We start from the raw sequence: 144179 nt of genomic DNA on the forward strand, positions 1-144179 counted from the left end.
AGAAGGCAGAAAGAAAACAGCTCATCAAACAGACTGCAAAACCTGTGCAGGTTTCCAAATTCCAAAAACCTTAAAATAGGCTCATCAAATGCACTGCCAAGTTTTACCCAAAACTTTGCTTTAGAAAGAAAGAGGAAAAGAAAATGCCTTATTAAATCACAGACTTCTCAGTAGGAAGGGAAGCAACTAAATTCCCCCAGGGCAAAAGGCTCTCCAGAAGAGCAAGGTCCATGTTAAAGTGAGCTACCACAGAATCACCACCATCATCATCATCACCCCACCTCTTCTCTTCTCTAGCCTCATTCCAATGCTGTAAGTCCATAGAGTGCCCAGTCTCTTATTAAAAGTATAAGGTGTCTCGGGGCGGCTAGGTGGCGCAGTGGATAGAGCACCGGACCTGGAGACAGGAGTACCTGAGTTCAAATCCAGCCTCAAACACTTAAAAATTACCTAGCTATGTGGCCTTGGGCAAGCCACTTAACCTCATTTGCCTTGCAAAAACATAAAAAAAGAGAAGAGTATAGTATATGTCCAATCTCTTCTCTACTTTAAGTCCAACTGCTTTCCCCACTTATTGGCATCCCTTAATTGCATCCCATGGATCAGTTGAGAAACAAAGGTGAGGAAAATGAGAGACTGCAGCAATTCTAAGAATCCTAACTATGATCCTGATGAGGCCATTGGATAATGTTATCAACCTCTAAGTTTCCTCAATATAGAAGCTTCACTGGCTAAGGGACAAGAGTCAGTGACTGACTACCCTCTTCCTACTCCCAAGTGTCAACAAGAGTATTATTCCTAGAAGAAGGGTCTGGGATATGGAGGAAGATCCATGAGGGAGATTTGGTCATTCTCATGCTAGTCTATGACATTTTCATCATCTTTCTGAACTGGCAGAATTCAAGAGGTTGACAACTGAGAGAGGACTCAAGCTCTCTGTTGCTAATGATAGCATAGTATCACCTAAGTGGAGTTATTCTTCTGGAATTTTCCAGTCAGAAGAAGAAGGACAAATTCAAAGGCTACCTTTGTCACATAGAACCTAGAATTTAAATAACTCACCTACTTGATAATTCACAGTGACTAAAATCACCAGCTGAATATGGCAGTCTCCTGTCTAACAATACAAGACAAAGGATGAAGACACATTTTATGAAAATTTCTTCTTTCACAAAGATTGTTTCACTTGCTCTGCTTTTTTTTCTGTGGATCATGGATGATGAATACACAACAATGGAAACATATAACAAAATCTTGAAAGAAGGTACTATAATAGAATGTCATAGAACACGGGACTTGGCTTTAGGAAGAATCCTGCTGAAAATATTTACTTCATCTCCAGTTTCTTCATTTGCCAAATGAACATGGTAACCATACCAGCTTTTCAGAATTGTTACAAGAATCAAAATAAGTCATTTAAAATATGAATTAATTTAAAGTATTATTATATTATAGATCACTATTATTGTCTTATATCTCACAGTTCCTGGCATAGATTTGGACATAAAGTAGATTTGCAATAAATATCTATTCATCTGACTTGGTTCATTTATTTAGCATTTATTTAGAAACCTCTTGGAGCTATCCTCAATATTATAGGAGATTAAAAAAAATAAAGAAAACTCTAGCAGTAGCTCATTTTTAGAAATACAAGCAGAAATACATTTAGAAATACAATGTAGGAAATACAAGCATAATCATACACACACACACACACACACACACACACACACAAACACACACAAGACCTTCTCAACTCAGTGTCATGTGGCAGAAGAGAAAGCATAGATTGAGTGACTTACTAATATCACATGGACAATAAGAATTAAACCTAGATTTTCTAACTCCAAGATCAATAACTTTTTTTGTTAAACCACACTGCCTCTCATTACTTGTGCCTCATTAAACATGATCTCTGCCCTTGAGGACTTTTTTTTATTAAGTAGAGAAATACCCAAATAAGTCATATGCAAATAAAAATATATTTGCAGTATATGAGGATTGCAAAGTGTAATGAGAAAAGGTCAGCCAAGCATTTATTTAAGTACTACTGTATGACAAGAAGTGTATCTAGAAACTTGAGATATGAAGACAAATGAAACCATCAATCCTGCCCTCAAGGATTTTACATTCCATCAGGGAAAACAATATGTACACAGCAGATTGTCCCCTCTATTATATTTACACTCTCATTTATCTTCAATCTCTCCCTGTCTACTGGCTGCTTCCCTGCTGCCTATAAATATGTCTGTGTCTCTCCTATCTTTAAAAAGAATTCTCACTAGATCTGGCTGTATTTGCTAGTTAACAAGTTATATCTCTCTTCTCTTTGGTGGCTAAACTGCTTGACAAAGACATCTACAATTGTTGCTTGCAAACACTCTCTTCAAAATTCTCTGCAAATTGGTTTCCAACCTAATCATTCAATTAATATGCTCTCTCTAAACTTACCAAACATCTCTCAAGTGCCAGATCTGATAATCATTTCTCAGTCCTATTAGTTTTGGACTTCTCTACAACTTTGATATTGTAAATCATCCTCTTTTTCTCCCAGGTATCCTCTTCTTTCTAGGTTTTTATGACACCAGTCTCCTTCCTTTCTGATTTCTTTCTCTGTCTACTTTACTGTATCTTTATTCAGGTCATAACTGTTAAAGACTCTGTCTTGGCTCACCTTTTCCCTAAATACTAATTCATTTGATGTTATATCAGTTCCCATGGTTCAATTATTATCTCTCTATGATGATGACGATTCTTAGATCTACTTTTCCAGGCCTAACTCCCAGATTCATATCTCCTACTGACAAGCTGGCCCTCTCAAACTACACGTGTTCACAACAGATCTCATTATCTTTCCCCTCAAACCCTTCCCTCTACTCAACTTTTCTATTACTGTCTTGGGTATTATTATCATTACAGTCAACAGGATCATAAGTTAGATGTGATCCTCAGCTTTTGTCTCTCTCTTACCAACATCCCCCAATATCCAATAATTTGCCAGCTCCTATCACTTCTACCTTTCTAATAGCTCTCATATAACACCATCTTCTTTCCTCTGACATTGCCACTAGTCTAGCACAGGTCCTCTTCAGGGTTAGGCCTTTCAGTTGATCTTGCAGACTACAGTCTCTCCTCACTCCAATCTATTCACACAGCTATTTCTAAAATGAAAGTTCACCCCCTTCTATTCAATAAACTCCACATCCAGAATCAAATATAAAAATCCTTTGTTTGACTTTTAAGGTATTTTATAACCTTGCCCTTTCCTACATTTCCATTTTCTTTACCAATTACTCATCTCCATAAACTCTACCACTCAATATCACTATTTACATTCCTCCTCACTATTGCTTGCAAAATACATTCCCATCACTCATCTCCATTTATCTTTTCATTGGCTATCCCTCACGGCAGCATAATTTTCTTTTTCACTTGGTTTTCTCAGCTAAAACTTCATCTTTTACAGGGATCCATTCTACTCCTCCCTAAAATCCTACTGGGAACTTTCCACTCAATTGCTTCTTTCTGAAAGTACTGCCCATTTACCTTGCGCGTCTTAAAGTTACACGATTCTCCTAGACACTCTTTTCGTTATGTTTTCACGACACCTATGTCCTTCCTATCTGACTTTCCATTCTCAGTCTACTTTGCCAGATCTTTATTCAGGTCAAGACTGCTAAAGTGGGTGTTCTTCAAGACTCTGCCTTAGGCCATCTTTTTCCTCAATACTAATTCACTTGATTATCTTAGCAGTTTCCACAGATTCCATTATTATCTCCATGCTAATGTTGCATCCCCCATTAGACTGAACCCCCAACCTTGGGCATTGTGAGGGAACTCTGCTTTCGTTTTTCTGTGTATCCTTTGCACTTACCTCAGGATTAAACTCATTTAAGACAGTTAGGTGGTGCAATGAATAGTGCTGGACCTGGAATCAAGAAGACTCATCTTCCTGAATTCAAATACTCAGATACTTTTTAGCTGGGTGACTCTAGGTAAGTCATTTAACTGTGTTTACCTCAGTTTTCTCATCTGTAAAATGAGGTGGAGAAGGAAATGGGAACTCACTCCAGTTCTTTGCCAAGAAAATACCCAGTGGGGTTTTGAAGAGGCAGACATTATTGAAAATTGACTGAACTACAAAGTGCTTAATAATTACATATTGACTGATAAATGTTAATATAAACTATATATGAAGCAATTAATGAGAAAATAGCAGCTAGAATATCAAGGAAGTCCTCATCAAGGAGGAGCTGACACTTAAAATGAATTTTGAAAGTGAAGAGATATAACTTTGAACTGAGGAATTATGGTCACCTAATTATGTGAGAATTACATTCTCACATAATTTAAGGAGGTGATGCCTCATCATCACAAAGTTTGAGGGAAAAAGAAAGCTTTCTGGGCCTGGAGAACTTCAGGAATAAAGGGAAAGGCATGTATGGCATATACTAAGGAATCTAGTTTCTTAGAAAATAAAGAATATAGAAAGGGAGGAAATATGATATTAAACTAGAAAGATAAATGAAACACCTTGATTTCTAGACTAAGGAGCATGTATTTTGTTTAGCAGGGAATAGGGAATCTCCAAAGGTTGTGAAGCAGTAAAATGATGTGTACACCAGGATAATCTGGCAACAATGGGCAGGGCTTAAGGTAGATATAATAATAGTAGTAATAATAATGCTACTGATATCCTTAAGATCAAAAACAATGAGTACATGAACTAATAATTGCCAACATTTATATAATGCCTATATAGTTGGTACAGTGGATACCAAGCCCTCGAGTTAGGAGTACCTCAGTTCAAATTCAAACTTTAACTCTTAAGTGGGTTCAAATCTGGTCTTAGATGCTCACTAAATGTGTGACCCTGCTCAAGAAACTTAACCCTGTTTGCCTCCGTTTACTCATCTGTAAAATAAGCTAGAGAAGGAAATGACAAAACACTCCAGTACCTTTATCAAGGAAATCCTCAAATGGAGTTAGAGAGAGTTGGACATAACTGAAACAACTCAACAACAGATAATATATATATATATATATATATATATATACATATATATATATATATATGTATATGTATAGTGTCAAATCTATGCCAGACATTATACTAAGCACTTTGCAAAAATTATCTCATTTGATCCTCAAAACAATCTTGGGAAGCAGGTGCTATATTTCTCCCAATTTATAGATGACAAGATTGAGGTCAATAGTGATTAAATGACTTACTCACAGTCACATATTTATCAAGTATCTAAGACCATATTTAGTCAGTTCTTTCTTACTTCATGCTCAGTCCTCTTTATCTCCTACCTGTCCCATGGGGTCACAACCATGGAAGTGATAAGGAGTAATCTTCAAAACAAGAATCTTGGGATTTTTTTTAATTTTCAAATAAATATTAGCAGTGACACATTTCTTTTGATCCAGAAAGATAAAACTGTTATTAAAATAAAGAAGAATAAGTGACAAATAATACACCCAAAGGAATCTAAAATTTCCTGGACCACACATTTTTGACAGAAAATCAAATGGTGCTTTGCAGTTGTGTAATTATTTCTTATGTACATGGCATTTCTCCCACAATAGTTCAGTAGATTCCAGAGGACAGTGACCAAGACTTCTCAGTAATGCCTAGCACATTTTTAGTGATTAATTGTTAAATGAATAAAGGGTGTATAAAGATTGAATTATTTGAAAAAGACCTTAAGATCATCATATCAAGTCTTTATTTCACATTTCAAAGCATAAGGGATCTAGAGAAGTTAATGATATATTAAAAGTCACACAGCTGGTAAATAATAAAACAGGAATTTTAACCTCTGACCTCTAACAACAAATTCATTGATATGTCCATATATTTTTATTTTCTTCAGTGTCTAGGAGATGTCTAATGAAAGAACACTAGACACCTCCCCCACCCCAATCATTTCTCCTCAGCTATTATTTAATATACCTGGAAGGTATATTAACCTTGATTGAGTTGGATTCTCATTCCCCTTGATATCTGCATTAGTAAGACAGGCTTGCCAGGTTTAGGAACTTAGTCTATAGAAATCTATTTATATGCCATAACCATGTTATTCCAGTAGCTACTTGAAAATAAGAATTATTTTCCAGTATGCTTTTATGTCCCCATTGCCTAGCATGATGCAAACTAGTAGGTGGTTCATCTGCTTGATGGATCAGATAAGAAAGGAGGATTCATGGGTAAACATTAAGTGGGAGATGTCTTCAGATTTTAGTAGACTGCAGGCTCTATATGAATCAAGAGTATGCTATTTCTCATTTTATCTCCCTTTCCTTCTAGCGACGTACCTGCCACATACCAGGGCAATCTTCATAGTCATTCTTACTTCCATCATCTGCTTTCTATTCCAGCTCTATTCCAAGCCTCCATTATACAGAGTGCCCCCCAAATTCTTCAGTACAATATTAAGCTTTTATTATTGCACTAACTCTTTGGGGACCCCCTATACTGCCTTCCAGGGCTATTATAATAACCTCCTTAGCAGTAATCTCATTTCCATTTCCTCCCCAACTCTAGTTCATCCTTCTTACTACTGACTGGTTCATATCATTAAAGTGCAGATCAAGCGTGTCATTTTTCTGCTCAATACACCTTAATAGTTCCCTATTGCTTATGAAATCAAATAAAATTCCTGGGCCATCACCAGTTGTCTTGACTTATGTCTTATCATTGGATTCTGATGACTCTGGAGGAGATAGTGAGGCTGATGAATCTGTACAGTTATGGCTGACTTAAATGCAAGTCATGAGCAAGTCAAGACATCATCCTCATGATGTCGCTGGTCCTCTTAGAGAACAGAGCATGAACCATCACAACACCACAACAAAATTCAATTTCCTTGGGCTGACATTTCAAGTTCTTTGAAGAGTGGTACAGTCTTTTTAAACTTTATCTCACATTATTTTCCTTCGCATGATCTATACACCATTTAAACTGAACTCACATCACTGGAAAACACAATGCTTTTCCATTTACTCATTAAATTCTCCGTCCTTTTTCCTTCTCTGTGTTACCCATTGAACTCCTCTGGTCCTTTATAGGTAGAGTAAAATCCCAACTCCATGAAATTATCCCTAATCCTTCTCCACAGACAAAATAACAGCTACCTTTTTTTGAATATCAGACATCATTTTTATCAGGTGCCACTATAATAAGCATAAAATAATATCATTATTTGTGTATGGGTCATATCCTCCTGGTAGATTACAAGTTTTATAAGTACAGGGGCTGTGCCTTATCTAAATCTCAGAGTGAGTCTAGTAACCAACCTCATGTTCTGCATACAATAAGTACTTAATAAATATGTGTTCAATTTAAATTTAATTAAATAGAAGGTACTTTGGTGGTTACTGAGTGATCAAGCTTTAAGGGGTTTTTTTTCTTTTTTATAAGATCAGAAGGTTTGGTGGGAATCAAGAAATCCAACTGCCATCTTCCAGATAAGGAGCTATGTCTTACAGAGATGAGAAGGGGGAGAGAAGGGAAACTAAAATATTTGTCCAACAAATAGTTAATTAGATTACAATTCCAATTTTCTGGTCCAGTGTTCTTTGATTATGTCATACTACTCTGACTTTAAGAGGTCAGAGTTTATTTTCCTGTCTCTGCATTATACTGTTTTCCCTAAGCAAACACATTTCTTTAAAATTTTCAGAGAAGGCAATTGTGCTGCCTGAATGATCTCCTCCCTTCTGCCTAAGTCTTGAGACTGATTTGTCAATTGTTACTTGAAACCCTGTTATTCAGCAAATTTCCTCCAAGGTGCTTTATATAGATGACTATCTCTGCTAGCCAGAAGGAAATAGAAAAAGTTTTGAAAGACAATTGGATGCTCTTCCTGTGTGGGGTCACTGCTACCCTATTGGCATATAGCCACTCAAATGTTTTATCTGAATTTTATCTGCCTCTCACCAGGACATTTATCTCTGATTCTTCACCACTGTCCACAGGCGGGAAAAATTAGCCAGCAAAAGGCATAAAATCAGGAGGTTGAACATATGATAGAAAGGGGATTACTTGAATGATAACATGAGCAGTTTATATATGCATCAAGGAATGACAAAATTAAAACAATAGAACCAGAACATATATTTAGGACATTTAAATGTCAGAAGATTCAAATGCTTTTTCAAAAACATAAAGTTTATCAAATCTTGCCAAGTATGAACAGTTGGTTTTAGTCTTCAAGTAACAGTTCTAATTATTAGGAAAACAGGAGGGCCTTAATTTCTGAAAAGGTACTGGTCCAAAATGGGAAGGAAAGAACTGGAAGAGTTGTGATTTTTCAGCTGGTTTTACAATTTTGAAACTGACAATTTCTTTAAGGAAAATTAACAATTTCTTCAAGGAAAAAGAGAAGGAATTTTCATTTGAAAGACTTCTTATGGGGCAGCTAGGTGGCACAGTGGATAAAGCACCGGCTCTGGAGTCAGGAGTACCTGGGTTCAAATCCGATCTCAGACACTTAAATAATTACCTAGCTGAGTGGCCTTGGGCAAGCCACTTAACCCCATTTGCCTTACAAGAAAAAAAATTAAAATAAATAAAATAAATGAAAGACTTCTTAGTCTTCATCCATTTATTGAAGCCTAAATAGACACAGAATTATAGTCTACTACTTACAGAAGCCTTAGGGTTTTGAAGAAGAATGGAATAATCTAGGAATGTTTATCCTAGAGAATAGAAGTCTTAGGATTGGTGGGGAGATATTAATAGTTCGCATAAAGGAGAGAGAGAGAGAGGCAATAAAGTTTGTAGAGAGGCAGATATTAAGTCAATATGATAAAAAAACAATAGAGTTATCAACAGTGAAATAAGTTGGGTGAGAAAGAGACAAGTTCCTTGTTGATGGTTGAAGATACTCAAGTGAAAGACTGGATCTCAACTTGCAAAAGATGTTTTATAAAGGGAATCCCCATGGAGTTTGGAGTTAGATTAGATGATTTCTAGTATTTTTGTAGTTCTAAAACAATAATTCCATTATCTAATGCCTAATCTAAGATTTGAGGCATGAGCAAAGAAAATTGATGTAATTTTACATTTTATGTTTTTCTTTTTAATGAGGATAATTAAATAAAGAGAATCATTTTTTAATTTGAAAATAAGATGATTGTAGGTGAAATTGCACATAATACAGTTATCATATAACTTTCATTTTTCCCTTTTTCCTTCTAGACATAGCTGCCATTATACACAAATATGCATAATATATATACATACATACATACATACATACATATATATATATATATATATATATATATACTTTGTTTACCAGTTCTTTCTCTAGTTGCAGATAACATCTTCTTTCTCAAGGCCCTTATAATTAATTCATCAACTAAATAGGGAATGAGTTTCTGAGCAGCAAAATCTGGACTGGAGATATATCTAAGTTTGTAGGTTAGAGACTATGGGGAACTATTTCTTTACTCTTTACTCTTCTATACTAAATTCTGAGGATCATGGGATTTAGAACTGAAAGTGACTTTGGAAACCATCTAGTCCATGACTCATTTTTACAGATAAAGAAATAAGATTCAGAATGGAAGTGATTTGCCTCTGGTTTTACAGGTAACAAACAACAGAGCTAGAGTTCAAGCCCAGGGTTCTGACTCCAAATTCAGCATGTTTCCTACAGTACCACCAAAGCAACAGTGATGCAGCAGAATTGAGAAGTCTGTTCCATGTCAAAGTTATAATTTCAAAAGGAAACTGCTTCCCTTTTATGATAGCTGACACTGTAAGTTTTGAGGGTGTGGTCATAGAAAAATTAGAAAGTCCCAGGCAAAGGATTTCACTTGCCTATCAAGGTTTCTTAATCTAAGATTTCTTAAAATGTTTGTAGGGTTTGTATGTGTGTGTGTGTGTGTGTGTGTGTGTGTGTGTGTGTGTGTGTTTGTAGGGTTTGTTTGTGTGTGTGTTTGTGTGTGTGTGTGTGTGTGTGCAGATTTGTGAGTTCAGATCTGATCTCAGGTACTTAATCAACTATGTGACCGTAAGCAAGTCATATAACCCTGTTTGCCTTAATTTCTTTAAGAACTGGAGAACTGGAGAAAGAAATGACAAACCATTCTTATATCTTTACCAAGAAAACCCCAAATGGGTTTAGAAAGAGTCAGACACAGCTGAAATAAAACAACAACAAAAGTCTATGAATGGGAATGCTGGTATAAAGATTATGGAATAAAGATTAAGAAGAAAACTAATTATATGAAATCTTTATTAAGGATAAGTTTATTTTTAATTCATTGATACCAGGTTAAGAGTCATTGACAGTGTAAACCAGGTAAATTAGAAGGTACCATTTCCTAGACCAGCACTTTCCATATTTGTGATCTTGGTTAAGATAAACTTTTCTAAAACTGCCCAAATCAAGCTTCTTCTTAGAAATGGTAGCTCACAGAACAACTGATTATATTTCACAGGTTATCTTATATATTTACACATTTTGTTACAGGGACTGATACATTGAAACTATACTTACATTTAGGAAATAATTTCAAAGAAGCAAAAAAAGAAAAAAATATATTATGACCCACTTTTTGTAAAGAGGTCTAAACAGGGCAACTAGGTAGTGAAATTGATAGAGCCTAAAGTTAGAAACTCATTATTCTGCGTTCAAATCTGTTCTCAGACACTTACTTACTAAAATGCTTAGGTTAAGAGGTTGAAAACATTGTGTTGGGTAACCCTGGGCAAGTTACATAGTCCTTTTGAGAAGGAAATGGTGAACCTATCTAATATCTCTACCAAGAAAACCCCAAATGGGGTCAAAAAGAGTTGGATATGACTGAAGAGCAACAAATTATGAGGTCAGGATTTGAGGGAACTCACTCATTGTCTCCTTTGTTTTTCAACTCTTCAAGTGACTTCTCAACAGAGGAAAGACCTTTCAAAGTCAAAAGCCTCTTGGAACTTTGGGAATTTTGGAGTAAATGAACACATGCCAGCATATGACATTCAAACCCACAGAAATTTAATAAACTCTCCATTGCAGCATCTCCGGGTAGAAGGGCTGACCCTAAAGAAGAAAAGAATTTCGGTGCACAAAATGAAAGGATAAGTGAGTTTGAAAATATGTGAGTACATGATATTATTGAATAGGACATTTTAAGAAAAAAACTAGGAAGAAAATATTCAACAACTTGTATAGAACATTTGGCCAAAAATATTTGAAAGTTAAAAGATAAGAGAAAACTTGAGAAACTTCAAGGTTGTACAGCTTCCTGGATAGATGTGAGAACATGCTGAGGAAAATAAAAGAAGGAAATGTTAGTATGAGAAAATAGGACATTTTGGCTATCTAAATTTAGATTAAGAGGTTGAAAAAATTTCAGAAGAGATTTTTATATAAAGATGGCATCTTAGCTTTAGACCAAGGCAGGGCTTATGTCATCTGGCCCCAGGGTAATCATTTTACAAATGAGCTAATATGGATTTTTAGATATTATATGTAACACCCAAATCTAAAATGTTTAAAAATATTTCAGTCTTCTAAATTATGTCTTCACAAGTCATACTTTGAAGGTACCTACTGGATTTCATCAATGTGAGCACATCTAATCTAGCAAATTGTTACCCCATATACAGATCCTCATCACCACACAGGGACTATTGAATGACCCAAAATTAGTTTTTAGACCTAAATCATTAGAGTGTGAATCTTAGAATATTGTTACAGCATGAAAAAAGATTATGAAGAAACTAATTATTTGAAATAGTTATTAAAGATTTTTTTAAAGTTCATGAATTTTGCATATATATGTATATATGTATATATATATATATATATATGTATCTATGTATAGGAAAGCAGCATCAATCAAGAGATGGTTATTAAGCTTCTAGTATGTGTAAGATACTACTGTGCTATATATGAAGAACACTAGAGTCAGAGGACCTAAGTTCAAATCCTACCTCTGATGTAGATTATTTATCCAGCTTGACAGAGCAAGTCATTTAACCTGACAGGACTAGTCTTAGTATGCATAGGTGGAACAGAGCTCAGAGCAGTTATCCTAGACTGAGGAAGATCTGAGTTCAAATCTGACCTCAGACTCTTGACAGAGCATTTAAGTTCTGTCTGCCTCAGTTTCCTTCAACTATAAAATGGGGAAAATAATGGCATCTCTCAGATTGTTATAAATACCAAATGAGATACATTACTATTTGGCAAAACACTTACTGTAACTTAGTGGAAGCTAAATAGATGGCTGTCTCCTTTCCTTCCCAAAATGAGGAGTTTTGACTAGATGGTTTTTGAAGTTCCTCCCAGAACTAAATTTTATACTCTGTTCTATGATTGATCATATGCCTATGTTGGGTGCAGCCCTCATGAGAAGGAAGAACCTCTTCCTCCCTAGTAACCCCCTCCACTTCCCACCTGCCAGGATAATCAGTTTGGGGCCAGACCCTTCTGCCCACCAAGAAGTGTGGAGTTGAGTGGAAAGAACCACATGCCACAGTCCTGGAACAGATTAATAAGGAACTTAGTGATTTGACCCATGATCCTCCAGCATAGTGTCCTGCAAGTCCAGTTGGGGATGACATGTTTCATTGGCATGCCATAATTAGGGAATCTAAAGGCAGTCCATATTAAAATCTTGTATTCTTTTTGACAATTCATTTCCCTACAGACTCCCTTTAAATCACCTAAGGCTGCAATTACAAGAATTTACCATTCAAACATTAACAGCAAAGACAGCATTTCTTTCAATATTCTAAGATCAGCATAGTCTCTGACTTTAACTATTTCTAAAGTTCTTTTTATCCATTTGTTCATGGCTATGTGATCCAAATCAAAAGTGCTCTTAGTACCAGAGATTTCACAAAACTATAAACAAGTACAATAAAATAGCTCAAGAACGAATTCAGAAACATGACATGTGATGCTCATTTAAAGTTAGAATAACCTTCATTATAACTGGAATAAGCTTTACATTTTTGCACCTTTCTATTCAATTCTATCAAATCTCATCTTTTTAGATTATATTTTTTTGTTTACCACCTTCCATTCATATCACATGGCCATCTAAGAACTTCTTTCAACTTTGGACAATAACTTCTTTTAGAAATTGTAAAGCAGTTAAAAGAGAACTGTTGCCCAACATTCAAAAAAAATTTTTTTAAGTGGAGTATGTGGATTATGTGGCCAATGACTCCATTCTAACTTGGTTATGAGTCTAAAATCATCCCTCATTGCTCTAACAGTAGCAGAAGGCATCTTTCATGGGGGAGGGAGATGGATACACAATTGTCATATCAAAGGGAACAATATTCAGACCTTTCATTTTTAAAGATTTGAGGTTTCATGATATATTTTCATAATATATAACTGATGTGACTAGACAATTGGAACTAACTTTAAAAACAGCATAACAGAAAATGTACTGTATTTCATGCATATCAATAAAAATGAGCTGTTCTTTTTCTAGAAATCATGGAAATTAGAAGTCAAATGTCACTTGTATTCCAAAATGGGGTCTTGAACTTTCTGTGATTTTCATTTAAATTTTGTTAACAGGTTGGGTACTATTAGTTATTCTAATTTAAAACTTTGTTTAATGTAGTACTGAATAAATGATGCAAGTTGTAAGTGGAAGAGTGATTACCCATTAGCTCAGATAGTAATTAATTTATTTTTCTTCAAAAAAAATTGCATAAACAAATAAACAAAAAACCCTCAGAATAATTATTTTCCTCATATTGTTCTGAAATGCCCTCTCCATTTTTTTCTGCCTATTAAAACTTAAGTAATGCTCTTAGATTATATAAGCATTAAACTTTACTAATGGAAGGAATTTTCTTTCCTGTTGATTCTCTATAGTAGGGAAATCACAAGTCATGTTAGAGAGAAAGAGACAGAGAAAGAGGGAGACAGAGACAGAGACAGACAGAGAGAGAGAGAGAAACAGAGATACAGAGATGACAGAGAGAAAGAGAGAGACAGAATAAGAGACAGAGTAAGAGACAGAATAAGAAAGAGACAGAGACAGAGAGACCTGAGTAACCCTGGTCTAGAAAACAGAGCTTTCATACAATAGAATACAAAGTCCTTGAGGGGAAGACTGATTATCATTTTCTTTTTACTTAATAAGCACTTGTTAAATTGGAGCTTCAATTCATACTTCCTGATACTCTCTCAAAGTTATAGGTGCTCTAAAAACCACTCAATTTTTCTGCAATTTCCATTTGTGCTCAATATTCCTAGGGAAATGGCTAGTTATTATTGCAAGGTGAAGCCTCTCCTATCTCTATGGTCATGTCGAATTCACTGGTATCTTAGGGATGTGAAGAAATGCTACATTTCAGAGAAACCCCACAATGCCCTCATACATGTGGGTGTCATAAAACTCTTATCTTTGAGGCCCTTATTAATTATCAGATAAACCATTCAACAAAAGTCTGTTGTGACAAGAGTAACATCAACCTAATCTCTATAATCCTATATGACTAAGAAAATGCAATAAAATATTTTCTTTTCCTACAAAAATAACCTGTAAAATAAATACCTTTCCCTTAGAATAATTATTTTCTCAAATTGTTCTGAGATGCCCTCTGCATTTTTCCACCTATTAAAACTCAAAGAACTCTCTTGGGTTGTATAAATACTAAATGTATTAATAGTAGGAGTTTTCTTTCCTGTTGATTCCCTATAGTAGGAAATCACAGGTCAAATTAGAAAGAGAGAGACAGAGACAGAGATAGAAAGAGAAAGAGAAAGAGAGAAGGAAGAAAGGATCATAGGTATCTGTAATAGTTTATCTCATGGAACCATTTCAGGGTTCTCTATGAGTTGGGGGGAACCCTTGGAAATTTCATTTACCTTAGGACTTTTCACATTTGAAATACCCTCTGCCTTTAAGGCATCTCCTCTGATTGACTGATTCTTCTCAGAACTTCCATTTTAAGGAATATACTCAGACAAACCCACCCCCTTAAAAATCCTTTTATCTTTCTTTTATTTGCTGTCTCCCCTATTAAAAACTAAGACCCTTGTGGACAGTCTTTCTGCTTAGTTTTCTAATCTCAAACTTATCACAGTACTTGGTCCATAGATAATGCTTAATAAATGTTAGCTGACTTGACCTCTCTAAACTAAACTCTTGATTGAAAACTAGCTCCTTCAAGAAACTTACACTATTTTCTATCCACAGTCTCCTGAATCCTGCTCTTCTTCTTCTCCCCCAAAGGACTAGATCCTTTGCCTCTAAATGTCTCCAGTTTAGTAGTTCCTGGGATGTTGGTTGATTGGTTGGTCACTGGTTGAAGGAACTTGATGTTGAGGGGAAGAAAGTTTGAATTTAATTCAGCAAATATTTATTTAGTGACTATTATGTTTAGGTTTTCACTCAACTTGCAGGCAGAAATAGTAAGATCAATAATAAAAATAAAAGAGTTGCCATTTGCATAGAAAAACATAAGACCAAATAGAATCCTATAATTGTGATGCAAGTGCTGCAAGCTTAGTGATGAATGAATATAGAGGAGGAAGAGATTATGTTCATTGGGGGAGAAGAAGACTCCAAAGAGTAAAAACTATCTAATGGGGAAGAAAATATGCACATAAGTATGTACAAAGCATGCTATTAGCAAGATAAATAGGAAGTTTGGAACAGAGAGAAAAAGCACTTGAATTGAGGTTAAGAAAGGCTTCTTTAAAAAAGGGTGGGTCTTCCACTACTGCAATGCAGTCTTAAATGGCTTTCTTGGTTTCCCTTCAAAACGACAGTCTTCATAGGAAATTAGAGGTTTTGACTGACTCTCCTTCCTTTTATCTGTTTGCCTACAGGTAATTTCAGAGCAGAAAAAACATGCTATTTCTGGGAAAAAGTCAAAAAAGAATTTTATACTTGCACTAATTTCCTCTTCGATGACTCTTTTTTTCCTAATCTAGCTAACTGAGCAGAACAGCGGCCCAGTCCACTAAGGAAAGACACTTTATACTTTGGTCACTATTAAATCCACAAACATCCAGTCAGTATATGTTCATAATTTGAAGCACTCTGATCAAAGACTTATACTGACCTCAAGGTTCACCCAAGATAGAGTTTGGTTTGGGTTTTACATAGTAACATAGAATCAGATAATCCTAAAGTTCAAAAACAATACATCCAGTCCAACCTATCATCCATTCAACTCAATCATCCACTCCTACTCCATGAATTTCTCCTACTGAATCCAGGTTTGGAAAGATCTTAAGAAATTCTTAATAGAATCAATCTTAGAAAATCTTATTAGATTCAAACCAGGGAGGGGCGGCTAGGTGGCTCAGTAGATAGAGCACAGGCCCTGGAGTCAGGAGTACCTGAGTTCAAATCCGACCTCAGACACTTAATAATTACCTAGCTGTGTGGCCTTGGGCAAGCCACTTGACCCCATTGCCTTGCACAAAACCTAAAAAAAAAAAAAGATTCAAACCAGGGATGGCCTCAAGTAGGTACTTAATAAATTCTAGTTGATTAATGGAAGGTAAATTAAAGGCCATTTAGTCCTACTCTACCCATTATAGAGATGAAGGTCACACAGGGATATCTAAATCCACATTCTTTCCATTCCAAGATTCTATATTTAAACTTCTAAAGTAGAATTTAGTTTACCATGTATAAGAACAAAAACCAATATACTTGTGGTATTTTCCAATGCTCAAACCAGAAAATTACCATGTCCTTAAAGTGATTGTGTGCAGTTCTAGTCCTACCCTTTAGGCATTCAAGTTTTCTATTCTAAAATTAGTATAGTAATGTCTGAGTGTTGGCAAAATGTTTTGATGGCAATAGATGAAATTAGTTACATAGTCACCAAACACTGTTATTACTGTATCCATTAAGATGTTTCCTCCATCTTATTATCCTTTTAAAATCTGACTGGCCTCTCATCAATGAGGATTGCCAAATGGTCCACAATATTTGACAAGAATCAGGTCCAGATAATATGTTTCTATTTATTACCATTGGTATAGCTCTCTTCTGTTTCTAGCACATGAGTACTAACCCATTCCATGCATATCCACTTCCAGAATAGGACATAGTTAACATTCAGCTCTCTAATAGCACTGCATTTTCAAATTCAAATATAAGGTCAAATTAAGGTGAAATAGGATTAATGGATCACCAAACATGAATTGTGAAAATTGGAGAAAATGCTTCAGGAGTCAATGCTCTAACACAAGTTCTCAGGGGATTGAATGATAATAATATTAGTAAATAGTCGAGGGGCAAAGGTAACTTGAAGTAAAGACTATGTAATGACTTATTATGTGATATAGGGAATTCTTTTTCAACCATGAGTTGGACTAAATGGTTCCTGATATCTCTTTCACCATTGACCTATCATCTATCATCTATCATCTTGACTATCATTGTCCCATAGTCCCTGATGGAAACAATTTAGGACCCTGAACCCAAGAGCCTAGAGAATTTCAATGTTTCAAACCAGGGTCCTAACCTATTATTTTGGGAGGCAAACCACGTAGGGATACAACCTGGCCACTACTCCTATAGGTACTACAGTCTTAGCTATTGAAGTCATAGAAGGGAAAAAGAAAGTTCTTGCTACCAAATTCCTTGGCACTATCCAATGATCCAATATTAGACACTGATATAATTTTATTAGTAAAAATTACATTAAAAAGAAGCAATAGAATCAATGACAATTGCTATACTATTGCCCCTGAAAAGACAAAAGATCTCTTCCTCAGACTTTGAGCTAGAACCTTCCATATGTATTGTCTCAGAGCAAGAACTGACTTTTCTATTTGCATTTCCCAAAATTTTCCAAAGGGCTTCACACATACTAAGAGTTTAATCAATATTTCAGTCAGCCATTATTCATTCACTTCAATTGAAAACTCTATAGTTCTTTGATGTTAAGATTTACAGAATTCTCTCTTCCCAAGAACACTTTGAGATAGTGAGTATAAACATTCTGAGCCTTATTTTTCAGATTATAACCAAACATCTCAGAAAAAAAACTAAAGTTTATTGCATTACTGTATTTATCATTTGTGACAAAGGTCAAATTATTTTATCCCTCAAGTGAAGAGATTGTTCCATGATCTTATGGTTAGTCAATGCAGATAATTCCTGCACTGTCTAGGATCAGAGTTAGAATTTAGAATCTGTAGGTTTTTTTTCTCTTGATTCCTACAATATACCTAAATTCTAGTTGGGAAACCCAAGTGATTTCAGAAACAGCATGAAAGATTGTTGTTTTCAATGCTTAGCAGAAATTCAAAATTTTAAAAATTATGGAAAACAGAAAGTCTTTCTGACAAAATCTAATTAGTGCTTCTTTACTAACTGAAAGGAAAATGTGCTCAAAACTCAAATTATTATTGAGGATGGGTCACTAAGATTCATATCTTATATATAATATCTTAAATGTAAGGACAACTATTAGACCAAGACCTGCCCAGGAGGAAGAAGGCTTGACCCAAAGGAATGAATCAGACAATGTGGAGTTCATTTCCATTTGGAGTCAGAGAGGTATCATCAAGGTTGGGGTTATCATTGGCAGGCAGGATTAGAGAAATTATTGCATGAAAGTAGAATACTGGTTCTTGAGTAAAGGAGAAAGAACATGGTATAGGAAAGCAACAGTTCTTCTAGGCTATATATCAGAGAGAATATGATAAACCATGAGCATATACATGAGAAGAGGTTGACACTGAGACATTGCTCTCACTAATGGTTGAGGTTACTGAAAATGGAATTCTTTTTCAACTTTGGGCTTCACTAATAAATGTGTAAAAATGATGATCAAGAAAGTCTACCTTGAGTGTCTTTGCTTTCCATTGAGATAAAGGACGATCCTACCCTACTGTCTACACTATCCTTTCTTCCTAAGACATTACCATTCCTAGATATTACCATTTCCATTTTTTAATGCCCCACAGATTCTGGTACTGACATTTTACCTGAGTAATATAAGCCTTGCCATCTACCCTGCTTTTGAACTCAGGACTTTTTAGCCCTTATTGTCTGTCCTTTTTGTCAGTTAACTCCACCATTTAGAATGAGTTCCTTAAGTATAAAGAATCTATCACATTTTGTTCTATTTACACTCTCAAAATTAGCACATTTCTAGGCAATGAAAGTTCTATTCATTCATTAAATTTTTATCTATACCCTCTGGCTCAGGGCAGATCTCTGGACATCAACTCTATCATTTGCATTGACACATCTGCCACTGTAGAGATTTCAGGTCTCTTTTTAACCAGCAACATGCTGGTTAATATTTTACAGGGTCACATAGCCCATATTGGACAGTTGCAGTATAAACTTTTCAATAAGAACAAATATCCTGCATAGCTGATTCCTGACAGCAGTCTATTGCCAAGGAATCAGGCAAACATAGTCTTATTCACATGGAGAGATTTCTGGGGCACAGCTCAGTGAATAACCACACTGACCTGCTGTTCAACCTCCTCTACTATAGTTTCTCTGCCTGCTGAGGTGTGTTTCAGAGCATCTCTGCAAGAGGAATGACTCCATTTTTATCTCATCTTTTTGTAATATGTCAAAACCATATTCAGCTTGAACTGAACCGATCTGAAATTTCTGTGGGGTCACTGGGGTCTAGGGAAGCTGTCATTTCTTGCCTTGGGCACTAACGGATGGGAGTGAGTAAACCCACTTGTGGGATATTGGAAATTATTATGATGTGAAATTACAGAGAGGAATTTAGACTGACTAAAGCAAAGAAAAGGGGCAGGAGGGTCATAACATTTCCTCTCCCCAGAACCAAGAAATCATTATTCCTTTAAAGTCTAGCTCAATTACAATCTCTTCATACAAGACTGGTATTCTAGAATTGTAAGCAGTCTAATCCATGGAATGGACTAGATCCCAAAGCTCTTTTTATGGGGAGTTCACTAATTCCCAAATCACTTTAAAACAACCCAAATAATTGGAAAGTTTGTGCTAATTTTGACCTTAATCTATCTCTTCATAAATTACATTTACAATTCCTGATACTATAACTCACATGACAGTCCTTCAAATACAGGAAAGCAACTCTCATGCCAATTCCAAATCATTTCTTCCCCAGACAACATCTTTTGATCTTTCAACTAATCCTCTTGTATTGAGACTTTGGGTTCATGTTTCATGTTCTTCTTGACACCATTTTATCAATGTCCTTGATAACATGTGATAAACTGAAGTAGATGCAATATTCTAGATGTAATTAGATGATTGCAGTGCAGAATAGGCATTTTTAGAAATGATTTTTCCCAAACATGTACCAATAAACTAACAACTTATATGAAAAAATGAATATTATAAAAATAATTTATAAAAATTAAAATTAACAGTACATGAAATAAATAATATATACAACCTAATTTCAGAGGAAAAATGTGAAAAAAAGTGAAAAATTTGAAAAAAGTTTCCTGTTACCTAAAAAATCAAACTCACTACTACCTGTTAATTAGGATACAGAATTCATGAAATAGCATGAAGATATTTGTAGACATTTACAAAGATTCTTGGGCAAAGGGTATTATATAAATTATATGAATATACTCACACACAATGTTTTTTAAATCTTACAAAAGAAAAAAATTAAAAAATAAATCTTTAAAAGACATCTTGAGTATATTGAAAAGTAAAACTTCTTAAAACAAAGATGCACTAGAGTTCTCTTCTGATAGCTTGTTGGTGCATGGAGGTGACCTTATCCTTTCAGAGGTTGGCCTGTTGATCACAAACTCTGACAGATCCTCCCTGAAACAACTGGAGACGTTCCACATATGTGTCTACTAATAGATTGCATTTGAAGAGGCAAATCATCAGACAATTATCAATAAAGGCTGGTGGTTGAAAATGATGGCAATAAGGAGGACATGTACACATACAAACATATATGTATATGTACATAAATAAACACACATCAAGAAATGCAAAACAAGAAATACCAAAATTCAAAGAATTTTATGAAAACGACTTCAGGAAGTTACAGGCCAATTATGACATAGGAAAGGCTAAGTCTAATATAGTCAGTTATATTATCCGGAGAAGGGGTTTTAATCCAGAGTCCATGAAGCTGTAATACATGAATATAAACACACAAATAGCATAGTATACATGTGCACAAATGTGAATGTTCATTCATGAACTGTGACACCTATTCATGTATTTATCCATATTCCTATATATAATAATGTGTCTGTGTGTAGATATGAACATGCATTTCATTTTTATTGGTTTCATTTTCCTTTCAATATATTTTAAAAATATGAGAAGTGGTTCATAGGTTTCACTGGATAGTCAAAGGGATTCATGATAAAAGAAAGATAAAGAACTCTTGATCCAAGGGTATTTGAGGCATCTGAGGATGCATTATTAAGACTGTTGGACTGGAGTAAAAAAGGTCTATTGTAGATATTAGCTAGCTACAGGACCTTGGACAAGTCACTTAACTTCTCCCAGTCTCAGTTTCCTCATTTATAACATGAGGGAGTTGGACTCCAATGGGTCCAAAGTTCCTCCTAGCTCTAAATCTATGATCCTAGCCAATGATATTGTTTTCACTATTGACATTTTAAAGACATCTTGGAGCTTCTGGTCCTTAGAAAACCAAATGCTTTCTCCTTTCTGAGTCTTACAATGAAACTTGTCTTCAATTATATCCTTAGGGCTTAGTAATCCACTGGACATCTGCCTTAGCATCCCTCAGGATGGAAAGTATGAGATGAATGAAACTGCAGAGATTTATTCCTGTCTGGGGGGGGGCATGGCTCTTCTGGAAAGAAAGCTAAGTATACATGATCATTTATTACCAGTTCTCATGCTAGGAGAAAATTCACTTCCCAGAGATGATAAATAGTATATCCCTGTTCAGTGGGGTGAATGGTCATCATAATTATGAGGCCACAGGAGCCAGGAAGGAAAACAAGGACATAACCTTTAATTCTTTAAAATAAAACTATAGAAAGCAATGCAGTTATGTGAAAGGTATTCTATAACAGTAACATATTTATGAATATTTTATGTTTATAAAACAATTTACTTGCATTATATTATTTGTGACATTTGTGGTAAGAAGTAACAGAAGGAACACGATACTTAAGAGTCAGAAGACTTGAAATTGATTCTTATGTCTGATTATTTCGTTATATGACCTTAGACAAATGATAACTTGACCTTTGAGACTATTTTTATACTATTCAAAGAGATGGAGATGAATAATAATACTTTCATTACAGGGTTGTTTTGAAGATAATACTGTATAATTTTGAAATATGATGTTATCTGTTTAGAGGAAATATATATCTACATGTATATATACAGATATAAAATATGCACACATATATAAATATACAGAACACATATATACATTCATTTGTGTTACATGTGTTTGTGTGTGTATAATTTTCTAGAATCACACAATTAAATTGTAATTGGGACTGAACTTGGATTTTCTAACTATGAACATAGGAATGGTGAAGACTAAGAAAAAAAATCTGAAATATAAGCACAATTTGTATATAATTAGTTAAAGAAATTATCAGGAGGGCTTTATGGATTTTAGTTGAGACAGAAGTATTTTGAATATAGCAGAAAAATCTTTGATACTTATGTAATAAAACAACACTCATGGATGATATATATATATATATATATATATATATATATATATATATATGGAGAGGAGAGAGAGAGAGAGAGAGAGACAGAGAGAGAGAGAGAGAGAGAGAGAGAGAGAGAGAGAGAGAGAGAGAGAGAGAGAGAGAGAGAGAGAGAGAGAGAGAGAGAGAGAGAGAGAGAGAGAGAGAGAGAGAGAGAGAGAGAGACTCCTGGTACCTTTGGGAACTCTGGATTCTGATTAGTTATCAGTACCTGGTTTTTAAATTTGTGGCTGTAGAGGCAAGGTGGCTTTTCTGCTCAAAATGTAGCTTTAAAAATACTCAGAACCTCATTGTGTATATAGGAATGACTAGGTTAGAAAAACAAAAATTTGAGCATAATAGACTTGCAGTTTCAAGGGCAATCTTTTTTTTTTAATCATATTATGTTATGGAAGTGCTTGCCTTATTTCATGAATTAAAAATAAAAAAAACATCAATGAAACTTTTTTCAAAAAATAAGGAATAAAAAGCTTAAAGTTTCAAAGTATCTTCAGTCTACTAGAATACCCATAATGGTCATTCCCATTGAGTTAAAAATATTGTCTGCCAAAAGCCCCTAGGAGTTATTCATTAGACTAAATTAGTGTAAAAGTGGGCTAACTCTTACTCAGCAGACATCAGAGAAAAGATGGAATTGGAGGATGGTGGTGGAGAAAAAATTGGGAATGAGGTTATGTAAAGTAGAACATGGAAAGATATTAAGCACTCTGGAGACTTTCCAAGGATGCCTTCCACCAAGGGAAAAGGTGGAAACAGGAGAGGATTGATTACAGCAGAAAGAGTTTCCTCCCAGAGGTTCAGTAAGGTAGAACATTTAGTAGAGGGAGACAGAGAGAGCAAATTCAGGCTACTTTGGTTTATGCATGATAGTAGCCTGGGAGAAGTGAGTGATGGAAGTTTAGTTAGAGAAGCTGGAGGCAGGAAAATGAGATGCAGATAAATAGTCTACAATATTGAGACTCCTGAATGTTTTCCCTAGTATGTGTAAAGCTTACAAGTGTCTGTGGTGCTCTAGAGTCATGTATTCTAAGCAACAAAATACAGTAGTAGTATTAACAGTACCCATGATTTTGTCAGCAACACAAATTAAATTTTTATAACACATTACCAGTTGTTGCAGATATCTCAAAATGTTTTTATGCTAACCATTCTTCAAAATTACTAGGGTTATTTGACCCCCTTCTCTATTGCAAGTGATCAATCTTCCTGTCTTTATAATAGTCTATGTAGTCTGATATTACAGTCAATATTCAGTCTATATAGTCTGACAATGACACTACAGGCATTAAAATATATTTGGATTGTTTGCAATCTTACATATTTTATTTTATGTACCTAAAAATATTCTTTTGAGAAGGGGTTCCATAGATTTCATCAGATGGCCACAGGGATCTATGACCCAAGAAAAGATTAATATCTCCAATTTGAGAAGATGGAGACAGAGAGTATATTTCTAGAGACTGGGATACAGGACAGGAAAGTAGTAAGGAGAGCAAAGAAGCCCATCTCCTCATAGAGAAGGAATAAAGTATTGGGCTGCCCAAAGCTAGATAAGAATTGATCTCCTGAAGGCTTTGGGTCTTCAATATACAAACATATTGGATCGTGGATCATGGATTTACAGCTAGAAAAGATTTGGAAACCATCTTGCTCAATCCCTTGATTTTATTAATTCTAATTTTTTTTGTTTTTTTTCAATTTAAAAAGTTTTGTTCTTAACACCAAATAAAAGAAACATTTTGGAGAACTTGGTGATGCAGTGGACAGGTCCTGGAGTCAGGAGGATCTGAGCTCAAATTTGACTTCAGATACTTAATACTTACTTAGTTGTGTGACCATGGGCAAGTCACTTAACTCTATTGCCTTAACAATTTTTTTAAATAGAATAAACATTTTTAAAACATTCTAGCATATCTCTAATTCCATCTGGACAGATTTCTATTTTCTTCTTACTTAGGAGGTAGTGGAAAAGAAAAAAAATCTTATTCCTGCTCTCCTTTTTCCTTTCTTCTCCCTCCAATTTAAAATAAAAGAACACAAAAACCTTGTAAAAATATGTTTAGTCAACCAAACAAATTTTCATTTTGGGGAGGTACAAACATGTGTGTCCCATTTTGCTTCTTAATTGCATGACTTCTCTGTCAGGTTTCATTATTGGTTCTATACAATCATGTATAGTTTCACTTTACAGAAAATGAAACTGAGGTACAGGGAGGTCAAATGACCTGTGCAAGTCATGGAAGTAATGTGACAAAGGAGCAATTTAAGTCAGATCTTCTGCCTTCAAATCTGGGAATGCTTCTACCACAGCACCTATGTGATTTGATTAATCCCAAATCAGTGACTTAGATAGAGGGACTTTCTGAAATTAAAGCATGTTTATTTGTAAAAAGCAATATTAGAGTTTAGAAAATGCAAATTAAAACAGCTCTGTGGTATTCTTCACATCTATCAGATTGACTAAAATAACAAAAAATGAAAATGATCAATGTTAGAGAGGATGTGGGAAAACTGGGATGTTAATGCACTGTTGGTGGAGTTGTGAACCATTGTGAACTGATTGTGAACTAATTCTGGAGAGAAATTTGGAGTTATGCCCAAAGGTCAATAAACTGCAAGGCCTTTGATTCAGAAATACCATTACTAGGTCTATATCCAAAAGAAATCAGAAAAAAAGGGAAAAAGACCCACTTATAAAAAAATAATTAGAGCAGCTCTTTTTGTAGTTGCAAAAATTGGAAAATAAAGGAATACCCATCAATTGGGAATGTCTGAACAAATTGTGGTAAATGAATATGATGGAATACTATTGTTCTGTATTGCCCATCATAACTCAGGCATGCATCTGAACATTGCCTTGAGAGTAAGGTTGAAGAGATATCCCATGTATACTTAGATGTCATGAAAACCACCAACACTTAATGTCATAAAAACAATCTCTTGACTTTATTGTTGAATGTCCAGACTTTTATAGCAAAACTTATCTCGAACATGACAAGTCAGATGAAACCCAGATGCATAGGTTTCCTGATTAAATTTACATTATTTATCCTTGAAGGCTGTAGACTTCCTTATCAGAAAACTTCCCATATACCTCTAATACCACACATGTTTAGGTCAGAGTTCATTGGTGAGCCAATCAATTCATACATGCTCATCCTTGGTTACTTTAGTTCTAAGGACATCTGTGTCCACACTCCTATGGAAGCTGGGCCTCAACAGTTCTGTAAGAAATCATGAGTGGGTAGACTTCAGAAAATCCTGGAAAGACTTGCATAAACTGATATACAGTGAAGTGAGCAGGAGAAAATTATATTCACTAACACAGAAATAGGTGATGATCAACTCCAATAAACTTAACTCCTCTCAGAAGTTCAGTGATCAAGGACAATTCTAAAAGACCTGAGCATTTTCCATCTTAGTCATATCTAGAGAAAAAAATATAGAGTCTGAATGCAGATCAAAGCATACTGTTTTCACTTTTTTAAAAAATTGTTTTATGTTCTTTTTCTTTTTCTCTTTTAGTTTTGAGACTTCCTTCACAGCATGACTAATATGGAAATATGTTAAACATGATTATACATGTATAACCTACATCAGATTACTCATTGTCATGAGGAGGGGGAAGGGAAAGGAGGGCGATAGAAAAATGTGGAACTCAAAAGCTTACAAAAAGATGAATGTTGAAAACTATCCATTCATGTAATAGAAAAAATAGAATTACAAAAAAAAGTAATATTAGAAGAAATTCTTGTTAAACCCTTCTATAGGATGAACTTCCCAGTAATTGCCTAATTTGTCTATTCAGTTCTGGTTCAGTTCTCAGGAAAAACAAAAGCTTAGATTGTCCCCTAATAGGAGGCCCTGAGCAAAAAAAGGAAAAAGAATAAAGATACCGGGCACCCAGAAAGAAGACCAAAATACTATTTCTAATAATAGTAGTTATCACATAGCACTTTAAGCTGGCATTGTTCTGCATTCATTATCTTGTCTGATTCTCATATTAACACTGTAAACCAAGAAAAATCAACATTATAGTATCTAATTTACAGTGGAAAAAATTGCTGATCAGAAAGGTCTGTAAGTTGCCCAGGGACACTCAGCTAGCGTTAGAGCCAATATTCAAATCCAGATATTGTGGTTTGAACAGTCCACATGCAACCTGGAAAAGGAGACATTCTCAGAATCCTTCTAACTTTGCCTTCAAATTTGTATTTTGTAAGCTTCATTCCTGACCATTCATGGAAACTTGGAGTTAGAATCTTTTTTGAGGACTTTCTGATTACAGAAATGAAAGCTGTGAATGAAGGGGGGGGGGAATTCTCATTAGAAAGTGCTTATCTCCTTTATTAACACAAATAACCAAGAGATAGCTAATTTTAGTATAGCTAACAACCAAAACAACAAAACATGAGTACACAGTCCTTTATTAATAAGGGTATGGGGAAGTGGGAAATTTGCCAGATGGACAAAAATTTAGGGCAAAATTTGGTGATTTCATTCTCTGGCTTCAAGGCAATTCATGTAACTTAGACTCTAGCTGTTTGAATCTTGATGGGATCTAAGAGAAATTCATTCATCCTAACTTAGTTGAGAATAAAGGGCTAGAGGACCTGCCATGGGAAGGAGCAAGTTGAAGGGATAAGGTATTAATGACCAAGAGAGGGAAAGAAAGGGAGGGAGATGATAATTGCTTGAGAAACACTTTAAAGCTATTATTGCAGAGAGGTCTTTCTATTAAAAGAGATAAATGTGTCAGTTCAGTCCCTTGAACTATGTTGTCCCCAGCCAATCTCAAGAAGAGCAGTAACACTTTTTTCCAAGGGGAAGAAAAACCAGCAGTACCAGCTGATGACAGCTTAAGCAGATGTTGACAGCAATTTGATATAAAAGTAGAGAAAAGAAAGTTGAGTTTTAGCATGAATGGCCACAGTGGTCAGACTTTATTTCACCTTAAAGAAAATGTAGAAGACTAAACTTGTGGAGCCTGTAAACTATGTAGAAAACATACAAATGGCCCAAAATAAAGCCATGCAAATTTAAGACAATTATCTTACATATTTGGTAAGTCCCATTTTTTCCAGTCATATGGAATCTGTCCTGCACAATAATGTCCTCACATCATAGCATTTTGTTGTTCTCATGTCATTTTTCAATAATATTCAGCTCTTTGTGGTGCCATTTGGTCATTTCCTAGGCAAAGTTATTAGACTGGATTGCCATTTCCTTCTCATTTAACAGATGAGGAAACTGAGGCAAACAGGGTTAAGTGACATGCTCAGGGTCATACAGCTAGCAAATAATGAGATGATACTTGTATCATGCCTGGTAAGTGTCTGAACCTGAATTTGAACTCGGGTCTTCCTAACTTCAGACCCAGCAGTCTATCCAGACCACCTAGCTGCCTAAAAATAGCCTACAACAATCAAAACAATTTTCTTGCATCTTGGGGAAGGGGATGTCTCACTTTTCCATAAGCTTGTGTGGGATCTGTGCTACAAGATAAAAATCTCATAGTTAGAAAGTACTTTGCACGCTACAATTACTCTTGACCATCCTTCTTAATTATGACCCCAGTTCCAAAAAAACAGCAAAATAGAATTAAGGTTCAATTCCATTATTCCTAGCTGGGATATCCAGGTAACTCTGGCCTGCTTTAATACTCCAATTTTGGCACGATATGAACCAAAGTGAAACAATTTGCCAAGAATATTTATACTAATCAAGAACAAAATCAGAGGTTCAATGATGGTCAGTTACCATTCTAACTCTGTTGGCTAGCAATCCTACAGTGTAATTCCCATGACTGGCCAAGCAGCTTTTAGGAAACCAAAGTTTGGGTTCCAGGAGGAGCATGGTTGCAGAACTGAGCAGAACAATAACCTTACTGACAATTAGACTATATTATACTATACTATACTATACTATACTATACTATACTATACTATACTATACTATACTATACTATACTATACTATACTATACTATACTGCTGTTGCAAAATCATCAGGCTAGTATTATTACTAGCATTGCTGGAACAACTTGGTGCCTCACTGATATGAGAGGGAACCATCTCCATTAGGCCAAGTACTCCCACAGCATCCAAACTTTCACCAGAAGATCAGTTCATGAGGTAAAATTGTTCCAGAAAAGGTAGTGAGAAGGATATCATTGCACAGCACTCCCCTTACTATAATGGAAAGGATGTGTGAGTCTAGTCAGCATTCATTTGATGTCATGGTCTCCTTCGATTAAAAAGGACAACAATTGACAGACAGACTTTTCAGTTTCCAAAGTGTTCTCACAACAAATCTATGGGAATATTAAATGCATCCAGAATACAAGTTTATTCATAGAAACTGAAGATTCAGAGAGGATAAGTGACTTATGTGAAGTGCCAGCATTGAGAGTCAAATGTAAGTCTTCTGACTATAAGAGCGCTAATAAGCTTGGTCAACAAGGCAAAAGAATACGGAAGTAGTAATCAAGTACCTAGCTTGGAATATGGTTCTCATTCAACTCTACTGTAAGCTTTTCTTCAGAAAGATGTGTTTAGACACATAGTCAGATTCCTATTTTATAGATTAAAAAGCAAGAAATGTTCTTTATACTGAAATCTCTTTTTAAACTTCTGACTATAAGGAATTTATGTGCATTCATGAAGTACAGTCAATGGGGGTAGGACATTGTTCATTATAAACCAGTCTAAGACTGTGAAGTAAAATATAATTTAATGTGAAATTTGTCTTATTGCTAAGAAATTTTCAAAATATCAAACACATTTAAAGTGCCAACTAGAGAACTCAGACAAGAGCAAGAGGGTGTGGGTGAGGGTCAGTCACTTTCCTTTTGGACAGAAATCTGGTAATTTAGTTCTGTAGCAAGTTCTGATCCTGTCCCTTCCCTTTATCTCCTTCCTTACTGAATGAAAGTCTTTACCTTTTGGTTCCACTATTAGTGTTGAACCTGAATCATTTAACTGTTTCTTCCTTTGTATAATGGCTATAATTACCATTTCTGCCTCCCAGAGTTATAAGGAAAAATGAGATAGTTGTATCATGCCTGGTAAACCTTGAAGCACTGAGTTATTTTCTGTGAAGTTGTCTTGATTACTCTTATTCACAGCAAACACTCTTTTAAATTAACATTGGGAGCTGAAAAAAGTATTATCCAGGAAAGATTAAGGTCCTTTCCTTGGAGTAACTACAATGCAACTGATTTTAGGATTATAACCCTAGGCTGAGAAAATAGAAGTCAAGGTCCAGAGACAAAATGGAAACAAACAAAAGGACTCAAAGTCATATTATGAGGGAAAAAATAAACAAAGAGGAGGAGAAGGATCAGTACAGAGGAGATTTGTGTATTAGATAGATCTATACTACATGCTCACTCAGATTTCATGATTTTATGGGAAGTCAAGATTCTTATCAGGCTAGGCAGAAGCACCTGAAAGCTTTTAAAGGAGCTCCAAAACACTTCTCACACTTGAAAATAGAAAAATGACCTATTTGAGGTTCCTAAGTTTTTCCTAGTCTGAGTTTTCAAGTTAAACCTGGCTCATTGGGGGCATTTGTTTCCCTGATACATCTGGACAAAATGTTGCCTGGGATGGGTGTTTGAGTCAAAGGACTAGAGAATAGGACATTAATATGCCTTCCTATGTTAATTTTAAATAATGCTTGTGGAACAGTGAATAATAGAACCGACCATGGTTGCTTTATTTTTAAAGGAGGCAGAAATCTAGTAGTCAAAAACAAACTGGATTCAGAGCTGGAGGCATTTATTACCCATTTGGTTTTAGGCAACATTGTGGGCTTCAGTTTCTTCATCTGTATTTAAGGAATTTGATTTAGCTGACCTCTAATGTTTCTTTGAGTGATAAATCTGTGACATTATAATTCCATTAGAACATCAACACAGCAAATGGTGAGCAGGGAGTCATGTTTTTGTGTGTTCCATCTGTCTGATGGTGTGTTTTCAGCAAGGGTGCATTGTCTTCAAAAACAAAACTAGAGAGAACACTTAACATTTTTGCCTTTTTTTCAAACAGATTCCATTAGAAAGATTGCAAAAATATTAGCAAGGAGAAGAGACAGTCATTCATTCTATTGACCCTCATGACATTGTCTCTCTTTACCCTTCTCCCTCCCACAAGCTCCAATTCAAATGGGATATCTTTTTGACTTCAGAAGAGAATGGGAAAAAAAGTCCAATAATTTAAAATGAGGGAACTGATTTCTAAAGAAACCAAATTGATTTTGGTGGCAGCAACTTAAACTGTATCCATTATTCAAAGCGATTACCACATGGATGTAATTTGCTGAAGGATTTTCCCTGGGGTTGGTGGACTGGGATAAGTCAGATGCCTTAGGTTGATTAATGTAGCTGCAGTGTCAGCCAAAGCTCAGACTGAAACAGACTGAATCATGAAATGGGCTCAGGACTGACTTCCAGAACAAGTATGGATCCACAGAACAAATCTTTCCAGACCATACCACCAAGCATGGCTGACAATAGATGAATTTTTTTGTCACATATACTCATGGAGATTGTCTACCAAGGTATAAAGGAGCTGTGATCTATAACCCAACTGTACTCAAAAAGTCATAGATTTATCAAATCAAATAGCAATATGACTAAAAAACATGATAGCCTATTTCTTTAATCTTTTGAGGTTGGTAGAACACTTGTTTACAATAAGAAAATAACCCTATGAGGTAGGAAAGTATTATACTTATCTGAGAAGGAAGTTATCGCCAGTCATGTTGGCACCAGGAATTGATATCATGAAAAACATCCTTTTAACAATATTTTTAAAACATACAGTTTTTTTTAGAGGAGGAAGCCCTCAATGAAAAGAGGAAAACCAGGGACAACAAAAAGTTGCTGATGGGAAGGTCAGTACCTGGAGGGTAGGGTAGGGCTTTATGAGAACGGACCTCACTTGGAGTATAGATAGAAGGGGAAAAGAAATGGGTATTCTCATGGTCTAAGTTTTAAAAACCACTTGCTTGGGGCAGCTTGGTGGCACAGTGGATAGAGCACCACTCCTGGAGACAAGAGGACCTGAGTTCAAATTTGATCTCAGACACATACTTATTTAGCTGTGTGACCTTGGGCAAATCACTTAACCCCACTGCCTTGCAAAAAAAAAATGAGAGAAACAAACATTTGCTTCTATGCTGCTAAAGAATGTAAGTATAATCTTGGGCTTTCCTAAAGATCAGTACCATGGAACAAAAGACCAAGTTGCCCAACCCTAGCAACATCTCTGCCTGAAGAAGCTATTTTTCTCCTTTAATTTCTCCTTTAAAAGGAGCTAGCACCCTAGTTGTGATACCAAAATAATTTTTAACAAAATGTGTTAAAATGATCCCAATTGATCACTGAGAAATGAATCATAGGATCATCAAATCACAGGTTTAGAGCTGGGAAAGTCTTGGAAGCCATTGAATTCTACTCCCTGAGCTTGCACATTGAGAAAGCTCAAGCTCGGTGATGTAAGTGACTTGTCCCACATCTAGGAGTCAGATGTGAACCTAGGCTTTCCAATCTTCAGTTCTGGCATCTTATCCATTATTCCAAATTGTCCATTTAATGGTTGAACTTACCATGGCATTTGAATGTAAAAAATATTATTATGCTCTAAGGAATAACAAGAATGGAGAAAAAAATCACAGGAAAGACTTTGGAAGATCAGAAAGTAAGAATGAAAGCTTAATGTGAGTAAAGTTAAAAACTAATACAAAAAATGAAAGTCAAATACAATGAGGCATATTACTTTCTGCTAAAATTTGGTAAACAACAAAAGTGGAAAGTCATACATCATTATTCTAATATATTGGTTATTTGTTTTTAGGCAAATGTTCTCTCTAAAGGGAATGATTTCAGTCTTTGTTTATAAGTATCTAGGTCTATAAAAGTAAAATCAATAAATATGAAGTTTTAGATATGACTGAACAATATCAAAATTTATTAAATGACTTCTAGACATTGTGCTGGGACTATAAAGACAGTTCCACCTTCAAGGAGCTTACATTCTTATAAGGAAGAAAAGATGCAAATATTATTAATATACAAGCCAAATATGTCAAGAGATTGTTTTAGGCAGCTAGGGGACATAATAGATTTAATACTGAATCTGGAGTCAGGAAGACCTGAGTTTTAATTCAATTAACTGGGTGACCTTTGGAAAATTCCTTAACCAAATGGTTTTTTTGCAAGACAATGGGGTTAAGTGACCTGCTCAAGTTCACACAGTTAGATAATTCTGAAGGCCCTGAACTCCAGGGCCAGTGCTCTATCCATTGTGCCACCTGTAACTTCCCCTCTTTACCCAAATGTTGATAATAATTTCATTCACCTCCCAGAACTGGTGTGAGGTTAAAACGATATAATTTTTATAATGTAATTCACAAATCTTAAAGCACTATATAAATGGCATTATAAGAAGTCAATGACAACAGCAAAAGAATGACAAGTAGTCTTAATCCAGGATCAAGTGAACAGTTATGAAAACAGAGACTTTTCTTATAGATAGAGTGTGCAGAGCACATTCTGTCCACATACCTACCCAGACCATTCCCCTTGGGCCTCTCCTGTCTTATGATTTAGAATTATGTTGCATAAATTCACACATGAAGAAAATGTGAAGAGACCCCTCCTTCCTGGAACAGCTATCAATGCTGCATACATTCCAGGAAAATGTGATCAAGTGTACTGTACTTTTCATAATAATGCTTTTAGCCAATGTTGCCTCTAAATGTGAAGACTGTGGTACCATAACTCTTCCCCTTCCCTGTGAATTAAGAGTTGATGTCATAGTTAATGAGATTTAGGAAGGCACAGTCGAAAGATGGCTGATTGTATATCATAACAAATGTAACTGACTTAAAAATTCATCATGAATCCAAACGATACCCCAGATGTACAATTTACTAAAGACACTAAAGCTTCAGTTTTCTTTAAAGATTTTATTTATTTTCAATTTTACAATTTTTCCCCTAATCTTACTTCCCTCCACCTCACCCCCCCACAGAAGGCAGCCTGTTAATCTTTACATTGTTTCCATGCTATACATTGATCTAAGTTGAATGTGATGAGAGAGAAATCATATCCTTAAGGAAGAAACATAATGTATAAGAGATAGCAAAATTACATAATAAGATAACAGTGTTTTTTAATTACATGTAATAGTCTTTGGTCTTTGTTCAAACTTCACAATTCTTTCTCTGGATATAGATAGTATTCTCCATAGCAGATACCCCAAAATTGTGCCCAGTTATTGCCCTGATGGAATGAGCAAGTCCATTAAGGTGGACCATCATCCCCATGTTGCTGTTAGGGTGTACAATGTTCTTCTGGCTCTACTCATCTTGCTCAGCATCAGTTCATGCAGATCCTTCCAGGCTTCCCTGAATTCCCATCCCTCTAATAGAACAATAGTGTCTCATGACATGCATATACCACAGTTTGTTAAGCCATCCCCTAATTGAAGGACATTCACTTAATTTCCAATTCTTTGCCACCACAAACAGGGCTGTTATAAATACTTTTTGTACAAGTGATGCTTTTACCCTATTTCATAATCTCTTTAGGGTATAGACCCAGTAGTAGTAGTATTGCTGGATCAAAGGGTTTGCACATTTTTGTTGCCCTTTGGGCATAATTCCAAATTGCTCTCCAGAAAGGTTGGATGACTTCACAGCTCCACCAGCAATGTATTAGTGTCCCAAATTTCCCACATCCCTTGCAACATTGATCATTGTCCTTTCTGGTCATATTGGCCAGTGTGAGAGGTGTGAGGGAGTACCTCAGAGATGTATAATTTTTAAAAACTAATTAGATACATGATCTTTTGACTTTAATTTTCAAAAAAGTATTGAGAGTGAGTCTGGGGGGCAGCTGGGTGGCACAGTGGATTGAGCACCAGCCCTGGAGTCAGGAGGATCTGAGTTCAAATTCAGCCTCAGACATTTAATATTTACCTAGCTGTGTAACCTTGGGCAAGTCACTTAACCCCACTGCTTAGCCAACAAAAGAATGAGTCTAGTCCATACATTAAATCTGCAAGCAGTGCCTTACCAGATAAAAGTAAAGAAGCTTCTCTCTGGTTTCCTCCATCTCTGTGGTCCTTCTCAACCTCCCAGTGACCTGAATCAATTCTCTTGAGTTTAATTCTAGCTCCAACTATTTGTTAATATTTCTAAGGTAAAGTTTTAATTTTAATTTCATCGTGCAGTAGTGAACAGAAAGTAGGTCTTTGGGTCAAAAGAAAACGGGATTCAGATTCCATCTCTGACAAATGCTGCTATGGGACCCTGGGCACGTCACTTAAATGCTCTGCTTCAATGTTTCTCTAAGTTGCAGTGTAAATTAATGACTTGACTGCACTACTTAATGTGGCTCACATTACATTTCCTATTCTGATAAAAAACATTATTGCTTCTCTTTCCAATTACTCATTAAATAAATCCTACATTGAGGTCCTACATGAAGATACTTCATCATTTTGTGGTGACAATTGTGGACTTTCCAATGTTATGGCACAAGAACACAAGCTCTGGTAAATTTTCTAAAGTTGGAAAAAACTCAAGTATAGGTCTGGTGAGAGATTGTGTGATCAATGACTGAGGGCCAGTCTAGGTGAATTTGGAGAGATTTGTTATTAAATTGGACATAGGATGATGACTTTTTTTTGAACCCATCAGCTCTTGAACAACTACTTAATTCTAGGGTGTTTCGATCTGTGTTAGTAGATATCAATGAATATGCCCTAATGTCATAGATGACTTCACAAATGTTTGAAGAATTGAAGAATTTAATAAATAATAGTATTCTGCATGTCATAAAATAAAAATGTTAATTTAGGAGTACTCTTAAAGATGGTTTAATCCAATGATTTTTATGCATGAGGCAATTAAAACTTGGAGAGGGAGGAGACCCACTCCAAGTCTTGAATTCTTGACTCTCAATCCTTTGTTCCTTCTATAACACTTTGTTACCCAAAAATTCCTGAAGAAAATTCCTGATTTGTGTTCATCTATTTCCCATTTCATAATTCCTTAAGAGGTTTTCTTCCCTAAAACAAATAGATTTTTAGTCCATGGTTTGGACCTATATCAACAGAAAAGCATTCCTACATTTGTTACTAACATTTTCCTTTTCATTTTAATAATTGTCTGTATTGTTAGAGGAACAAAAACTGAATTGTGTCTGAAACCTGGAAAAATGAAATACATTCTCAAAAAGAAGCAGGATCAGCCAAGGTTATTTTTTGCTGGTGAGCATATCAACAGAAAACAGAAATGATGACAAATCAACTTCAGGCATATGCTTTGTTTTTCATTAAAGATTCCACACATAGAGGTTTATAAACTCTGGACGACCTTGCTGTACTACACATTCCCCAGGTCTTCTCTACAAGATGTTCCAAAGAAGCCTGGGAGTATGGAAAGGGATAGGTCCAAGAATAAAGGCTTATAGGAAGTAATTCCCCTCCTGTTACCAGAATTCTCTGAATTTTAAAGTTTGTGGAATGTGACAATACTGTACAGTAGGTAATATTAGCATTCTCTCCCTTTTACAGATGGGGAAGTCAAGATTTCACAAATGACCAACTTGCTCATGATCATGTAGCTAGAATTCAAACCCCAATTCTTCACATTTACCATTTTACTAAGATGCCAACTATTGAGTTGGCTCAAGTTCTACCTTCTCTCCTTTGAAACAGGAAAGTATAATGAAAAGGGAACCCTGGATCTGGAGTCAAAAGACCAAGAATGAAATCTTTACTCTGTCATTTATTACCTGTGCAACTGTGGGCAAATATGGTCTATGGATCACAATTATTTCATGTTAAAATAAAATGATTGGACTAGATAACCTCTATTGTTGTTTCCTAGTTCTAAACTTATGATACTATGATCCTTCTCCACTCTCATTCCCTTATTAACAAAGAAAAGAGAGCAAAGGTGACAACTTTGTGCAACACTGCCTCACTTACATCCAATTGATGTACAAATCAAAACATCATCCATGTTGTCACTGGTCCTCTGAAAATGAAGGATGAACAGCAGTAACAAAGCCTCAATAATCAAAGCATTATTGTGCAATGGCACAGAAATTTTATCTTTTACGTGACATTATTTTGTTTATAGGAGGTATCCAGAACGAGTTTATGAACTCCCCTTGAGTTCTTAACTGGTTTTTTTTCCCGTGATTTCTCCAAGACTAAGATGAATCAAATGGGAGGAAAGTATTATATGAGATTAAGTAGAGTCTATTTTTGATTCTAAACATTTGGTGACCACAAATGAGATGCTTTTATGCATCTATAATTCAAGAAGCAGTTTTCACTTGATGATCAGTCAATTAATAAAGATTTATTTAGTGAATATTATGTGTTAGACCCTTAAGCTACAAATACAAAGAACAAAATAAGAAAGGTCCTCTTGATAAAAGTGAAATTGGAGTTCACTTCTCTCAAGACAGATTAGAAAAGTCTGGAGATGAATATGAGGTGGGAAAGAATTCCAGGCAGAGGGCACTGCCAGTGAAAAGACAAAGAACCAGAAAATTTAATGTCCTGTGTGAGGAACAAAGGAGCCAGTTACCACTGAAGGATTGTGACATATATGTAAGGGAGGGTATGTAGGGCATGCTAGATCAGGTAGGGAAAGGATACCTTGTAAGGGATGGGGGTGACCATGGTGGCCTCGTACCCTTTTCCCAGGAGGATGCATGCCATGAATCCATGTCATCACCCCTGAGCAAAGCCACATTAGCCTCAGGCTAGTTTTAAATCTGGTTGTCAGACATATACTACTCAGTGAGACAATAGGTTATGTGATATGACAATGTTTGAGGGATGCTGGAGCAGTGTGAGGAGAGGTAATGATGTTTGTTATCGAGATGTAGAAGGAAACAATCACAGGAAACCAAGAGTTAGAAGGGATCTCAAGTACCATTCATTAGACATAATAAGGCAACAAGGGTGTGATTTTGATCAAGTCACTGCCTCAATATCCTCATCTGCAAAATAAGCTGAGGAAGGAAATGGCAAACCACTCCAGTATCTTTTTGCCAAGAAAACCACAAATAGAGTCACAAAAAATCATATTCAGTAGAAAGATGGCTAAATAACATCATTATTATTATTTCAACCCACATGCAAAAGGAATAATGATTATAATATATGTTACAAGAATCCATCTAACATCTACTTGAAGCTCATCTCCTCTATAAAAAGCTCATTTAATTTATAGGCAGCTCTAATTGCTCTAGGAAGTTTTTCTTCATATCAATCTTGTTGGCCATTTTTCAATTTCCATTCATTCACCTAGTTCAGCCATATGGATGCAAACAGAACAACTCTCATCTTTCCTGCAAATATTAGTCCTTCAAATATTTAAAGAAACATATTAATTTTCCTCACCCTTAGTTCAACCTCAGGTCTTCTCTTCATGCTAAATATGCATTGTTCCCTTCACTAATCTCAATGTGCTATAGTCTCCTAGTTTCTCATAATTCCAGTTGTGATTGTCTTCCTCTGTATGAACTACATCTTATCAAAGTCCATCTTAAATTCTGGTATATAAAGTCTTCTGATAAGAGTATACTGAAATTATCACCTACCTATTACTTCCACATTCTAAATATAAAGATGGAAGAACATTTCATTGGGCATTTTTGGCTTCAGCATGACATTGCTGACTCATTTTGAATCATAATCCACCAAAACTCAGTAGGGGATCTGAGATGTGGATGGAATGGAAAAGACAGATGGAGGGAGGATGTATTGATGGAGCTTCAGTGTCATGTGAATGGGACCAATATGTAGGATGAGGGAGATACATGGATTTCATTGGCACATAAATAGATATTTTAAAAAAATACTTGTTGACTTAGTTTAACCTCCCAGAGTGGTTTTAGGAAATCTATGGATGCTTGAACAATAGTCATCCTTAATACATTTATTTTGGTACCTGCTGCACATTTCCCACTGCTCACACCACACACCACACCCCTTTCCCCCAATCACAGAAATTTCCTATTATATAAAGTGGATGACTTGTCCACAAGTGTGCATATCTGGGACAGAAAATACAGATGGGTGGTAAAATATAGATCTCGGGGCAGTGGATAGAACACTGCCCCTGGAAGCAGGAGGACCTGAGTTCAAATCCAACCACTTAATATAAATCTGGCCACTAAATAATAATACTTAATAATTACCTAGCTGTGTGACCTTGGGCAAGTCATTTAATCCTGTTGCCTTAAATAAAAATAAAATAAAATAAAAAGACATGCTTCTACAACAGCAAAAGTCCATCTTTTCCATTTAAATATTTTATCAGTGTTACTAGATGACAGTGAGACCTCGACCATTACTGTCACTAAAAAAATAAGGAGAGGCATAATGGAGGGCAATGGGAGAGTGCATGATTATTTTCCTTAAGCTGTAGTTTATAATCCCTGAGGGAACCTAAAGAAAAATAGGGTTAAAGGATCTCATCAAAAAATTATATCACAAGATAGGCTGGTGATTTGGCAGGAAGATAGAAAAATGGGTGAGCAGTCAAAGTCTCAGCATCAGGTAAAATCATGGAAGACCTTCACTTTGAAAGGAAATTTGGAACAATGCTCAAAAAGTACTAAATTGATCATTCCTTTTGACAGAACTCTATTTCTATTAGGATTATAACCCCAAGAGATCAAAGATAGGAAAGGACTCATATATACAAATATATTAATAACAGTTCCTTTCTAATGCCCAATACTTAGAAACTAAGGGATGCCCACCTGTTGGGGAATGGTTAAACAAATAGCAGTATGTGGATATAATGGACTATATTGAACCAAAATCAATCATATAAGGAGAAACTGGGAAGATCTCTAAGAACTGTTGCAAGGGTAGCTAGATAGTACAGTTAGGGCAGCTAGGAAGTGCAGTGGATAGAGCACTGGCCCTGGAGTTAGGAGGACCTGAGTCCAGATCTGATCTCAGACACTTAACAATTACCTCACTGTGTGACTTAACTTCCCCCAAAAAAATGAAAAAAAAAGAACTGAATAAAAGTGAAGTGAGTAGACTTAGAAGGATGGTTTACACAATGACAACATTATAGAGGAGGAAAAAAAACAAACTCTTTGCAAGATTTTAGAATTCTGATTAATACAATGATAAAAAAAAAAAAGGAATCCAGAGACCTGAAGATAAACATAGAAATCCAGAGACCTGAAGATGGATCATGCCACCAATATCAGTGTTATATCAGTAATGAACTTAAAATTCAGAATGAAACATTTTTCAACATGACAAATGTGGGCTTTGTTTCTTTCTGTTTCTTTCTTTCCTTCTTTTCTTCCTTTGTTCTATCCTTCCTTCCATCTTGCTTCTTTCCTTTTCTCTGCTTTCCTTCCTCTCTTCCTCCCTCCTTTCCTTCCTCTCTCCCTCACTTCTTTCCTTCCTTCCTGCTTTCCTGACTTTCTATCTTCCTTCCTGCATTCATCCCATCCTTCCTTTTGTCGTTCCCTTTTTATTCTCCCTTGCTAAATTAGAGATGGCAGGGGAAGAGCTAAAATAACTAAAAATATAACAGGAAAAATTATACTTGATTATGCTGACTCTATAAAATGCATTTGCATTTTAAATACTATATTTTAGTCCATGGTGTTTCTTTTTGGTGCATATAATACACAGTGCTTGTTGTTTTTTTAAAATATAGCCAATTAGAGATATCTTAATTATTTAAGGCTAGCCTGCCATTCTGTTGACTGATAATCTCTTTATGATATAGATAAATTTAATCATACATACATTTAATTATTCTATTTGTATCTTAATCATCCACAAAACAAATATTCAACATTTCAACAAGTTTATTTGAACCAAAAACATTTTGGGATACCCACTATATAAAAGGCCCCATTCTGGGTGTTTCAAAAGATGCAAAAATATAATTCCTATGTAGGCACTTGTAAGTGTACAAGGTAATAGTAAACATTCATAACAATAAATCAACAATCATTTGATAAGAAGCACTAAAGGTATCCATCAGTCAAAAAGAATTTACTAATTGCTTAGAATATGATATGAGCATTGGGCAAAGTACAATGAGGATGTAAGGATTAAAAACATGAGATTTCCTGCTCTAAGATCTTGCAATTATTATGGGATGTGGAATAAACAGAAATAACTATTATGCAAACTGGGGGTTAATAGAGGTGAAGGAGAGATCTCCACAAAGAATTATCAGGAAGTTAGAGGAAGACGTGAAGCTGGGAGAACAAGACAACACATAGAAATGGTACATGAGCTGTGCTTTGAAGGGAAAGGATCCCAAAATTTATATGGGGAGGGAGTGCACTCCAGACCCTGAAGACAGAGGTTAGTGAGAGAGGGAATATCAAGTTCAAAGAACAGCTTGAAATTTATAAAATGCCCAATTTGAATTAGAAGGTCGAATAGTTGAAGCGGGGTGTTGGGGTTGGGATTAAGGGAGAAGAGAAAAAAATGGAAAAGCAAATTGGGACCAAACTAGAGTGGTCTTAAATGTTAGGATAAATAAAGCATTTTGCATTTTAATCAGAGGCAAACAAAAGCAACTGAGGACCTTATTTTTTGTAGCAGAGAACTCACATGATCAGATCTTTGATGATAATCTCATCCTTCAAAACTGAGGAAGTGATGAGGGGAAGTGCTATTTTAGACTTGATTCTAACCAACAAAAAAGGTCTGGTTTCTGAATTGAGATTCTTTTTTCTTTTCTGGAGTTCTAGGGGTCTCCCTAATGGCTGGGATTTCTAGTATTGATCCTCATGGCTCCCTTCCAATGTGCTACCTACAAATTAGCATTCAGTAATTTCAAGTAGCTTTTGAAACAAGATTATATACTAAGGAGGTATACAATAATAGAAATAGGTATAAAAATGTTCTGCTCCCCACTTCCTTCCCAAAGCCAGGGTCAAATTCTCTCATAAGTACATGCATAATCAAGGGGAATATGCATATAGAGTATGATGACAGTGAATCACACATATAGACACCATGTGTGGTCAGAGGATGAATTCAACACTCCTGGTTACCAGGAGCTGATGAATCAACAACATTCAATAAAACATTCTTTTCTAGTTAAGGTTTCTCTAGATGGGCATCTGCATCTTTGGGTTGCTTATATTTGCCCTTCCTTGTCCTTGGTATGTGTATGTTTCTTTGTTCTGAGTGAGATGTGTTTTCTCCTCTTGGTTGCTTATTTCCAGTGACAAACTCCATGAAGGTGGGAATGTGAAGTAGAGAGAGACGGAAAGAAGCAGAGAAAGAGAGAGAGGGAGAGAAAGAGTGAATAAGAAAGGCAGAGATAGAAAGAGAGGAGAGAGTCAGAGTATTCTCTTCCCTCTAGGGGCTTTGCTCACTCTAGAATTTTCAACTTCAGAATTAAAATCTGTTATTGAACTGGACTCCTCTGATACCAGTTCATGTACAGAATATTATTTTATGCATAGGATTAAGGTATAACTACTTTTCTGAACCAAACACATTTCTTTCTTTGTTCACCCAAAGAGAATCCACACATTATATAAAGATCACAGAGTATAAACCATCTTATTTATACATTTAAAATTTTTTATGTCCACTGATCTATTGACTGATTGGGGAGTGGGGTGGACAGGGAAAAAATTTCACCTTTAAAACAGAAGAACTAAAGAAAATCTAGAAATCTTTTTATAAGCAATTTGGATTTGGTAAAAGTAAATGTTAATCAATTCAGAAAAAGGTTGAGTAGAATCCCTGAACATAAAAATCTACAAAGGAAGTCTGCCCAAAAGAAATGAGATGCTCTCAAGAATGAAATTTCTGAAGAAATAAAGAAAAACAATTCCAATGAGGATCAAGAAGGAATGAACTGGAATGGCGTACAAAGAAGTTATCAATCATCTAAGATTTTTTTTTTTTTGCAAAGCAGAAAAACATGATAAATGTGAATCTCTGGTCTGGTCCTATGAAAATAGTTCCAAAGAGTATGCTAGAGGAACTGAGACTAGAGAGAAAAACTAAGAAATAAAGCTAGACTTAAATATTTGATTTTAGATAGGCATACAGGGGAAAAAGAAATGGGTTAATAAAAGCATGGAGGGTTGGCTAGATGGTGCAGTGGATTAGGGTGGCTAGGTGGCACAGTAGATAAAACACCGGCCCTGGAGTCAGGAGTACCTCAGTTCAAATTCTGTCTCAGACACTTCATCATTACCTAGCTGTGTGGCCTTGGGCAAGTCATTTAACCCCATTTGCCTTGCCAAAAAACCCCATAAAAAATATAAAAGGATGGAAATTTGTGGTGACTGGAACAATGGCAACTGAAGATAAGAAGAAGGCAGAACTGCTTAATTCTTTAGGTTCCTCTTTCTTTTCCAAAGAGAATCATCTCTGAAGCAGAAAGGAGAAAACATAAATGATAAAGAAGGAACAGAAACCCAAGGAAGATGCCAAGATGTCCATTATCTTTCAAGACACCATTGCCAAAATAAATACATCCAAGGGAAATTATTTTTAAATTTCAGGTTTGATTAGAGTCACTGCTAGTAATCTTTACAAGATGATAAAAAGTCAGAATGTCACGGGATTAGAGAAAAGGCAAATATATCATTAATAAAATGAAAACTTTAAATAGAGAGAGATTATGTTTGCAAATTATAGGCCAATGACCTTGACTGATTCCCAAAAAATTCAAAAACATTTTAAAAAGGGAATCATGACCCCAGAGTCAGCTACCCTTCATCAAGAACAAAGCATATTTAATGGACTTGCTCATTCCATCAGTGCAACAATCAGACACAATTTTGGGGCAATTTCGATGGAGAATACAGAGAATATGCAGAGATAGAACTGTGGAATTTGAACAAAGACCAAAGATTATTATTACCTTCAATTTAGAAAAAAAATTATCTTATTTTGTAATTTTGCTCTCTCTCTCTCTCTCTCTCTTATACTTCATTTTTTTTCCTTAAGAATATGACTTCTCTCTCATCACATTCAACTTAGATCAATGTATACCATGGAAACAATATAAAGACTAACAAACTGTTTTCTGTGGGGAGGGGAGGGAAACAAGATGGGGGGGAATTGTAAAATTAAAAATAAATAAATAAATTTTAAAAAATAAAATAAAAACAAGATATAAAAACCAACCACATTTTCTTTTTGGATACAGTTAATAAACTGGTAGAGGAGGGTAATGTCATAGATATATTTTACCTAGATTTTAGAGAAGGATTTGACAGAGATCTGGATGATATGCTGTGGGACAAGTTGGTGACCTAAATACCAAGCAATATTAGAATTAGATAGATTTAAAACTAATTTATTGCTCAGTCCCAAATAGTATAAAGTTAATATAAATATATGCTTCTAATAACCTAGGTAGTGTTTATCAGTAAATTAGAAGGGAATATAAATTTAACAATTATTTCAGATAACACAAAGGTAAAAGGTAGAGGTAGCAGATGGGATGACATTTCCATAGACTTGAACAATGGACTAAGTATAATAAAATGAAATTATTAGAGATAAATATAAATATTATACTGAATTAAAAAGAACTAACCACACAATTACTCCGGGATAGGAATAGCTAAAGAGCAATTTGAAAAAAAACCACCTGGGTTTTGGTATAATTCAAGAGCAGATGAAACAGATAAAAAGTTAACACATCACTTCAAGGATTTGTGGTTGAGACTTGTGATTACATAATCACAGGAAATTTACAGTGAGGAACTTCTACCTATGCCTAACACTTCTATGTAAATTATAGTATTAGAGTGGCTTAGGCCACTGAGAGAGATCTCATGAGCAATATGCAGCAGATCCCAAGGTGATCCCAAGGCAATCCCAGCCTACCTCACCTCCGGGGCAGCCCTCTATGATACAGTTTCTCTCAAGGAAGTTCTTAATTGTTTCAAAGAGAGGTATGTCATCAAGAATACAGGAAGGGATAATCACATTGCCTGGTCAGATGCTTTGGTCAGATCACAAATGAAACATCATAAGCTATCTTGGAATGACACAGTCAACAATCAGAAAAGGAAATAGTGATGCTTAATCTAGAGATGACATCAATGGATTCAGTGAATTTCAAAGGAGCATAAAGGGGATGAATGATAGTAACAGAGGCATAGTTTGAAAAAGGCAATGTAGGTTAGGAAGTATGTCAATTGAGGACTTTTAAAAGGAGTAGTGGAGGTGGCAAAGGATGATGTATCTGTCTTCAGAAAACAGGGACATAAATAAGAACCACAATTTAGAATATAAGTATATAGAAGAAGAATAAAAAATCATGAACTATGAGTCATTTGTTTACTTCTAGCTGGGGGGGGGAATCATGAAATCAGGTACTTGATAAACAATTTCTTCAACATAAGAGTTGTGAGACAATATAGTAACAATCAAAAAACTAATTGCCTATATCTTAATGGACAGGAAATGAAGGATTGCTGAGGTGGCAGCCATTTCTATGTATCAAATCATCATTAAAGTGAAGGTCAAAATCAATATTGGCTTAGAAAGATTAAAGATGTGTAAAAGATACTGACTGTAATTACAACAGCTCCAGCCAGTCATTGACTCTGAAAAATGGGAAATGGATAAAATCAGACATTAATTCTCTGATTATCAGCATTTCTTAAAGATATTTAGTTCATAAAAAAACAAGGATCTCAAACCACCTCAGTGAGCAAAAACCTTGAAGCAGAGAAAAAGAAATATAAAGCAGCGAAAAATCATTTAGCATGTAAGCTCATTTGTGAGCAACATTGCCTCACAAAATGGTGAAAAGAAGGAAGAAAAATGATTCTACAGAAGAAAGAAAGAGGATCCTACAGAAATGATATTAAATTGCTATAACAACATGGAATGGGGAAAAAATGATGATTCTTGGGTCAAAGCTATTTTCAAATCTTATCTCTGATGCCTGCCATCTATGTGACATTAATCCCAAGACAGAAAAGTTTGAAGACAGAATGAAAAAAAGTCCAAACAATTAAGCTTGTCACCTTTTATGAATTAGGAAATTTGATCTGCTTTGTTTGACATGAAATAGAGTCATAAATACAAATCAAATGAAACTTCCTCCAACTTTTGAAGACCACCTCAATAATTCCTGTGGAAAATGGTCAACAGCTGAATTAGATCTGAGCCCCTATTTATTTCCTTTTAAAAGTCCTTCCCGTTGAAATGTCTACTTATAGGAGGAGATATCTTCCCACCAACTTGTACTGTATTTTACATATTGACTACTTAATAGTATCAGCAGCAAAATTCTACATAAACCTACCAACCCAGCAATCTGATCTCATCATAAGTGACAGTGGAATGAAGATATATGAACTCTAACTCTTTACAAATTATCAATGGCAATGTGTTACTCAAAAATCTCTCCTTTATTTAGGGCATCTGTAAGTTTTTATAAGCCTTACTTGCATGAGACTTCCTGTCATCATTGCACATATTCTTATTGGAAATACTCCACATGTTAATACTTCCATGCTAAAAATTTCCCTACCATATACTTCAGTTGGGTCCATCCTTTAGTCACTTTCCAAGATCTCCCTGCCTGCAATATCAGAAATAGGAGACCAATCTGATATATACTGCACCTGCATGAGAATCTGCTTTTCCATGTTAAAACTATGGCTCTCAGTTGTGCCATTTGAGCTGATCTAATGTAGAAATGATAAAGAATCCAAGCATCCCTTTCCATCAACTAGGAGTGATGTTTAAAACTTGGATGTGTAGAGTATGGAGGATAGTCTCTCACAGGGACCATTAATGACCTCCATCTTCCTCTGGCTGTGGTTTAAATAACATGATATTCGAGGTAACACAGTTACCATGGAAACTTCCTCCATCATATGCCTTAATTATATCTTTTGCCCTGGATCTTTCTTCTCTTAACCCCATTCTTCAATTTTCTTGTCCCTGTGAATAAAAATTTAATATCTTTGTGTGAACCAAAGTTAAATAAATGAATACTACTATTTCTCATATTCATTATCTCTTTTATGAGAACTTTTTGAGGAATTGTTAAATCAATGCATGTTTTTCGTCTTTATTTCCCCTCTGAGAAATCCTCCAACCCTACAAAACTGAAGGTTGGATTTCCCCAGGTATGAATACTATAATCTCAAGATATTCTGTGGATTCTACTATCACAGAGGACGCAATAAACTCAAGGTGAAGACATTTATGGAATGTAAAAGTAAGAATAATGTCAATATTGTTCCTCCATAAACCTGGAGTATATTATCCCATAAATGAACACATCAGTGGAAAGAATTAATGATCCTAGATTTAACAAGTGGGGTGACATATAGGTAGAAAATACATATGAACCAAGATTTTCAAGAATTCAAAGATTAACTGCCCTAGAATTCCATTAATTTAACTATGGAACTATTTCACACCTTCTAAGGAAGCAAAAAATGATGAACATTTCTCCATATTTTATTTACACTTACCCATTAAAATCTTAAAAGCCTGGACCATGTATTTGACCCAAATGGACCGATTTCAATTTGATATTCTTTTACAGTTTGCCAATAGGTCCCTCAGAACATGAACCTCTAAAGATTTTCCCCAACCTTTATTAACTCTTAATTAAATCCCTCAGAGTCTGAAAGAAGCAAAACTTTTAAACTTGTCTGTTTTGTTCTTTTTACATCCAATAATTTCATCAATTGACAGATTTGGAGGTATTTAATTAATGTTGTTGTAGTCATTTGTCCTTTGAAGTTCTTAAAGAGAACCAATGACATTAGGAAGGTGGTATATTGATTTGCAAGTGAATTGGATTTAAGGGAGGCAGAGCTGTGCAAAGCCATCACCCTAACTCTCCAGGGTCATTGGAATCAAGTGGTAAGATATAGGTCAGCAAAACTGACCATGTCCTAGGACACAGCAAAAGCCTCCTTGGTCTTTTTTCAGGTCTTTCTCAGTCTTAAGGTCTTTTTTGCAGTTGGTCTGAAGCAATGCTCATTCATCTATTAAAGGCTAGATAAGAATTAAGCAAAAGATGGTCTAGTTTGCCTTCACAGAAGAATTAGCCTGGGAGGGGGAGACCCTCAGAATTTGTGGCCTGAATGGAAAGAATTACTACTTAAACTCATTCTGAGTCATCAAATCCAATTAATTTGGTTCCCTGGACATCCTTTTCCTGCCCTCCTCCATTCCAACCACCCACCATGTACATACTACATTAGGAAGGACCCATTTTTCCTTATCAAGAAAACAAAACAAAATATAGCCTATGCCTGTGACATTTAAATTATTCACATATCCTACAACATGAATGAATGAATAAATGAATGAAAAGCATTATCAAGAATTGCTTACTTGGGGGCGGCTAGGTGGCACAATGTATAGAGCAACAGCCCTGGAGTCAGGAGTACCTGGGTTCAAATTCAGCCTCAGACACTTAATAATATCCTAGTTGTGTGGCCTTGGGCAAGCCACTTAACCCCATTGCCTTGAAAAAACTAAAAAAAGTGCTTACTACATGGGTAGGCATCGTAGCAAGATATATACTGGAAGTACTTAGCAAGATGTATACTGGAAGTGTGTGTGTGTATATATATATATATATATATATATATATATATATATATATATATATATATATATATATATATATATATATTCAAGCAGGGAGGAAGGGAATGCCATACTCACAAAAGCCCAGGGAGGTAGGTACTGCTATTATCCCCATTTTATAGTTGAAGAAACTGAGGCAAAGACTAATTGACTTCCTCAGCTAGTCAGAATCTAAGGTAAAATTGTAAATTAGGTCTTATTAACTTTTGATCCAGTATTCATAATTCAGTACCCACCTGTGTCTTAGGAAGAGAGAGAGACTTCAACAAAGAACTTTCTGCAGAAGAACACATCTTTAAAATCACTTATCTCTTTTTAGAAGTATATAAGATTCTACCTTTTTTTTCTGTTTGTTGATTATACACACACACACACACACACACAAACACACACACAGACCTATGATGAGGGTAGAAAGAAAACTATATCCTTAAAAGCTCTCTCTCTTCTGTATATGTCAAGGGACTACATAATTCCTTGATAAGTGCAACCACAGAGTTAATTTTTTCAAGTATCTTGGCATTTTCCATATTAAAGTAAAACTTAGAGTGTTTGTCATGGTCATTTAAAAATATCCTAGGTAGAATCCAAAGGGAAGAACACATAAAGAGGTTAAGAAGCTTTGGATAATTTTGTTTGAGAGTAACATGGTACTAATTGCACTGTCTTACAAATTATACCATTTTTACCAGCCTAAGGTAAACCCCCAATCCTTTTCATTTAATTCCTTCCATGATCGCAAAAGCTCTAAATGAGGGGTTCTTCCATGTAACAAGAATCCCTTTGGCAGTCTATTGAAACTAATGGAGATCTTCTCAGAATATTGTTTTTAAATGAAATAAGTATTACAAAAAAACTAATTATGATTACATATATATAACCGTCATATTAAAAAAAAGTCATGTATCCCAGGTCCTGAACTACTGAACTATACTGATCATCTGCTTCTGCATACACACCAGCTTATTGTCCTTCCAGAAATGTAGCATCTGTACTGAACATGATATTCTATAATAATTTGAATAGGGTAGAGTTCAACGAGACTATCACTGTACTTTTCTCAGGTACTATTTCTCTCAATGCAGCCTGAAGTTACTACAGATTACTCATCTGCTATTCTATAGTATTAACACATTAAGCTATAAATAATAAAGCCCTTAGTATTTTTGCCAGAATGTTGTCTATTCTTGATTTCTTCATCTTGTATTTGTGAGGATGATTTTTTTTAATTCAGTTGAAAGATTTTAATTTACCTTTCTTAGGAGAAGAGAAATTAGTCTGGCTTATGAGAATTGAAAGTGCCCACTTGGTCATGATTTTGGAAAGAGAAGAGAAAAGTCTTCAAGTATCTGAGACTACAGAGAGTAACAAAGATAAGGCTTATTCTTGATCACATAGAACAAAACTAGGAATAGAGTCGAAGTGGTAAAAAAGCATAATTTAGTTCAATGTAATGAACAATTGTCTCTCAGTAACTTAAAAATGAATTGAGTTTCCCCAGGAAATATCAGGTTACCCATCCCTAGAAGTCTTCAGCTGGAACCTGTAACCATTTGTTGGGGAGTATATGGAAGGGATTCTTCAGAAGATCTACATTAGCCTGAATATATTTCTTTCTACATTTTGTATTCTGTTATCTGTATGCTACTGGCTCAAAGTAACATAGGATTATTGTTTTTATTATCACTTTTAATGAGAATGGCCAGAGGGCTGAAAGGACTGAGGTGATACTGAAACTCAGTTTCCAAAGATCATGGGATCATATAATTGGAAAAAACTTTGTATATTTTAGTCCAGTACTTGTCTTATGAATGAGAAAAACTGAATGAGAAAAACTAAGCCCCACAACAGAGAAGGAAGCCCTCTGTGAAACAGGAATAGTGAATACAAGCAGAGGTGAGGTTTGAACCCAAGTTCTTTGAACATTAATTCATTATTCTTTATGTCTTTCCATGTGTGCCATTTTTATTTAAACCTGACTGGTAGCTTTTATTTCAATATTCCAAGATATCTAACTATGTTATTGCTGTGTTGTTTCAGTTGTGTCCAACTCTTCATGACCACATATGGAGTTTTCTTGCAGTGACTAGCCCTTTCCTTCTCCAGTTCACTCTATGAGAGAACTGAGGCAAACAGAATTAAGGGACTTGTCCAGGATCACATAGCCAGGAAATATCAGATCCTATTGACTTCAGTGTCAGTTCTCTATTCACTATCCCAGCTACATATACATATACATATATATATATATATTTATATATATATATATATATGGAGAGAGAGAGAGAGAGAGACAGAATATACACATATATGGAAGTATATATATATATATGTTATATATATTTATGTTATTTAAGTATATTTATGTCTTTATGTTTATAAAACCACACATAAATACACAAATACATATGTGCACATACACACATATATCTATATATCTATATATCTATATATCTATATATAGATATATACACATACATACACGTGCATATTATTCAAAATTAGAAGAAATCTCATTAGTCAACTAGACCAATTTCCTCCTTTTATTGATGGGGAAATAGAGACTCAGAGAAATGACCTGATTTGCCAGAATAAGAGAAGAGACAGAATTTATACTTGGATTATCTGATTCCAAATTTACTATTCAATTTATTTCAGATTCTGTCCCTTCCTTAAATAAATGTGTTAATGCAACAACTCACTTTGTTATTTGTTCAAGTAAACATATTTATTTAATAATGAGTCATTTTCTCTGTTGTGTTTGTCTCTTATTGGCTTCAGTTTTAATAAGTTGTTTTCTTTCTTTAAAGTCTAACAGCATCCATAAAGCATTAAGTAACCCAGTCTGGTTAGGCAAAGGGGAATGTCTATAATTGCATTCAGTGTATTGGTAAAGGGGTTTGACAGACAAGCAACTAACTTCCACACAGTGCTGTATTCATTTAAGTTATCCAGGTCGTTAAGCTATTATATGAAATGGAAAAACATCCCTGGCACTTTACAATTCATGTTTTTAACTTTTATCTGGAAAATCATTAGTATTTTAATCAAAAACTTTGCTCACACAATTTAAAAAAGTTTGTTGGATTTTAGTCCATGATTTGTGCCTTGAGGCCAGCATATTTTCCTCATTCCACAAGTATACATATCTAATTACCCTGAATCTTGCATAGATGAAAAACAGATATTAGTTAAGACATTTGTGAGTTATGTAGCTTTTTTCAATAACATTGATTTAAATCCAACTTGTGGCCCAACTTTATGGCAGTATGACTGCAATAAAGGGAAAAAAAATGTTACAGCACAAGTGTATTTCCCTTTTTGACAGGGTTACTGGCCTGGCACATCAGAAAGATGCTATAGATATTGTTTACCAAGAAGTCAGTGAAGCATTTGACAAAATTTCTCAAGCTCTTCTTTTGGCCAACATAAAGTCATGTGGACTGGATGATAAATGATACTGTAAGAACTGTTGGTTGAATGTCTCAACACAAAGAGTAGTCATCTATGAGTCATTGTCAACCTGAAGGGAGGTCTCAAGTGGAATATCAGAGGGACCTGTCTGTGGCCCTTTTCAGTTCAATGCTTTTATCAGTGACTTGGATAAAAAGATAAGAAGGCACATCTGTCAAAACTACAGATGCTACAAAGAATAGTTAACACATTAGATGACAAATAAGAGATTTTGAAAGGTTAAGACAATGCACCAATGCAAATAAGAACATTTAACCTGAAGAAATGTAAAGGTCTCAAGCAGCATTCTAAAAGGGACTACTTCATATTTACTCTAGCATACCCAGAACCTACTTTAAATCTTCTTTATAGTAGATGCTTAAAAATAGGTGTCAAATGAATGAAAGTAAAAGTTAGAGTAGGTATGGGTAGACAATAGTTCATATCGAAAAAGATATCTGTATGTAGAGGGGAAACAAAATGAGTCAAAAGTATGAAATAGCTCATATACATAATTTTAGGTTTGCATAAATATCAGTTTCTTGTTCTAATACAGGTCAGATTATCTGATCTAAATTTGCTTGCAGAACTGAAATTATGAAATTCTTTTAATAGTCATTCAATTTAATATGCTACTTTAAATTTACTAAGTACTATCCTAACAGAAACATGGGGTGATGATCAACCTTAATGGACTTGCTCATTTCATCACCACAATAAGGGACAATTTTAGGACATCTGTGATGGAGATTACTACTGTATTCAGAGAAGGAAGTGTGGAGTTTAAAGAAAAACCAAAAATTATTACCTTCACTTTTTAAAAAATTTGTCTTATGTACTACATAACTTGTCATTTTGCTATATTTTATTTCTTCCTCAATGATATGCATTTTTTTCTCTCAACATTCAGTTTTGATCAATTCATAACATGGAAACAATGTAAATATTATCAGATTGCTTTCTATTGGGGGAGGGTGGGGGAAAATAATAAAATTCAAAACCTTACAAAAATTATTGGTAGAAACTACTGTTGTTTATAATTGGAAAACCAATAAAATATTTATATATATATTTTTATTTTTTTTTAGGTTTTTACAAGGCAAATGGGGTTAAGTGGCTTGCCCAAGGCCACACAGCTAGGTAATTATTAAGTGTCTGAGACTAGATTTGAACCCAGGTACTCCTGACTCCAAGGCCAGTGCTTTATCCGCTACGCCACCTAGCCGCCCTATATGTATATTTTTAAAATTGCTAATTACTCTCTTCATCATAACAGGTAAATGGGCTAATCATTATTTTCCAAATTATTATACCTATTTTTCAGATGAGGGAACTGAATCTTAGAGAGGTTATACAACTTTGCCCACAATTAAACAAAATTAATCAGAATGTAATCCAAGCCCATGACTCCTAACTTCAAGTCTGATATTTAACTATGATGCCTCTACACAAAATTCCCTGCTTTTTAAGTATATAGCTTATTCCCACCTTACCTAACATACCATCCCATATTTGTCCCTATTTAGCTGTAATCTGTTGGTTTACATTCATTTTGTTTTCTCATTGGCACAAACCTTGATTCTAATCCAAAATGTCCCCCAGTACAGGTTCCCCTTGTACTCATTTACTATTAGGACAGACGTAGTACATCATTTAAAAAACCTTACTCTGAATGCATAAACTTTTCACCATAAATATAAAGCTATAAGAACACTGAGAAGAGTTGGAATTGCTGGTGTTAGTTTTAATTCACTGTGTGGCCTTAAGTAAATTGCTTCCTTTTCTGGATCATCATTTCCTGTTATAAAATTAAAGAATGTGGCTAGGTGCTATCTAAAAGACCCTTTGATTCTAACAGAAGCAGAATCACACAAAATCACAGAATGGAAAGTGAAAAGCACTAATAAAGAATTCCTTCTAGAGCACACCATCTGACCATTGGTCATACAACTGCCCCTTCAGGGCAGGTTTTTTATTTTTCCTTTAACGTTTTATTGATGTGTTTTGCTTATATATTACAAACACTGATGATCTCCATTTCATGAGAGGTCTCTTGTAAGAAAGGAAAATTATAGAGTAGAATAATACAGTAACCCCTCTGAAAGTACATGCAACACTTCACATCTGGAGCACTCTTTCCCACCCACATCTAAGAATTTAATAGAAATATATTTCATTTCCCTCACACCCCCACCTGAAAATTTTTTTCTCATAACAAATATCCATAGACAATCAAAATAATTTTTCAATGTCCATAGACAAATTTATCTTTAATCTATCCATCTTTCTACCAATCTAATCTATCATCACCCTATTTACCTACCTATTTGTATATTTGTATATATGATATAGTATAACTATATATATCTAAATATATTAAATATAAATCTAAATATATAGAACTAGGTATATCTAAATATATTTTAAAAATAAATCTAAATATATAGTACTGAATCTATCAATAAAAATTATGGGAAGACTTAAAAAGCTATGTTCCATTTAAAATTATTACAAAATATGGTTACGTTATTAATATGATGAGGACTAGACATTTCCTCTTTTCCCTTTACTTCACACCTTTGTAAAACAGAAATTTTGTGTCAAAAACAGAGCAACTTCAGTGCCATACATAGAGAAACCAAAAATAAGGCTAAAAACAAAGAAAAAACATGAACTGATACCTACTCTGAGCTTACTTAGTCCACACACAGATCCCACCTTGCCCATCATGTACTGACAGAAAGGCTGAGCTAGCTGACCCAAAAACCCAATGCATGGGCTGGCAACAAAACTCATCCCCTCACTTTGATCATTCTTGGAAATGAAGAGACACGATGTTCTTTCCAATGCTGTGGAGATTCCAGGCTGTAGAAGCTTACTCAACAGTGATCCAGTGCCACAGTAGCAGCATTTTATGATACAAAATATCTCTGTAGGAGAGTGGAGGAATAGAGAGAAAGAACTCTTATCATGCCCTTAAAAATTACATTATTGAACCCAAATTGAGATTTTGTCTTTATTGCTTGTTAAATTTAATCTCACTTGATTTACTAAGAATTTTTCAAATCCTTTTTTTTTTTTAGTTTTTGCAAGGCAATGGGGTTAAGTGGCTTGCCCAAGGCTACACGGCTAGGTAATTAGTAAGTGTCTGAGGTCGGATTTGAACCCAGGTACTCCTGACTCCAAGGCCAGTGCTCTATTCACTGTGCCACCTAGCCGCCCCCCAAATCCTTTTACCAGTAGTTTTAGTTATGCCATTTTCTGATCTCATTGCTTTTCTCATCCCATAATTAGATTGATTGGTATTTCCTTTGTCATTTCTTATGCCTGTTGCATTAGAAACTCATGTCTTATGCTTATTTTGTGCTTGTAGCTAATGATAAGGACAACTAGCACAATAACCATGTTACTAGTGTTTTAAGGTCAGAGAGAGCTTCCTCTTCTCTCAACCATTCTAAGAGGTAGATTGCGTAAATATTGTTACCTTCAGTTCACAAATGATGAAACTGAGCCTCAGAGAGGTTAAGACTCTTGGCCAGCCCCACAATTTGGAAGTACCAGGGCGGATATTTAAACTCTTATGAGTGAATTCAAGGACTCCAAGCATCAACATCTGTTCTAATTGAATCTCTTAAAGTGCAACTCATGCTGAGTCTGTAATATCAATTCGTTGAAGTAATGCAGAGAAATTCAAGTATGTCCTCCAAAGGTTTCATCACAGCTCTGAGAAAGCTCCATTGTAAGAAAAAGACATAATCTGTTCCATCTGGAAGTTTTAAATATCAATCTCTTCTTTCCCACATGCAACATTCAGCAAACATCCTAAACTTACTAATATTTCTTATGTGCCTAAAAGTGTTTTAGTTTTTAAACAAAGGAAATAGTTTCGTGAGAATAAGGAAAGTATTAAATCATCTTGCAGACAAACTCTGGGGGTTTCTTCACCCCCATCCAAGATGGACTAAGAGACAGCTCAAACCAGTTCAAAAAAGCTGACTGTTAAATTTTTAGTGTAAGAATTTGCATCTTGGAAATCAGCAAATGCAATAAATTAGAGCTTGATTTGTTGTTCTGATGATTTCTGATAATTTTGATTACCTTAAATTAAAAACTTTTGCACAAACAAAACCACAGCAACCAAGATCAAAGGAAATGTAGTAAATTGGGAAACAATTTTTACAACTAGTATTTCTGAAAAAGGACACATTTCTAAAATATACAGAGAACTGAGTCAATTTACAGAAAACAAGCCATTCACCAATTGACAGGTCAAAGGATATGCAAAAGTAATTTATATTTGAGGAAATCAAAGCTATCCATAGTCATAAGAAAAATTGCTCTAAACCATTACTATTTAGAGAAGTGCAAAGTAAAGCAGCTCTGAGGTACTACCTCACACCTCTCATATTGGCAAATATTACCAGAAAGGACAATGAGCAATGTTGGATGGGATGCAGGAAATCTTGGGCACTAATACATTGTTGGTACAGCTGTGAACTCATCCAACCTTTCTGGAGAGCAATTTGGAATGTCCAAATTTTGTCCAAATTGTCCAAAATTGTCCAAAAATTGTCCAAAAGGCAACAAAAATATGCATACCCTTTGATCCAGCAATATTACTACTATTGGGTCTATACCCTGAAGAGATCATGCAAAAGGGTAAAAACATCACTTGTACAAAAATATTCATAGCAGTCCTGTTTGTGGTAGCAAAGAATTGGAAATCAAGTGAATGTCCATCAGTTGGGGAATGACTGAACAAATGGTGGTATATGTATGTGCTATTAGAAACCAAGAGGAATGGGAAGGATTTACATGAACTGATACTGAGTGATATGAGCAGAACCAGAAGAACATTGTACATCCTAGCAGCAAAATGAGGATGATGACCAATCTTACTGGCCTTGTTCATTCCATCAATGCAAAAAATCAGGGACAATTTTAGAGCACCTGTGATGGAGAATATGATCTCTACCCAGAGAAAGAACTGTGGAGTTTAAACAAAGACCAAAGTCTATTACCTCCAATTTTTATTAAAAAAAAGTCTCATGTACTACTACTACATAATTTTTCTATCTTTAACATTTTATTTTCCCCTCAAGGATATGATTTCTCTCCCAATACATTCAATTTCAATCAATGTATATCATGGAAACAATGTAAAGATTACCAGATTGCCTTCTGTGGGGGGAAGGGGGAGGGAAGGTAGGGTGGAAAGAAAGATTGTAAAATTAAAAACCTTACAGGAAATTATGGGTGGAAACTACTATTGTACATAATTGGAAAACAAATAAAATATTAATTTTTAAAAATTGGTTATTATGTACAAAATAAATGCATATACAAATAGGTGTATAGATTATATATATACATGTATATGTATCTAGATACATATATATGTATATGTACAATTTGGAAGCAGCTGGTAGCACAGTAACTAGAACTGGGCCTTGAGTTTAAATCTGACTTGAGACACTAGCTATTTGACCCTGGAAAAGCTATTTAGCCTTTGTTTTCCTCAGTTTCCTCAATTGTAAAATGGAGGTAGTAACCACTTCAAAGGGTTGCTGTGAGAATTTGTTGATATAATAACTGTAAAGTAACTGGTACTTAATAGATACTTAATCTCCTGTCCTTTCTATTGACAATTTCAAATTTACTTTGTATAGAGCTTATTTGTTCATAATTGTTTGGGTGTTGTTTCCCTTGTAGACTATATGATAGCAAGGGCTATTTTTGCCTTTCTTTATATCTTCAGTGATTAGGCTAGTGACAGACACATATAATAATAAATTTTTATTTACTGAATGATAACTATGTTTAATATAGTGTTTACTTAATAACCAATCATAATGAAAGAGTTATTAGAATTGATATGTATTTTATTTTCATCATTACTATGTATTCAGTTTCATGCATTTAAAAACATGATTCTGAAAAGGGACCCATGACACACAATAAAGTTAAAAACCTTGTTTTTAGAGCTCAAGGAAAACTTAGAGATCATATAATTCAAATTACTCTTTTTATAGAAGAAACTTATGGTAGATTTAGAATTGCAAGTGTCCTTGAAGCAATCTAGTGCCCTGTGTGTATGGAAGAGCCAGAAGATAGAGACAGAGGAACAGAAACAGAGAGAGACAGAGACAGAAGGACAGAAAGGACAGTCAGAGAGACAGAGGGACAGAGAAAAAGACAGCGAGACAGAAGGACATAGAGAGACAGAGAGACAGAGAGAGACAGTTTGATGGGATGGGCATTAATTAAATAGAAACAGTTCAGAAGCTCTTGATTCAAATCTCAATTCTGATATTTATCATTTGGTTTTCATGGATATTTCTTTGTCTATCTTGGTTTTCCCATCTGTAAGAGGAAAAAATTGAATGAGAGGAGCTCAAAATATCTTCAGACTTGAAAAATCTATGAACCACAAACACTTAATCCTTAGACTTTTCCATTAACTCTATCTATGGGGATGCCAAAGATCATTCATTAAGCCACCACAATTGCAAAACAAGTTTGAGCAGCAAACTGACCTCACCACAGACCAAATTAAAGGGAACTATTTAAAAGCCTAAAGAATGAAGAGATTAATAAGAAAACTTGTGGTTTCAAAATCTCAGGAGTTTTTGCAATCCTTTGCTTGCTGGGATCTATTAGAAGCCAATGAAGAAAATAAATAGAATTTGCAAGGTAGATAAACAAGGAAATAAATATTTATTAAGCATCTACTATGTGCTAAGTGCCTTCCAAATATTTTATTTGATTCTCACAACAATCCTGAGAGATGGATATCATTGTTCCCATTTTATAGTCCAAGAAACTGAGACAAATAGATATTAAGTGAAAGACTTGAACTCATTTCTTACTGACTCCAGGTTAAGTATTCTATTCACTGTGTCATCCAACTTCCTTAAATAAATGAGAATATTAAACAATAAATAAAGAACAAAGACAAGATGAAAATGTATTCTCAGGGCCTGGAGAGAGAAGGGGTGGGATTCAGGTAAATAGGATGATGATAATAGATAATTAGAGAAGATTAAACTACTCAACTCTTAATTTGTTCATTTTACCTTCAAGGAGAGTAATGTTTAGACAGGGGAACAACAGATTAAAAAGAGTTAATAGGAATTGGAACCCAATGTAAGTAAATTTTCAGGAAGTAGCACAATGAATTTAAGTCACTAGGGTCAGAAAAAACTACATCCTAAAGGACACAAAAACTTGACAGCTATAATTGCTGAACTGCAAAAGGCAGTGATCTTTGAAAGACCATTGACAAGTGACAAGACTAAGAGCAGATATCTCAATTTTCAAAAAAAAAGGGGGGGGCAAGGAAAGAGGGCAGGTTTTGCAAATTATAGAACAAAGAATTTGGATTCTATTCCTAGCTAAAGTCAAGAACACATCTTTTCCATGTATTCATCCATTTTTCTGAAGTTATTTTTTCCCTTCCTCTTTTTCTTTTTTTTGAAGGAATATTTTTAGATATTCTTCAACTGAAGAATGATAAAATAAATTGTGTGCAGGCATATAAGGGCATATCAGATATATACATATATATTTGTACATATATACATATACATTATATATATATATATATTTATGTTTAAAGCACATATATGGGCTTTAACAAATGAATAATATGAGCATGAACCCTTGTAGGTGAAGTTAATAGAGTAAGGAAAAAAAGTATGCACAATGACTAACAGTGTAGAGAGAACAAAGTAAACCAATAAAAAATGAGTGGTACAAAAATTACAAGGAGCAAGCTTAGTCTCTAAAAGGAGATATGAAACCATCTTCCTTCCCTGGCTTTCTGCATTTCTTCCCACTGAAGAGTGAGCACACAAGTGTGGAACATTGCATATAACACTTTATTTTGAGTTAATAATCAATTTTGCTTAATTTTTTCAGCTTCCTTTTGCTTTTTTCTTTTGAAATCTTTCTTATAAATGATGGTTATCTACCTAGCCTTGTGGCCTTGGGCAAGCCACTTAACCCCATTTGCCTTGCAAAAAAAAATAAAGAAAATAAATTATGGTTATCTTGGAAAGGGGGGGGAACTTATAGGATGAAATTCAACAATATACAAGCAAAATATATGAATAAAAACTATATAAAATTTTTACTATAAGCAATGACTTGCTAGGAGGAGAATTAGAGGAAAATCTAAACAATATAAAAACACATTAAAATAAATATCTATTTTAAAAGTTTAAAAAATTCTACAACATATTCTTACTGAAATGTTGCTTGGTGATACTGATTAACAATTTTTTTTGGAAGTATAACTAGACTGGCAGACAGAGCAGGTAAATGTAGACTCTATACTTAAATTTCAGTATGTAATAAAATAAAACATACTATGTTTGTAGATAAAACAGAAATTTGGGCTAAGCCACAAATGAGTGACTGAAAGAGTAATTATAATTTGGGAGACTTTCATGGAATGCTCAAGATCTCTTCATGGAATTTGGATGATCAACTTTTTTTCTTTATTTTTTTTATTAGTAACTTGAATGAAGACAGTTGCCCTGACTGTCAAATTATCAAAAGCCAACCTGGTATAGTGGATAGAATGTGGGCCTTGCAAAATCTCACCTCAGACATATGTTAGCTTCTTAATGCTCTAGGGAAGACTATCACTTCAGAGTAGGTGTTAACTACATTGGTATCTTCAGCAATAAATTCACAGAATTGGTTTCCATCCCAGGTCCTGTATTATAAACTCACAAAATAAATAAATAATCAAAGAAACACATTAATGAAATTGATTTATCCACATTTTTTCAAGCATATAAACATTATATAAATCAATGTTTGAATGTCAATGTTTTGTTGAATTGCATTGCATTTCATTTCTTGACTGTTTTCCTACTTTCAAATCAAAGTAGGGTAAACACATATCTGTGCCCTTAGAAGCAAAACCAATTCACACAAGAAATGTTCTGATTCTACTTAACCTCCCAGTCTGTTTCCTCATCAGTTAAAAATAAAATAATAATGGAACATTCTTCATTCATATAGTTAAGTTAAATCTAGAGACAAGGCGTCATCTAGGTGGCACAGAGAATAGACCACCAGCCTTGGAGTCAGGAGGACCTGAGTTCAAATTCAGTCTCAGACACTTAATAATTACCCAGCTATGTGACGATAGGCAATTCACTTAACCCCATTGCCTTGTAAAAACCAAAAAAAAAAAAAAAAAAGAAAATCTAGATTCAAAATATGTAAATTACCACACAAATTGTAATGCACTATGTAAATGGTAGCTATTGCTATTACTATTAATAATTAATTGTGTGATCCTGGACAAGCCATTGCCTCTTTGAGATTCAGTTATAAAAGGCAGTGGGGGAAGATAACTTCCAATTTCCCTCTGAATGAAAAAAAATTCATGAGTCCATGAAATTATTCTGAAAAATGTGCTTATGCATTCAGAAAATAACACAAAGGGACAGATAAGTCACGTGTTTCCATGTTTTATTTTTCACTGAGAAAAAAACATAACATATAATATATATATATATATATATATATATATATATATATATATATGTATATATATATTACAAGTCAATATTAATCCCACAGCTTTAGTTAGAAGAAGCTGGTAAAAAAGGCACTTAGAGGGGGAGGTTTGTACATTGGTTTTCATAACAAAGACTCCTGAGAGCAGGGAAGGGAAAGACTCAAAGACAGACAATTAATTTTTTTTGTCATTGGTAACCATAAGCCATTTGGTGTATATTTCTGAAGTTTGAGGAGACCATATTCTTGTTTGGAGTGAAGATATCTCTGAATAGCCCTGCCACCACTTCAAAGGCCTATGGGACATAAACAACCGTAATGCATTTCCCTTACCTGTCTACAAAAGGCAAAGACCCAGGGCTTCTTATCCCACCCTTCCCCTATGGACCCTTATGACCAGCAAGGGTGGGAATTTTGTAAAAGATTCAATTTTTTGAAAACTGGTAAACACTGAGTTGGTGATTTTTTGAAAAGGGTCAATTGGTTCCGTCTCTCACAAGACAGAGGGACAAATCTTTGTGTTGTAAAAAGCATGTATTTCCTTATACTAGAATTCAACAAAAACAATAAATATCCAGTCACGACTGCTGGAGCCACCGAATCGCCCCCGGGAGATTCCCACAAATCACCAGCCTAGGACTTAGAGCAGCTGGAGCAGCTGGAGATCTTGGAGGAAGGAAGGTGTGGTTTTACGATGTCAGCTTCCACAGACTGGGTCAGGTCGCTTTCATTAGCAAGTATGTGCTTCACCAAGCACCTGGAGGCTTCATCGATATTTATATTTTCCTAGAGGGGAAGAGAAAATGGACATCTGCTTAGGCAATAGAGATGACTATGTTATATGCCCGGTGTGAATTCTTGTGTGGCTAATTTCAAAAGGCCTTTTCTTTATTCTCACTACCTCTCTCTTCATCCCATTCTGCTTTCATTCCCAATTTTCCCATTAAAAACATTACAGATTTTATTTTCTTCAATTCAACAAATGCTCATTATGCTACAAGGAGCTGTGTTAGGTAATAGTGATACAAAGTTAATACAACATAGAAATTTCTCTCAAGGGCATTAACATCAAATAAAGAAGATGTAGCAAAATAATTAAGACAAAGAAAGGTTAGACAAGTACAATAGAGTGGTGGAAAAGGGCCAAGAGAATCAGAGGAAGGAAGGATCATTTTCAGCTGGGGCCAAGGTGTGGGCATCTTGAGAGGTCTGCAGAGAGGAGGTGGCACTGAAACTAGGACTTGACAAACAGAAAATACATCACTAGAGAGATTGTGGACTTTCAATACAAAATGAGATATACAGTTTTGGACATGGCTAAAGTGGGATTTCTTTTCTTTGACTAATCAAATTTATTATGACATGTCTTTCATCTATTCTTTTCAATGGGGAAATAAGAGAAAAATGAATGCTTACTGAAAAACACAATTTCTAAAAAAAATGGAAGATGATAAGGAGCCCATTCTATATTAAGGGGATGGTGCAAGCAAGGTATGCTTTCAAGTAAGAGTCAAGTATGGCACAGTACTCTATTGACTGTTTTCTAGCTCCACATCTTCTTCTGCAGAGAATAAGACACCTTTTCAAATTCTATAATTGCTCCTTCCATCCCACAATAGCATCTCCCACCACCAAAAGATTAAAGCAAACTAAGACTAACTTTCTAGGTGCTATGGATCAGCCTACTCCACTCTCCTGGGTCCAATTAGTTTTTCATCCATAAAAATAAGGTGCTGTATTGAAGCAGAAGTTCTTATCCATTTTTTGTGCCATGAATTCCTTGGATACTTTGTTGATAGTTGTTAAGAGGACCTAGGTTCAGTCTCAGACACTTAACATTAGCAGTATGAACTTGGGCAAGTCACTTAGTCTTGAGTTATTCTCAGAATAATCCTTTTAAATGCCCAAAATAAAATAGATGTAATTACTATTTTTCTTTTTAAAAATTTATTTTCCAATTACATGTATAGATAGTTTTCACCATTCAGCCTTTTGTAAACTTTTGAATTCTACATTTTCCCACTCCCCTTCTTCCCATCCCCCACCTCATGGCAGCAAACAATCTGCTTCAGGTTATACAAATACATGCAATTATGAAGGAAACAAGATACATTAAAATACAGCTATCAAATATAAAAAATAAACTCACAGAACCCAAGGTTAAGCATCCTAATATGAAATAATCTCAAAGGTTTCTTCTAGTTCTAAATTGTATGATCCAGTGTGCAAGAAATTCTTTAAAATCATTCCATCATGAATTTATTTGAATTAGAGGACATTTACAATGGTATAAAGTTAAAGGAGAATGCAGACAGATCAGTGCAAATCCATTTTCATTCCCTATTGAAAAAGCCGCTAGAATGCTTGTCCTTTTAATTTTGGGTCAGCAGCATCCTCATCATTAAGATGCAAGCAAAATTTTGTAATGGAACTAGAGTCAGGTCTAAAAGAGCCCAGCTAAGTAACAAAAGTAGGCATTCATTAAACATTTTATGCTCACAAAACATGGGCTTAAACACCATCTCATATGAGTCTCTTTAATAAATAAAGGTTGGTAGATATGGCTGGTGTATTTTTTATGAAAAAGGAATGAGTCTTAGAAAGAGGGCGTGATTAGGAAACAGGCCACAGAAAAATTAGGTGTCAGAGAAAAGATTTGAAGCTAATTCTTAGGGTCTATGGATGATCATTCATAAATATTGTCCAAATCACTAGGCATGCTGAATTGTATAAAACGGCTCAATTTCTGCATTGGTATTTTCAGTCACATTTGCACCTATGAATAGTTAGTACCACCATCAGCAGCAAGATCTCTTTGTAGGAACTGCCTACACATATACACAAATGCAGTGACTTAATAGGAATATGGATTATTTATGTTCTTACAGTGTGAAGAGATACTGAGAATGCCTAATACTCTAGACTGTCATCAGTCTGCTCCCGTGTTATGCTTTAATCCTTGCCTCTATGGAGAATGTAAGTTTTCATATGCATGGATCCCTTAAAAAATAGGTTTTAAAAACCACCCACAAACTGTCCTTAAAAACAGATGTGCTTAAAAACCAATAAAGGGCAATGTAGCTTGGTATTTAATTTTAAATCAAGATTGAATATATTTTTGAACATATTAATTTTATATAGTTCTGACTGTAAATTGCTGTGGAAAGAACAAGATCTGTAGATCATAAATATGGGTTCAAATACCAGATTCAAACAATTATTACCTGTTTGACCTTGGGTAAAACATTTACTCCTCTGGGTCTCAGTTTTAGAAAAATGAATTTTAAAAATATTTGCATTTATATCTAACTCTCAGGTCCATCTAAAGCACAGCAGAGATAAAGGACAGAAAGAGATGTAAATATGTTGTTCCAGAGTCATGGCATATTAGTATGGAAATAACTACAGAATATATGTTCCAAGACTTTTAATTATTAACTGTGTGATCCTGGCCAAGTTACTTAATCTGTCTGCCTCAGTGTCACTCCCTCCCTCACCTCATTTTAAAGATGAGAAAATGAAAGCAAAAGTTGAGTGGCTTGCCCAGGGTCACACAGCTTTTAAGTATCTGAGACTGGACTTAAACTCAAAGGAGTTTCTGACTCCAGACCTGATACTCTATCCACTATACTACCAGCAGCTAGTGGGGGTACAGTGGATAGAGCACCAGCCCTGTATTCTGGAGGCCACTTTACACTTAACCCTGACCACCTCGCATCCAGAGCTACCTCCAGCTGTCCTGATTCATGGGACCACTGGAGCCATATGGCTCTGGAGGAGAAAGTGAGGCTGGTGACTTAGTACAGCTCCACCTCACTCAATCCAATTCACATGACTGTCTTGGAATCATCTCTGACGTCATGGTCCTCTTCAAGAATGACTGACAAGGGGTGTCTAGGTGGCGCAGTGATAAAGCACCGCCCCTGGAGTCAGGAGTACCTGGGTTCAAATCTAGTCTCAGACACTTAATAATTACCTAGCTGTGTGGCCTTGGGCAAGCCACTTAACCCCGTTTGCCTTGCAAAGAAGAAGAAGAAGAAGAAGAAGAAGAAGAAGAAGAAGAAGAAGAAGAAGAAGAAGAAGAAGAAGAAGAGGAAGAATGATTGACAAACAACAGCAGCTCAGATACTAAAACTTTATCACTCTTAATGGGCTCATAAACCCCCTTTGTAGGGCTCCAATTAATCTCAAAGAATCACAGAATCTCCGAGTTGGAAGGAATATCAGAGGCCAATCTAGTTCAAGGATATACCCAATAAAGGATCATCTCAACTCAACTTGAATATCTCTATAGATGAGGAACGCATTCCTTCCCAAAGCAGCCTATTCCACTTTATGGGCAAGCCCTGCTTGTTAAGAAGGCTCTTCTTTTTTTATTATTTTATTTTTCCCCACTACAGGTAAAGATAATTTTCAATATTCATTTTTGTAAGATTTTGAGTTCCACAAAAAAAAGGCTCCTCTTGAATGAACCCAAAGTTTGCCTCCCTGTGACTTCCCCTTACAGCTCCCAGCTCTTCCTTTTGGACCCAGATTAATCCCTCTTCCACAAACAATCCTACAAAGACAGCTGCAATTTATTCAACACATCTGCCTACAACAAGATATATGGTCTCCTCATGGTCAGGGTCACATTCCTCTGATCAGCTTACAGCTTGCCAGTTTCCTGCCTAAAATGGGTCTAGGTCTGAATACACTGTTGGGCAGTTTGGGGTACTAAGGTTTTATTACTGGAAACTAAGAACATATTGTACTTTCTAGCTGGCTATGAATTTAGAATGTTCTTCCCCAATCCCTTATCCAGGTTCTTTTTACATGAAATAACCAAGTTTCCCTATCTGGTACTTGTGAAGTGGGTCCTTTGAAACCATGTGCCAAATTAAGCCATTTGGGTCTTTATTTTGTCAAATGAAAATAAACCAAAAAAACCTTTCTGGCACTCATTCAGTATTTATATTTTGTTCACCTTTAGGACTATGATGCAAGAAAGTCTGGGACAAAACATTTGCACTTACAGTTAAGAAAGGTAGATCCATCCTTCCTTTCCTTCCCTAAATAAACCAACTGTAAGGAAAACTCATGTAACTTCTACATGACTGTGGCTCTCTAAATTCCTCAGCCCCACAGCAATATTTTTCACATGGCTGTGAAATTTAATTATCACAGACACTTAAAAAATACCCCCACTTAGGGTTCTGCAGGGAGTGAAGAATCTTTTCAAATGCCACCGAGATCAACTGATCTTCCTAAAAATGCAGGTCTGATCATATCATTCCTTTCATCCACTATATCCCTCAGGATCAAATAGTCATTAAGTTCCCTATTACACTTAGGATCAAATATAAAACTCTCTGTTTGGTCTTTAAAGTCGTTCATAATCTGGCCCCTTATTACCCTCCAGGTTTACATCTTACATTTTAGTACACTTCATATACATAATCCAGTGACTATGGCTTCCTCACTGTTCCTTATCCATTTTCTGCCTTTGCGCTTTTCCTCCAGTGACCCCACACCTGAATTTCTCTCCTGCCTGCTATCCTGGATTTCCTGTCTTCAGAGTCTTGATCAAACTCTATCTTCTGCATGAAGATTTTCCTGATCTGCTTAGCACTTAAAGCTAGACCTTCCTTCAAGAGCATCTCCTATTAATCCCAAGTAGTCTTGTTTCTACATAGCTATTTGAATGTTATCTCTCACTTAAGACAGTGAGCTCCCTGAGAATAAGTGTCTGTTGATTTGTTTTTTTTTTCCTCTAGATTATCCCCTCTGGGAGCATTGGAAATTCCCACAACAAAAGATTAAATCAAAAGGAGTCAGTTCTGCAACATATTGAGTAGAGGGGGTGGGCTTGGAATCAGGAAAATTGGAGTTCAAATCCCACTTGTCAGTTACTAGTTGGGGGACTATGGCTGTGTGAGATCTTTAGCAAGTCATAATCAAAGGAGCACAGGAAGGGAGCTTGGAGGCAATCAGGTCTAACTCATCATTTTATAGATGAGGAAGTTGGAGCAGAGAAAGTGGAGCTCCCAGTTTAAGGATCTAATAAACATCTGAGGGAGGAAAACTGGGACCTACTTCATTTCCTAAGGCATTAAGAATGGTCAAACTAGACCAGTGAGAAACCTAGGTCTACCTAGGTTTTTCCCCCAATGGGGCAGGCCAAGGGCTCTTCCTAAGGTAGATAAGGAATAGGAGAGTGAGGAGCTTAGGTTTTTTCCCTAAGGAGATGACAGGTTCTCTGTGACTTATTAAATAAGTCTTATTAAATAAAACTTATTAAATAGATTTTATTTGAATTGACTTGGTTCACATCTCTTGATCCTCATCTGTAGAAAGATGTTAGTAATATTTAGACTGTCTACTTTAAAGCTGTATTTATTGATTCCAAAAATTGATTTTCCAAGAGGGGGTTTCAAGGATATTTCATGTTAGGTTGAGGGACCAGGAGTATTAATGGGAGCTGGTGGAACCCCAAGGAGCTAAAGATACCAGAACCATTCCTACTATTTGGGTGAATGTAAACAAATTTCTCCCCCACTGGACTTCAAGAGTGACCACCTATTAATCTCAGAGTCTTGTTTCTACATAGCTATTTGCATGTTGTCTCCCATTTAAGATGGTGAGCTCCCTGAGAATAGGGACTGTTGTTTTGCCTTTTTTTCCTTTAGATTCTCCCCACTGGCTTGCATTGGAAACTCCTCTGTCAAAGCAAGAAAGGTAAACAAGATGAAGTTTAAAGTCCTTTCCAGCTCTAATACCCCATGTTTCAATGATCAGTTCCCTAAATGATGAGAGACCAAAATTACCTCTAAGAAGTAGTGAAGAGTAGGAGTGGAGCGGAGAACAATTAAGATATGAAGCAGGGTCTATCTACAGTGTATGAGGCACTACTATGTTGAGGACTGCGAACAGAAAAACAGCTACAGAAAGAAAACCATCCCTGCTTTCAAGAAGTTCAGTCCCAAGGAGAAGACAGCATGTCAACAACTATGTACAGAGAAGAAACAATCAATGACAAATTGGAGATAACAACAGGGGAAAGGCATTGGCATTAAGGGAAATCAGGAAGGGCTTCTTGAAGAATGCAGAGTTTTAGCCTAAGATCATCCCTTGTGATAATACACTCACTGGTGACTTCTGCCCCAATCAGATCGATTTAAAAGTAGAACACAGTCCAAGTTCTGACCCAGACAATTCAGAGACTCTCTTGAAGCCAAGGATTTCTCATCTTAAAAATGGGGACACAAAAACTACCATTTATACAGATATGTGCTGAGATTCAAATAAAATGCTATGTGGAATAAGGATAACAGCACATTTATACAGTGTTTTAAGGCACTTTATACAGGATATCTCCTTTGATCTTCATGTCTGAGAGGTATATATTATTATCATCCCCATTTTACAGATGAAGAAATTTGAAACAGGTTAAATGATCTGTCCAGGGTCATTCATCTAGTAAGTGTATGAGGAAAGGATTTGAATTATTGACTTTAATTTCAACATTCATTTTCCGATGCCACTTACCTAGAGAGGACATTTCTGCTGTAAAGTACTTATATAAAAATTGAAAAATAATCATTTAATCACTGTGGTATCATGGTATAGGGCCCCTGGACTTAGAGTCAGGAAGAATTTAAACTCATTAAGAAACCAACTAACTAGTTGACCATGGACAAGTCACTTTAACTACTTCTCTGTGTCTCATTTTGCTCATCTGTAAAATGAAAGAGTTGAACTCTTACCATGAAGGTCAATGAATATCTATGATCCCATGAATTTTCTTCTTCTGAAGAAAGATGTTAGTAATATTTAGATTGCCTTCAAAGGATTATTGTGAAGAAGGCATTGAAACTAAAGCAGGTGTCATGTTTATTGATTCCAAAAGTTGATTCTCTAAGCTTCACTGGTGCTACCATCACCTCCTCCCTCACAAATGCATTTGACCAAGCTTGAATTTATGCACCAAGAAAATTAAGAGGCTATGCTTCTATTTACACCTTAGTTCTCAACCTAATGAAGTATTTAGCATTAGCATATCAAATATTTTACAACATATGCAATAAAGACAAACATAATTTATCACTTAAGCAGGTTTAACAAGCTTATTTTGATATGTTAACAGCCCCTGATGAAAACAGAAGTCATCAGTTAAATAAATACATACCATTAGACTGAGCATATAAATTTCAGCATGGCATATTTCAGTAATTCCATTTTTTTATGGACATCATTTGTGAAGCAGTTTACAAATTCACTTCCGTTATGAGTTCAATATTTTCACTGTTACTATTTATAAACACCATCCATGCCTAATGATGTCAGTGTGTCTTGGATGCTAAGTAAGCTTCTAGGATTAGAAGTGATTCCAGGTAGTTCTCTTTGTGTAGCTCCCAACAAAGGGCTATAAACTTGAAAGCTTAATAAAGGTTCTAAAAGGTGATTATCCTTGGAAGCAGATGAATAACGAAAGATGAAATTATATAATAACAGACTGAGAGAACTGGAAGGGACCTCAGAAATCATCTACTTCAAAAATCACCATTTTATACACACACACACATACACACACACACACACACACACACACACACAAACACATATATGTGGGGGGAAGGTTCAAGAGAAAATGTTAATTGAGATAGTAGAAAAGTGCTGAATTTAAAGTTAAAGGAGGGGCAGCTAGGTGGCGCAGTGAATAGAGTACCGGCCCTGGAGTCAGGAGTACCTGAGTTCAAATCTGACTTCAGACACTTAATAATTACCTAGCTGTGTGGCCTTGGGCAAGCCACTTAACCCCATTTGCCTTGCAAAAACCTAAAAAAAAAGAAACTCTGACAGAACTGTATTTGTTCACCAAAGTATGAATGTGTAGCATTAAGGATCAGGTGCCAGTTGTTAATTGGCAACTTGCATATCAAGGAAAACATGTCCCCAGGGAGAAAGGACAAGTTCTCATATTTCTGAGAATAGTTCCTTGCCTTACTAGCTACGTTACCCTGAGCAAATAACTTAACTTGGATTGCCTTGCAAAAAAAAAAAAAAAAAAAAAAAAACAAAGAAAAGTAAGAGAAGGAATGGTACCAGGTCAAAGACCATCCAACCAACCTTGTTGACAATATAATGTTAGCTTCTTTAGCCATATAACAAGACATTTTTAAACTACAGTATACTGACCATTTACATTTAATCTAGAATTTATTACCCATTTGTTGATAGTATGGACCCCAATCTTCTCTATGCAAAGGTGACCTCCATAGAAAGGATTCTTTGAAAAGAACACCTTAACAGCATAATTAAGTCCAGGGTGAACTATTTGAGCTGCAGGAGCAGTATCTTTCATGAAACCCATACAGTGCTTCATTGAGATTGTAATATCTTCCTTAGATGATGGGAGGTTAGCAAACTAAGGCACATCAACTTTTTCCTTGAGAAGAGTTAAGGGACCAATTTAAATTGCTTTGGAGCACTGCTTCTAAGCAGGCTCTTTCCTCAGGATGTAATCTATTTATAATGCAATTTCATTCATTCATTCCAAACAGGTGTATTAAATTCCAACTTAATATGTAAAGACCATCAAATACACAAAGGCTCACAGACTCTGTCAAGAACCATAAACTGTCAGAGAAAGAAGATGTGCAAAAATATCAATGATACAAGGAAGACCAGAGAGTGAGAAGTCTCTGTGTACACAGCTAGACTGGTCTACCTTTAGAACTAAGCACCAGCCATCCAGCTCAGAAGACGGTTTCTGCTAAGGTTGAGAAGTCAGATGAGCAACAAGGATTATTTTCAGACCCTTTGGGAAATCGAAACTATGTTTGCACCCCACTCACTCCAAGCATTCTCCAATCAGTACAGCATAGACCTCATGAAAGTTGTAGTGAAGTACTTGAGAGATACAGGAATTAGAGAAGCAGGTCCCAGATTAGTGTTTAGCTGTCATAGACTAGAGCTTTCCTACTCTATCTTCTCTGGCTTTGCAATGATTGTCATAGCTCCCATGCCATAAAAGCGACCAGGATGAAATGTCTATATTTCTCTAGATGCTTTAGGAGATCTACAGACAAGACTTAGAGCATGGCTAGGGAGGATATGGACAGTGAAACACATCTGGAAGCCCTGGCCTTAGAACTTCAATCTGACCTTTAGGGACCAATCTCAAAACAACAGAGAAGATTTCTCAAGATGACCTCTTTGTGACAGAGGATGATACTTCCCAGAGCACATGTGGTCCACTGGGATCCCTATATCTCATGGAACATGAGAGGACCTTCGTGGACACACACACACACACACACACACACACACACACACACACACACACAAACACATTTTATCAAAAACTGAACACCACTGCCTAATTCAGATCTATTTTTTGAATTTCTAGTGCATCTTTCCTTTAGCATTGTGGGAAAGTATATCAGTCCTTAACATATCAGTCAGCTCCTGTTATATACCATTTGGAGATTTTATTACAGCTGTTTACATTTCTAACATGCTTCGCAAAGCATTTTACTTTGGTCTCTAGAAACCCCTAGAGTAAAATTCAGTCACTTCCCCCAGCCCCTAGATAATTCTTCAAGGTGTTCATTTGAGCCCAGAAAGCCATAGTGACAGCAAGGGATTTTCACCATTTGCAACATAGTCATAAAGTGGATCCAATTTGCTATGAGAAAACCTATGGGAATTTTTCCAAGTTCTTAAACTTGTAGGTCAGTCTATTGTGCCTCTCATAGCAGACTAGATAAACCACAGCCCTGTGAATCACTATTATATCTAATGTCTAACATAAATAAAGCAAGGTACAGAAGAATACAATTTTATAAATACTAGAATACATTTAATTAATTTTAAGAAGTTTTTAATCAGATGCTTATTATGTCAAGGCACTTTAGCAATGCAAAGACAAAAATAATACTATTCTTGGGATGAGATATCGGGGGACAAAACATCTACCAAGGAGATTAAATATAGAATATACATAAATACTTCTGTATTATTCTGAATATTTTCAAGAGGAGGAGAGAACTCACATTCAATTTGGTGACAGTTTTGACTATTTGAAGAAATCTAGAGATTGTAAAAGGTGATGTGATTAAGCCTGTGCTAGGATATAGAGGCAGGAGACCTAGTGCTAAAATCATGAAGAACATCATAGAGGTCTTTTTACAAATGAAAAAATTTGGCCCACAGTAAATGGCCCACCTAAGCCTCAAACTCAGATTTCTATCTATAAGTCCATTGTGATTTTCACTTCACAACAGATTATCCAAATTATCCAGAGAAAACTTTTTTAAATGTCAAGAAGGTGAGTTTTTGAACTTAGGTCTTCCTATTTCTCAATCCATTGCTTCACTGAGTCACCTAGTCACTTTTAATTGGAGTTGGCATGTTCTTTCTTAAAAGATCATTTATGAAAAAAACAGGATTGGGTTTTTATATAATTTTAATTTTATAGTTTATAGTGATTTGTGGTCCCCTGTGGCCTTAAGATGTAGAAATAAACTATATATATATATATATATATATATATATATATATATATATGTATATATATATATATATATATATATATATGTATATATATATATATGTATATATAAAAACTATAAATAAACATCCAGGTTTATTTCTAGAATTTTTGTAAGGGAAATTGATGAAATGGAAAGAACACTAGATAAGGAGTCAGAAGAACCTGGCTCTGGTTCTATAATCATACTGACAATAACTTGCATTCTTTAAATTGGATATAATAATAGCACCTATCTCACAAGGTTATTGTGAAGATCAAATGAGATAAATGTATAGTACTAGGCAAATACTAGCTATTATTATTATGATGATGACAATTCCTAACAGATGAGCTCATATTTTAGACCAAAGGCAATAGGGAACCTCTAAAGATCATTTCAGAGGGGAGTCACATAGTCATAACCTATTCTTTAAGAAGTTATTTTCTAGATTGTAACAATAATAATGTCTCCCTGACTCCAAGGTTAAATGTGAATTGACCTTATTGTTTATGGAGATATTCTTACTGCAGCTACCATTTATGGGGATTCCAATAACCCACGGAAGACTTAGGAGTTAATCTAGTGTTCTTTTCACTGTACTGATTTCATTGCTTACAAAAATTCTAGAAGTGAGCATAGATATACCCTATACCTTAATGATACAAGGGACTACAAGTAACTATAATCATACAGTGAGCACATACCTGATGTTTCATAAAGGACTTTTCCAAAAAAAATTAAAGCAGTCCAAATTTGTGGCAACTAGATGGGGCAATGTTTAGAGCACTGGACTTAGATAGGGAAGACTTGAATTCAAAACCCACCTAAGACACTTATATAGTTATGCAATACTGTGTTAGTGACTCTCAGCCTCATCTGTAAAATGAGACTAATAATAGCATCATCTCCCAAAATTGTTTTAGGATCAAATGAGTTTACATATGTGTGTGCGTGTGTGTGTGTGTGTGCACACACACACACACACACGCACACACATGCACACACATATATACATTATATTTCTTTGAATGCAGAAGGGCTTTCTACTGATGACCTGGATAGCTCAGAGCACTTAAAAAAGCTAGATAATTTTTTTATAGTAAGCAGACTGCTCATTCTTGGCCACAAATTGCCACAGCAACTTCTCTTAATGGCAAAAACTCCTGTATTTGGAGATGAGAGCCCAGGTTATTCTCATCCCAGATTTGTTCCTTACAAAGTTGTCTGACTTCAGCCAAGACACCAAATAAAAGGAATGCTGTGATTAGGATCAAGACTCACATTTATACAATACTTGAAACTTAACAAAACATTTTCCTATAACGAGTCTGTGAAATAGGTAATGCCAGTATGATTCCCATTTTATAGTTGAGGAAACTGAAGCTCACAGAGATTGGTTTGTGATTATTTAAGAAGGGAAGCCATGATCACAAAGCACTAGTGTTGCTCCATCAACCACAGGTTATGCAAGATTGGACATTTTATTTTTTGATGGGCATGCTAGACTGGAAAATCAAGGGGGTGCTCTAGATAAGTTGTTGCTGTTGAGTCATTTCAGTCATGTCCAACTCTTTATGAATGCCTTTGACAAAGATACTGGAGCAGTTTGCCATTTGCTTTGCCAGATCATTTTACAGATGAGGAAACTGAGGCCACAGGGTTAAATGGCTTTCCCAGAGTCAAACAGCTAATAAGTGTCTGAGGTGAGATTTGAACTCAGGAGTCTTCCTGCCTATAGACCCAGAACTCTGTCCTCTGAATCCCCTTGCTACTCCTTTCCTCTAGATACAGTATCTTTATATTCTTGAACATCTGGCAAAATCCCTATGCAACCTGTGTGGACAAGAAGAAAGAAAGGAAGAAAATATTTATTAAAACATTGACTTTATGTTTTGCAATTTTGCAAATATCTCATTTGATCCCTCACAATAACAGGGTGCTGTTGAGTATAATATCCCTTATTTTTCAGTTGAGTAAACTGAAGCAAATAGTGTTCAAGTGACTTACCCAGAGTCACAGAGGTATTAAATATCTAAGGGAGGATTTGAACTCAGGATTTCCTGACACCAGGTCAAATACTCTATCTATTGTACTACCAAGCTTCATGTATAAGACTTTTATAAAATGGTTTATGCTAAAGTCTCATTGTTCTTTCCTCAGTTCTTTTGGTTATTTTTGCCCCACAGGGCTGTGCCTCTGTTATGTCTTCAGAGCCCTGTGGAGAAGGGAACTGGGATGGAACAGATCACTTTCTTTTTCATCCACAACTACTCTGCCATGTAGTGAAGTATTGATTTCTGAGAAGAGCAAACCAGGGGAAAAAATCAATATTCCATTAGACATACTTGAGGAGTAGCCCTGGTAATGCATCAGCAGTCTGTCCACTGTTGTAATGTTAGGTCAGCATTCAGAAATTGAGTTAGACCGAAGAGTTCAAGGATATTTGGGAGTAATTATATTATCTGTACAATCATGTGTCTAGAAAGCAACTAACGAAAAAAAACAAGCTGTGAATCTCTTTCATTGAGTTAAATTATAATAATTTACACTTAAATGAAATGTGCTTTATAGCTCACAAAGCATATTCCTCCCAATAGCCTCTGTGTGGTGACAGTAACATAAATAACATTACCATCTTACAGCTATGGAAACTGATGCCTGGAGAGAAGACCAAATAAAAAAGATTCTCATAGTAACACAACTGAAAAAGAGATGTCCTGATTAGTGCAAATAAAGAATACTATGAAATTGATGCATCATTTGAATTTGTACTATATATTTCCATGGGGTTCGGCCCAGCAATCCTAATTTGTGTTAAACTTTAAAAAAGTACAAAATTCAATAATAAGACCACTTCACGAGATTCCTTGTTCACGCTGATGGGGACCTTGCTGAGTTTGGATTTCGGGGGAGTCGAGGGGGTCTTTATATCCTATAACAAAGTTGGACCACACAATAAGAATGAGTTTGGATGTCAAAGCTTTCTCAAAGTAAAGTCATATCAGTTGGATACTTTTTCAAATCCTTGCAACGCTGAGCTTCTTTATAAGAAGCATGCTTTAATGAAAGAAGAAACTGGGCTTGGAGTCAGGAAACCAGTTCCTTGCTATATGTCACCTCTGTAGGTTTGGGCAAACCTCTGTGCCTCATTGTCCGTATCTCTACAATGGGGTTGGTCTAACTTATAACAGGTGAAAGGAAAACAATCTACAACCTTTCAGGGCAGCAGAGGGGAACCTTTTTTTTCCGCCAAAGGCCATTGCATTCACAGGTCATACAAAATTATCATCTTAAAAATTAGCTTATTACATTTGTTCAAACATTTAATTAATTCATCCTTAAAAATCTCCTAGATTTGTTGAATTTCGAGCTTCACCTGCGGTTGCCATGGCAGCACAAAATCAAATGATATCACAGGGCTATATAATACAAATAGACATCATGATTATTATTGTTTTCTGAATCCAAACCCAATGGTCTGTCCACAGTTCTATTGTGCCACTCATAAACCCAGAGATATTGAGAATCTTTTTGTAATATAAATGCAGCAACCTCCAAACAGAAAAGAAAAAGTCATAAAAAGACAGAAATAGGTCCACTATGTGGTGTCATATATGATTCCATTACTTTTCCAATGACCACTCTTACCTCTCTTTTTCACATGCATCTTTAATCTCTCACTCTACATGTGGATTCCTTCCCAACGCCTTACAAATATATTTAATTTCACATAATTGTGGAAGAAAAAAAAACCAAAAAAACCCTTCCCTTGACCCTTACACTATCATCTCATCTCTCAACCTCTTAATAGCTAATTCCCTAGTAAGTGTCATGTCTTTTTTAGTTCCCATATGTGATCATCACTCACTCCTCTTCCCCTTATAATCCTGCTCCTGATCCAACACTATTGGAAATTCCTTTCTCAATGGTTACCTTTTAATAATTAAATCTAATGGTCTTCTTTCAAAACAAAAAGGATACTGTGGGCAGGCACTATGCTAAGCACTGAAAAAAAAACCAAAAGATAGTCCTACCCTTCAAAGAGAGTATAGTCTAATAGGGGAGAAAAGAAAGGGTAATGGTATATAAACATTGTACAAGATATGTACTGATGGGTTTATATGTACAAATACAAACATATACAAGATATATAAAGGAAAAACTGGAGCAGTTGAGTGTCACTGGATTATAGAGTATATTGTGAAGAATAAGGTAAAAGAAGACCGGAAGGGCAGAGAAGGGCCAGGTGAGAAAGGACTTGAAATGCCCAACTCTTGATCTTCTCAGTGACCTCTCTACAATGACCTATGATTATCCAGTGACCCTCTTCTAAATTCTCTCTCTCTTTCCCTGGAATTTATCTCTCTTGATTCTGCTCCTACCTTCTCTATATTCTTTTACCCCGGAGCTTGGTATCCTCATCTGAAAAATGAAAAAGTTCCCCTTAGCAAGCCTAAGTTTATCAATCCCAGTACCTCCCTGAGTAAAAATGACCCTGTTTCCCTCAGATTTCCCTAGAGTACTTGTTCTAGATCTTTCCTTTTTGTAATATACAATCTATATCTGGGCACATAACTCCTTTAGTAGATTATAAGTTTCTGAGGACAGGCATTATATTAGTTCTTATCACTGAAGCCTACACAACCTTGATTAGAAAATGCACTTAATAAATGTTTACTGAAATGAATATTATTATTTTAATGGTTCAACCATATTTCTTCCCTACTTCAATGGTTCCCTATTACTTTAAGGCACTAGAGAATGTTGTGAACTCTTTTATAAACCTCAGTAAAGATAGAAATACTGCAATGAGCAAAATGGAGTTTTATACAAACATAATAAATTATGACCCTAGAACTCAAATGTTCCTGCTAGACTCCAGAACAGGGATGTGGGGATCTTTCTTTTTTTCCAAGGGTTATTTTGATCTTTATATCAACTTTAAAAATATTAGACTGCTATATTTGGACAAACATTTAATAAATTCACCCTAAAAAGCTCTTAGATTTATTTAATTTAGAGTCCCAACTGCAGATGCCTTGACAGTGAAAGATGAAATTATTTCTCTCAATTATATGCCCTGAGGGTCAGATACCACCTTTCCCCTGCTTTAGAAGGGCAACAATTATAGGAAAACACTAGTAACTGATGATAATTAGACTGACTGTCTAAAATCAACAAAGACAAGAACATAATAACTGGAAACAAACAAATATTAGAAGCAGTAATTCTCCACAAAAATCAAACTAATACTTGGGGTCTCTGAAATCTATTGTGAGACTTATCATGGCCCCCTTGGGGTAGAGGCTATTCAGAACATCAAACAAGACTTGAATATCTAGCTGTGTATTTCTGGGAGAGTCAGTATAGAGGACAAACTTGGCCCCATTTATCCTGGTCTTGGCTGGCCATCTCAACAAGTCAACAAGCACTTAGTAAGCAAAAGAAAGACAAAAACCAACTCTACCCTCAAGGAGTTTATAATCTAATTGAGGAGATGATAGGAAACAATTAAGTAGAAACCACTGATATAAAGGTCTATCTTTACTAAAATGTTTAAGTCATGCTTTAATTGTATTTCAGTCGCATAGATTTAGAGTTGTAAGAGACCTTAGAAGTTTTTGATTCTGAGTAAAATGTCCATCCCTCCCTTCACCATTTTACAGAAATTGAGAAATTAAGAGATTTACCCAAGTTCAAAGCAACAATGATTCAAACCAAGACCCTCAGACTCCAAAATACAACACACATTCCATTATATGATATTTCCTTGAAAATGGTTTTCAAATTAAATAATATTCTGAAAGAACACCAAAAAAACTTTGAATACTAATTAGCTAAAGTTATGAAAACTAAAAAGCTATTAATGGCTTGAACTGTTCAAGTGGGCAAGATTTCCTGAAAGACTTTCACAAAACTATTCCTGCTTTCTATATATAAAGCTAAAAGAGTTGAATCTTTTGTCTGACTTGACTAAAAGAATTGTGCTACAGAAACCAGCCATTGTCATATGGAACCATCTTGAATTTTAAGTACAACAAATATCTCTGAAAAAGTAATCTGCCAAGTCAAGTTTCTATCTTAAGCTCGGACCTTTTTCTCCAATTTGGTGGCCACAACTGGATCCAGACCTTGATAAATTCAACCAAAAAATATGAGGTAATTCTATCATATCAACAGGATTTCTGTGACTGGATGTGTCAAGTGCTCTGGGCTTTAGATGGGTAGAATGGACCATCTTCGCATTAAGAGAAGCTATGAAGACTTTAAAATCTGAAATCAGAATTTGACCATCTTGCCTCATTGACCATGTCCACAAAGAAAGGAAACGTTATTAAAAAACAAAAAATTAGTCTATAATTTGAAAGTAAGTCAAAGATTTAATCAAAATTTGGTTACTGATACCTGATCCCTGGACTTTTTAAAGTTCTCTTTACAGTGATCTTATCATATGTTGCTGTTCTACTCACCAAAAAGCTATACAATCTCTGAATTATTTCTGATTAGTTTAGCAATGAGGTGAGGGGTAGGCCCTATCAGAACTTTCAGAGTCTTTCAATTTATATCCTTAGCACTAGTTGCCTGAACATGGGGCAAATTACTTACCCTCTATGTTCTTGAGGCAATATTCTATGAGTGGAAGAGACTTCACCTGGGAATTCTCTTAATACTAAAATAAATTGCATTACAGAGTCCAATCCAAAGAATTTAAGAATGGAGGGTCCAAAATTGAAACAAAATTCCTGGGTAAGCATCTTCATGACATCACCAAATTTAATTCTGGAATATTCTATAGATGAATCATTTAAAGTAAGTCCCATTAAATTATGATGTTTGCCCTTCATTCTTGAAGGAGACCATGACATCAGGGTGATGAGGTCATGACAAGCACAGGAATTGGATTTGAGTGAAGGGGGTGCTGTGCTATGTCTCCAGCCTCACTTCTCCTCTGGAAGCATCTGAATTCAGTGGTCAGATAGGAATCAGGATAACTGGAGATGGCCCTGGAGGAGAGGCAATCAGGTTTAAGTAACTTCCCCAAAGTCATACACCTAGTAAATGTCAAATGTCTGAGGCCAGATCTAAACTCAGGTCCTCCTGACTCCAGAGCTAGTACTTCGCTGCACCACCACAATTGGTCTATGTTGAATAGACCTCCCAGAAAAAAAATATTAGAAATAACAGAATTTCAATGTAACATTCTATTCTTGGAGCACACTCACAATTAATCAGAGTGATCTAGATGTTTGGTGACTACCAAACCGTTATGCAACATCCAGATCTTTCAATCTCGGTTAAAGAACATACTTCATCTTTATTCCAATCCCTTCACCCCAATACCCAACATCATTTAGCTTTAGCTCTGTGATATCTGTCAGGACAATGATAAAACATCAGTGAACAAGGAGGGGCAGAGTGTTTCAAACATTTATGGAAATGCTGGGAAAAACGACAACCCTGGATGATAGTCCTCATAGGACATACCAAAATAACACATCATTGCCTGGGAGACAGAAAGCAGAAGTTGCATCTGATTGTTCATTATTCACTATTTCTCATGACCCTACCCACCTCTAGTTTCCATGACCATGGCAGTGCTCATTTCCCCAGACCACTCACTGGTACTGCATATGACTGATGGCTCCTGTTTTCATCAATGATCTCTTAAATCTTAGAGTTCCTAACATTATTACAAGTTAAAGTTTGCTCTAAGTAGGTGATAGCTTCCACAGGGACAGACACTGTCAAATTACTCTTTGGGTCCTTGCCCATAACTCAGCATTCAGCTCAAGGATCATATAAAATTAACAATCAACACTGAAGCACATACCATTGTGGATAGTGAGCCATTCAAAAGTCAAAAAGGATCAGAGAGTAAACTATGACCATTCATGACTACTAAACAAATACAGGTATCTGGTTTTGAATAGGACATTGCATCTTCTGTCTCTGGACATTTTCACTGGCTGGCTGTCCTCCAGGCTTGGAATTTTCTCCCCCATCATCTCTGGTTTCCTTCAAGTTCCAGCTAAAATCCACCTTTTACAGGAAGCCTTTCCCAATCTTTCTTCGGTTAATTAGCTACCTAACGGAATTATTTGCATGTTGTCTTTAGCATTAAATTGTGCTCGATTACAGGGATTACTTTTGCCTTTATGTCCCTAATGGTTTGCATAGTGATTGACAGAAATATGTATATAATAACTCAGTGGTCAGGGAGTCCAACTCATAACTAACAAACAACTTTCACTGTCAATGAGTGATGATCTACTATATGGCAGAACACCTCCAATGAGATGGAACAGAATGGCTTCCTGGGAAGTTCATCTACTTGTTTAGAAATTTCTTCTTACAACAAGTCTAGATTTCCTTCTTTACAATTTCTAGCTATTATTTCAAATTCTCCCTTCTAGGACTAAGTACATCCAATCCCTTTACAATAGGACAGCCATTAAGACAACTGTCATATCCTCCCTGAATATTTTCTTCTTTAGACAAAAAATCCCCAGCTTTTTTTGACTAATTTTCATATGGCTTAGACTGAAGGCCTTTCACTATACTGGTGGTCTAATTTACCAGTATTTTTTTCTTAAAATGTAGTGACCAGAAGTGAATACATAACTCTTTATGTAGTCTAACCACAGTGGAATATAGGGGTTTTTTACTCTCAAAAACTGAACCTCTCTTAATGTAGTCCAAGACTGTATTATTTTTTCATTTTTTGAATAGTATCATGTCAGAAATGTTGATTTATTGTCACCCGCAGTACACTAAATTTTCAAATATTTTTCTAGACTAACCTCAGTCTGTTCTTTCCTCTCATCTTTGTACTTGTGAAGCTAATTTTTGGAAGTTTAGACTAATACTTTATATCAATCTCTATTAAATTTTCTTATTTAATTTGACCCAACATTCTATTTGGCAAAATTCTGATCTTGTCTCCTAGTCCATTAGTCATGTATCCCCCAACCTATGTGCTCCTTCTCTGTCTTTAGCCAATTCCATATTTAAAAAAAAACTTGAAGCAGAAAAGGTCATTTAGAATTATTACAGACCTCCTTCCAACTTGACATAGAAGCATTAATGACTATTCTTTAATTTTAGAATTCCAAGCAGTTCTAAATACACCTTGTTATATATCATCTAGTCCACAATACTTTACTTCTCTAAAGGAATAGCAAAAGAAACTTTAGGAAGTGCTTAATAAAAACTAGGCAAACTATCTACACCAATGTTTTAGTCTAACAGTTTAGTAACCCTATAAAAAAGGGTCTTAGATTGGTTTAGTAAGTCCTGATCATGAAGCCATGGTAGCTCTTTGTGATCATTGCTTCCTTTTCTATAGGTTAACCAACCATTCCTTTAATTACTAACTAGAAATAAACATAAAGTTCACTGTCCTATAGTTCACACAACTTTCTTTTTTTTTAATTTTGAAAATTTGGCCATTTGCCCTTTTGTGGGCATAACACATAATAATTCTCTTATCTTCATATTCTTTTAAATTTCCTAAGACAAGTTTGGCAATAAAAAAAAATCAGTTAATCAACAACTATTTATTAGGAGTCTACAACATGGAACAACTGGGTGGTGCAGTGGGTAGAGCACCAGCCCTGGAGTCAGGAGGACCTGAATTCGAATTTGACTTCAGTCACTTAATTACTTACCTAGAATGACCTTATTCAAGTCACTTAACCCCATTGTTTAGCAAAAATAAAAAAGACTACAATATGCAAAACACTATACTACTTGTTGAGGATATGGAGAAAAAGTGAAATGCTCCTACCCTCAAAAAGAACCTATCATCATACTTGCCAATTCTCTCACAGTACCTAAAAATGTAGTTCTTTTGGCCATGTGACTTAAATTCACCTATGATGTTGTAAGCTTCTTAGATTTTTTTTTAGGTGTTTTTTTTTGCAAGGCAGATGGGGTTAAGTGGCTTGCCCAAGGCCACACAGCTAGGCAATTATTAAGTGTCTGAGACTGGATTTAAACCCAGGTACTCCTGACTCCAAGGCTGGTGCTTTAACCACTAAGCCACCTAGCCTCCCCAGCTTCTTAGATTTTTAATGTGCATTCATATGTATTATATATAAAGCACTGGACAGAGTACTGAACTTGAAGTTAGGTAGACTAATCTTCCTCAGTTCAAATCTGGTTTCAGATATTAGCTAGGTGACTCTGGGCAAAACTCTTTACCTCAGTTTCCTCATCTGTAAAATGAGCTGGAGAAGAAAATAGCAAACTGCTCCAATACCTTTGCCAAGAAAACCCCAAATTGGGTCATGAAGATTCTGACAAACCTGAAACAATTCAACAATAATTAAAAATTATGTATTATACACATACACATATAAAAATTTGTATCTCTGTGTATTTATTTTTCAAAGACACCTAAAAATAAATATCCCCTTCGAATTCAAGACAACTACTGCCTGAAACGTCAATACCTACTTGCAATTCTAATGGCTTTCCTTTCTATTCTATTCTTATATATGCTATAGCTGGTATTCATTGTGGAAGACCAGATTTCAAACATCCACTTCATAAACAGAGAAATGTGTTTTTGTGCATCTGATACTTAGCAAGGATTTAAGTTTATTTTTAATTTCTTTTTACCTTTGCTGATGTTTCAAACCATCCCACGAAGCCATTGTCCTTGCAGAACTGGTCCATCTTGAGCCCATTGTTGAGGAGCACGTCCTTCCCCTGGTCGCACTTGTTGGCTAACAGAACTGCTGACACTGGTTTGCCATTAGGGAGAGTTAATTTGGAGTCCAAGTCACTTTTCCACTTTGTCACTGCCTCAAAAGTGGCTGGTCTAGTGACATCGAAGACTATAAATGCTCCCATGGCTTCTCGGTAATAGACCCTTGTCATGTTTCCAAATCTTTCTTGACCTGTCAGAAACAAAGTAGAGAGCACATATTTGTAATTTTATTTGAAATATAACTCCTAGGTTGAACCTGTCTTTTGTAGACCAACAACTTTTCATGAAGTCATCTACAGGGGTAGCTAGGTGGTGCAGTGCATAGAGCACAGGCCTTGGAGTCAGAAGGACCTGAGCTCAATTCTGACCTCCACTTAATAATTACCTAACTGTGTGGCCTTGGGCAAGCCACTTAACCCCATTGCTTTGCAAAAAAAGTCATCTACATATCAAATTTAAAAGTATTTTTAAAAATATAAGCTGACTATAAACATCCAATTTGTCTGTTTGTCAACATCAATAAGCTTTTATTAGGCACTACTATATGCTTATCATGGGCAAAAGACTAGTCCTGTCCTCAAAGAGCTTATAGTCTAATGGGGGGAAAATAATCAACTATTTACAAACAGGATATATACAAGGTAAATGATACACTACAGAGAGAGGGACTTTCTTACAAAAGATGAAATTTTAACTAAGATTTAAAGGAATGTCAAGGAAGTTATTAGGTAAAGGTGAAGAGGGAGAGCATTCCAGGTACAGCCAATGAAAATGTAGAGTCTGGGTATGGTGGCATATGAAGAATGGCAATGAGACTCATATCACTGAATCAAACAGTCTACATGAGGAATAATGTGTGAGAATAGCAGGAAGGGAGGAAAGAAAGGGGTTATAAAGGTCTTTTATATTTGGTTCTGAAGATACTAGAAAATAATGTAATTTACTGACTTTGGGGAGGCTGAGAAACATGACACAGTCAACCCTGCATTTTAGGAAGAATTTGACAGCTGAGAAGATGAGATGGTTTGGGATGGAGAAGAGAATTGAAGCAGAGAGACTCCAACCAGTAGGCTATAACAATAATCCAGGTGTGAGGATGTTAAATTCCTGTTGACTAGCTGCTCAGGAAGTGTTAGGTTCCTGCTGGCTAGCCTATCCTTACCCAGGCAAACATTGAAGGGGTGATAGACAAGGGTGACAAGTGAGACAAGTTCTTCTAGTTCTCCAAGATCTCCAAGATCTCTGTTTATTAGACCGAATACAAGTGTTTAAATATCCTCCCCAGTCCCTGGTCCACTCCCACTCCCGTGGCACTCTCCAATCAACCAGTAAAACAAGGCTCTGGTGCTCAAGGACACCAGGTGATGAAAGTTTACAGTACTCCCACATACAATAGTCCCTTACATGAGGAGATGGAAATCTGTACTAGAATATGTGTAAGAGAAGAGCAAGGGGTGTATATTAAGGATGTTTGTAAAGGTAAAAAAGACAGAAGAAAGCCACAGCTTAGAGGTTGGCAGTAAGAATGAAGAGGAAAGGATGACATCTAAATTGGTGTTGGACCTTTAGCTTCATTTTTTAATTTTTATTGTATATGTATAACTATCTTTTATATCTAGCTATATATATATATATATGCTTTTGAATTCACATGATCTACCTAAGATGTTTTAAACTAAGTTTCCAAATCAATGCATAAAATATTAGTAAGTGCCTAGTATATTCAAATCATCATGGTTACATATTATAAGATTTCAAAGAGAGACAAACATATATATATATAAAATCTTTCTTGTATCTATATTTTGGTATCACTCCTAAATCTATCTCATCTCTCATTGATCTCTCATATTTATTTATTATCTCAATCTCTCCATCATCAATCTCTCTCATCTCTATTATCTCTCATTTTTATCTTTTAATTTCCAATATTGATCTTTCATATCTCTCTCTAATATCTCTCATCTCTATTTCTTTTATTATTGATCTCTCATATATGCCTCTTTTATCTCTAATTTTTATTTATCTCCATCACTAATCTTTCATATCTACTCCTTTTCATAGCTATTTATTTCTATTATCTCTCTATATCTCTGTTATGTCCATCTTCAATCTTTCAATCCTCTCTCATATCTCTCTTCATTGCTTGTATCTCTGATCATTCTTATCTCTATTATTTCTTTCTTGTATCATTATCTCTCATATCCATCTCTATTATCTATCTATCCATCCATCCAGCCATACATCCATCTATCTCAGGGAAAGAAGAATTTGTTCTGGAGAAGGGGAAAGGGGATCAAGATTCAGTGTATCTTTGTGATTCAAACTGGACATAAAAAATGAACTCCTGGCTGCTTTTGAATTCACATGATCTACCTAAGATGTTTTAAACTAAGTTTCCAAATCAATGCATAAAATATTAGTAAGTGCCTAGTATATTCAAATCATCATGGTTACATATTATAAGATTTCAAAGAGAGACAAACATTAAAAATTATCTTGTACTGCCTCCTCATGTTAAAAATGTTGAGCTTGCTTGACAATGTTCCAACCAAGGCCATCCAGGAAGCATTAGCAGAATGGGATTCTAAAACTGTGGCTCCAAATGCAGTTACCTTTCCATAACACCATGCTATTTACTACCTATTGGATTAAGGGTTGGATCTCCATAATTTGTCCCATAACTAAAGACAGAAATCTGAGAGATCTAGTAAAGTGTGAAGAAGGCCTACTAGTCATCTATTATTTGTGTATGATTTTATGTCCCTGCTATGTACCTTTGCATAGATGACTCCCTCGATCCTAGAAATCACCCCTTCTTCATCTCTGCCTATTAGATTTCCTAGCTTCCATCAAAGAATAGCATATGGGTCATCCCCTATACAAAGACTCTTCTTGATGATGTCATTATCTCAAGCTCACTTTGTTTTGTGTTAGTGTATTAACTTTTCTATATACATTCTATGCCTCCCAGAAGAATGAATCAAGAAACTTATTTAGTACCTTCTATGAATGTACCATATACTTGTAGGACTCCTTGAATATAAAAGACCATTTCATCATTTTGTCTTTAAAACCTCAATTCTGTCGTTTCAACATTTTGTCTCTATAATCTCAGTTTTGTCATCTCATCATTTCATCTCTATATCCTCAATTTTGTCATTTCACGATTTTGTCTCTCTACCCTCCATTTTGTTGCTTGTCCACTGTTTTCAGTTGTATCTGACTCATTGTGAGTGATTCAATTTTGGGTTTTCTTGGAATAGATACTGGCAAGGGTTTGCCATTTCTTCTTCCAGTTCATTTTACAAATGAGAAAACTGAGGCAAATAGGACTAAGTAATTTGCCCAGGATCACCCAACAAGTAAATGTGTAAGGCTAGATTTGTACTCAGAAAGATGGGTCTCCCTTACTCCAGGACAAGACCTGTGCCACCTAACTGCCCACTACACTCTCAGCACCTAACCACCCTGTACACAGTAGGTAAATAATAAATGCATACAAAATATGATGAACTGAAGGATACACAATATGTTAACATACTACAGTTAACAAGGCAGTATGTTTCAAAATGTTATACTCAGAGAACGGAATTGTGAGGCATGACCCTAAAGGAGCCACCTATGTCAAGGCCAGTAATAAAAAAATAATATTTTTTAATGTGATCAGTCAATGACATGAGGTGTGTGGAGGCAGGTAAAAGGAGAGGAATTCATTTATATAATGCATAACTCCCCAAATGAACTTCTACCTTTTCTAAATTAGATTGAGGGCTGTCTTTGTTTTTGTGTGTGTTTGTGTGTGTGTGTGTGTGTGTGTGTGTGTGTGTGTGAGAGAGAGAGAGAGAGAGAGAGAGAGAGAGAGAGAGAGAGAGAGTATTAAAGCACACACTGGTTTTCTTTGATAAAGCTCATTGTGGTTGTGACATTTCAGGAAAAACATTCAGTCACTCAGAACTCTAATTGCTTCTGGGCTTTTTAATAGTCTTATGATCTCTTTCCGTGAACTAATCAGTTGAAGGGCTAAGTCATGTGTTAGTCAATAAGCTCCTTGTGAGGAGGTTTTCCACTTCAGAGTAAGGTGGCCTTTGAGAAGAAAGATTATGTTTCATAGTCTAAGTTTTAGAACTTATCTTTTTCAGACAGTGAGAATCAAGTGCACATCTTATGCTCATGTACATGCAGGAAAAAAATGTGGGAGGAGGGAGAGTACCACTTTTAGGGGGCAAAATTGATTGTTGAATATTGAGGTCACTTTGTCTTTCAGCAAAGAAGCTACACTGAGACCCCAGAGATCAGGGATTCTCAAACTTGACATCATGGGTTTAGAATACAAAATGATCCCAGAGGTCATCTAACCCATCCTGGCATTTTTACATTTGAGCAAACCAAGGCTCAGGTGAAGGGACTGGCCCAAGGTCAAAGAACTAACAAGCAGAAGCAGAACCAAGGACTTTTGAACTCAGGTGAACAGTCTGTTTTACATTGCATTCTACTTTGTCCTTTCTTCCATCATTTCAATTCAACAATTCAGTCAGTCAATAAACATTTATTAATTAGCATCCTAGCATCATTATGTGCAAGATATGATTCTACATTCTGATATGGAAAAATGAAAAAAAAATCACCACTCGCAAAGAGCTTCTATTGGATTTTATCTGAAAAATTAAGTTAATATAAAAAGGACAATGTGGACCTAATTTGCCATTCATTTTTTATGTGTAGGTAAAGATTTGAAGTGAATTATGATCATTATTTGAGAGAAGAGGGTCCAACATAGAAAGAGTTAAAAAAGAAGATACAGGGATCTTTACTATACACTAGATATCCTTACTGATTATCAAAATCATTGTAAAATAGTCCAGTCTTCACCCTTGTAGACAAAATCCATATCTATGTCTACATGGGCCATGAATAAATGACCACACAACAAAAACATTTATTGCCTTCAGATTTTGTTTCATGAAGATAAAGTTTTTAATTATAAAATATATTTTAAAGAGTATATGCTTTTTAAAATGGTGGATTTACTCTTATTTCTCTTCATTCTTTTTGTATGTCAAGCATATAAACCAATCTATAGCAAGAATGCAAGTTAAAATCCTAATTTTTTAAAAGAATTTAATTTGTCATTTTTTAATTAGATGATGAAGTTGTTTTGACAATTTATAACTGTGTTTTAAAATGCTTTGTTATATTTTATCAAGGTGTCTATAAAATACTTTATTGATTAATGCCTATTAAATCATAAAAATGGCGAAAGTGCCACATGTTCCAAAGAATTTGCAAAGAATTAGAAATTGAGGGGATGCCCATCAACTGGGGAATGGCTGAACAAATTGTAGTATATGAATGTGATGGAACACTATTGTTCTATAAAAAATCATGAGCAGTCAGATTCTAGAGAAGCATGGAACAAATTACAGGAACTGATGCTGAGTGAAGGGAACAGAACCAAGAAAATATTATACGCATTAACAATAACATTGTGAGTTGCTCAATCTTGATGAATATAGCTCCACATTCAGCGAGAGCTAGGATAACCTTAGGAGACCAGTTATGGACAATGCAGTCCTCATCCAGAGGAAGAAAAAATGAAACAAAATAAAACCAAAACCCTATAGAATATGAATAAACACTACATTTACTTTTTCAAAAATTTCTCTTATGTATTTCTTTTCAATCTCATAGTTTCTTCTTTTCCCCTTAATCCTAATTCCTCATACCAAAAATGTCTAATCCGTAAACATGTTAAACACAAATGTTTATATTCAATATTCACCTGGCTGTTTGCCACTGAGTGGAAGGGGGTAGGAAGGGAGGGTCTAAGGAAATTATGGAACTTACAAATATGCATACGCATGTGGATGAATGGGAGCAAACTTTCATAACAAGTTAACTGGAAAAAAATAAAATATAGATTTTAAAATAATAAAAAAATAATATCTATTCCATTGAGAAAGGATTCTCCTCTTTATCATCATCCTTCTTCCATTCTAAAGACCCCAGAGAGTTGTGATTTTTTTCAAAAGGTACGTGCCATGGGGCGGCTAGGTTGGCGTAGTGGATAAAGCACCAGCCTTGGAGTCAGGAGTACCTGGGTTCAAATCCAGTCTCAGACATTTAATAATTGCCTAGCTGTGTGGCCTTGGGCAAGCCACTTAACCCCATTTGCCTTGCAAAAAAAAAACCTAAAAAAGAAAAAAGAAGGTACGTGCCTAATTAGTGACAAAAAAGTGAAATTAGAATTCTGGGTTCTATATGTCTGTTCCTAATTCAGATTTCTAAACTACTAAAATCTTTAGAACCTTTCCTAAACTTACAATTTTTCTTAATGGCATAATAATTTTGAGCGATTAATAGGGGATATATGGTCTGTATTCTTATAGTTTTATTCTAATATCAGAAAACATTCTTTTCTATGAATATAATCTGGACATGACATTAGCTGTGAACTTTACTATTTTAGAGACATCTAGTATGTTTGTGAAAATGACAAATACTGAATAGAAAAAGCAGAAGAGGTAGGAAAATGATGGGGTCATGATAAAATGAGCAAAGAACTAAGAATGAGGAGTAATGGGGGTCAAAGACAGTCCCTGACCCTTCTTAGCTGTGTGATCAAGGAGTGTCATTTAGAAGGCACATTTTGTAAACTATAAAGTGTCATAGAAAATGTGAGTCATTCTTTAAGTTGGAATCATATAGACAACATGGTATGGGATGCTAGCCTTGAATTTAGAAAGGCCTGGGTTCAAATCCCACCCCAGAGCCTGACTAGTCCTTTTACCACAAGGTTATTATTTAATCTCTGACCCTCATCTTACTCATCTATATAATAATATCTCCAGGACTACCCCATAGGTTTTTACAAGGCTCATATGAGATAAGACACTTTCAAAGCTATGAAGTATCATAATGAATATCAGTTATTATATTGAGACCTGAGAGATACCCTAGAATAATGGATAAAGGAAAGACTTGGGTTCAAATCTAGCCTTAGACATATATGAGCTATGTGACAGTGGATTAGTCATTTATGTTCACCCTCAGGCAATTTTCTGAGAGTTTAAAGTGACTAGTTACATGGCTATAGAAAGTATTTCCTCATCTACACTGTCAAAAATCAAAGATACTGAACAAAAATAATATAAGAAATTGTCCAATGCAATTGTGAGCTCCCTAAGGGCAAAGATTATTTTTTACCTCTTTTATTTTTAATGTTTAATCTCTTAATATCTATTGATGATAAATATAAAATAAATAAATTTAATAATAAAAACTTTAATATTTTTAATCCCTGGTACAGAGCAAACAAAATGCTCATTGTTCAACTGACTCTCCCTATTTTATAGAAATTGAATTCCAGAAAAGGAAAACAATAAAAATAATAATAATGGTTGACATTTCTGCAGTATCTAGAGTTTCCAAAGTAGTTTCCAATATATCATTTCAATGATCTATGTTCCTAAAGTTTGCTAATGGTTCAACTGGATTTGGAAATCAAAAACTCTAACCCCTTAGCTCAGGGTTCTTTCCACTGCACCATTTTGCTTTGTGAAATTTGGGTTGACTTAGCTATTAAGAATGGCTAGCATGGGTTAATTATATAGATAAATTTAGGTGTGCATCAAAGGTGAAGCTGACAAGTGGCTATCCAGCCAGATAAAACAGACCATGCACCAACAGTACAACTGGACTTTATCATAGGAAAGGGGTGGACACCAGGAACACAGTACTCTCTTTTTCACGTACAGTAAGTAGTGGGATATAAGGAAACACATTTGGCTTTCACAGTGACTGGGTTCACCCCCCTGCCTCCAGTGCTTACTACCTGTGAAACCTTGGGGAAAAAAAATCATTCAACCCCTCTGGACCACAGTTCCCTCAGTTGCAAAATGAGGTTAGACTATGGTCTCTCAAGTCTCTTCTAGCACCAGATCTGTGATCCTCTAACCCAACAAATAGTCTTGTAACAAAGAGAAACAAGGAGACAGAAGGACTGGAATGGGGTGCTTGAGGACAGGGTTTGAGTCCCTGTCCTAGCTCTGCCTGCTATTGGGTGAGTCATTTAATTTCTCTGAGCCTTTATTTCTTCATGCTGGCTTTAAAATGCTGGGTGACAAGCCCTTGTATTATGGAAAAGGATTATTGTGAGGGAAATACTTTATTGTGAGATATCTTGGAACAAGATTCACTGAATTAAAGGAGGGCCACCGGGATCCCTCTATTACACCCCCAAAAAAATCATCAAAGGATCCTAGGTGCCAATAATCAATAAGTATAAAAAGTAAGGATGCAAATAAAGGCAAAATTAAATAGTTTTTAAAGTGTAGTGAAAAGCTGAGATGCCATTAATAATAGTAGATTTTAAAAAAAAGTTTCAGTATGTATCAGAGATTTTAAAGTGAATTTTAACACAAAGTTGGGAATTTTCATTTATAGTAATCTTAAAAACCTATTAATTATATGTCAGATTTAAAATTTTAAAAGATTTTAAATAGATAAAGATATACCTTTTTAGCTTAAAATAACTTAGGGGTGGCATAAGTAGACAGAACTTAGGGAGGCCTAGATTCAAAACTCCATCTCTTACATTTCCTAGCTACATGAACTTGGAAAAGTCATGTGATTTTTCTGTACCTTAAGAAACTCCTCTATTAAATAACAGATGGATAGCAATCTAGTTCTGAATTGTTATATGGCTGTAAAATTTGATCATTATGAATATTATCCTGGAACAGAATTCACTGTATTAGAGGAGATCCATTGGGATCCCTATATCCCCCCAAATCATCAAAGGATCCTATGTTAATAATCAACAAGCCAGGTATCATGATGAGCAGTGGAGATACAAAAACAAAGTTAAATAAATAGTTTAAGATGGGTAATAACTTTCTGGAGTTTCCAAAAAACTGATAAAATCACAGACATTAGTATAATTTAAGATTATTTATTCAACAAACATTTATTATATATCAAGTATGTACGAGTCACTGAGCTAAGTATTAGAAATATAAAAGCAAAAACCAAATCATCCCTAACTTTGGGGAGCTTACAATATCTTAGGAGAAAATAATACATATTTTTAAAAATTAAATACAAGACATAAACATGGAAATGGAAAAGTTTTTTAAAAATAAAATTGGCCTTATTTCATTGTTCTGACATACTAAAGCAATGGAATTTTAGACAGAAACTGACCTAGATTTCTCCAGTCTGATCTATGTGTAGTGATTACTCTGTTCTTTGGAGGGTAGGGAGGAGGTAGTTTAGAGATTTGGATAAATTTCCAACAAAAGGAGACTGATAAAAGACAGTTGGAGAGGAAGGAAGAAAAACCAGGACAAAAATAAAAATCCCAAGGAAGAGAGCTAGTTTATGAGAAGGGTGTGGGACATGTCAAGAAGGATGAGGTCAGAGAAAAGATCATCAGATCTGGCAATTAAAAGATCTCTGGTAACTTTGGAAAGAGCAGTTTCTGTTGAATGATGAGGTTGGAAACCAGAATGTGAAGGTGTTGATAGGTGAGTGGGAGGTGAGAAAATTAACATTGACTATAGAAATATTTTTCTAGGACTTGTTCTGTGAAAGAAAAGAAAGATGTAAGATAATAGCTCCCAGAAATGGTAGGGTCCAGTGAAGATTTGTTAAGGATGGTTGTTAGCAGTAGGAAGGAGATAGGGAATAAGGAGAGACTGAAAATTAGGAATCAGTAAATGAAGGGGTTAGTTTTCAGAGGAAATGGGACCAAAGGGAAGGTTTAAAAGGAAGAGACCATTTCTTTCTCTGGGAAGAGAGGAAAGGAGATGAGGGAAGGAATTTTTAAGAGACAGACGATTCCATTTGAGGGCCTTCTGTTCCAGGGGGAATGGAGGAGAAAGTCAATCAATCAAGGAAGAATAGAGAGGATTTGACACAGAGCACTGAGCACCTAACTAGATTTACCTAAATTTGATCTGGACCCAGTCAGTATAGAAATAAAAATGGCAATAAAAATAATAAAATAATAAACATACTAATATTTCATATTTATATAACACTTTCAGGGTTTTTCAGTATGTAGATCAAATGAGATAAGTGAAATGCTTTGAAAACTTTAAAATGCTATATAAATTTGAGCTCTTTATTTTTATGTTAATTGCTTTTATTTTTATTGCTATTATTATCTCCACTTTAAAGACAGGTCTTGGAAAGTTTAAGTATTTTGTCCAGGGTCACAAAGGTAGCAATTATCCAAGGTAGGATTCAAATTCAGAGCTTCCACTTACTACCTAGACAATGCCTGAGACAATTATGGGGTTTCTTCAAAAGATATTCTGCAGCACATGTGTTGGAACATGAGTAGGTGAACAGCAGGAATAATCTCAAATTATGGTTTGTAAAGAAATAATATTTAAGAGGATGGTATAAAATTGAACTGGTTGACTCTGTAAGGTTGAGACTGAAACCACAGGAGAGGGTGGGTTATGGTAGGGGCAAAACAGGGAGGATTGGGGAGAAGAGAGGCTTAAAAGAGGTTTGGCAGACAGAGATAGAAGGTTAAGAGGCTATGACAGATAAGCTAGAAGAATTACAAAGGTATTGCTAGCCAAATATATGGTCTCATTTATGTTATACAATATACATCTATATGTAATTTGTACGTAATTATATAAATCTAATATATCTTATTCATGGTTGTTTGCATGTTGTCTTCCACATTAAACTGTGAACTTTGGGGGGAGAAGGATGTTGTTTTTGCCTTTCTCTGAATCCCTATGCATAACATAACTGCCTAGACCATAGCAATAGGCACTTCACTGCTAGACGACAATGATTATAGTGATGATGAAGGCCAACATCTGAGGCTGGTTCAGAGTAAATAAAATATGAAACTGGAATGATAAGGTTTATGTAAGGCAATAGGGTTATGTGACTTGCCAAAGGTCATGCAGCTAAGTAAGCATTAAGTGTCTGAGGTAAGATTTGAACTCATTTCCTCCTGACTTCAGGGCCAGTGTTCTATCCACTACACTATCTAGCTGCCCCTAAAATATTTCATTACATATTTGAGGTAACAAGTCCATGTGCCTTGCTTAAAAAAAAAAGTTTATAAACAATATCAAGAAGTTTATATTACAATCCAATCCAATGGAGGTACTTTCCAGTGGCTTTCCAGGTATAATTTTGGTTTATAGTTTTCTTGGATAGGACTTTACTTATGATTTCATTAATAGAGGAAATCCCTTCTTCCACAATGTGGAATTTCATTTACCAATGGAAATAAATAAGTTCTCTGAAACTTTGTCTCAGATTGCTGCTAAGGACACTATGAAGTTGAGTGACTTGTCCACAGTCACAAAGTCATAGGTGGCTGCACTTCCAAATCTGCCAGACTCCAAGGCTTGCTCTCAAGTCATTACAAGTTGCTTAAATAATTCTCTAACCAATAAAAATTGGCAAATCATCAACCTAAAGTTTTCTATTGAGGTTATAGAATTAGAGCTGTAAGCTTACCTCAGACATCATCTGGTCCAATTCCATTATTGTACAGAAGTGGAAATTGAGGCCAAAGGGATTAAGTTATATATTCAAATTCACAATTAAGTGGCTAAGCCAAAATTCAAACTTCTCTGACTTCAAAGTCATCATTCTTTCTGCTGTAACAATGTTAGTAATTGGTTTCAGCTCTCAGACTACAGATTTCTGTCTCACTGGGAATTTAAAGATGAGCGTCAATAGACCTGTTCAAACCAAGTGCCTTTAAACAATTATGTACAGTATTTCTTTCTCAAAATGCCAACACATAAATAAGGTAAATTATTCTCTACTACTTTAAAATATTATGTATTATATATATTTATATATAATAAATATTATATATATATGTATATATATATATATATATATATATATACACACCTTCTAAGAATGAACTTTCCATCCCCTCATAGGCTGTGAAAATGCATTTGTATTAGACTACAAGATGAAGTAGGTTCATTTTAAACCATGAGAAAGTATTTCATGTAGAAAAAATACAGAGTCTGACAGGACTGGTGACTAAATCATTTTGATTCATGTTGAATATTTTTTAATTGCTCAAACTCTCGAGTGTTTTATCACAGTCTACATTCAGCTGAGGAGGATCCTGAGAAGTAAATCAACTTCTTCATTACTTTTCAGGAAAGGGAGGTAATAGGCAAAGTTTACAAGATAATTAAATGGTGAATCCAAATGTGAACAACGAAGAGGAAGGCAGATACAGGCTGTCATCTGTTCAGATAGATACAGGCTACTGCTGTCATTGCTGACATCTTATCATTCATTCCATAAGATTTTTTCCTCCCTAATCACAGTATTTTCTTAGTTCTACTTTTATATCTGATATCTTCTATCAGTCCCTTACCTGGGGGTAAGCCCTCAGTTCTTTTTTCACTGTATAAATTCCCAATGAGGTCTTATCACCATAATTCTTTCTATTATCAACTCTAAGGAGCCATCCCCAGTCAACCTGACCTATTTCTTGCCACAGGATGCAGATGGTTCTGGAGGAGAAAATGAGGCTAGTGACTTTGAGCACCTTCCCTCACTTAAACCCAATTCATTCCCAAGTCATAGCATCACCTTCTTGATGTCATAGTCCTCTATGAAAACAAAGGACAAACAGTAATATTAGCTCTGTAACTCTAAAGCTCCACCTCTGCCCTGCTTCTCCTTGGATGGGGTTCTCTACTTTCAAATTCTACAAGATCTCTGCTGGGATGTCTATATCATCATCTCAAACTCAGCCTGTCCTCCTGGTCTCCCTGAAGCCCTTCTAACTTTCTCATTTCTGTCATTGGCATCAGTATTATTTCTTGCCAAAGTGAGAGCACTTCATCTCTTCCTTTCATCCAATGTTACCAAATCTTTGTATTAAACAAGTAATGGAAGAAGGTGTTAAACTTAGATTTTTCTAATTCTAAGAGAAGAGCTATAGCAAGTTTCAACATTCTTGTGGTAAGTCCTCATGATTTTTCATCAATATTTATTAATGTTGCCAGACACTTGCAATACAAAGACAAAAATGAGAGGGAAATGGCATTTAACAAACTGTGATTGTTGTGGAGTCTTTTCAGTTGTGTCTGAGTTTTTGTGATCCCATTTGGATTTTCTTGGCAAAGATACTGCTTTGCCATTTCCTTCTCCAGCTCATTTTGGGGTTTTTTTGTTTGCAAAACATTGGGATTGAATGACTTTGCCAGGGTCAAACAGCTAGGTAATTATTAAGTGTCTGAGCCCAGATTTGAACTCAGGTCCTCCTGACTCTAGGATTAGTGCTCTATCCACTGTGCCACCTACTTATCCCAGGAAAATTCCATCTCATTTTATAGACTAGGAAACTGAGACAAATAGGGTTAAGTGACTTGCCCAGGGTCACACACCTATATAAGTATCTGAGGTCAGATTTGAACCTAGGATCATGAACCTTTTGATTCCAAGCCCTGAGCTCTACCCACTTTGTCACCTAGCTGTTTTATTTACATATGGATAATTATATTTAGATATAGGATGATTTTGAAGGTAGAACAATAGTAACTCTCTTTATGTAACTTTTCTAATTTTTCCAGTGTTTTACTACAGCCTACATTCAATTAAGACGGTTCCTGGAAATCAACATTTTTTTTTCAGGAAAGGGGGATAAAAGGCAAGATTTACAAGATAATTGAAACCAATAAGCAAACTCAAATGCAAAGAAGAGAAGATCCTGAAAGATAGGAATTCATCAATGAATGAAAATCCAAACACCATTTTTTTTGAGAAATAGAAAGTTCAATTTAACTGGGCTGTAGTGTACATATAAGGGAGTAAAGAAAAATAAGAAGGTTGGAAAGAGCCAGATTGCAAAAGACTATAAATGCCAAATGAGCTTATAGTTGATTCCAGAGGCAATAGGTGCCCCTGTGATTATCACATTTAGACATTGTGTGTTTAGACTTGCAACAGGTGAGTGGCAATGAGAGAGTACCTGAACTGGGGTGCTGATTGTGTTTGTGGAGTGCAGGGAGCAGATGAAAGAGGTACTGGGGAGAAGGACATGAGAAGGCTTAGTACCTGGCAGGATGTTGGGGCTAAGTGAGAAGGAGGAATGGAGACAAACTGAGATTGTGAACTTGGCCAAAAAGAATGGCAAACAGGGACTATAGAAGTGGGATGAGTTTGTAGGACTGTTTGGAGGCTGAAACATCTACTTCACAAAGAACATGAAATGAGCAATAGACTCATGGTGATGAGAAAAGAGAATTCAGGAGAGAGACCTTGAATCTGGTCTGCTGGCTTCATTGTATCCTATATACCTCTACTAAAAGAAAGCTTCCTTAACCATTCACACAATGAAGCTGCTCCCTCTTAGCATACATCAGTAAGAGTAATTCAATTGTACTCAGCAACTATGGCTACAAAGCAGAATTTCTCACTTACTGTGCAATCCTGACCCATGAATTTTGTGTCTTAATCTTCTCTTTTACTCACTAATCAAAAAAAAAAATTCTATTCTGAAAAAGTGTGATTGTGTGCAGTCTCTTTTGATCTGTTCTAATGAAAAAATACCCTGGAATGAGAATCAGCAGACTTGGATTCTAATCCTGGCTCTGATCCACAACTTCCAGTCACACTGTACCACTGCTTCCTCATCTGGAAAATAGTAAGATGCAACCATAGGGTGTCTGTCTAAGCTATATTGCCTGGCTCCAAGTTGAAGGTGTTCAGCTCCTTAGGGAAGTATCCCTGTCCATCTCATTCTCTCAAGAATTTAATAAGCAGACATTTTAAAAAGATCTTTTAAAAAGATGATTTAAATTTTTTTAAATATTAAAAATATAAGGAATATTTCATGCGTAGCCTTTGAAATAAGGAATGAGGAAGGAGATTAGAATTAGACAATTTCATCAGATAATTAGATTTAAACTATGGTTTTAGAACAGCAGTCCTTACACATATACCCCATCTTTCCTGATGTTCCCATATTGTCCAAAGAAGATGCAAGAAAATGATAATAATCATGCTTAAGTTTAACTTTAATGTCTTCACAATATTTTTCTCAAACATATAAAATAGTACAACTTTTATAAAAGTTGAAAACATCAAGGCTCAGAGAAGTTATCTAACTTTCCCATAGCTTACAGTTCACAAAACTTGAATCCTATAGTCCTGATTCTTTCCACTACATAGTTTCTCTATAGGAGATTAATTAGTTTCTAGCTGCAAAGCCCTTTTGATGATAATTTGATCTGAGTCAACAAGCATTTTTTAAGTCCATCTTTGAGTCTTCTGGCTATGTCTGATGCTCACAGATTAGCAGCTCCAGCTGTCACTACCACCAAGTAACTGAGCAGAATGGAATATGATGAAATTTATTAGGGATGAATAAAATTAATGTCTCACCATTTGGTTTAAAAAATCAAGGAACTAGCCAGATGTTTAAATGAAAAATATGTTGTGGACCAAGTGAAGTTAAAGTTCAATATTAATCAATAATGTGAGTGGCAGCCAAAAAAGCAAATGAAATTTGGGGCTACATTAATAAAAGTATTTGTTCAGTTGTTTCAATTATGTCTGACTCTTCATGATTCCATTTGGGGTTTTCTTTGGATCCCCAAGCCTGAGGTTGTACATAATGATACTTACTTAAATACTTAATAATAAATTTTCATGAACTGAATGATTGGTCCAATAAGCCAAAATTAGAAACTGGAAACTGCAAATTTAGGTTTAAGTGAAGGAAAAGCTTCCTAATAAATAGAACACTCCTCAGTAGGAATGAGCTACATCAGGAGCTATCTTAGTGAAGGGCATCAGGTGAAGACCATGTCTTGTGTGAGTTAATGGTTACTGAGGTTCCTTCCAGCTCTGATACTCTGAATCTAAAAAGTCTTTTCACTATGGCCCTTTCACCAAATTATCATGCTGGTTCTCATGTCTTCAGTTAAAAGGGGGAGCTTTTCTATTTAACTAAATGCAACTGATTCTAGCCAACGGTTTAATATTACCATTAGAAACCATTATCTGAAATAATATAGTTCTTGTTAAACTATTTTTTTATGCAGGATACAAAGGATGAGAACTTCTAATAGAAATCAGGATAGTTGGCTGTATTCGAAATTCATCTGAAAGATACTAATCAGTCTCATTCTCTGTGTAGGGAAAAGGGGAGGGACAGAAGCTGGGATTTCATCAGTGTGAGATGTTCTTGGTGAGGAAACTCCCTCTATAAAAGCAGATCAGAAAGTTGCTCTTAGAGAGTCATCCTCAGCACCTGTTGAACCTAGGTGTTTCCATCATCTAAGATGTATCTACTATGAACTATCCACTATGATCAGTCACAACTGATCATATGAGTCACAGGAAAAAAAAATGATAATCTAAAGTCACAGAAAAATCATTACTTAAAGAAGGACCAGAAAGTAACTCAGTATATCAAAATTGATTCTGTGGGCCCATTATACCTTATTTCTACAAAATCACAGAATCTTCAAATTCTTTATATAAGAACTTTAATAAGTCATGGCTATAATCTACAATATCCCTTCCTCCCCCAGTGGTGGGATACTCATTAATCCTCTCCAACATTCCACAGTCCAATCTATTCCATTTTTGGATAACTCTCATTTTTAGGAAATGTCTTCTTATGCTGACCTAAGAGCAACTTCCCTGTAATTATCAATCACCATTATTGAAAATGTGTTATATTATATACTTAAGTAGTTTACCTACTCCCTTTATATGGAAATAAGCTGTATTCTCTACTCCAGATAGCTATGTCCTAGTTTTCATAGCCTCCAGAGTACTAAATCCAACATTGGGTAAACAGTAAGAATCCTTCATTGATTGAAATAAAGTTAGATAGGGGAACTCCTTGCCATGCCACTCTGATCATGAAAATTGCCTCCTGGCTGATACACAAACAAAGCATTACATCTCTCAGCTCTAGACATTTTCTCTTGTTGTCTCCCAGGTCTGGAATGCTCCCTCTCCTCATCTCTGGCTACAAGCTTCCCTGCTTCTTTCAAGTCCCAATTAAAATTTCATCTTCTAGAGCAGGTGTGGGCCCATATAATCATTTGGTTTGGTACTGCCATGGCAACCAGACACAGATTAAAATCAATAAATCTAGGAATTTTTAGGGGTGAATTAATTAAATGTTTGATCAAATATAATAGCCTAATTTTTAAGTTGAGAATTTTGTGTGATCCAAAAATGATATTATAAATATCCAAATGGCCCTTGGCAGAGAAAAGGTTCTTCATCCCTGTACTTCAGGAAGCCTTTCCCAATCTCTTTTAATTCAAGTGCATTCTCTCTTATTTTCTATTTATCATATATATATATATATATATATACATAAGTTTATTTATTTATTTGTTTCTTTGTTTGTTTGTCTGTTTAATTTCTTGTTTGCTGTTTGCCCCTGCTAGATTGCAAGTTCCTTGAATGGCCTTTTGTCTCTTATTGTATCCTTAATACTTAGAACGGTTGTTTGTCCTTCATTCTCAAAGAAGAAGACCATGATATCAGAAAGGTGATGTCATGACATATGAATTGAATTTGAGTGATTGGATGTTGTGCAAAGTCACCTGCATCACTTTCTTCTCCAGAGCCATCTGGGTCTACTTTCCAGATATGAATCAGAACAACTGAATATGGCCTTAGATGCGAGGCAATCAGAATTAAATGACTTGCCCAAGCTAGTGTCAAATGTCTGAGGCAGGCTTTGAACCAGACCCTCATAACTCCAGGGCTGCTTTTCTATCCATTGTACCAACTAGCTGCCCCTAGCTGGCATCTAAAAATATTTATTGATTTATTGAATTAACAAACAAATAAATGAATGAATGGATGGATGGATGCACAATTGAATGAATGAATGAATGAATGCATACTAGACCAGTAATAAGAGGGGACCTGGTTTTGAATTTCACTTTAACTCTTACTAGCAATCTGGCTATAGCTATACTTCCCATACTGATCATCTCCCATTTCCTCCTACCTTCTGGCTTCCCTGGTTTTCTTCTTGTCTCAACTAAAACTCAGAGACATTGTAAGAATCAAATTTAATTGAAAATTTTAATTCCTAAAAGTCTGAGACATAGTAGATATTAACAAAGGCTAATTTCCTTCCTTTTGGTCTTCTTCAATAATGAAGGACAAGAACCAACCAACCAACCAATCAAGTATTATTACTTTACCTTTCTGATTGTAAAGATTAAGTTAAGTGGGGTAGCTCTATAACACCTACAAGAACATGACTCTCTGAATTTCCACTAGTATTACTCATCTATGAAAATAATTATTTCCCTTCCTAGAAGGCACTTACAGTTAGGAGGACTGACTGTAAGTAGTCTATTTTCATCCCCTGGCCTTACACTAATTCTCTCTGATGTAAACTCAAGTTCTGTTATTTAGTCTTGGATGGAGGCAACAAGGTTGTCGCTGATCAGTTTGGATTTTCCCTGAGCTGTCCTTATAATTTTGACCAGAAGGATTAAAACAAAAGCTGAAATAAGATGTAGCAGAGAAGAGTAATGAGTTTGGAATGATCTGTATTTGGGATAAACTCATTCCGAAATCTAAGATAGTAGTCTTTAAATAGTATACAGGCCTATCTGGATTTTCTGGGTATTTTCCTTTCTTCAATATGCCAAAGAGAATTCTGGAAGAATAAAATAGTTCCTTTGTGTCTTATAGAGAGACTTTCATTTTCTGTCTGCACCCCTAGAGCCATCACAGAGCCCAAAGCATGGTAGGTGAACCATAAGAAACAAATAAATTGTAGGTACTTGATTAATGATTTGCTAACCAACAGTATATTTGAAATCATCTAAGTCTGACCCATTTTATTTGATTGATATTTAAGAGAAGCATTTTGCAAATCTGTGTGTGTGTGTGTGTGTGTGTGTGTGTGTGTGTGTGTGTACTAGTGACTACGATTATTATTACATGAATCCAAGTCTCTGGCTTCCATATCTAGTATGCTCTCACCTAGAACAATATTTCCATGTTCAAGAGACGGATTGCATACTGAAAATACAAGGCTATAACTGCCACAGTTCATCCATATCCCTGAGCTTTACGCTTTTTGGAGGCTTAAGGAAATCATAAGGAGGTAATAACTTGCAACATAAGATAATGATCCATATGAGGTCAAGTCTGGCGTCTCCCAGACCAGTATATTAAATAGTAACAACCCTATGAGTTATGAGAAGACATGAACAACCTGAGCCTCAATAGAAATGTCTCACAAGCATCCTAATTGCTACCTGCCTACCTATGAAAACTAGTTCCCCACCCCCAGCACAAGGTCCCAATTCTCCATAGCTCAAGATCTGGAACAGATCAGAATTTTAAGGGCAGCCCTGGGAAAATCCAACCATGATCAGGCTCAACCTTGCTGCCTCAAACTCCATTATGTCACTGCCTATCTATAATTCATGCCACACATTATTTCTTCCAGTTTTAAAGAAATGTATATTTACCCTAGAGTCTATAAATCTGAACTCAGAGAATTCTGTATAAAGCATGATAGCAAGTGTCCTATGACTGAAGTGCCTCAAACCAGGGAAAGGCAATATGGATGCAGTGGAGATAGTTCTGATTGATTATGGGATCACAAACCTGAGTTAAAATATCCTCTCCATTACTTATTTTTACTCACCTAGTCATAAGTAAAACAATAAACCTCTCTGAGACCCTACAGAAGGGAACTATTAACAACCTTCTTACAGGGTTGTCCTCAGCCTCAAATAACAGAGGACTTAAGGCTATAAAGGACCCTCATTTTATATATAAAGAAATAGATCCCCCAAAAGTTGATTGACTTGTATAGATCACACACCTGCTAAGTATTAGTGTTAGAATGAGAACCCAAATCTGGCATTCTTATCCTTGGACTATATATGCACATACACAAATACACATAGATATATTGATGTAAATACACATCTACTCACAATACAAAATCTTCTAAGAGAACTATGTACAGGCATTGTGTATATACACATATACTCATAATACACATTTTATATTAGAAAGAATTGTATCAGAAAATGCAAAATACCATTCACATTCAGAGAAAGAACCATGGAATTTGATTGCAAACCAAAGCATTCTATCTTCAGTTTTTAAAAATTTTTTATGCTTTATGTTATCTTTTGATTTGATTCTTCTTTCACAACATGACTAATATGGAAATATGCTTAATATAGCTGTATATATAACTTAGATTACTCACTGTCAAATAATAAAAATAAAAAAGTTTACATACACTGTCAAGAAGGTGAAAAATGTGGAAATCAAAATCTTACCAAAAATGAGTGCTAAAAGAAACTATATGTACATGTAATAGGAAAAAGGGGGGAATAACATTTTAAAAAATCAAAGGTTCAATTCCCATAAGGGAAGGCAGAGAAGGCTTCTTGGAAGAGGCAGTTTTGAGGGTTATCTAAGAATTTGAACAGGGGGAGATGAGGAAGGAGAGAGGGGGAAAGAAGGGAACCAATTCACCTATAGTGTGATTAGCATCTTCCACACTTAAATGAATGGATATATTCTCCAGGTTTGTGTCAGTTATGTCCATGAAAATTCCTACCTAAAAAGTTTAGTATGGGGACTTTTCAGAAGAAATTCAAAGTTCACTAGCATGTGGTTTGACTTTATCTAATCAACTCCCCTCATTTTCTACAATCTGATCTCAAAGATCACCACACATCTTAACCTGTTACCAAAATTGTTTTTAAATCATTCCTATTCTCCGCCCCCCAAATAACCCAAAATTGCTCACTCAGTAAAATGTTTATTGACTATTGATTGGGAGGAAGGAAGTATTGGCTGGGAGTAAAAGAGGGTGGTTCAACCAAAGAATTTTTCTGCTGGCAATCTCTAGAATCTGGAATCTACCAAAAATTTCCAAAGCAAATGATAGTACATAGTTTGATCCTCTTATTTCCCAAACATATTGGCAGTAACTAATATAACTTCATAGAATTATAATAAGAGTTGGCATCTATATGTTCCTTTAAAGTTCGTGAGGTATTTTACATATGCTAACTTATTTGTTCTTCACAACAACCTAGTGAGGTTGGGTATTATTATCCCAGTTTTATAGATGAGGAAGTTAGGGTTAAAAAAGACCTGCTGGCAGGGGCCTGATTTTCCCGATGCCAGGTCCTCCACTCTATCCACTGTACCACTCAGCTGCTTCTCATTATATAGAATGTTGGCGATACATGTATCCTTAGAACTTCAAATGGCAAGATAAGACTGTCTCTCAAACGTGTTTTCTCTCCCTTCTCTGCTCTAGCTTCCTTTAAATCCCAAGTAAAATCCCACCTGCTATTGAAAGCCTTCCCCAACCCTCTTAAAGTTAGATTTTCTCTCTGTGAATTTTTTTCTATTTTATATATGTATGTGTGAATTTATACACATACACATAGCATATAAATATATATATATATATAAATGTATAATTTGCTTTGTATATACTTCTTGCATTTTGTCTTTTCCATTAGCTTGTAAGTTCCTTGAAGATAGTGGACTATCTTTTCTTTCTTTTTGTATCTCCCAGAGCTTAGCACAGTACATAGAAGGAATTAAATAAATGAAGAAATGTTTATTAAATCAAATTAAATGAAGAATAATCAATTAGAATTTGCCACAACCTCAGAGGCCACATAGAATTTAAGAATCTCAAAGCTGGAAGAGACTTCAAGGATTATCTAGACCAGAAAAACCATATTTAAATATATAGAAAGAAAGCACTTTACCATATATAAGATCCCTGTGTATCATATACTCTCTTTAGGTATTGAGAATGTAATCTCACTGAGGGTAGGAGCTGTTTATTTCTATTTCCAGTCCTTAGTACAGTTTCTTCAAACATAGTAAACATGCTCCTTTCATGATACAGTTAAATTTTTTAACTGCTTAAAATATGTTTTCTCACATATATAACCTGGGAATAATAATATTCATAGTACCAAGACCACAAGATTGTTATGAGGAAAACAGCTAGGTGGTATGTAAATAGAGTACCAGGCCCAGTGTCAGGAAGACCTGAGTTCAAATGCAGCCTCAGACACTTAACTAGCTGTGTGACCCAACAGGGCAAGTCACTTATCCTAGTTTGCCTTTCCTTCTCTATAAAATGAACTAGAGAAGGAACTGACAAACCACTCTAATATTTCTGTCAAGAAAACTCCAAATAAAGTCAAAAAGAGACAGGAACAAATGAAAAATGATCTTACGACAAATTAATTAAATGTGAATAATTTTTTATTCTGGATTACTCTTTTTTTTTGCAATGTAATGGGGTTGAGTGGCTTGCCCAAGGCCACCTGGCTAGGTAATTATTAAGTGTCTGAGGCCAGATTTGAATTCAGGTACTCCTGACTCCAGGGCCAGTGCTCTATCCACTGTGAAACCTAGCCAATCCCTGGATTACTCTTAGCAAAGAGAATTTCATTTTTTCCCCCTACATGAAGTCTACCTCTGCCCTTACAATTGCCACTTGCTTAGAGAATTCTAGATCTGAGTTCAAAATCCAGTCTTAGAAACTTAATAGTTGTGTGACCCTGGCTGGGCAAGGGTAAGGGCAAGATTGCCCTGAAATTTCAACTGGCTGCTTCTGGTTCTGCCTTCTGGGGCCAAGAAGAGAAAATCTAATCCCACTTCCACAGGATATTTTGTATAATCTTCTCATTTTTATAGAGGAAGAAATTTTCTCTATTTCTATGTTATGTCTGTTCTGCCATTGAGTAGAGATGTCCCCAAAGTCCAGAAACTGGGATGGAGATGTCAAAAGGCCTTAAATGATTTACCAATAAATAATCAGCTATTTCAAAGTGGAAAGTTGATTGAAAGAAATTATTCTTCCTTATTGTATCAAGTTCAGAACTGTTTGCTCTCAGTTTCCCTATTGTAAAAATGGGTATATTAATATCATCATCTACCTCCTAGAGCTGTGGGATTAAATGAGATGATATCTGCATAAAAAATGAAAGGACTTTGGCATCCTATAAATGTTTATTCCCTTCTGAGGGTCGTGGTGAGGAACAAATGAGATTTATTACAAGTGATTAATGATATTATATAAATTTTATTGTTAATATAGTTACATCCAGATATTTGAAGAGCTACCATAGTATCTCAGAATAATCTCTCTATCTGGAAGGAACCTGAGAGGTCATTAGTACAATCTTCAAGTCCTGAGACCATTAGTCATTTTGCAGATAAGAAAAGTCAAGTGATTTGGCCAAGGTCACAAGGGCAACAATTTGGATTTGACCATACCCTCCTCTCCCTAGCTCTGCCTAAAAACCTAATGGGCTTTCCACAGAAATGCAGTTGCTAAAAGTAACAGACCAGTTTTGTGCTTGAATTATGGGTAATAAGTAGAAATTACAAAAGCGAATTTAGACTTGAAATCAAAAAGGCCTGAGAATTCACATGCTTCAGGAGATAGTGAGTTCTTTCTTATAGGAAGTTGTTAAGCAAAGGCAGGATGGACACAAAATTACTGATATAATGCTTTGAAAGGGGCTTGGCAAGCCATCTGGAGCATCACAATAAGCCAGTCAAATATGTGCTACAATTATTGTGATTCACGTTTTCAAATGAAGAAACCGAAGCTCAGAGAACTAAATTAATTTCCCGCTGGCCATCCATCTAATGGTTGTTAGTATAAGGATGCCATTGTAGCATGATTCATTGAACCACACTGCTATTCACAATAGAGAAAGTATACTTTTTCATGTATGGATTGCTGATGATCCTTTCAGTCAGAAAACTCTGATTCTGTAATCTACAAACTTAGTTGTTGTTTTTTAAAATATCCTCTTAAAAAATCATATGAGAGTGAGAGAGGTGAATGCAATATTTTCCAATTCCAATTCTAATTTTCAATTTCCAATGCCAAATCCAATTCCAAAATTTCTGATTTTGGGGGTCAACATATCTGATGCAAGTCTGGGCTCTAATCTCTACCCCCTTTTAGTCATATGATCTTAGTCCAGTAATGTATCAATCGAGCTCCTGTTTCCCCTATCTAACATGGGGATATAATAAGACTTGCACTATTTACTTCTTGGGTTCATCATAGAGAAAACTATTTTTTAAAAGAGAGATATGTGTGATGGTATTGCCTAGAGTCTGAGCCTTTGAGAAAGAAAAATCTGACTCCAGCCTCTGACACAAACTGGAGGCGGTGACCAACTAATTCTCTAAGACTGTAAGTTACATGTATGTATCAGCTTCCATTGATGGAAAGCATTTCCTCTCATCCCAGATGAAAAAAACATTCCAGACCAAAAAGCCAAATCAAAACAAGCAAACAACAAATAAATTCTGAGTCTTTACCATTGTCAAGACATCTCACTTTGGTAACACCTTTCTATGTGCATTAGTAACTGGCATCCTTTAAATTTTGATTACACATAAACTCAGAAAACTCAGTTGTCTTAACGGAGCTCTATTTCATTATATTCTGGAGATACCTGGTTAAGGTGGCAATGATTTCTATCTCTAGGACTAAAAGTTCTTCCAAAATACTTCAAAAATTAAGCCACAAAAAACATGCAGATGACTTCCAGATCTAGATATCTAGTCTGAGTCTCTGCAAATGCTTCAGTTTCTCTTCATCAATGACCAACTGGACATTTTAACCTGGATATCCAGACATATTCAAAACAGAACTCAGTATCTTTCCCCTCAAGTCAACCCATCTTCTAAACTTCTCCACTTCTTTTAGACATGCCATCATTCTTCCAGTCTCCTGGGCTCTTAATCTTGGTGTTATCATGGCCTGCTGATTCTCCCTCACCCCACATATTATATTAATTGCCCAAATCTTGCCCTTTATATCTCTATAACATCACTCACATTCAACATCTCTCTCCCTACACAGCTACCACCTTCATCACTTCAAGATCAATGGTGTCAAACTGAACTAGGAAGGAGCCACTAATCACACATGGGGAACATTTCTTGCTTCATATTGCCTAGGTTTTAAAATGCCATATTACTTTGCTTTATTGCATTTTATTTATTTTGTTAAATATTTCCCAATTACATTTTAATCTGGTTCTGCCACACTAAGGAGTATTATGAGCCTCATGCTGCCTCGGGTATTTTGTTTGACAACTCTGACCTAGATTACTATTGCACAATTAATTGCTCTTTCTTTCTCATGTATCTCCCTTCTCTGGTTCATCCTGTTGCCAAAGTGTTTTCCCTTAAGTTTAGATCTGGCTATGTGACTCTTCCACACACTAAACTCCAGTGGCTCTCTATTGCCTCCAGGATAAAATATAAAAGCTCCTATGTTTAGCTTTGAAAGCCTATAATAGCCCAGGTCCTAAATCTAGCTTTCCAGGTTCATTGTATATAAAACTCTTCCTTCCTAACTGTGCAATGTCACCAAGATATCCATTGCTCCCATTTCCTTTGCCCTGCCCATCCCCCCCCCATTCAGAGAATGAATTCTTTTTTCACCTATGCTTCAGAGAATCTCTATTTCTTCAAGACTTATGTCAATAATTGTTTGCCTTTTCAATGAGGGTGGGGGTGGGTGGTGAGAAGGGAGAGGGCTTGGAAATCAAAGTTTCAGAAATGAATATTTTTTTTACAAGGAATTAGGGTTAAGTGACTTGCCAAGGTCACACAGCTGGTAAGTATCAAGTATCTGAGGTCTGATTTGAACTCAGGTCCTCCTGGCTCCAGAGCTGGTTCTCTATCCATTGTACCACCTAGCTGCCCCAAAAATGAACTTTAAAATTGTTTTGCATGTAACTGGAGAAAAATAAAATATTAAATAAACTTTATTTTAAAAAGATTCATGTCGGGGCAGCTAGGTGGTACAGTGGATAGAGCACCGGACCTGGAGTCAGAAGGACCTGAGTTCAATTCTGACCTCAGACATTCAATAATTGCCTAGCTGTGTGACCTTGAGCAAGTCACTTAACCCCATTGTCTTAAATAAAAAAAGACTCATGTCAAGAATGACCTTCTACACAAAGCTTTTCTTATCCTCTAATTATACTAATATTCTCCCTCTCTACCTTGTATTTAACTACCTATTTGTTTCCTTTAAATTTGCTCTGTATATTCTTACACTTGCTTCACTGTAATTTAAGCTCCTTGAATGTAGAAATTATTTGATTCTTTGTATAGGTGATGCAGGAGATAGATTGCCAGGCATGGAGTCAAGAAAACCTGAGTTCAAATTCAACCTTCAAAGCTGTATGATCCTGTACAGGTCATTAAACCCATCTGTCTCAGTTTCCTCATTCCTAAAATGAGGATAAAAGTTGATGTGAGGAACACTTGAAATAATAATTACAAAGTAATCAGCACAGTGTTTGGCATGTACATGCACATATGTATACATGTATATATAAATATTAGTTATTATCACTATTGTTATCCTCTGTACCTAGCATAATTCTGGTCACATTGTAGGCACTTAATAAATGCTTGTTGATTATTTGAAAAATATTTAACTATATCAGTTAAACACTGACTTTTTAGAGGGATTGTTGGTTTGAGTTAGGCAAACACTCTCATTGGTCCATTGGCAAATACCAGATCATACCATTTAAGAGATTGTGATCAGTTGCTAAGCAATCTGAATGATTTCCAAGAGTTTTAGGTACTGAGGTGTCAGAACTTGAAATTACAACTTAAGGGGAACTTTTAGATTCAGAATAAAGAGTGATGTAAGGGGAAACTTCCTAAAATAGAGAGGTCTAGGTCTCCAAAGTGGAATGAGCTGCTCCTTAGATGATGGATTGCTCGTCAGTAGAAGTCTTCAGACAAATATTAAATGACCAACTTGCTCCACATGTTCTAGCTCTAAGTTTAGGTTGGACTCTAGCTGCTGAAGTTGCCTTACAACAATGAGGGTGGGGGAGGGGATAGAGGGGGAGAGAAAATGCCTTAATTCTACATTGTAGAGGGATTTGTTCATGTTCAGATATATTTGAGCTAGATGCTCTCTAGAGACTCTTCCAATTGAGATTTTGTGATCTGTAAAAATGTCTCTGTGTGCCCCTAGAACCCAATACCGAAACTAAGTGAAGAAAACCTACTTGTGATTTCAATAGAAGTCAAAAATCTTATGTCTCCTGATCTCTGCATATGGGGGTTGAGTCAATAAATCCATGACTGACTAAGACAGCAGGCTGGGGCATGCCTTCAGAATTTGCCTTGAAAGTATGCTCAGTCAAGTCCTGCCAAGATTTGAAAGTATATATAAAAAAAAAAAGATAAAAAATATTCTTACAACCCCTATCTCCCTGACTTGACTGGTATTTGAATCTTTAATGGTTGAGTACATGTAAGCTTGCCACTCCAGCTGGCATGGCTGGTCTGAAGATGCAGGCTACCTAGAGCACATGATAGAAAAGACTAAGCAGGAAGAGGAGAAGCCCAGCAGAGTTTCATCATCATTCCAGGAGCAAAATGCAGGCCTCTTCCTGACTTGGGGACAGCCAGGGGTCCAGTTCTGCCTCCCTCCCACCTGTTCCCCCTCCTACAGTCCCTCAGTTAGGCTATCATGGGGCAGAAGGGCCTTGGAAAGCAACCCAAAGGTGCAAATGTAAATGTGAGCAAACCCCGGGTGGAGAGAGGCCAGGAAGTGGATTGCAATTGGAGAGAGAGAGAGAGAGAGAGAGAGAGAGAGAGAGAGAGAGAGAGAGAGAGAGAGAATGACAGAGGGAGAGAGAAAGAGAAAGCTAAAAAGAGAAAGAGAAAAAGAAAAAGAGAAAAAGGAAAAGGAAAAAGAAAGTGAGAAAGAAAGAAGAAAAACAGAAAGAGAAAGAGAAAGGGAAAGAAAGAACAAGAGAAAGGGAGAAAATGAGAGGAGGAAAGAGGAAAAGAGAAAAAAGAAAGAGAAAGAGACAAAAAAGAGAAAGAAAAGAAAAAGAAAGTGAGAATGAGAAAAAAGAGAAAGTGAGAAAGAAAAAGAAAAAACAGAAAGAGAAAGAGATAAAAGAGAAAGAAAAGGAAAATGAAAGTGAGAATGAGAAGAAAGAGAAAGTGAGAAAGAAAAAGAAAAAACAGAAAGAGAAAAAGAAAAAGGAGAAAAGTGAAAAAGAAAGTGAAAGTGAAAAAGAAAGAATGGGAATGCAGGTATCTGCACATATAGAATATATATGGTGGTGCACATATATGTTTGCCTATTTGTGTGTAGTAAGTAGACACTTTGCCTCATGTGTCCACCATACACAATCACAGCTACTCGTGGAGTTTGTTTTGCTTGACTTTCCACATTTGTAGTATGTTTTTCCCCCTCCCAAAGGTGTGAAGGGGAGAAGGAACAAAACAGAGTTTTATTTGAAACATAAATCTGAACATTTAATTTGAAGAGAGAGAGAGACAGAGAGACAGAGAGACAGAGAGACAGAGACAGAGAGACCGAGAGAGACAAAGAGATACAGGTCAGAGAGAAAGAGAGAGAGAGAGATAGAGAGAGAGAGAGAGAGAAAGGGAGAGAGAGAGAGAGAGAATTCCGGTGGAAGCCAACTAAGCAAGCGCAGGTTGGGAGTCCTCCTTAAGGGAGCTCCGTGTCTCTCCCGCACCGGCCCGGGCAGCCCTGCTGGCCCCCCGCTCCGGGGCCCGGCCCGGGCCGCACTCACCCGCGATGTCCCAGAGCTGCAGGCGCACCACGGTCTCCGGGTCCCATTGGAGCACCTTCAAGGCGAAGTCCACCCCGATGGTGGCCCGGTAGTGGGAGGAGAAGTTCTGGTGCACATAGCGCTTGATGATGCTGGTCTTGCCCACGCCCAGGTCCCCGATCACCAGCAGCTTGTAGAGATGCTCCCTCGGCGGGCCCTGCATCCTGCCGCCTCCGCGCCCGCCGGCTGGGGGGACGCAGCCCCCGGCTCAGGCCCCGGCGTGCGGGGTGGCAGCGTGTGTGTGTGTGTGTGTGTGTGTGTGTGTGTGTGTGTGTGTGTGTGTGTGTGTGTGTGAGCGCGCGTGTGTCCGTGTGTGTCCCCCAGGAGCGCGGAGGAAGGGAGAGCAGAGGAGGCGGGGCAGGCGGCTCCGCGCCCGGGCCGCCCCGTCTAGCCAGCCCCTTCCCGGGCCGGAGGATCGGGCTGGAGCCAGCACCTGGGAGGGGAGGGGGCGGGGCGCGGCGGGGCGGGGCGGGGCGGGGCTCCGGGGGCCGCTCTCCGCTTCTGACTCCTCCTCCGAGGCCAGGCTGACGCCGGAGCCCACCTCGCGGGGCCGGAGCTGCCCAGGCCGGCCGGGCTAGCCCCGTCCGCAAGCGCGGCCCCGTCAGATTTCTGGTCCGTGCTGCCCGCGGTGGGGCCCCAGGGCGCTGGTCAGAGCCCCCTCCTGCTCATAAGCGCGCCCACGGGTGGATGTTGAAAGCCACCTGTACATGGAATTGGAAACATTAAATTACATTAAAATATGTTTCAAAAAGTCTCCCTCTTCTCAAGAGACAAATTCCAGTGTGGTTACAAATGTATCATCGGATTGCTTTCTGTCCAGGGCCGGGGAAGGGAGAAAAATCGGAGCACTCAAAGTCTAGCCCCCCCCCCCCAAAGAAAACTTGGGGGGAAAACTGCCCTTGTTTGTAGTTACAAAATAAATAAATGATTATTAAAGGGAGACAGACAGACACAAGTTTCCACAGGTGGAATTTCTAAGCCTTGATCCAAAGAGAAAATAACTATTTTTTCTATGCCTCGCTATAAAAGGTAGGCAATAGTCTTTGCTGATTAAAATAATCAAACGTAAGATAATTAAGATACTAAAGGGGCCGCTAGGTAGCCCAGTGAATAGAGCACCGGTCTTGGAGTCAGGTGTACCTGGGTTCAAATCCGACCTCAGACACTTAATAATCACCTAGCTGTGTGGCTAAATAATCATTAAGTTTCCAAGGTCTAATTTGAGCTCAGGTCGTGCTGACTCCAGGACCCCTGTTCTATCTATTGTGCCACCTAAATGCCCCTAGTCCTATCTTTCTAAGAACTGCTCATAAGGAATCATTCCTTAGCCCTAGTAGCTTATTGGTTATTAGTAAGAAATGTCAGGGGACATTGAGGAACAACTGAGTTTAAATCTTGCCCCTGGTATGTGTTAGATGTACAACAATGGCCAATCTCTTAATCTCTCAGTTCACCAGAATTGTATGTTTTGGTTTTCATGGGGCAGTGGGGTTAAAAGACTTGACAGCATATTAGTATTAAGTGACTGAGGCTGGATTTGAACTCAGGTCCTCCTGACTCCAGAGCTGGTACTCTATCTACTGTTATATCCTAACTGCCCCCACACTAGACAATTTTCTAAAACTATGTAGTTCAGTTGTTGATATGCATCTGTGGCTGCAATTTCATTATTGGGAATGATCTATCACTGCTCTCTGATGGGGAAAAAAGTTTAAATGGCTTCCAGAAAACAAGAATAACAGTAATGATAATGATAACAATAATAGATATTTGTAGAAGACTTTGGCATTTTCAAAACTTCTCATTTTTTTATACAGAGGGGCAACGGTATGAACTGTTTTATGTAATAAGACAAGACAAATTCAGCTTAAATGAACACAGTATTATTGAGGTCATTAAAAAAACACTAAACTGAAAAATTCCTCTTTCTAAACACTATTGCATGCAGTTATCAGATGTGATAATACCACCAACACATAAAAATACTCCAGACCACTATTTTAATAGACAGTCATAGCAACTTAAAATGTTGCCAGTGTTAACTATCTCGTTTCAAGTAGTTATCCTTTTATCCAGTAAGAGAGCAGGAAATGCTCTTCCCTACATGTCTAGGATCTGTACTAACTTCTTTTGCAGATGTCTGTCTTGGAGGAAGAACTCCAACAAAGACTGTCAAGCAGGAAATGATTTTTATTTTATCTATGAAGAAGGAAGAAGTGGGCTGTGATTGCAGACATTTTTGAGGATTTAAATTAGGTAAACTCTTCTACAAAAGGAAAAGGAAGAGGTATTTACTTTTGTTACCTGAAGTCCAAATAGTATGAGTGATCCTGAAACAATGGGCAGAAGTTACCAAAAAAAAAAAAAAAGAAAGGAAAATTTAGTTTTGATTTTTGTAAAACCTTTCTAAAAATTGGAACTATCCAAAAGTGGATTGTTGTCTCAGGATGTTGTGAGTTTACTTTCAGTGCAGTTCATGAAATAACATCAGGTGACTACGTTTTGTTCATGTGTACATATGACCTCTCTGAAATTCAACAGAAAACAGAATATTTCCCAAATTCATCTTAACATTTTTGATCTTCACTAGGAGATTTTTGTTGTTTGAGATAATTAACTATTTCCCCCTCATTAATAATCAAGTATTGAATTAGAACTAGAATTTTTTCAGAAGCCTGTAGATTATTCATTCTCTGAAGGACATTGCTCCTAATGAGATTGAAGTAACTTCCCCCCCCCCCATTTTATTCAGATATAAGGAGATAAGACCAATTCAGCTTAAATTAACACACTATTATTGAGGTCATTAAAAAAAACACTAAACTAAAAAACTCCTCTTTCTAAAAAACTATTACATGCAGTTATCAGATGTGATGTACCGCCAACACATAAAAATACCCCCAGATCACTATTTTAATATACAGTCAAGGCAAGAGGAAACCCATTGGGCACTACACCCATGTATGGGTGGGAATAAATTCTTTGATTAGATTGCCCAACTGCTGTGCAATTCAGAAGTAAATGATATAACCTCTCAGAACAGATACACCTCTTACTGTAATATTAATTCTTCTCATTAATTGTTAACCAATCAGAGTAACTGCCAACCTTAGGTTCACCCATTCTTCCAAGGACTGTTAGCCCACTCAATAGCTTTTGTGAATCTCACTGACCCATTTTATTGATAATATGCTAGCTTTATTAATAAAATGATTAATTACTCAGAAATTATATCTCTCAAACTTTTTAAATATCGTATTTTTAAGTTAGTGTAGTATACTGGGAAAACCTTTGGAATTAGAGGACTTCATTTTGAATCCTGACTCTACTGTGTAGCTGAGCCCTTGAAATTTCAGTTTCATCTGTAAAATTGAGAGAGTAGACTAGTTGACTTCTAAGGTATCCTTCTGTTCAAAATTCTATCATCTTTTTCAAGAGACAGATTGGTATTGTAGAAGAAGCATTTAGAAATAGGTGCTTTTATCCTAACTGTCTTTTGTGAGCTTGTTGCATTGGGGAAATCATTTATCTTGTCCGAACCACAAAAATGGGAATAATAATATTCATTCCCAGCTCATTTCACTCCCTGTTCGGCTCTACCTCTTCATCATCTTGTCTACTTCTGTTCTGGTACTGCCTTCCTGACTGATGAGTCCCTGGCCTGTATGATCATATCTTGAGGACCTCCAGCCATGCTCGCTTCATTCTCAGCTCAGGTCATCCTGGACTTCCAGTAATTAGCCCTACGTGGGCATCTTTCCCTCCCCCTCTTTCTATCTCCTCTTAGCACATAAGTCTTTAAAAATTTTCTGCTATTTATCTAGCAGTCTGTCTACCTAACTCTCTAGTTCTCTATCTATTTTATTTTTTATCATGCATTATTTCATAAGCAATTAGATGGTACAGTGAATAGAGTTCTGGAGGGTTTCCCTGAAATGAAATCTGGCTCCAGACACTTGCTAGGACAAGTCACTTAACCCTGTTTGCTTCAATTCCTCATCTATAAAATGAGCTGGAGAAGGAACTGGCAAAGTACTCCAGTATCTCTGCCAAAAAAAATCCCAACTGGAGTTACAGAGTCAGATAAAACTGAAAATGAAACACTAAAATTATTTCAAAGGGGTATTGTATGATTGAAATGATAGAATATATTGGGTGAAACTCAATGACACAATAAGTGTCATATAAATAGATATTTTTAGTAGTAGTACCATTACAAGTGTAGATCATATTTTTTGAAACTAATCAGATTTTAAACTGCTCTTCCTTTCTCTGTCAGCCCACCAGATGGGAGTGGTAATTAGGAATGAGATGGCCCAAATTCAGATTATTAAGAGTTGGAAAAGGGGGCAAAGGATAATTTGGAAACTATTTCATGGGCCACCAAGAGATGAATTGTTTCTAGTTCCATTTTGAAAAGACTTAGAACCCAAATATGGAAAGTAATTAAACTTGAAAGTTGTACTTTCAATTTGTGTGGTAACACAGACAAAATATCAGGACAAATAAATGTGTTATGCTCAGTAATTAGTGGATGAGGTTTCACAGAATCACTGAATCTCAAAGTCAGAAGAAACATCAGGAGATCATAGCGTCCTAGATATCAAGATGAAAGACACACTAGAAATCATTTCGTCAGGTCACCTTATTTTACATATCCAAAAACTGAGGGCCAAAGAGATTGAGTCACCCAGGTAATGAATGCAAAATAGGTCATTGAGTTCCATCTGTCAAATGTGTACAACAGTAAAGAAAAAAAGATTCTCCTTTTTGTTTCTCAAGAAGGTAGCTGATCAAGCTGAATAAAGTGCCTGCAATGATAGCTCAGGGATGCTGACTCGAGTCCAATGTTCTTTCCACCACTCTGTCCCTCAGAAAGATTTGTTGGAGGTTGAAGCTAATGTTAAAATGAACATAGAGCATTCATTTTTCATTTTGCCAGCCCATACTAAGCTGAGGCCAAGTACAGTTTGCAAGCAAAAAGAAACACTTCTTTTGGTCTGCTCAACCGCTTCAAAAATATTGTTTTGATGAAGAATTACCTTTCAGAAGAGACATCAACCCTCACTAAGGCCTTGGTCAATTAAAAAACAACAGGAAGAACAATATTTCTAGAGCAACTAATTTATTTCTACAGTGTACTAGTATCCTGGAGAGATTGTAAAAATCTAAGTCTACCTTATCAGAACTGGCATATTGGATTGAGTTTTGAACTTTGAGTTAGGGAGACTTGAATTTGAATCTTCCCATAGATACTTAAAAGTGTTTGACCCTGGGAAAGTCTGTTTTCCCATCTGTAAAATGAGGATAATAATAGAACCTTCTCTTACAAAGCTGCTATGAGGGGCAGCTAGGTGGCCCAGTGGATAGAGCACTGGCCCTGGAGTCAGGAGTACCTGAGTTCAAATGTGACCTCAGACATTTAATAATTACCTAGCTGTGTGGCCTTGGGCAAGCCACTTAACTCCAATGCTTTACAAAAAAACCCCAAAGTTGCTGTGAGAATCAAATGAAATAAGATTTGTAAAACACCTTGTGGACCTTAAAATAGTATGTTAATGTAAGCTATTATTTTTAATTAATTAACCAAAACTTGGGCACATAAGGAAGCCGGGAAAAGGAAAAGAAACAAGTATTTTTTAAGCTTTTACTATGTGGCAGTTACTATATTAAGTTCTTTACAAATAGTATCTCATTTGGTCCTCGCAACAACTTTATGAGGTAGGCAGTTAATATCCTAATTTCAGTTATAGAAACTGAGGTGGGCAGAACTTAGTGACTAGCCTAGGGTCACACAGCTGGTAAGAAGGCAGATTTGATTTTGGATCTTCCTGACTCCAAGTCAAATCAACAATACCATCACAAGGTACTGCCACCTCTTACAATTCCTAGCTTCATAAAAAAGTTGAGCTCATGAAAAGCATCTGTCAGATACAGATCCTAGAGTTCTTAGTCCTTCCTCCTGCCTCAAACTTCTATATACATGTATATATGTAAGGATGTATGTATATGTATATGTATATATATATATATTATATATATATATATTTATATATGTTAACTGTTTCAGTATTCTATGCTCTCCTTCCTCCCTGGAATGCAAGTACCTTGAGGAGAAGAGCTATTTTCCCTTTGAGAGTCTAGTAAATTGCATTGAATGCATATAGGATGCTTAATAAAGACTGATTAGTTTCAATAGCATCATTTATAATAGATGCAATAAGAATTCAGAGAGGGGAGAAGGCACCATGGACTGTGTTGAAGTGGGAGGGGGAGGTAAAAGAAGAAAGCCTTCCAGTAGAAATGGATCTTCAAGGATAAGTAGGGGAACAGATAAACATAAAAGAAGGGAGGGGGGTGGCTAGGTGGTGTAGTGGATAAAGCACCGGCCTTGGAGTCAGGAGTACCTGGGTTCAAATCCAGTCTCAAGACACTTAATAATTACTTAGCCGTATGGCCTTGGGCAAGCCACTTAACCCCATTTGCCTTGCAAAAACCTAAAAAAAAAAGGGAGGAAGATCTGTAGGAAAGTTATGGCAAGATCAAAGTTAAGAATGAATGAATGAATGAATGAATGAATGAATGAATAACCCTGCCTAGAAAATAAAGTCATAAAAATGTTGGAGATGGAAGAAATGCAAAGAAATCAGTTATTTAATACAATCTGCTATTATTAAAAATGGAGAAAATGATAGCTACAGAAGAAAGTTTGTGAGGTTTTGAGCTGTTAATATAATAGATACTTGTCAAAGATTAGATCCATAATAATAAATTTAAAACTTTTTCCTTAAAAAAATGAAGAAATAGGCTATAAGAGGCAAGGCAACTTATTAAGTTCATGATGATGACAGAGCCCAGACTAGAACTGAAGTGTCCATTTCCAATAATCATTCTGTTAAGTAGGAGATCGAAGTGGAAAAGTAAGGTGGGAGCTTGCTTACAGAGGCCCCTTAAGGATAGACTTCGAAATCTTATCTTATTCAGAATGGAGAGTTATTTAATGTTTTAGTGCAAAATGACATTGTGAAACCATTTTTAGGATGATTAATCAGGCAACAGCAGGTAGGTTGGACCAAAATGAGGAAAGATCAGAGGCAAACAGACCAAGTAGGAGTCTGTTGCAATAACCTGATCATAAGATGATGAGAATCTAAACTAGGGTAGAGCCAGCTTGAAAGGAAAGGAAGGGATTGCGTGAGAGGCATTTTAAAGGAAGAATCGAGAGGCATTGTTCACTCTCTAGATGTGTGGGCAAAGGATAATGAGGAGGCAAAGATCATAAAATTGGAAAGGTTCCTGGGAAGAATCGTAGTCCTGAATTTAGACTCAGAAGACCAGGGTTTGAGACTTGGCTCTGAACCTTACTATCCATGTGACCAGAGGCAAATCCTTTATCTACTGGGGAGTCTCAGTTTTTTTCATCTTTCAAATGGTAATAATATTCACATTGATCTCATTGGGTTATAGTGCTTTATAAACGTTAGTTTTGCATGTTCTTCTAAAATAAATTTCTATCTAGTCTAATTTCTCACAACATTTATTCAACAACTACTTATTATATACTTACTGCCTACAACTACAGTCTTAAGAAAGGGCTGAGGTCTTACATTCATGAAGTTCACCTTGTGGAAAGAGGATAAGATATAAATACAGCTGTCTATAATCACCAGCATTGCCTGACAGATGCAATAGCGAGATGGAGAAAAACTTCCTATGAGACTCTGGGGAAAGGTCATTTCCAAGGGGTTAGGATGAGGATATGGAAATCTTCTTGGAAAAGATAATATTTGAGTTGGGTTTTAAAGGATACATAGGCAAAGATGGGTAGGGAGGAAGTTTCAAGCACAGGGAAAAGTGATGAGCAAGGGTGTATGGGTTCATAAAATATTCAGGGTGCAAAGAGCAGACTAGCTCTACTGGATCATCAAGTGTATGAAATATGAGATAAGATTGGAATGATGTTGGAAGGATGTGTAAAAAGATGTGAAGACCCGACAAAGGTGAGACTATGAAGACATTAAAGATTACTATGGAGAGGAGTGGCAAGATGAGATTTATGATTAAGAAAAATTATTCAGGTAACAATATGAGAGACATGTTGGTGAGTGTCCAATGTTTCAACTTGATGGTCAACTTTAAAATAAATAATGAAGTCAGGAGGGGAAGTGAGTTTGGTGACACAAGAAAAGAAGTTTGATTTTGGAGATGTCCAGTTTCAAGTGATAGTATTTGTGCTTTACAAGAATCTCTTCAGAGGCAAGAGTCACTCTAGGTGAGTAGAATGAATCCTGTCTGACTGGTTCTGTGGTGTCACACTGATTGTGCCACCCATAAAATAAGAACAGTAACTGCTTGCAGTGATCCCATTGATCAAGATCAACAGGATCAAGATTAGAAAATTTCCCAGAAACAAAGGAAGTAAAGCCTAAAACACAACACACTAGAAATAGAGAGAACTCTATGTACTAACCTGGTAATAAGACAGTTCCATTTGTGTGACTCTACATGTTGCAGAGAGAAGTTCTAGAGGTTATAGGGAGCTAGAGATGAAACCATGGTCACAGGACCTCATGGGGAATAAAGAACAGATTTATACTTCATCCTCTTCCTTCTCTTCTTTCTTTTTCTTATTCTTATTATTATATTTTTAATTTCATCAATGAAAATTTTGTGGAAATGTTTTCTCTCTCCTTTTATAGTAAGTACCTATCTCCAATTCTGCCCTTGGTCCACAAAGCCTAAAATATTAACTTACTAGCCCTTTAAGGAAATCATTTACTGGCAAAAGTGATGGAGCAAATGTTACTAATACAGACTAAACCTGAAACTCTCCTGCACACATTTTCTATCTCAAGAGTTAGTTGTTAAATTTTGCCAACATACTCTGCCCAGCTGTCTCAATTTATCTCAATTATCTCTCACAAAAAGTCTAAAAGCAAATTAATTTCATTTATATTCCAAATATAGAAAGAGGAAGAATGATAAAATGAATAAAGAGATGGTTTAAGAGTCAAGATACCTCTAAAACACTGGTTGTGTTAAGCAAGAGGTTTAACCTCTCAATGTCCCTAGGAATCTCTAAAAGACTGCAAAGTTACAGTAGTCATTCTACTGTAGTAGAGGGATCACTGCAAGCAGTTACTGTTCTTATTTTATGGGTGGCACAATCAGTGTGACACCACAGAACCAGTCAGACAGGATTCATTCTACTCACCTAGAGTGACTCTTGCCTCTGAAGAGATTCTTGTAAAGCACAAATACTATCACTTGAAACTGGACATCTCCAAAATCAAACTTCTTTTCTTGTATCACCAAACTCACTTCCCCTCCTGACTTCATTATTTATTTTAAAGTTGACCATCAAGTTGAAACATTGGACACTCACCAACATGTCCCTCATATTGCTACCTGAATAATTTTTCTTAATCATAAATCTCATCTTGCCACTCCTCTCCATAGCAATCTTTAATGGCTTCATAGTCTCACCTTTGTCGGGTCTTCACATCTTTTTACACATCCTTCCAACATCATTCCAATCTTATCTCATGTTTCATACACTTGATGATCCAGTAGTCATTCAGTCTTATTAGAGGAAATTGTTTATAAATTTCTTGACACTAATGAAAACCCAGTGCAAGTAAAAGAAGAAAAAAATATGAGACACATTTCACAGAAACCTCGGGTGTTGATGATGCTGAAAAATCAATAAGGAAGGATAGAATATGGTTATTAATGAAAATAAAGTATAAAATTTACTTGGTATAGTTCAAGCCATTTACCCAAATGAGAGCATGACCCAATAGTCTATACCTCATTTGTGAAGGTGGGATTGTCCCTCATCTACTTTACAGATAGGGATCTAGACCAAGTGGTCCTTCTATTTCAGAGCTTTCCTACAAGTTATACATGTGTGTTTGTGTGTATGTGTGTGTGTGTGTGTGTGTGTGTGTGTGTGTGTGATTTGATGGAGAAGTTGGGTCACTATGGACCAATCTTAGAAGATATCAGGAAGTTTTGGAAGCAGGGAAGATATAGTTTGGGAGAGAACATCCCCCACAGAGAGTGAGATTATGAAAGCATGGATATATATGAAGATTAATTTGACTAGAAAAGAGAGGAGGAATCAGGGTGTGTAACAGAACATAAAGACACTAAATAGTGGGGAGAGATTTGTTGGAAAGCCTTGAACCTGACGATTAAAGATTTTCATTTGGTGGAAGAGCTCTATGGAACAATTATAGGATTCAGAGCAAGGGAGTGACGATTCAAATGTCACTTGGGGAAGATAAGCCTAACAACTGTGTATAGTTGTGTATAGTGAAGATTGAACTGAGAGTCTTGCTCCATTAGGCAAAGAGGAGAAAGAGAGATCAAATTAAATTCTGAAACTAGGAAGATGGTATATGGAGGTGATGCTATCTAGTTAGACTAGGTCTCTCCCCCTAATGCAGTGGTCTCCACAGTAGCAGAAGAGGGGGAAGGGAGTACCCTTTGGGCCTGGGCTCAAAGTGGGCCAAGGTTTGATCTCAAAGAGTTGTGCATCAAAGGATTCAGAAGATGTCACATCCCACAGAATGACCAGTTGGGAAGTTCCTCTCCAAAAAAACTACACCTATTCTTTCTCTATTTCAGCCTTACAGTCCCATACTCTACCTCCTCCTTCTTGAGTAGTTCAGTTCCAAATTTACTTTCTAAAATAATATTGACCTCTAAGGACAATTATAACCTAATTCCAACCAAGAATCCACATATCTGCTACATGGTTGGGAAAATCCTATCTTTCTCTAAACTTCACATAAAGACAAAAATGCTTAAAGGAATACAGGATCAAAACTTTGAAGACCATTGCCCTATCAGGGGAAAATAAGAGTTATAGAAAACAATAGTAAAATGACAGGTGAAACTGAAACTAGACTGATACCAGTGGTTGTTGTTCTGTATTCTCAAAGAGGACCTAAATGACATCACTATTTTAGAATCAAGCTACAAGTGTCCGTACTGTGACTGATCAGACTAATATGAACTTGGAATGCTCTACCACAGATTAGGCACAAATAGACCATGAGAACATTTAGAGTAAATTCTCTAAATTTTCACATCTCACATTTCATTTGAGCCATTTTGCTCACAGAACACAGCACCCCCTTTGTCCTGGGTCAGAATCTCCCATATTACACGATCAATTCCAAAGTTCTTAAAAAAGAGAACTTAAGAGTATCCTTGTATCCTTTTTTCTATCCACCATGTGAGGGCTTATGCTTTGTAAATTCTTCATAAAATAGTCTTTTTCAAAATTAAATGTCTGGTCAGAACAATGTGTCCAGCCTATTGGAATTGCACTCTCTGTGGTCAAGTTTGAATGCTTGAAAAAGAACCTCAGTGTCTGATATCTTCTCTTGCCCGGTGATCTTCAGAATCTTCCCAAGACAATTCAAGTGGAAATGATTCAGCTTCCTGGCATGGCGCTAGTACATGGTCCAGATTTCATAGGCATACAACAATAAGGTTAGCACAATGGCTCTGTAGACCTTCAGTTTGGTAGTCAGTCTAATACCTTTTTTCTTTCACACTTTCCTTCAGTCTCCCAAACACTGAGCTAACTCTGGTGTGTGGATCAACTTCATTATCAATGTGTAACTCCCTGGAAAGTATGCTTGTAAGAAAAGTGAAATAATCCACATTATTCAAAATTTCTTCATTTCCTATAACTGATGACTCAACATATGAATGATATAGAATCCTATTTCTGTGTTTATTCTTATTTCATCTGCTCATGATTGGTACATACAGAGGTAGTTGGGGGTCTCTTTACCTTGATACATTTGTGTAAACCTCCAACTTCCTTCATCTATCTTATTGTCAAATTCCATACAACTTCATCTTTTCAGTGCCCACAGAGCTCTAATCAGAGCTGGTTGCCTAAGACTATCATTCATGTTGCTTTTGCCTTAGAGTTCATATATTCTCAATATCTTTTGTTCAGTCTATTTACTCCTATACTACCAATAAGCCCAATGGCTAGATCAACTGAGGGTGAGGTTCTGTCTCTATACTTTGAAACTTAGGACCAGATTTGACAGAAAGGAGAAAGTGATAACATTGAAAATAATTTCTGAAATTTATGTATTTTACATGCCTTATCAATATTGTATTTTTTCCAATTCTATGAAAATGTAGTTTTAAATTCATCCATTTGCAAGTTTATGTGTTCCACAGTTTTCTACCACTCTCCCTTCCCTCCTCCCTCCTTGTGGCAGTGAACAATCTGGTAAAGTCTGCCCATGTGCAATCATGTTTAACATATTTACTTATTAGTCATGTTGTAGAAGAATTAGAACTGAGGGGGAGGGACAAGTAGGTGATACAGGAGTCAGGAGGACTTGAGTTCAAATCTGACCTCAACCACTTAACAAATATCTATCTGTGTGACTTTGGGTAAGTCATTTAACCCCATTGCCTTGCAAAAAAAAAAAAAAAAAAAAAACAAAAAAAAAAACAAAAAAGAACTTAAGGGGGAAATGATGAGAAAGAAAGAAAAACAAATAAAAGAAGTTGCATGCATTATCTTACCTGAGCCTCCCCAAAACTCCATGAAGTGCTACAGGTATTACAGTATTTTACAGATGAAGAAACTGAAATTCAGAGAAGTTATATAACTCATCCATAGCATCAATGTATACTATTCAAAACCTTGCACATCATAGAGAACAAAAAAATAATTACAAATGTAGTTGTAGGGGTGAGTAGGAGGGATGACATTCAAACCAGGTCTTTCTTACCTTCAACTCTGCCATTCTGTCCTTTAGGACAACTGAAGTAAGGGGATAGTGGCTAGAATAGATTTTAAGAGGTTATTCATCTAGTTCAACCTCCTCATTTTGCACAAGGGCTAAGTGGCAGAGCCAAGGTTTGCGCCAAAATCCTCTAACTTTAATCCAACATCCTTTCAATCATATAATGCTACCATAGAATTGTAGACTTTAAAACTGAAAAGGGAATTATGAGTCATATAGTCTATAAGGAGGCATGGTTTCAGCAAGGACCAGTTGGGAAACACAAGAAACAAAAGGATGTCCCTTCTTTTTCCTTTGTCTCTTCCTCAGTCATTGTTTTTTTTTTTCATTCCCTTAGAGAAGAAGCAGAGGAAAAAACAATAGAAATTATTGCACAATATTTTTTGCATTCCCATTGGATTATAGAACTATAAAAAACCTTTAAGATCATTGTTTCTAACCTTTTACTTTAGAATTGAGGAAACAGGTTTCAAAGAGAAGTAACAAGCCCAAGGTCAGTCAAGTAACAGGGCCAGGATTCAAAAACCAGGTACTCAAACCAAATACAGTGTCCTTTTCACTGTCACATAATCTATAAATGGTGGAATAAAATTAAAACATTTTAGGTATCTGGAGTACTATTCCCTCTCTTTTCTTAGATAAGTGAACATGAAGGTTATGGGACCTAATAAGCACTTTCCAAATGGAATTTAAGCAAGGGAAAATACATGCTTACAAAAACAGCTCGACTAGTAGAGAATAATCCTCAAGGAAGTCCAGGATTCAATCCCCTTTTTGATATATACATATATATATATATATATATATATATATATATACCATAAGACCCTGAATAAGTTCCTGAGCAACTCAGTACTTCAGACATCTCTGAGACTCTCATTTGAAGAGAAAATGCTGACTTATTTAAATAAATGAAATTACCTCTCCACAGATTCATTATCTATTGCTATGCTTAAATACTGTATTGGGTTTTAAAATAAGGTTTCAAACTACAGCTAATTAATGCTTGGCACAACCCTTCTGAGCATCAACAAATTGATGCACATTCTGGTTTTGGAATTGAATTGGGTTTCAGACATCTTAGAGCTGGAAGATGCTTCAGATCCAAGTATTTCAATCCTTATCTCAATTATAATAAGCATGAATGACAATCCAACTTTTCTGGAAGCCCTCCACTAAGGGAAAAAACCAAGGACTTCCCAAAACAGCCCATTCCACTTTTAAATGTCTGTAGCTATTAGGAAGTTTGTTTTCCCTTCCATAGACCTTTTTCTTTTTGCCTCTTTGAAATTTCTGCACAATGCTGCTCATTCTGCCCTCTGACCCAAAACATATTAATTCATTTTTCCCTCCCATAAGAATATCTTTCAAATACAGTATTTGAAGACTACTAGGTGTCTCTCAACACCCACCATTCCCAACCCAGTATCTCTTCTCTAGGTTCATCATCTGCTAACAATTTTTCTTTGGAATTCACCACAAAAATGTCAACTTCCTTGAACACCAGGTACTGCTGGACATGTATCTCCAGGATCCAGATTCTCCCAATGGCAAACAAAACAAAACAAAAAAACCTTTACCTTCCATAACAAATAGATGGAGGTTTATACACTTCCCTGCAGAACTTTATCAGAACATGACTTGCTTGAAGCTGCCCTAAAGGAGCCCCTGCCCATGGAGGCCAGAAGAGCCTCCAAAAACCTACCTAGGAGAGTATCTCATAAGTTTTGGCAGCCAGGACTGCATTCTCTCCTCCCTGCAAAATCATTCACTTTCCAGCCAGGGATTAAGCAGTTGTTTTCCCACTTGCTGAGGGAAAGAAATAGGTCAAATAAAAAATAATTTGAAGATGAAGGAGATTTTCACAGTTTCAACTAGGCTAAGAAGATTACATGTATTCTAACAATAATCATGGTTGTAGATTTATTACTGGTTAAGGTTCACGCTGAAGTCACAAGTCACTAGATGCAAATAGAGGTTTCATTAACTTCAGAGAAGCAGTAGACTCTTCTTATCTTCTGGTTTAGTTAACTTCTATCTGATTTGGGATTGTATAATTTAAAGATAAAGGAAGAAGTCAACTAGGAAAAGTTTTTCAGCTAGCCCCATTGGTTTATATTTCCACTGGACAAGAACTAATCACCATATTTTATATAGCTAAAACTTTGAATAATGTGAAATTGAATATAAGCAATCACTTCACTGGATTCTTTGTTCTAACTCTCATTATTTGTACTAATCAGGACCTAGCTGTAGTCTAATTTAGAAAAAGAAGGCTTTCGTTGACCTCAATAAAATGGCACATATTTAATGAGTGTTGAGTTGAATCAGGATCATAGATCTAGAGGTAAAAGGCATTTTAGAGGTAACTAGTCCAGCACTCTCATTTTTTATATGAACAATCTAAGGCCCAGAGAATAACTTGTCCAACATCACACAGGAACTGAGTATCAGAAGATCTCTCAAACTCAAACTCCGTTGTTCTTGTGCATTCTCATTAACTGTGCTGTAGAGAAGAGTTTTTGATTTGAAATAAAAGTTCTTAGCTTCCCATTCCAGTTCTACTAATCTATGTGATCTTAGAAAAATTGCTAGATTTCTCTGTAAAATAGAGCTCAACTACTTGATTCCTAAAATTCCTTCTAACTCAGAAATCTATGAACTACTAAAATGAAAATATATGTTTGTATAAAACATTTTTTCTTCAAATATACACCTTCCCATTGGGGTATTAATGCACTGTTAGTGAAGCTGTGAACTAATCCAACCATTCTGGAGAACAACATGTAACTATGCCTAAAGAGCAGCATAACTGATCATACCCTTTGAGCCAGAGTATTATACTAGGTTTATATACAAAAGAAATCATAAAAAGGGGAGAGTTCCATATGTTCAAAAATATTTAATTCAGAAATATGTAGTGGCAAGGAATTAGAAATCGGGGGATTTCCATAAATTGGGAATGGCTGAACAAGTTATGATATATCAATAATATGGAGTACTATTGTTCTATGAGGAACCATGAATGGTTGAACTCTAGAGAAGCACAGAATGAATTACACAAGTTGATGCTGTGCAAACAGAGCAGAACCAAGAGAACAATGTGCATATTAACAACAACATTGTGAGCTGAACAACTATGATGGATACCACTCCTCCCACCAGTTCAGAAATCAAGGACTACACTGAAAGACCTGTTATAGACATCACCATCTACATCCAAAGAAAAACAAAACAACACAACACAACAACAACAAAATCAACCCATATAATCTGAAAGGATCCTATGTTTATTTTTTAAAACTGCTTTTATGCTTTCCTTTTTATCCCATGGTTTTTTCTTTATCCTTATTCCTAATTCCTCATACAAAAAATGATTAGTATGTAAATATGTTAAACAAAAATGAGCATGTACATCTTTTACTAAACTGTTTGCTACTGAGGAGAGGGGGTTGGGAAAGGAGGGTGGTAGAAAAATATGTAACATAAATACACAAGTGGAAGGATGTTGAAAAACTTTCATAACATGAAATTGGAAAAATAAAATAAAATATCAATTAAAATATATCTCTTCCCTTTACTTTCATACCAAGAAAAATAGTTCTTGTAACAAGAGAAAAAAGAAAAAAATGCAGCACGAACTGAGCACATCATCCAACTCTGGTTATGCATGACATGGAAGTTTTATTGTATCCCCTTAATAATTAGCCTAGACATAGACACTTACAAAGTAAATCATTTTTCTTTGTGAAACTCATCAGTAAATATTTCAACTAAGCAATAATTTGAAAATACTCAATTTTTCAATTTAAAATTCTAAAAACATTCTTAATTCTACTTTTGTAGCTAAGAGGAATCCATTTTATTTAAATTATAAATAAATCCAAAGAAACTTTAAAGGTGAATTAGAATAAGGTCTTCGTTATTATTACCTTTGGACTGAAGTCATGTTTTTCAAGTGCAAAATCACCAATATATCAATGGAAACAATCCCATTTCTTTTCTCTACTGTATTAATCATAAAGTAGGATGGCAAAGAAAGGAATATTTTAGGAATAAATAATATTATTAAAATTTCTTTAGAAAAAGAATCAACTTTCAGCTCCACCCTCACAGCCATTATTAGAGAAGCAACTCCTGTGAAGTAAGGGTCAGTCATTCCCATCAAGTCAACTGCTAAATGAGAGATAGGAGAAAGTATGTGCCAAACAAGTCAAACCTAGACTACCACCTTGACCATCACCTTCCCTTAGCTCCTGATGATGATAGTTCAGACCCCCCCCCCGAATCAAAGAGAATAGGAAATAGTGACATTAAAGAATGACAAATAAGAAAAGACCTTAACATCTGCTTTGCTACTTTACTCCCAAGGACCATTACATTCTTCCATTTATCTTATAACTAAAAACATCCAACATCTATTGTCTTGCCATCGCATCATTTCCCACTGGGCTTCTGAAAGGGAGATTCCCTTCCCTGCTTCTTTTAAAGTATTGTCTTCCCCTGTTCAATTGTGAACATTTTGAGGGCAGGGACTATTTTAAATTCTGACTTAGATTTTATGGCAAGACAGTGCTAGGAAATGTTATATAATGAATGACTTTTAGAAAGGAAAGATTGTTTGGATTAAAGTCCAACCTCCCACATGTACTGGTTGTATTAAGCCCTGAGGATACAAAAAAGAGGAAAAACATATTCTCTGTCCTCAAAGAGTACAGAAGGGAATGGAGGAGATAACAAAGAATAAACAAGGATAGCTGATGCAGGATAAATTAGGAATTATTGGAAATATTTAAATAGAATTAAGGCACCAAAGAGAGGTTGAGAAAGTCTTTCTGTAAAGGATGGGGTTTTAGTTAGGATTAAAGAAAGCCAGGGACAGCAGACATAAGAAGAAAACCTCCTAGGTATGAGGAACAGTCAGAGAAAATGCCCAGAGATGAAAGATGGCATCTTGTTTATGGAGCATCAAGACCAGTGGCATTGGATCAAACATTATGAGGTAGGGAATAAGTTGCAACAAACCTGGAAAGGTAGGTGAGAAATAGATTATGAAGGGCTTTGAACACCAAGCAGAGAATTTTGGAGAGGATAGGGTGATAGTGGAGTTTATTGAGTGTAGAGGAATTAAAAGTGGCATGTACTTTAGGAAAATCACTTTAGTGACTGAATGGAGGATATAATAGAGTAATCTTACCTGGAAGTGGCAATGGAGAGTAAGGAGTATTCCAGCTCATTCTTGTATTTTATATGAAATATAAAATATCTCCATGTTATTTATTCCCATTAAAATGTGTACCCTTAGGAGAAATAGAAGGATTTTGTGTTTGTGCTTTAGTCTGTGTCCTCAGATGTTTGGTGAATAATAAATGTGTGCTGATTTCTTTTTTTTTTAATTTTTATTTATTTAAGGCAATGGGATTAAGTAACTTTCCCAAGGACACAAAGCTAGGTAATTATTAAGTGTCTTAGGTCAAATTTGAACTCAGATCCTCCTGATTCCAGGACCAGTGCTCTATCCACTGTACCACCTAGTTGCCCCCTTGATTTCTTGATTCATTGCCTGAATATTCTTTGTTTCAGATAGTGGGGATAAAGACAGAATCAGAATCCAAATAAGCCAAGATAAAGATGAGTCATAGAACAAAATGAACTGGTGTTGAAATTAGAAGCTAGTTCAACACCAGCAATTAAAATATGGTCTGTATTGGGGCTAGTGAGGAGCAAAATCTAGAATCTAGTCTGTGATAAGCAGATGTTTAGTTACATGAGAGAGAAGTAAAGAATTAGCTTGGCTTGCCCCACTCCCTTATTTGGTGGGTATCTGTCTTGTGTCTGGGGTTTGCCAGATAGGTATCTTCAGAAGTTTTTTTTTCTTTCAAAGAGGTTACAAGATCCCACCAAGACCATTGCAGTAAGTGTAGGACCCCCAGAATGCAATGATTTGTGCTTTTGACCTAAAGGAGAGTCCCTCAAACAGTTGACCTATTCTTCATAAAAACTGGACTGGTATCAGAAATGAGAGTGTAAATCCAAATGGAGAGAGTCGGTGATTAACAGTCAAGCCACTTGGCCTCCAAGCTCTGTGCCTGTTACTACCGCTGCTGGCTGTGCTCACAGAAAGGTCAGTCGGAGCCTTTCCTGTAATTACCAGGCTGTGCAAGCTCATTTACAGGAGATTGTAAGGAATTATTATTCTCTATAATCCTGAGCCTCATGAATGTATTTCTCTGAAATGACCTTTTCCCCTCCAATTATAACCAAATATTAATTACTAGAAATAATATTTAAATGTTATATTAGTAGTAGGATTAGTCAAAGTTTAATAATTCCTGCTTTGGATTAGTCAATGCTATGTATCGACCAAAGCTCATCAAGGTCTGATAAAGTAAGAATTGATGTTCTAGACTCATATTATTTCCACTAAATTTTGAGCTTTTTTATCAGGAAGAATGCTGAAGGAAGGAGATCTCATATTTTCATGAAATGTCATCAGCTCATTACAGATTTGGAAAGACATTTATTCCCAAGATAAATTATAGCTCTTCCAATTATGGAGAAAACCCATAGGTGTTCCTTAAGATGAGTGAGTTCATGAGAAATTTGCATGAATTGAATTTTTGAAAATCAAGGATTTTACATATCATTAGAGGATTTCATTATATCATAGGGTTAAATCTGTAAGCTTCCTTATAAGTCATCTAGTTCAAATATCTCATTTTAAAAGTGAGCAAACCAAGGATCAGGGAAGTTAAATATTTTGTTCAAGGTCACTTACAATAGTGATAGAGTCAGGATTCAAAGACAGATCTTTTGACTCTAAATGCAACATGCTATTTATTGCATGAAATACAATCTCTTGCCTCTGATTAATTTTTTTTAGGTTTTTGCAAGGCAATGGGATTAAGTAGCTTGTCCAAGGCCACAAAGCTAGATAATTATTAAGTGTCTCAGGCCAAATTTGAACTCAGGTCCTCCTGACTCCAGGGCTGGTGCTCTATCCACTTCACCACCTAGTTGCCCCTGAGTAACTTTTTAAAATCATTTTTTTCAATTAACAATAATTTATTTTCTTTCCTTCCTACCTCTCTATTGCATTGAAAAAATAATAAAACCACATAACAAATATGGATAAAAAATAAGTTCCTACGTTGGCCATGTCCAAGCACATGATTCATTCTTTATGCTAATTTTATCATTCTTCCTTTAGAATATGGATGCCATGCTTCATCATCAGCCTTCTGGAATCATACTTGGTCATGTCATTCATCAGAGACTTTTAGATCTAGTTATCTCCACAGCATTGTGACTCTTGAATAAATATATCATTCTCCTGGTTTTACTCACTTCACTTCTGACAGGTCTGCCAGACTTTCTTTGAACCCATCCCTTTTATATTTGAAACCATTCATTATATACATAATATACATTATAATCTCTAAATACTTTTTCATATGGTTTCTTTCCCCTGATTTACTTTTTAAGAAAAATATGATGTGGGGGGAAAATAAATTGTAAGGCAGAAGACTAAGGTTTTTAAATTCCTACACATCTGCCAACTAAGTTACTGAATCCTCTGGGACTCAACTTTTCTGGACTAGGTGATCTCTAAACTTCTGCTCATGATAACATTCTATGGAAAATAAAAAAAAAAGAGAAATATAAGTTTTGGTGTACCAAGTAGATTTTAAAGTGATATTCCTGCATTAGAAATACTCATAGAAAACTTCAGTACAATGGCAAGTTTTAACAACCATGAAATATATCTAGGAAGTTAGCATTATTTTAATTTTTCTGCACCTGTCTTAAATTCATTCCTTGAGGGCATAGGCCAGAAGAATTTTTGAAACCATATACTAAAGCATGGTATGGTTTCATTCTGCTAGTAAGGGAAGGAATTCATCGGAATGAAACTAGACCTCTGAACTCCAATAACAAAATAAAGCAATGGTAGATTTGGGATGTATACAGTTAGGAAGATACTGCCTGAAAAAAGGACAGGAAAAATGTATTTACGTACACAAACACACTCACACATATACACATATATGTATGTGTGTGTAAATCTAAATATTTATATATATGTGTGTGTGTGTAGATAGAAAGATAGATGATAGATAGATAGATAGATAGATAGATAGATAGATAGATAGATAGATGGATAGATGGATAGATGAATGGATGATAGCCTGAGAGTTTCATTAATTTGATCTAAAAGGTTTTAACTTAAAAGAAAAGGAAGGAGAAAATTACCTATATACATGTACCACTAGAAAATGATTTTCTTCATAAGAAATCAGTAGAGATATCTGCTAATATAGAAGAAATGAAATCCAAGAAAAGACCTGTGTGTACAAAGGAATAGTGAATGAGCATAAGCAAAGAATGCAAAGAAGCAAATTTTATTTCATATGTGTCACTAAAGCAGTATGATACTGGAATATGTCTTTGAAAAAACATGTTAATAAAAGAAGCAAAATAAATAAATATTGCTAGTCACATTGTATACTTAAAATCTGTTTTTTGAATTCTAGAAGCTATAAAAGAAAAGCATGAGAAAAAGAATCAATCTTATTGAAGAAGTATACCATAGATTGTAGAACAAAATTAAAATGTTACTGTGAAAAGTCAAACAAAATAAATAAAAATGCAATCCAACATAGATAATGTTAATTTGTGGTTTCTAAATCAATATTTGAAAGGAATTTGCTTTTATTTGAATTTGACACCACTTCTATAAACTACCTATTACAAAGTAAAAAAAACAATGATGTGGAATTTAGGAGACAGAAGGTACAAAAACAGGATAGAGTAGTGATTGGAGATTTCAAATCTCATGATATCTGCTGAATTATTCCTCCTGTTAAAAGAAGGATAGCATTAATAAATTCCTGTCTTGCTTAAATGATTATTTAATCTTCTAAAACAGGGGCAGGGGAAGTCATGGACTTTGGCACTGCCATGGCAACTGAAGGCAGGACTCAAAATTCAATAAATCCAGGAGCTTTATAGGTGAGAAGACAAATGATGTTATAAATATCCAAATGACCCTGGAAGAAAAAAGGTTCCCCACCCCTCTTCTAAAAGGTGGAAGGAATACAAAGAGGAGCTGCTATTTTGTACCTAATTGAATAAGAAGAAACTGGTTAGTGAATTAAAAATGTGAAAACCATAGAGTCAAATTACCACCCTATCTTCAAATGCATTGTTGTGAAGAGAAAGAAGGTTGGGAATAATTGGGCTTACAATCCAACGTTTTGAGGAGCAGATTTCAATGGGTTAAAAAAAAGAACATTGGAGACCCAAAACTTTATGGATGTCAACAACTGGAAAATGATTGGAAACTCTCAAGAATGAAATCCTAAAGATGGAAACAATAATTACAATATGGAAAATAATGGGTGACCTATTTATAAAATAGTGAGTGCAAAGAATGAAGTTTTTGAATTCTTGGAAAAGACCAGTTTTGCCACCTATAAGCAAGTATGACTATCTCTGATCTCAAGGCCTTTACAACTTTATAGGGAAAGACAAAAATGCATAAAGGGAAATTAGAGCTGGAAATTTGTCTGGGAAAGGTAAAGCAAGAGTATAGATAGATGGATAGATATAAATAGATATACGGATCTATCTATATAGATCTATATAGATATGACTTGAAAATGGTCTAGAAGACATGTGGTACTGATAAGGCACAGTTAAGAAAAAAGGAATTGAAGATTGGAAGGGTTAAGAGAATTGCTTACATCACCTAGTTAGTAAATGATGTAAGGAGTAATGAAACCCTCATGTGCTGATTACTATTGACAATATGTCTTAGCATCCCTTTTCATTACACCATGCTTTCCCAGAATGGATAACACTATCTTCTTCTTAAGCATTTTGCAAAGTCCATATACTTGATTTTATCATTAATCTCTTGTTTTTCAAGTGTATTTTCATTTTAAAAGACTACATTTCCTTCTCCCACAAGAATGTAAGCATCCAATTGGGGCTATGGCAGATCATCTATCATGATGAATTCTATAGGTTTGTGAGAGCACAGGGCCAATGGATTCAGGCCAGCATGGAAAAGTCTGAATTGTTAAATCTTTATGTGGCAAAGGAAAGGAATCTATATGTTCTAAAATATTTATAGCAGTTCTTTTTTGTGATGGCAAAGAACTGGAAATTGAAGAAATACTCATCAAATGAGGAATAGCTGAACAAGTTGTGACATAAGATCGTGATGGATTACTAATGCTATAGGTAATTATTAAATTGATAGACTTAGAAAAACATGGCTAGACTTGCATGAAATAATAAAAAGTTAAATGAGCAGAACCAAGAGTACTTTGTATAGAGAAACAGCAATTTTATTTTATTTTATTTTGAGTAGCATCTTTTTTTCATCCATATGCATTTGTTTATTTTTAAATTACAAAATTACCTTCCATCCTCCCTTCCCACCTCTCAATGGTAAGCAGTCAGTTTAGGATTGTATATATTTTTGATAAATAAACATGGTTTTCAGATTAGTTGTTTTAGGTATGAGGAATTTGGTTTGAGGGAAAGAGATAGATAAGAGATAATTTTTATAAAGTGTTCATCAGATTCTAAAGGGTTTTTCATTTTGTTTTGTTTTTCTTCCTTTGGATAGGGATAGCATTGTCCATAGCCAGTCTAATGTAGTCATCTCAGCTCTCTGAACTTCTGAGAGGAGCTGCTTTCATCAAGGTAGATCATCGCACAATGTTGCTGTTGATGTGTACATTGTTCTTTTGGTTTTGCTCCCTTTGCTCAGTATCAGATCCTATAACTCATTCCATTTTTCTCCAGAGTCCAACGATTTATGGTTTCTTATAGATCAATAATATTCCATAGTATTCATGTACCATATCTTGTTTAGCCATTCCCCAATAGATGGACATCCCCTCAATTTCCAATTCTTGGCCACTAAAAAAAAAGTTGCTATGAGTACTTTGGATTATGTGGAACTTATCCCATTTTTTAATGATTTCTTTTGGATATAGGCCTAGAATTGAAATTGCTCAGTCAAAGGTATGGACAGTTTTATTGCTATTTGAGCTTAGTTCCATATTGCTCTCAAGAAAGATTGGATCCTTTCACAACTCCACCAGCAATGAATCAATTTCCCATTCCTCCCACAGCCTCTCCAATAATGATCATTTTCCCTTTTTTCTCATCTTGACAAATATGATAAGTATGAGATGATAGCTCACAGTTGTTTTAATTTGCTTTTCTCTAATCAATAATGATTTGAAGCATTTTTCATAGGATTATATATAGCTTTAATTTCTTCATTTGAAAACTATATCTATATCCTTCGACCATTTTTTCATTGGGGAATGACTTACAACATTATAAATGTGATTCAATTCTCTATTTTAGAAATGAGACCTTTATCAGAGCTCCTAGTTGTGAAGATTATTTCCCAGGTTTCTGCTTTCCTTCTAATTTTGGCAGCATTTATTTTATTAGTGCAAAAACTTTTTTATTTTAATATAGTCAAAATCATTCACTTCTTGTTTGGTCATAAATTTGTCCCCTTTCTATAGGTCTGATAGATTTCTTGGTCTATTAATTGATCTATGGTGTTGCTTTTTATGTTTTAATCCTGGACCCATTTTTACCTTATTTTAGTATAGGGTGTGAGATGTGGGTCTATGTTTTTGCCATATTATTTTCCAGTTTTCTCAACAATTTTTGTCATATACTGAATACTTATCTCAGAAGTTGATGTCTTTGGGTTTGTTATAGTCATTTACTTTGGTTCCTTTTGAACTTAATCTAATCTACTGATCCATTACTCTATTTCTTAACCAAAGCCAGGCAGTTTTGATGATTTCCACTTTATAATATAGTTTTAGATCTGGTAGAACTATATCACCTTCCTTTACATTTTTTTCCATCAATTTCTTTGCTGTTCTTGATCTTTTGTTGCTCCAGATGAATTTTGTTACTATTTTTTTCTAGCTAGGTAAAATAGTTATTTGGTAGTTTGATTGGTATGGCACTGAATAAATAATTTAATTTGGGTAGAATTGTCATTTTTTATTATATTGGCTTGATCTAACCATGAGCAATTGACATTTTCCAATTATTTAGATCTGCCTTTATTTGTGTGAGAAGTGCTTATTCATACAGTTTCTTGGTTTGTCTTGGGAGGTAGATTTCCAAGTATTTAATGTTGTCTATAGTTACTTCAAATGGAATTTCTCTACCTCTTAAGCTTGGGCTTTGTTGTCCATATATAGAAATGTTGATGATTTATGTGGGTTTATTTTATATCTTGTTACCTTGTTAAATTTGTTAATTGTTTCAAGGAGTCTTTTAGATGATTTTCTTGGGTTCTCTAAGTATACCATCAAATCATCTGCAGAGTGAAAGCTTTGCTCCCTCATTGCTAATTCTGATTCCTTCCATTTCTTTTTCTTCTCTTATTGTTATAGCTATCATTTCTTATACTATATTGAATAGTAATGGTGATAATGGGCATCCTTGTTTTACCCCGATTTAATTGGAAATGATCTATTTGTTCCCAATACATAAAATATTTGTTGATGGTTTCAGAAAGATACAATTTATTATTTTAAGGAAAATTCCATTTATTCCTGAACTTTCTAGTGTTTTAATAGGAATGGATGTTGTATTTTATCAGATTTTTTTCAGCATCTATTGAGATAATCATATGATTTTTGTTGGTTTTGCTATGGATATGTTCAATTATATTGAGTGTTTTCCTAACATTGAACTAACCCTGCCTACCTGGTATAAATCCTATCTAATGATGGTGTATTATCCTAGTAATAATGATGTAGTCTCGTTGTTAAAATTTTATTTAAGATTTTTGCATCAATATTCATTAGGGAGATTGGTCTTTAATTTTTGTCTGCTTTGGTTCTTTCAGCAATATTATTTTAAGAATAACTTTGAGCAAATAATTCATTTTGACTATTATAAATACCCAAGTTAGCTACACAGGTCCTAAAGGAAGATAATATCTGCATTCAAAGAAAGAACTGATAAGTAGAAGTATGTATACAATGATTTTATATAATATATGACATATTATATGATATAATATCATTTATTATATATGTATACACATTATTAGACATTTATTTATGTCTAATCATAATCATCTCTTAGGGAGAATGGGAGAAAAAAAGTTAAAAAATCCACATGAACACTTTATTCTATACTTAAACAAATAGCAAGCTTTACATAAAAGATTTGTAATTTTTGTGCAGTCGATTTTTATTATAATATGTTATGGAAATGCTTGCTTTATTCCACAAATTAAAAATAAATTTTTTAAAAAAATATTTCATTTATTAGGTTAAGAAATAGGAGGCACATCCTGTGCATCAAGAGGGTTAATTAAACAATAAACACATATCATATGAGGCATGAGGAAGGAGTCAGGATCATTAAACAGGCAAATTACATTAACTGTAAAATGATGGTGGAATCCAAAATGTAAGCAGTAAACCTAGTTCAAGGTCACACTAAAATTTCAAGAAAGCCCATGTCCCACAAGATGAAAAAGGAAGCCATCCTCTACTTGCCATTATTGATACAGCATATTTCATTTACAAAGAACAGTGATGTCCTTTTAAGTCCAGGGAGGTAATGTTAAATGAAACCTCCTAATTTCACTACAAACAGTTCCCTATCATTCCAGTTGTTTCTGATATTGGGCAATTTGATGTCAAATGAAATTCTTTTAATATCTTCCAGGAATGGCCCTACTCTACAGGGAGGAGAAAACTTAAAAGATCTCTTTCAGGTCTAAGTTGAGAGTATCAATGGCATGTTCTTCAGAATGATAAAGATGAACTTCCTGAAGCAAAAATGAGAGATGGCAAAAAAATGGTTCAAATATTTTTTTCATAAATTTCTTTATTTTTTATTTTTTTAGGTTTTTGCAAGGCAAATGTGGTTAAGTGGCTTGCCCAAGGCCACACAGTTAGGTAATTATTAAATGTTTGAGTCCAAATTTGAACCCAGGTACTCCTAACTCCAGGGCCAGTACTTTGTCCACTGCACCACTTAGCCACCCCTTTCATAAATTTCCAAAACAGAATATTTATTTTCTCCAGCTTGAGTACTAAAACTATTCTGGTCAAAGACTAAAAAAATGGAATACTCTTAAATTTTAACTCTGAAAGCCTATACCTCAGCAAGAGTTCAGAAAGTTAGTACAACCACTTCAATAAATTGTGGATAAGTATTTTCTAAATTACTAATTGTTTGGCTTGAACTCACACATGCAAACTGGAGCTAATTAGAATCATGAGATTTAAATTCTGCATGCTGAGCACTGCTGTGTATTTTATTAAATATCCATGTAGTGACTCCAGCTACAGAATTCAACTGATTTCAATGAATTACTGAAGCTTGTCTAAGTAACTATCAGAGAAACACTCACCAAACACTTAATTGATTAGATTGATTATTGATTGTTCAATAAATTGATTATTTTCATTGACCAAGAAGAAGGAATCATGGATTAGACCTTGGAGCATTTCAATAGATCAATGAACAATAGTCTTAGAATGGAGAACTGCAACAGCATCTCACCACCCAAAGGGTCAGGCAGGACACCAAATCATCCTTTTTTCATATCTCACTTGGACTACTGAAATAATCCAATTGGTCTCCCTGTCCTCAGGTTCTCTCCTCTCTCCATTCCTCCCACGTATCTATTGAGGCAATGTTCCTACAACAGAGTTTAGATCATATCATTCCCCTTCTCGTAAAGCTTTAACCTCTTCTGATTGCCTCTAGTATCAAATAAAACCTCTGGATATTAAAACATTTCATAGGCTGGATCCAAGATCACATTTCAAGCTGATTATACATTACCCTTCCTCATGCATTTTTAATTCCAGCCAAACTGGCCTGCCTGTGATGGTCCTAGTATATAATTTTCCATTGCATATCTCTGAACTTTGCATAAGTTTTCTCTCATTTTTTGAATGTTCTCTTCATTCATCTCTGCCTTTGGGAGTCCTTAGCTCTCTTAAGGGTCACCTCAAGTACTCCTACTAAAAGGTTTTTCCTGAATCCTTTTCTTCTATTTTGTAAGTCTTCTCTCTACTCCCCTCCAAAAGAATGACTATGTATTTCCATTTGTATTTCTATGTCCCTCCTCACCCAGTAAAATTTAAATTTCTTGATGACAGTGTCTATTTCCTTCTTTATCTCCTTTAGTTTCACAAAATTTGATTCCTCACTGTGGCTACAGAGTACACATGTTTTCAAAGATTATGACAATAGAACTTAAGCTCTATTTAGTTGTACCATACTGAAAAGTCTTCATATATATATATATATATATATATATATATATATATATATATATATATATGTTTATGCCTGCCGATCAAAGTTCTTTAGCCAAGGCAACCCATCAACAAAGAAAAAGAAAAATCACCTTGAGTTTGGGGCTATTCCTTTTCACTTCTCTAGTGATAGTCGAAGAATTGATGGTGGAGAGAGGCGAGGAAAGAAGACTGAAACTACAATGTATCATATGGTTTTAAAATTATCTATATATTTTAATTTAACTATAAGCATTCTAAATGTGAGAGTCTGATTGAGTGATCAACTAATAGTCATACTACTTGAGGAACTTAATTATATCAACTTCACCATTGTGGGGGGGGGGGGGAATGAAACCAAAAAAAATAAACAAACAGCATTTGCATCTAAATGGAAGGTTGATTCATAGATTTTCTGTGGAGAGGCAGAGTTTAATTCTCCAAAGGCAACAAAAAATATAATTTTATTGGACATTGGGTTAGTTCATGTTGCAAAGTGCATAGAAAATACATACATAAAGACTACTTTGGAAATAATTGCACTAATGCTTCGATCCATTGCAAAGAATGCACAAGTACAGAAATCTACCGAGAATTTGAGAAAACTACCCTTGACAATGAAGAGGAAGCACAAAATGGTTAATAGAAAACTTGATCCAAACAGGAATATACTGAGGATCAAGGCACATCCTGGTGTGTGGCTCTGGACACATAATCTATCAACCTCCCCAGGAAATGCCTTAAGGCACTAAGTTGAAGAGCAACTGCTCATCAGTATTGGTAATAGGGAATTTCATCACTCATAACTGGTGTGCTCTTTTGTTCTGATGTCATCACGGCTCTTTGTCTAACTTTGATCAAGCTCCTACATCCCCCCAATAAAATCCCCAAACAACAAACCTTTAACACTAAATGACAAATATAAAAATAGGAATATGTAAGGATAGTGGGAGGTAGGGAAGGCAAGGGAATAAAATGTATTAAGCAATTACTACTTGAGACTTACTGTGTTAGTGCTTTACAAATATTATCTCATTTGATCCTCAAAACAACTCTGTGGTATTATCCAAATTTTACAGTTGAGGAAACTCATGCAGACAGAATACATAGAATATACTCTTCCTGCACAATGTCAAAACATTGCATGTCTAAACCTAGAATTTTATGTGCAATTTTCATTGTTGCACTAGATGAGAAACTATAAGGCAGACAGAAAAAGTTCATAAAAGGCAACTAAAATGATCAAGGGAATTTATTGTAAGCATGGATGAAAAACACTGAAGTCAGGAAGGAGGTGGGATATTTAGAGAGGATATCTCAAATCTTTAAACATGATAGGTACTGATTTGATTATGATGGGAGAGTGATGAGGTGGTGGCACAAGAAGCTCATCATCTGAAAGTATGTGGAGGAAACTGTGGCAATGAGTTGTAGCCATACTCAGTCAGGCTTCAAGAATTCCAGGTACTTATAGATTGGTGAGTGTAGTAAACTTAAATCCTCCTTTTCTACCCAATATCCTACACTACATATGTAAGCAAATTCTCAATTCCTTAATCCCACAACTAACTCCACCTTACAGGAAGAGGAATATAAGGTCAAAGATTAAGAGATAGAGTCCTTATTCATTATCCATATTTTCCAGAGGCAGTTAGATTCTTCTCTTATCTCATATCAATCATTCAGACATTTCCATTATTTTTACATCCTTTCAAATCTTGTATGAAGTGGTGGCCCTTCTGTCCTCCAAGACAACACTTTTCACTTTAATCTTTATTCCACCCCATCCCGTATTCTCTAGAACCCTATTCTCACTATCATCCCCTTCTCTCTTATCTAAAAATTCTCCCTATGCAATGCCCCTTCTGTGCTGCATACAAAAAATACCCATGTCTTCCCCACCTTAAAAAACCAAAACCAAACAAAACAAAAATCAATTCTTGTTTAACCCCTCTATACCTCCATTTCATCTCCATTCACTCTCTTCTAAACCCTCTACCACCTGGCTTTTAATCTTTCATCACTCAACTAAAACCATTCTCTCCAGTCACCAAAGACCTCAAGTATAAATGTCTTTTCTCAGTCCTCAAACTTTGTGATCTCTCTAAAGCATATGACCTTGTGGATTACCCTCTCCTTTTGAACACTCTCTCCTCTAGCTTTTTACAATACTATTCCTTCCTCCTAAATATTTTATGATTCCTTTACAATTTTCTTGTATAGACATCATCCATATCATCATCAAGGCTTTGTCCTGGATTCTCTTCTCTTTTTGTCTTCACTTTCTCCTTTCGTGATCTCATTAGTTCCCACCAATTCAGCTACTGTAGATGATTCTCAGATCTATATATCTAACCCTAATCCCTTGAAATTCAGCTGTATCTTCAGTTGTATTTCTTTCCTTTAATTTAAATGTTAATTTTTCCAACCAGCAAAAATCTGTGTTCTTACTGCTTCCCTATTCCAATTGAGAATGAAAGAAAAACAAAACTTCTGTTATAAATGTGTAGTCAAACAAAGCAATTTCTACTTTAGCTATGTCCAAAAGCATACATATATCTAAATGTATGTGTGTATACATATTATATATAAGCACACAAATAACAGATGTACATATAAGTATACTTACAGTCTGAGTCTTTTATCTCTTTATAGGAAATGGTAGTGTATTTCATCATTAGTCCTCTGATCTAATGTTGATCAAAACTCCTAAATATTTCAAATATATTTTTCTTTACAAAATTGTTTTAATTGTCTAAATTATGTTCTTAGATCATTCCACTTCACTGTCCAAACATTTACAGGTTTTTCTGAAATTATTCCCCTCATCACTGCTTATAGTACATTATTACATCATATTTATATACCTTAACTTGTTCAGTCATTACCCTGAAATTGAATATTATCCTTCTTTGCTACCTAAAAGAGATATAAACATTTTTGTATATTATTAAATAGAAATTGTTTTGCTTAGGATTAAACACTTCCTTAATCTACTCTTTCTCTAATTCTTTCAAGAAAATTTTTTCTAGCCTTTCTTTTCCTTCATCTTCTCCTCTGTTTATATTCATCAAGACATAACAGAGTCACTCCTAAGCTTTCTCTCTTAGATACCTCTATTACCCTAATAAAGATAGGGTTCAGAGAGGACATCTATATCATCTACCATATTATTTAAATCTAAGAAGTTTATCTTTGTTTAGTTCCTTATAGCTTTTTGTATTTATCTTTTAATAGTATTGTGCTAAACTTCAAAGTTTATATGAAGCTTTGTTACTTTCATCAAGAATTCCTAGAAATTCTCTTATCTCAATAAACCATTTTCTGTCCCATCTTCCTTATTATTATCCGATTCAGTTTTTATGACTTAGCTATTCTTGATTTTACCCTATATCTTTAGCCTTCTGAAATATTGTATTCCAAGTTCTTTGTTTAATGTAGTAGTGGTTAAATCATGTGTATTCTGAGTGTGGGCACCTGATAATTGCAAAAATGCTTCAAATAGCCAGAAAGATCATGATTTTGATATCATGCTCCAGAGAGTTTTCATTTTGGAATTTCTTTCATAAGGTGACTTCTGGATTGTTTCTGTTTCCATTTTATTTTCTGGATATTCAAGTAGAACTAGTAGCTCTGGTGTGAGGATTTGCTAAGTCCTTTTCAGAGCTGCTCATTTAAAGTCTACCTTTCACCCAAATCTCTGAGACTCCAAGAAACTGTAACATACCCAGAAATCACAGTCCAGTTAAATCATATCAGCAGATGGGCCAAACCAAGTTGAGGATAAGTTGAGAGGCCCCAGATATTTCTGTGAGGGAAGGGAATGTCCAACTGAGGCTTGT

The 144179-nt window shown here is 35.7% G+C and overlaps 1 protein-coding gene across 1 annotated transcript; it reads right to left on the bottom strand.

Annotated features, from left to right (window-relative positions):
- Nucleotides 1–54253: 54253 nt before the first annotated feature.
- On the bottom strand, nucleotides 54254–112540 carry RAB38 (RAB38, member RAS oncogene family). Its single transcript, XM_074217072.1, has 3 exons — nucleotides 112176–112540; nucleotides 83439–83719; nucleotides 54254–62085 (listed from the first exon to the last, which is right to left on the bottom strand). Exons 1-3 carry the CDS (start codon nucleotides 112375–112377, stop codon nucleotides 61933–61935), a joined length of 636 nt encoding a protein of 211 aa, XP_074073173.1. The 5' UTR covers nucleotides 112378–112540; the 3' UTR covers nucleotides 54254–61932.
- Between the last annotated feature and the right edge of the window lie 31639 nt (nucleotides 112541–144179).

The sequence above is a fragment of the Macrotis lagotis genome, chromosome 1 (assembly GCF_037893015.1).
Source record: "Macrotis lagotis isolate mMagLag1 chromosome 1, bilby.v1.9.chrom.fasta, whole genome shotgun sequence".
NCBI classification, from domain to species: domain Eukaryota; kingdom Metazoa; phylum Chordata; class Mammalia; order Peramelemorphia; family Peramelidae; genus Macrotis; species Macrotis lagotis.

Excerpts from the sequence above, each read along its gene's own strand:
- RAB38 (XM_074217072.1), bottom strand. The coding sequence starts at position 112,377 with ATGCAGGGCCCGCCGAGGGAGCATCTCTACAAGCTGCTGGTGATCGGG. Across the intron at positions 83,720-112,175 it reads GCAGCTCTGGGACATCGCGG|GTCAAGAAAGATTTGGAAAC; the intron begins GTGAGTGCGGCC and ends TGTTTCTGACAG. Across the intron at positions 62,086-83,438 it reads GGTTTGAAACATCAGCAAAG|GAAAATATAAATATCGATGA; the intron begins GTAAAAAGAAAT and ends CTTCCCCTCTAG.